Genomic DNA, 130,050 nt, shown 5'->3' on the forward strand with positions numbered 1-130,050 from the left:
CATGAGATGTAAATAGGGCTAGCGCTAATCCCAACCCTAAGTCTAACCCTGGACCTAGCCCCAATGCTTACCCTAACCCCAACCCTAACCTACAAGCTCGCCAACAATCATGTACCCTAACCTTTTTTACATCTCAGGGACCATGACAAACATTTAGCAGGCCTTAACAAATAGATTTAGCCGTAGTAACCGTCACAGGGTAAAAATGTATTTTACTCTGTGGTAACCGTTGTACTAAAAAGGAAACTATCTTGGCGTTATTTTCGTACGTGATTTTCCAAATTTAATTATGTTGGTTTGTTTTCTGGCCCTTCTTTCTCAAAATCACAAATACTCACCAAAACCTGCACAAAATACAAATTCAATTAGATAAAATTGTATTTCAAGAATAAAGAGCACGTAAAGCAAACATACAGAACGTGTAATAACGTAATTTGATCAATTTTTACGACAAATCTGATTAAAATTATTCGGCAAACATGGGTAACACTCCTTAAAACACTAAATCCCATAATAAACTATAATGAATAAAAGACAGATGTCCAAAATGGGTAGCACGATATAGAAATGAATATAATTGGGTTTAACCCTCTAACTTTTCTGTGGCCGACTGGGCTAATGAGAATGGGGCACGGTATAGACTATTTTTCCTATATCATTTCACAGGAAACCATATGTAGTATTTGTTAAATGGGTTTAAATGAGCATCTAAACCCTAGGCTACAGAAAACTACTATAGGATTAGGCCTATAGGACTAAGGAATTGGTGTTGTGTGTTGTTTTGTTTTGGGTTTTGTTCGTTTGTTTTGGAGTTTTTTTTAGGGGGGGGGGGGGCATATTCTAGTATGTAATTATATTATACAGAATTGGGGGTCCGGTATGAGTCCTGTGACTTCGATTAGGCTTAGCACACACCATCTCGAGATAGAGCGTCGTTATAAAAATATTCCGCCACATGCACGTTTATGTAAACAATAATGTAATAATAATCAAATAGAGGACGAATACCATTTCATATTTAACTGTAATAAATATAACAATCTTAGAAATTCAAATTTTACGCCAATTTTCAAAAGAAATCCGCACATTGTTTTAAATCCCCCAAACGAAATTGCTAGTCAGGTTGTTTCATATGTATATTAATTATAATATATGTGTCTCAAGAAAGAGCATCAGAGTTACCTGTTAACCGGCCTACTCACTCTTGACCCTCCTGTTGTGCGCCCTGACTGCTTATTTCCTGCTTCAGGATATTGGGTGACATCATACTGACAAGATAAAAATTCTACCCATTGAACATTGCTAATTCTAGGGTGGGATAACCCTTTGATCTATAGGCTACTATGAGACATTATTATGAATTAGCCTTTATATTTTGTGTGATAAATTTTGACAATAAAAGATGGTTGATTATTTCCTGCATCAAGATATATGCGGTGACAAGATAAACATTCTACCCATGCTAAATTCTATTTGATTTTCTGGGCGTATCATAACGCTTGACAGTTTTATTCAGACAGGAAAAATCATTTTCACGCATGCCCAATCGAAGCTGTCTCACGTGTAATCTCGAGAAATGACTCCCAAAGTAGAAACATGAAAGGAGACAATGTCAGATAAGAAGGATATGCTGGAAAATGACAAGTGCATTTAATACTTCCGACAGAAGTGGGGAGGAAAATACACTACCCATCTTACCGTTAAGTCAAAACACCATGACAGATAGAAAACAGAGAATGGGGCCCGAAAGCAGCAGCTTGCTGTCTGGAAAAACGGTTGTGTTTAGTAACAAAGATGGCGGGAACAATAACGATAAACAAACTTGTCAAAGTGACAGCACATCTTCTTTTACTATTCCTAAAATACAGAGACGGAAATTGGGTAAGTTTATTCATTCACAGGAAAATAAACGAAATCAATGTAATTGTTATATATCACGGTGAATATAGGATTTGATTAGAAAGACGGCTTAGCCATGTCTATCTATGTATGTGAATGTCAAGTTATGAACAGCATAATTGTTTATTATATTATTATCAGTTGTGTCACATCATCCTAACACATGTGTATAATTACTATTATATCTAGGTCACTTAAAAAAAAAAATAGTTGGTGATAGTTTCTTTTTTTTCCCAAAAAAATGTGGGTGGAGTTTGGTTTGTTTTGTTTTTTTATTTATTTTTTAAATAAATGGATGCAGAACAAGCAATACACATATACATCAGGAATATTACCGATACTATTATTAGACCTAAAAGCTTTTATTTCCTGTCAAAACTCAAGTCATCTGCTTAATTATATAATAAAGCCACTGATTGCCATTTGCATTGTCCAGATTTTCGAGCGTGGTTCTCCTTTGTCAGTGATGCAGGACAGAGGACCTGACCAGGGCAGCTGTTTAGTCGTTCAAATGGGAAAGAAAACCGAAGTCCCGTGTACACATTGGCGTGCACTAAAAGATCCCTTGACAGTTGGAATTCGATATAAGAGTAGGCTGTAGTGCTGCTGTCTAGGCAAAATCTCCCTCATTGCACACCGTAGGCCTATGGCGTATGCCCGTCTTCATTAGCCCATTTCTGAGCAGAACAGTAGGACGTTAAACCCCACTTCATTTCTTATTTTCCATGTCATTTCGGTCCCGCGTCATTGCGGGTTTACGACATTTCAGACTAAAAAAAAATAGGCCTCAACGTTTCGGACTCAGACAGGTGACATTTCAGACTTGGGTACCGGTAGGTGATGCTTCGAACTCGGGAATAAGTTGAAAGGAAAGGTTAAACACAACTGTCAGATCAATTTATAATAAGCCAAAAGTGATGAATTTATTATAAATAACTTAAGCAAATTGAAAACACGAAAGAAAATATTAACACGAAACAGGTGGTTATTAAAAAGGCTCCACCAAACGATATTTGTTGAACTTATGGTTCTTTATCATTGTTTCATGTAAAAGTAATATATCTTTTAAAAAAGAATTTATTTCAAAACGAAAGACACAAAATCAAAAGTAAATATTTACACGACATGCGCTGTTTTTACAAGTCCCTAGAAATTTTTAACAATAATCTGTATGCTGCACGTTGACACACATTTTTCGACAAACTTGACATAGATAGCAGTACCAATCGATAAATTAGTGCGAACAAAGAAAACTCTTTTTGGAAAATATTAGAAATTGCAACGATCAAAGTGGCATAATTAAAGCTGAATAACCGATAATTCCGATGTTATTGTAGGTGGATCATCGATAATGGGGGCCATGTCACGTGTGTTGGCGGCCGTGTGTTGATTCGATTATTCTGACTCTGTAGTAAACTCATGTAAAAGACATTTAAGCTTTCACAATTATGAAAACGTTAGCAGTTGATGGTCAATCAAGCTCGTTTACTGTTTTTAGAAGAAAAATAATGAATTATTACTAAATATGTACACAAATTTTCAACAATATCTTATTGTCAAGTTCAATACTCGCTCATGAAACAAAACAAAATAGAACAAGCAGTGTTAATTTTTTATTAGCGGTCTCAACAATCGCTGATCAATTAAATAAAACAAAAGAAAACTAACGGCCTCACATAAAACAAAAAAAAACTGCTGTTACAAATATGTATCACACAAAAAGTCATCAAGTAAGTCCGAAACGTCGTCAAACTGAGTTCGAAATGACACCGGACCGAAATGTCGTGCTACTCTTATAAGGTGGTGCCGGCTGGTTAACTGTTGGAGGATATCAAGTGTTGCAAAAATTTCTATTCATGTCATCTCTCTGGGCTAATATTCTCTTTAGACATTCGACTTTCATAATAATGTAGTCGCAAATAGTAAGACCGCCAGAAGAAACCATAGATATAGTTTTGCACAATGAATAACGAACACTAATATCGGATGGCATCGATCGATTTAGTCATTCATGGCCATGGCGATTAATATCCTCTCACAATGTACGGTATTTTTTTCTTCAACATACTGAAAATCTTTTGTTACATTTATTCGAGAAAGCGTTCCATGTAATTCAGAATCGCGTCATCGACAAGACATGTTCCCATCTTAAAATATAGTTCCAAGTTGTATTGTATTCAAAATAGTGTATTTGATGCTGTATGCGCGCAAACGAAAATGTTGGTCATCTGTTGTTAACAGGTCGCTATTTGTTTATATTATTCAGTCCTACGAATTTTAAGAGTATTGCATCACGTGTCAATAATTATATCTGCTTCATTAACTCTTGCGCCACGGACTACAGTGCGTTAAATTTTGGTAATGTTGGGAACGGGTAGATTTGGTTAGTTTGCAGTAGAAGAGGTTGTTCTCTTCGGACGTTCGTACTCGACCAATTTAAGGGTGGCTGTATTAAACAGACCCTGTGTTGCCCGATGTTGTATAGGTTTTGAGTAAACAAGTCTGGCAAAAATGAATTGCCGAATCATTTCATGAACTGGCGACTTGTAAGAGGACTGACTTTATGAAGATTTGGAACTCGTCTTGTACTATTGAAGATTTGGAACTCGTCTTGTACTATAAAGATCCTGGGCCCTTATTCACGAAAACTTAACTAAGATACAATCGAAATTTTAAGAAATACTGCAATTCGATTGGCTGACCAGTAAAATCAATTTGCATATATCCAATGAAGTTGCAGTATTTCTTAAAATTTCGGTTGTAACTTAGTTTAAGTTTTCGTGAATAAGGGCCCAGAACCTTGTTCCCCTATCAGTTGATTATCTAGATGTTACATGTAGTACTAGTAGTTATATAAACACAAACACACAATATTGTTCTACATTTTGTTTGTTATTTATCATTGAATAATAAAATCGATATTATCAAGATCGCTTTACATGTATTTGTTTAACTACATGTACATGATGTAGTAACAGCTTTTCAACAGCTAATAAATATATCAACTGATTTTTATCCTGTTCCGAACGAAGTTATGGTAGGGATATTGAAACAAGTTCTTTCTGTTAAGATCAGGGGCAGAGCATTTTCCGTCTTTGCACACTGCATTATGTATAAAATTATACATTAATCCCTATTTCATTTTCAAAATAAATTTTAAAACTCCAAAAATATATATTACTCCATTGTCTGAATATTGTCATCATTTCATAGATAAATGATATTGTTACCATTCTAAATGACCTTGCCTAACCTTGGAATGGACACAGCTTTGTGTCTGACATGTAGATAAACACTTATTTTACCTTTTGTTTTGTTGAAGCTTTGTCTAAGATACTCATCGTTAATCTAGTCGTTCGGATGGGACGAAAAAGCGAGGTCCTGTGTACACATTAGAGTGCACGTAAAAGATCCCTTGGCAGTTGGAATTCGATATAAGAGTAGGCCGTAGCACCTCTGCCCGTGCAAAATTTCCCTCATAGCACACTGTATGGCGTATGCCCGTCTTCATTAGCCCAGTTTAGGAGTAGAACAGTAGGACGTTAAACCCCATTTCATTTATTGTTCATCTTTGTCTTGCCGTCACATAAAACTGGGCATGCTTGTTCCTTGGACAATATTGCATCGCATGTCGGGCTACAATTTTTGATACATATATGTCTTAATTAAAAATGGCTGTAAGACACCATACTCGGCTCCTGGTTCATAGCACCCTTGTATTTGTTCGGCAGAGAAAGTTCATCAGGATTTTCTGGCGTGGTGGTGCGGGACCAAGGGCCTGGCAAGGGACAACACATAGTTGTTAGGAAGCTACAAAAAAACCTAGGTCCGTTGTACACATTGCTGTGCACGTACATGTAAAAGATCCCTTAGCAGTTAAAATTCGATATAGGCCTACATATCTGGATTCTGGGCCAAATTTCCCTTATAGTTATAACACACTGTATGACGTATTCCCAACTTAATCAGCCTGGTCGGCGTAGAACAGTAGGACGTTAAACTCCCTTTCATTTGTATTTGTTAAATACCCTTTCCTCATTCCAGATCTTTTGAGTGAAATTTCTAGCAGTGATTATGAATATCAGCAGGAAATTTTACCTTCACTCCAAAAGAGCTTTTATTATAAATCTTCAACCAACAGTTTTACGTTTAAAAGGATATTTACAGTACATAACAATGATTTGATGAAAAAGGTATCAGTATTATTTTCTGCCATATTTTAACTTGCTGAAAAACTAGTCTTAAAGATGGGTTCCCGCGTACAAACTAGGTGATTTAATGGTATATATGGACCAAAAACATAGTCAAACTAATTAATTTGTCATAATTATGCTTCAAATCCTTCTCAAACATTGTAATTGCGAAGGAATGCCCTTCTATTAAAATTCGATCAAACCAGGTCATGTTGGGAGTCAGATGAGAATTCATTGCATACATAAGACGATGTTGTCTTTAATCGCTTACATGTACTATTTATTACAAATATCGAATCCTAATTAAATTCTCAGATTATCCACTACCCGAGTCTTTTTCCGTCATTTTTATCTCAGAAAGTATTGTACGTCTAACTCTTCAAAAAGTTTATCAACTTGTACATCAAGCGCTCAATGTTCGCTTGTGACCTTTGACATCACGCGTTCAGAAGTTCCTAATCGTCGGGCTGTTGATTAGAGGAACCCTTACATTTTTGTCCTGTATACGCTCCATGAGTGTTTTTCGGGGAATCCAGTATTTTTCTAGTAAGATTGGATATCTCTACTTTCCATATATACCAAAATTGCCATACTTTTATTGGAAATAACCACTCAATAAATACTTTTCTGGGAACCCATCTTTAAGTTTCCTGTCTGTAATGGACACAGTCTTCATTAGCCCAGCATGTGCAGAAAAGTTATACATCAATCAAATCCCATTTCATTCATTCTGTAATGGACACCCAAATTGCTTAGAAATGTTTCATTTCCTGGCAATATATCATTGTCATTTTATTTGATATTTTAGTTTATTACGAGACGGAAATCTATGAAGTCGGAAGGTTATACGGATAAAGAATTAACAGAGATGTATGGTTTTTTGGCTGTTGATACTTCACAAGTAAGATTATTTCTTTATATTCTGAGAGTTACGGTTGTTCAGTGGACTTCGGCTTGCCAGCCTGGAGGTCCCATGTTTGATCCCTGTGATAACCGAAAAATTTTATTGCCATTTTCCAGCATGGTTTCCCTTTGTATACATGCCAAGGTTCGGTTATGAACTTTAAATTCCATACCGCGATTCGGTAATTACAGTATAGATATTTGTAACCACCCGTTTTCTTCCCCAACTCAAATTCTTATGTCCCCCTGTTGTTTATGTGACAATGAGGAAAAATGGCAGCAGTGTTCCGCCAAAGTTACATACACCTCCACTTAACTATAAATCTCGCATAACATTTTGGATTTAAAGATGGATAAGCTGTGACTAACGATATAACAAAGTGTTGCCATTGTTATGCCGATGTTTCATATAAAGCTGGAAACATGTCAAACATAGTGACACATGTAAAACGCCACCACCCACAAATAAACGTCGATTTTAGTTGTAAGAAAATAAATACCCATACATCCTCCCCCCCCCCCCCCAAAAAAAAATTGTATCGTTGCAGCCCTAGTGTACACATTGGTAAAAGAACCTGTGACAGTTTGAATTTGATGTAAAGGTGGTAGTGCTACTGTCCAGGAGAAATTTCCCTTACTCATTGTAGATATATATTGAAAGTTTGATTATCAAGGAGCTATTTACTGTTCCAATAGAGTGGGAATATCTCGGAAGATACCCAACTGTTTGGAGTGGAAATTTCACTTACGTATACATGTATGCTTCTAACCTATATATGATGTAAGCTTATTGTTATTAAAATACTAATGAACTGATTATCCACAGGTTCAAGAAATATGTAAAAATGGATTGAAAGTTGGAAATCAAAAATTGTCAGTTCTTGGGCACCCGGAAATGGGTAAGTCTTGTGTATTGTAAGATTACTGTTTGGTTTTACGGCTATAGTCGTTTGGATGGAATGAAAAACCGAGGTTCCGTGTACACACTGAAGTGCATGTAAAAGATCCCTTGACAGTTGGAATTCAAAATAAAGATAGGCCGTAGTGCCACTGTCTGGGCATTACCGTATTAGTTAGCCCAGTTCGAGCAGAGCAATCGGTGTTAAACCCCATTTCATTTGTTATGACAGTCATTTTGTACCTGAAACCTGTAACATTTATAGATTAATTCATAATAAGAGATGAGTGTCAAGCAGAGGTGGGAACTCAGATTCTGTGTCTCTGGACTCAGCTGTAGTGATGACTCGCGACTTGAAAGAGCTTAGGACTCCAGTCATGGCAAGGGGACATAACACTAACTTACATGTACCTCATTCACCATGAATTGCTGACCCAATTTGATAATCTGGTGACTTGAATGGGACTCGGGCTTTGTGAAGACTTGGGACTCAACTTCGTCAAGTATCATGATTATGAATCAATTTACATCAATTAAACAATATCGCTATATATGTATCACTACAACTTTGATACCCAACACTCATTATCTAATCCGGACAGAGTATTTTAAGGTACAGTAAGAAACACGATTGTTTTCTATGGTTCTCAACGAATATGAAGTTTTCCAACAACAGTTTGAAATCAAACATTAAATACAGAAACTACAGTACAACTACATGGTACCTGATTTGTAGTGTATTATGCTATAATTCTGATCTATACCTTTAAAGTGTCGACTTTTAATATGTGAATATTCATAAAGCCAAATAATCTGTGGTATTTTAGGTGTGCATTTATGTAAATATGCAGATGTAATTCCACCTAAACCTGTACCATTTTGGAAAGGAAGTTTGATAATGTTCAGAATTATAAAGGTATGTAATAGACCCTTGAGTTCAATCAAATAATGGGGGTTTGGTGGCCATGTGGTCTTAATGTGTGAAGAGGGATTTGGTGGTCGGATGGTTAATGCGTGCGTATTGTATCAGAAGGCTTGTCCATGTGGCATGGTTTCGATTCTCTGCTTGTACGTGGCAAGGTGTATTGTTGTCTGCGTAACCTCATGGGGTTACTCTGGGTTCTCCTGTTTCCTCCCATTGCTAAAGACCCCTTTGCGCAAGCGAATTATTCAAATAAAATTGAACCATATGTTAGTCCTGAAATGACCTAGTTTGTGTTGAGTGGATGTTAAATGCCATTTCTCCATTTATTATTTGAGTCTTGTATCATATCGTGGGTTAGGTGGCCAAGTGGTCATATCTTTTGTTATTGAGTCTCACATGGTTTGATTTAAGATCCCTGAGCAGTGGTTTATCTCCAGATAGCTACCACAGCTAAAGATACTACGAACAAGTATATTCTTAAACATACATTATGCAAGAGATAAATTTGCCTATTGCATATCTTTCTTTAGGCCTGAAAAGTTATATAAACTATTAATTAGACATTTATTAACAAAACAAGACCATAATCAACTCTTGATGGCATCGGATACTCAAGATTTTAACTAGATTATAAGCGCTCGCCATTTAAAACTTTAATTTATAAATAGGAAAGCGAGGCTAAGTCTCGAATATACCAGTGCCCTGGTTACCACAATGCACACATCTTGTAAAAACTACAAACAGTGATAACTTAGCTCAGAATGAAGTAATTTGAATGAAATTTTCATTTTACATTATCTATTTTTTAGCTATTATAGCAGAGAGAGAGAAATGGGGTTTAACGTCCACTCGACACAAACTAGGTCATTTTGGGACTAACATATGGTTTAATTTTATTTCAATTATTCGCTTGCACTTAGGGGTCTTTAGCAGTGCCAGGAAACTGGAGGACCCGGAGAAAACCCACGAGGCTGGACAGGCAACCATACTCCTTGTCACAGGGGATTCAAAACCACGCCAGTTGACTCAATGACAGGCTTTAGCACGTGCTAACCATTCGGCCATCCAACCCCCCGCTATTATAGCAAGAATGATCAACTCTTTATCTAAATGTTACATAATGTATCTTTAAAATAAAGATATACTGTATGTTATTTTGAAATACCTTTGATTCCCAAACCACTGATCTTTTGGAATTTTTAGTTTTTGGCCTGTCGAACAACAGGTTTATATTGATTTTTGACTTGTCCTCGGTAATACTGTCAATCATTAATAACCGAAACATGTGCTGCACAAATAATCTGTTCTGGGCAATTTCATTATGTTTATGGTTTACATTATTTTGTGTCAGTTTATCTAATTACTTTCAGAATTCCCCAAAATAATGTCAAGGAAATGTTTGATCACTGTTATAGGGGGGATATTTGTGAATAGATAAGGTTTACTTGTCAGATATTCACAATGTATTACAAACGACAATACTATATACCTGAAAACACCATGTTATACTGAATACTGGAAAACACCGGAAAAACACTCAATACCGGAAAACACACTAAATACTGGAAAATACCCTAAATAGGTAACCCAGAGCCTGGTCCTCTGTGTGCCTGGGTTAGGGTTAGGGCTAGTTTCCGGTTTATAGTATAGTCCTTCTCCGGTTGTTTTCCGGTATTTAGTGTTTTTCTGGTATTCAGTATAACAGTGTGTTTTCCGGTATATAGTATAGCCCTATTACAAAGTATAAGCTGTATTCACTGTAATTGGCCATTCACTGTAATTTGTTGCATTTTTTGGAGCCAAGTTCATTGAACTGGTCACTTTGGGTGGACTGTGTCACATTTCAATAAAGCTGCTCATATTCTGAGCTGTTTAACATTCACTTTGAAGACCATGTTATGTTAAGAATGGATTTGACCCACAAGTATAGATACAATGATCAAGTTTGTTTTCTGTTACAGGGTAAAGTGAAAACAGTAACTGAGAATCTAACAGGTATACATGTGGATCCCACTCCTAATTATGACTGTCATGTTATTAAAACAGTTCTATCTGAAACTAGAAACTTTAGTCCTCAACAAATCTTTGATTTTAGTCAAGTAAGTACTTTTGTCCAGGGGTTTCAGCCTCAGGGTAACTTTTTGGAGCACAATAAGTCTGCTTCTATTTGCGGTACAATGTTAAACGTTCACACTTGCTTTTAATTGGGTTACAATGTTCACACATGCGTAGAAGTTTATTCTGTGTGGTAATGAACATTTCTGCTTAGAGTAAGCCGAGATGAACAATTTGATTGGTCAAGATTTTGGCACACAATAAATTTGATTCTTATTGTACGAAAGTGATGGAACTTTTGCGTGAAATTCCATTACATGAATTACAATGGTGAGCTTGAGCAATTTCATATTTTGATGCTTTCTAAGACACAAACACTGATTCTAATTGAATGAGAGTGATGGAACTTGGTGTATATTTCTATTACATTGATACCTTGACTACGTTAAAAAATAAGAATTTTGTGCTCAGGTTAAGCAGTTTGATACCTCAGTGCATTGTAGAAAGATAAATGTGAAAGTAATTGATAAATGTTATCTATTTGTGGGGGGTCATCAACCTCACTGTTGGTTTGCTTACCCAACTAGTCAATAGGTAATAGAAGTGTTACATATTCACTCTAAAATTGGTATTTATTTTAGATCTATCTTTATGAGTATGAAGATTGCAATCTTGAAGATTATCCAAGTCAGATATTATGTCATGCAGTCATAGAATTTGAATATCGAGATCCAAAACCATCTCAAACCCCAATTAGGTAAATATAATTAAGAGTAAAATGGTAATATAGATAGAACAATTAATGTGACATATATATTGTTCGTTCGATATAATAATTTAAATAAGTCTAAAATAATGTGTCATATAGGAAGGGCTTTCCTTTTGTCATTTTTTTCTTGCCGAATTAGAATGCAGTTTTCCTCTTTGTAATTAATATCTCAAAATAGATGATATATCTTATTCTGATAAATAAAAAGTACAAAAAAGAAAATTGTTTGCTGTGTCAGTGTCTTAAGAGCGTGTCCGTGAGAAAACCATGCAGAAGGTGCTAAGACTTCAATTACAGATTTTGACCAAATTTGGTTTATAAGTTGGGATAGTCCCAAAACACATAAATGTGCAATATTACTAGATAAATCTTTCAATTCCTGTACGAGAAAATTGAAAAAACATTTTTCATATGGTGAAATTGCCAAAATCTGTCCTTTCACAAATACCAACTTTGGCAAGTCCTTACACCTTTACTATACGTAGCTGAAAGACCAAACTCACACAGTTTGTCGATGACTCAGTGCTGTTACCACAATATTAACTTCAGACGATTCTGGCGAACGAGATCTGTATACGGACTGGATATCAAAGCCTGTCTAAATTCCCCATTTTTCGTCACCCAAAGTTTGACGCCCTATATCTACTTCTTTCATTGGGTGGGTTTAAAAAATTTACGCTCACGTGAACAAGCAACCTCCCAACATTTGATACAAAAAATAAAAATGACCGGAATCGACTTGACAAAAACTAGGTAAAGGAAACAATAACCCATGAAATTAATCTGTAATTTCCCTATTTTGGAGATAATTAACCGTAGTAGATGAAAAAAACCTAACAATTTATCTTCCTTTTCATTCATATGGTGTTTACTACCAGCCCTAAAATACATTAGTATCTGTTTTATAAAAATATCTTGAAAAAAATACTTTCAAAGGCCTGTAATCGTTAATGGCTCATCTGGCGTCGACGGGAATTGACTTCCGCAGTTGTCCACGACCTTCCATTGGAGTTTCGACTTGCTCAATCTTAACAAACATATCCATTACTCTCAAATAGACATTATTTTAAATAAAATAATCCAACGAAAATGAAAAATTCACCTAAAAGTGAGATTCGAACCACCAACCCCATGACTTCCCCCGACCCACCCTCTCACCGAGTTGCTTGTCCCAGGGCCCCAAGGTCCATGTTGTGGGCCCTGTTCAGGGGGTTTGCCTAGGGCCTCTCTTATTCTAAATCCGGCCCTGAAGGTGCAGCTGACGGTGCCCGAGAGCTGTAGCTACCATAGTACACTGTTCAATGTCACCCACTTCGACGCAATTAGGCTTCGTTGCCGTTAATATTTAAGCTTCCACATTTCTGTATTGTAGAAATCAGTGGATGTGTCCCAAAATGAATAGTGGAAACATTCTCTGAAATTAAACATTTTGTAGCCATTTTCGGTAACTTGTTTGAAAATGAAATCTTAAAGAGACAATACAACAAATATGTTAAAGGGACAATACGACAATACCAAATATACAATAAATACAAATGCACACTTATATAGAGTACAACATGGTACAAATAATGGCTATGGATATGATGAAAACATATAAAAGTCAAAAATTTTATTTCTCTAATTAAATTTGCAAAAAAATGTATCACAAAAGCTTATTTTTAGCACTTTTCAATAAGCTGTATATTTTAAGTATGTTGCATTTCGGTCATTTTTTTTTACACTTATGGATACTATGTGCTTAGCACTTCAAAACCATCCAAAGAAATTCTACTTGCGACCATGAAAGAAAAAGTTACAGTGTATCTTTTTCTGCACTGTAAGGACAATGTGAATATGGTACCCTAAAACAAGTCCACACAAAATTAGTATGTACTGATTTTTTTTTTTCAAATTAGTGCTGGGGTAGAAGTTGACCACCCGCTTTATCAGACAGGGTCAAAATTAGAAGGTTGCTATTCCACCATAGAATGCAGTCTGTGCTTAAAAAAGGGTGATAAATACACGTGAAAACCGCAATTTTACCCATAAAATGAATAATTCCTGTACAGTCCTTTAGAGCGACATCAGACTGTAACCACTTCAGCATGTTACCTCTTGCCCCTAGGGGGTGTCATACCATAAGTTTGATCAAAAACTTCCGACCCCCTATCTTAGCACTTTTTGCGATTTTTGCATGGTCTTCTCGCGGATACACTCTTAAATAAGATGATAATGGGGGTTTAAATTCCTACTGTTTTGCACTGACTGGGCTAATGAAAGACTGCAAGTTGTGAGGGTTGTTATAAAACATAATCAAACCCCACATCATGTATAGCACCTGAGTGCTGGTTTGAATTTCAGATGTTATTGGGTTGAAGCTATCAAGGTCGCTACCAGAATTGTCAGCCCAGTTGTTATATTAAAACTCTTGATGAAGAACGTTGACATGTGTACTTGAAAGAGTACACATGTACTGCCTTGTGCACAAGATCCAATACATGTCAGCATTCATCAAGGATTTCCCTATCATTGGTGCAGCATGGAGGGTCTGGCAAGGAAAAGTGACTTATTTATATGTATCATAAAAAAACAACGAAGGTCGATGTATATTTGGCATACACCTAAACGAACCCCTGACAATTGTAATTTGATGAAGTGTAGGTCAGAATGTAGGACTTCCTCTTCTTTTCAGTAAATATATACCATATAACCTACAGCCTCCATCATGTAATATAACGCCTGTATCTAGTCAACTACCACAATCAGAGGTACCTGATGAGGAATATATAACATGGAATGGTAAACTGGCTGTTAAAGGAACATTTTATAAGTGTAATGCATCGTTAGTATCAACAGCAGGATATTATAAACCTGTTAGATTGTAAGTACATTATTATTAAATTACATTTTATGGATGGACAGACCTGAGCCGATCTAGGCTAAAATTCTCATGTTATGTTGAGACCAAGCAAAACAAATTTTTAATTACACGTCCAGGCCATTTGCAATGTATGTGTTTTTCTTGAGGTAAAACATTGGCTTAAACATCCTCAATCTGCCTGTTGCAGGTCTTTCTTTAGGCCTTAAATGTTATCTAAATTATTAATTAAGTTATCACAAGACCATAATCAACTCTAGATGCCATCGTTAGACTGCGATATTTGAATACGTTTTGTGATGGATGATTTAAAGTATAAATGGATAATCGAGACTTGGCTTTTTATCATACCAATGAAAGTAATGACAAGTGAGACTAGCCTAAAATTGAATCGCTAATATCTTGGTTCAGAGTGAAGAAATTTGACTGAAATTTTCAGCATATTCTGTTATCATTATCTATTTTTAACTATTATAGCGAGAACTCTAAGCTCTTCATCTAATCTTACCTAATGCCCCTTTAAAATAATTTTATAAATTCCTTATTTATAAAAAATAGAAAGTATTTCAAGAGGGAAAGAAAACAACCATAAAAATTTGTCAATTTTCATTGCAAAATCAGGAAACTTTTCTGTTTATCCAGGATTTACATTATAAATATTAAAGAAAACGTTTGTTTGTTGATAAAGATATAGTGACAAAACATTACTTTTACTATCCTACCTCCCCTCTGTCAAAAAGTGGAAGTTATGAATATTTACCGTTGCTTGTATTCTTTGTAGAGGGAGTACTATCAATATTTCTAAAAGATCGGATTTAAAGAGTGCAGAAGTTAAATATTTTGGTCAGCTAAAATCCATTCGTAAGAATGAAGAAATGTACTGGAGAGGTCGTTATATTAATGTTGGTGAACTACGGCCTAAAGATGATGGCAGCAAGTCGCAGTTTAACAAGATAGTTTCATACTTAACTAAAAAGAACAGTGTAAGTTGTTCACTGCTTACAAGTAGAAGTCTTTCTTAATACAAGTGAGGTGAATTTTCTCTGTCAAATTTAAAATACAAAAAGGAGATTTAATGGAGGTATAGGTATGCAAACATTAACCTTTCCGATATTGATCACTTACTGTGGCAATGTCTACTATAAAGAAACTGGACCAGGTATCCGGTTCCTGTGGAAAGTTTAAATCATGTCAGATGACTTGGTGACAAATCCTCACTTCTGATTGTAGTTGTTTATTGTGGTTGTTGCAATTTGTGTAGTATTTGATGATGGCCATTGACACATGAAAGTCATTAATTGATATTTATTTCGAAATTAGAATGTAAATTTGTCTGTCTGTTTGATTTTCTTTGTAGATGGCGATAGTGAAACCCGATCCTAATACAGTCATGGTATTATTACCTGAATGTTCTCTTACTAACCAGATAGGTTTGTACAGTATTTAATCTTAGTCGTCTCCTTTTGATATAAAAAAAGAATTAAAAAATCAAACGTTCTTTAAGTGACAACTTTTGAAAGACATGGCATTTTGACCAGATAGAATTGAAATGAAATGGAGTTTAACCTCCCACTTTTCTGCACCAACTTGACCATGTGGTGTGCTACAATGGAGAGTTTGTCCGGACAGTGGCGTTCGCGTTGACTCTTCGTTGAAACCCAATTGCCAAGAGTTCTTTTCCAGGCAAGCCAAACTGTACAAGGGACCTAGGTTCCAAAAATGTCAAGTCCTCCCCCTTACATCACTCACAAAGTGAAACTAGGCTTTAAAATCCTGGGGAACTATCTTGACCAACACCAGGATCGAACCAGTCGACCCACTTGACCTGCACAAATAGATGTACATATTATTATATTGAATTCGTTAGTGCCTTAAATCAATATTGAAATATCTCAAGGTCAACCAATTGAGCCACGCTCCTTTAAATTTGAAGACATCTTCAAAATCAAATGAAATCTGGAAATAAAGTTAACGTTGCATTTTGTTTTGTTTGTTTTCTTAATTTTCAGGTTTGACTTGTCCTAATCAGCACTCTAGTTTCCTCCATTGTTTATTTTTATCTCGACAGTCAGCAAAATATAAAACTGCAAGTAAGTTCATAAGGTGTTGTTTAAGGCAGGACACTACCTAAAAATTTCACAGATTTGATCATTTATGTTAAAATATTTTAGCCCACAATTGCCCTATATATCTTAACATTAACCCTTTCAATGCTAGACGTAAATCCACTGCCTGTGCTAGACCCTTTTTTGAGGAAAAAAGGGAGGTTGGAACTGAATGCCAAGCAGTACTTATGGAAGCTTTTATGAAAAATCTTTTTGTCTGTTGGGATGGGCATGAGGTTGGGCTAAGAGGAAAAAATAGAATTTTGGAAATTTGCATAATAATGTAGTCACGTGACGTCATGGCGGCCATTTTGGATTTCTCATTTCACACTAAAGCTAACACGAAAACGAATTTTTCTCCATGAAATACTTAAAAGATATTGTTTTTTTTACTGGATTTTGATAAAGATATATAAAATGAACAAAAATATCAATAGCAGCCATGAGCAATGCCGCCGCGAACACGCGCATCACGTCTCCCGCTGCCATGACCACGTGCGGATTGCAATACCTTGTTTTTACTTTCACTTTCACTTTCATCCCCAAGTCCCATATCATTATCAATATAGTCAGTCAATAGATCTACACGTTCGGGAATCAGGAATTACCTACGTATTTTACGATCCAGCAGGCCAGCATTATTATCAACATCAGAATTAATGTCAGAATCTACTGCAGACACAGGGCTATCGTGTTTACATTGGGCTTGTTCATCATGCACGGGAGACATAGCTAGCCATGGGCGGAACGTCGCGCAACAAATCACACACTTCATAATACCAATCACTGTCCTGACTACTATCTTTATCAAGTAACTGGAAACGAATTATGTGTATCACCCGCCTCGAAATTGTCCACATGTTGGTCAGCAAGACGTCATTCACGACTTCGTCGAGAGTGCATCGTCTACGTTGTCACAATGCACTCCGCCATTTTACGGTTTGCTGCTTTGAAACACGTGGAAATATGTTCTAGTGTATAGAAAATACAATAGATGGCACTTGCAGTTACGGTACTAATTTTAGCGAGGGCTTTACTTAGTACACGGTAATACCGGGTACGGGCATTTTACCGACATTTTATAATACCCGGTACTACCGGGTATACGCAGTGAAAGGGTTAAACCCCCATTTCGCCTTCCTTTTCAGATAGGGGATCACATGGCTAAGTGGATAAGGTGCTGGCTCACTATCCTGGAGGTCGGGTGTTCGATCCCTGCATTGGTCGAGAAACTTCATCCAGATTTTCTGGCGTGGTTTCCCCCTGTCAGTGATGCAGGACGGAGGGCCTGACAAGGAGAGCTGTCTAGTCGTTCGGCTGGAACGAAAAACCGAGGTCCCATGTACATATTGGCGTGCACATAAAAGATCCCTTGGCAGTTGGAATTCGATATAAGAGTAGGCTGTAGCGCCGCTGCCCAGTCAAAATTTCCCTCATAGCACACTGTATGCTTGTCTTCATTAGCCCAGTTTAGGAGCAAAACAGTAGGATGTTAAACCCCATTTCATTTCATTTCCTTTTCAGAATATACAGCTAACATGTACAAGACACAAGGTGTTGTATTAGGTATACAAGATTACAAGCAAAAACCAGAAGAATCTACTGTTAATACGACTGATAAACCACCTTTCATTAATCTTAACCAGTCTCTTCAAGCTAATGCTGTGACTGTTGGCGTTAGTAATCATACTGGTATCCCAGAAACACTAAATATTATTCCTGTTCCATCGCTGTCATTCCAACCAGCTGTACCTCATATTTATCAAAACCAATTCAGTCAAAATCCCATTACTCTGCCTCCTCCGCCTCCTCCTCCCCCTCCTCCTCCTCCAAATGTAACGTCCTCACCTATTCGAAAAGAAGTTGGAAGTTATCCCCTCTTGTGGTGTTCACCAGGACATACTCTGTCAGCTAAAAATCCAGTTGACTATGATGAAGGATTCAATATAACCAATAATACCCAAATGTTGCAGACGTTTAGTGTCAAACAAACATTTGATCAACAGCATACAGCCGAAAGAAACAGGGCTCGTGGTTTAGATTCTAATGGAAAAAGATTAGACCCTAGACTTAAAAAATCTGATCAAAATAAAGCTTTAGTGGAAGGAGCCTTTTTAAATAATAATATTCCTTTAAAGATGGTAATGCAATCGGAAAATATTTCTTATGGGAACAAAGATAGTGATAAAAATGGATCTTCAAATCCAATGATCAGTTATGATCTGAGAGAAATGCCAATGGACATTGAAGAAACTACTAACCATGATGACTGTGATAATCTAATGACCGGTGATGTGTTACCACTTGCATTACAAAATAACACAAATGACGGCAGTGTTTTAAAAGGAATCAAGTCTGCTGATGACATGAAAGATTTTTTGAATGCTAGTATCACCCGAGAAGAAAAGAAATATTACAATGTGTAAGTTTTTATAAGTAATTCACTCTTGTAGTATGTATTTCATTCGTAGTATAAGTCATCAGTAATAATTGAATGCTTCCATTTGAATTGGATTGATATAGATTTCAATAACTTGATTATGTGTGCTATATTTTTGAATGACTTTTTAAATATTCCATAATTTTTTTTTAGACTTCTCCTAAAAATAAGACAAGCAAATAAGCTTATTGGAAAGAAATGCATTTATTCTGTGTTTGTGTGTCTTTATTGCATCTGTGTGTGCTCCCAACTTTTAAGTTCGATTCTTGACTGCAATATAAAACCCATTTCACCCTTCTGTCGTAAGTCTAAAATTATGACATCACTTGTGCTTGAAAATTGTTTATGATCTGCTATTCTAGAATTTGACCAAAAACTAAGTTGTAATCCTTTTATGTGCTATAAATTAAAATTTGTGCATAAGAAATGGGCATCCTTGATTTGGATTAAAATAAGGTGCTGAATTAGGTTGATGGAAATTGCCTTTTGATTGGTAATGGACAAGTAAAGACCTGTGCCGTTATATTACCATTTCAATTATCATTGCCATTATATTATTTTTTTCAAATTTACCAACTTAACAATGTAAAAAAAATTAATATAGAAAGATATCTATTTCACAAAACAAATCATATTGTCAAAGTTAAGGCTCCTATTTCACCCAAATCAAAGAGGTTGTGTGATTTTAATGTACATGTACAGTCCAGATACTGTGTATGTGTGTGTTTATTGTGTGTGATCATAGCTTTGTTTTTTTGTATACATATAGAATAATAATTACCTTGTATTTAGAAAAACCCAGTCCCCTAGAAGATGTGAACAAAATAAAGCAAAAGTACATTCTCCCGCAAAAACCAACATTTTATCTCCAGGTTTCTTATATATATATTACAAATTAGCATGTTGGGATATTGATGATAGTTAATATTAGATTTTTCTTGGACTTTTCATGATTTAAATATAGGGCTGCAATGATACCTGAACCAGAGATACAATATGCATCACAATTCATAGTCTATGATAAAAATTAATATGATTTAAAATCACAAATTGTGGTTTACAAACTGGACGACTACAACCATCAAACAACATCTTAGGTTTTTATAGCCTATTGTTTTAGAATTGTAACTTGTTTTAAAAGTTGAATTTTATTTTAGTTGGCCTACATGTACCATTTAATACTTTCATGAACTACAGTATTTAAAGTAAAAATAATATTAATTTAAAATTTAAAAAAAAATAAAAAAATATAATCTTATTGATTTCTACAGACCTCTACATTTCATAAATACAAGGATTAAAAACTCTTAATTCTTAAATTGGTTAGCTATCAAAATAATGTTTGTTTACTGTACACGTAAGTGGCTTTATAGAAAGATGGACTGTGGATGTTATTCAAGAATATTCCAAATACCGAAGTTCAAGTGGTTTCTAAATTAATACGCAAATTAGGATGATTAAAAGCAGACAAATTATTATAACTTGTAATGGACTCATTGCATCTCTAATAGAAGAATAATAATGATTATTTTATGAGTTATTATTCAGTTTTCCTTATTAGGATACATGCATATTAATAGTGTAAAGTTACTTTGGTTTTCAAAATATCATTATTCCCCAGTGAATCGTTGCAGCCCTAATAAAAAGGCAGTGGTTTCTAGTCTGCTGGAATCCTCTGAAAGTTTACATGACTTTGTATTTAATTTGTTTATTTTGTTAACTGTTTCAGTTTGCATCATTTTATTGATTTTTGCATGGTTGATTTTTGTTTTGTTATACATTTACTCACATTGTTTTGTTATGATTGAAAAATTGCTCTAATTGGTTTAAGAAAAAAGACACTCTAATAGTTTTAGTATTTGGATTTTGTTTTATTAATTAAATATTAAATAATCAATCTGGGTACATATTAGCGTGGATTAAAACCATATAAATGTGATATTTTAGCAAAAAATCTGAATGGCGCATTGTTACTTTAATAAATGATAAGTAATATCAGAGAGTGGAATTTTTGTTACACCATTTACTAATTAAAATGTTACACTAATTAAAAGTATCTTCATTAACAGGACAAATATTCCAATAAATAAAATTCACAGGTGCCTTTTTGAACATGGGTGGATTATTCGATGAAATTTTACAATGATTATCCACGGGCAGTTAAAATGAAAAATAATTTGTCAATCCAATTATCAGATATTTTATGTAATGTTCACCTTTTCTATCATACTTTCTACTCAAGGTATAAAATAAGTGGTGTTTAATTGTTAATCATACCTTTCAACTTGAACACAGAATTGTCTTCAATTAGCAGTTCACTATAACTAGATTTTTTATTTACTTTCAGTGAAAATAAATGATGAAAATGCTTGTGAAAGCAATCATTCGCCAAGAAAACCTGCAACATTCAGCCGTCCATCTAACTGTAATACTTGCTCACCAGATGATAATGCTTTGCCATCACCAGTAAAGCTGTATGCACTTAACTGTTCATCTAATTGCAGTGCTTGCTTACCAAATAAAAGTGCTTTGTCATCGCCAAGAAAACATCCTGCATTGAACAGTTCACATAAAAGCAGCACTTGCTCACATAGTCCAGTTCATCAAGCCAAAAGTAGTGATGATAGGCAAAATGATGCTGTTAAATTAAAGTCTATTTTATCATCACCACAAAAGCATCTTGCATTCAGAAGTCGTCCTAAATGTTTTCTCGGTAAAAAATTTCTAACGAAGAGTTCTTTTGAAATTTGTGCTGATTGGCTAAAGGATGTCACACCAATTCAAAGTGCTTTGCCATCCCCATCCCTCATTAGTGCATCATCATCATCACCAAATAAACTGCATCAAGCCAAGAGTCCTCCTAAAATTAGTGATGATGCTTTAGGATCACCTAGAAAACATTTTACATTCAGCAGTTCTCCTAAATGTGGTGATTGTTTGTCTTGTCAAAGTCCTTCTCTGATTTGTTCTGATAGGTTAAATGATGATGCTGCAGTTGAAAGTACTCTACTGTCCCCAAGGAAATATCTTACCTCGATCGACCCCTCTAAATGCAATTCATGTTCACCAAGTAAAGATCAACAAGACAAGTCTCCCACTGGATTTACTGGTTATGGGCTAATTAATACTACTACATCCATGAGTACGTTGGTATCACCCCACAAAATTCCTGATGTAAAATTTTCAAGTGTGAAAAGAAATCTCACAGCAACATTCACCATTGATTCATCATTCACACATCATTTGAACAATTGTCCTGAAGTTGTGGATGATCCACAAAGAAATGTCTCAAAAACCAAAGTCAGTGTCATTTCATCACCTCCAAAAAATTGTAGAAGCAGCTGTCCTAAATTTTGTGCAGATTTTCCCAAAAAAGCTTTAATCACTCTTGACAATAATAGTTCATCAAAAACAGACCAGTTGTATAACCCATCTGAAAAGATTGCTGTTTCTTCTGAAAAAGCTTCATGTGCTAATATCAGGACTTCCTGTTCTCCTGCTGAAAATTCTTGTTCCCCAGAAACTGCTGCCATGATCAATACCACTACTTATACAGTAGCCGAGAAGAAGCCTTCTGAAGATACTGTCAGTTCACCAAGAGCAATGGCATCAATGAGAAACTATCCTGAAAAACCAAGTGACTTAACTTTTAAAACAAACATTAACAACCATCAAGTTCCAACAAACACTACTTATTCCACAACTGCGTTTGTTTCTGGACAAGGTAAATATTGTACAAAAAACACTCCCATTGAATGTAATAGCAAAAAGCAGATTCTTTCTGTTTCATATGGAAGTTCCACGGAATCATTAAACAGTGGTCCTTTTCAAGAAGACACACAATGTCTACCAGCAGTCTCAACAATAAATATCACATCTGAATCTCATGTTGGTGCATCAAACATTTATGTGGAAACTGATACTATGAACAGCATTAATCTTGAATCGGTTACTTGTAAATTGCAGAAACCAGACAGATGTTCTGATGATGAGAAAGATTACTCCGTCTTTCAGTTATCTTACCCGAGAAATTCTAAAACATTTTCTTCTGAAGACAAATGTGGACGTAAGAACTTTTCAGAAGCTTGTGGTAATAAAAATACAGCATCAAATAATTACTCTTCATATGCTTTTCCTCATCAACATAGTGATGTTCTAGAATCAAAAACAGAAGTGACCCCTGGAACAAATAAAAGACTTCAGCAATCTGGTACCACATTTCCAATTTCTTCTTTGTTACCATCTCTCTATTGTTCTCATGTGGACAAAGGAAACAAATTTCCTCTAGCCGAATATAAATCTTGTGAATGTGCCCCAGATGCTTTCCCATGTGCTTGTCCATTTACATGTAACTTAGATTTGACGGGAATTGAATTATGTTCTTCTGTTCCTTTAACAGAAGGTCTTCACGAAGATGGTGGAATTTTCTCAGATAGTTTGTCTTCCTCTGATGCAGTTGGAACAGCTCTGAATGACGCAGTTGAACTTCTTTCAAAATGGGAAGGAGAAAGTAGATTGACTGATCAGCACTTGCAGTGTGAACCAAATAGAATAATAAAGACAAGCATGTTACCTGATAAATACTCAGTTGAAAACAAGAGTAACAATACAGGACATCAGGTGCAAAACATAAGGCAGCTAAAAGTTGATGACTATAGCAGTTACAACCATATCTCAAATGAGCAGATACAGATGGGGCAGACTACAGAAAACGAGGACTCGGAACTGACAAAGCAAGAATTGCATCTGTCTTGTAAACTTGCCAAAGATTGTGACAATCAGTATGTTAACACTGCAAAGGAAAAGTATGTTGACACAATGAAAGATGACACTGACATTGACAAAACCAAACCAGATACTGGCACTACCAAAACTAGCACTGCCGGTGGCATTGCCAAAACTGACACTGATAACTTTTCTACCAATAACAAGGACATTACAAATTATACTGATATTGGTACCTACAGGAACAAAGAAATCAATGTTGGCACATTAAGGAACATTATTACTTCTTTCGACACTACCAAGAACATTTGCACTTATGTTGCCTCTGCCAAGGACACTGTTACTACCAAAGCTGATACTGATATTGCTGCAGACGAATTAACTGTAATCAATGATAGTTTAGCCGTTAACACTATTGCGATTAAAAAGACAACTAGGTCAACATGTGGAGTAGCAAAGGATAACAATGTAAATGGAGAAGCAAATAAGAACTGTTCTAGTGATAAAACCAACCCTATGACTGTTGACAATACTGAGTCTCAGTCAAACATCAATGACTCGAAATTCAATAAAATTATTTTGGTCAGTACATGCTACAATGCTTCAGCTGATTCTGATGACACATCTTCTGTATCAAACATAACTATTGACAGTACAGTTAATTCTGGAGGTGATACTAGTTTCCATACCAATGGAAGCAACATGACGTCACTAGAAATTACTGACCAACATTCTAAACTTGCAGAAAAGGATCTATCAAACTGTACAAATGATTCTTCTAGAGATGATGATTTCAACCACCGTACAAGAAACCATTCTTCATCAACTGATGAACTTAAAAGAACTCTGTATAATTACCCTTTACATCCAGATGATGATGATGTTCGAAATCTATTTTCCAACTGCACATCAACTATGCATGTCCGTATGGATGATAGCCTTGATGATTTGGAGATTAGAACTGGTTTTAGTCCTTCAGACAGCAGCCCTGTTAACTCGATAAAAAATAATATCTTTGAAACCACACAAGAACGTAACAAAACTGTCTTAAATTTGGACCTTGAATTTAATGTGAATAAAATACAGGCCAGCACACCAGATATTCTTAAAAATAAAGTTTTACATTCACCAAAGAAAGCCGGCTTAAAAACACCCCCAGCAAATCTAAATTCAGTGTCTCACTTTCTGAATCTAGTTAAAGCAAATTCTGAAAAAGAATTAGAAAAGAAAATGTTGAGTAGTCCAGTTAAGATCCGCCCTGAAATTGTCCCAGAATTAGATAAGTGTAGAAGTCCAGGAAAGGTAGAGTCCAGTGCATCTGAATCTAAAGCAGGGTTGAATGCAATGCAGCAAATATGTAAATCGTACACTGATGACTCTGATCAAAGCAAAGAAGAATTTCATGAATTTCCAGAGCAATTTGAAGTCCTTGATGAAGTTTACAGTGATAGTACTCCTGAGAACAGTGGTCATCAGTCTGATGATTTGTGCATCCCAAAAGACATCATTCTCCCATTAACTAACAGTACAGCGGATGGAGACTCTTGTCTAGATATTGGAAATGTTCAATCAACTATTAAAACTAATGACAGTTCATCAATGTTGGAAGACAAAAATTGTGAATGGAACAAAATAGACCATGTAGTTCAGAAACCCGAACCAGCTGTAGGAAGCAAATCATCAAACACATTTAATCTTTCTCTAGGAGAAAAATCATCTCATGATATCCAAATGAAGTCTGTAAGCTTTTCAAATTTGTCTACACTCAATGATATTAACCCATTTCCAGATATAGTTGTTAACCTAACGAGATGTGACAGTCCACATTCACCTGACAATCCCTTTGGATTGTCCAATTTAATAAATAAACAGTTATCAGAGAAGGAAATACAAACTCAGAAAAAGTGGAGTAAATTTTGCTTTGATAAAATGTTACCAAGGTCAGAATCAGACAACCTTAAGGAGCAGAATAAGCACAAAGGTAAAGAAGAAAAGCATCATTCTTCAAAACATCATTGTTCCAAGCACACGGACAAATGCAAAGATGACAGCAGTTTGAGCTCAGAAATCGAAAAAGCCGCTGACACTAAATCAGTTTCCACATCCAAGTCTTCAGATTTACATAAACGAACCCAGTCAATTGACAAAACCTCAAAAGATTCCTCATCAAAGTTTTCAGATTTTCATAAACGAACAACATCAGAGGACAGAACCTCTAAACATTCTGTATCCAAGTCAGAAGATCTACATAAACAAACCAAGTCAGAGGATAAAACCTCTAAAGAATCGGTTTCCAGGGCATCAGATGCATCTCTCAGTTTGAAAAAGAAATCATCAAACGTATTAACCCCAGAAAACTGCTCAGTAGAACATGGTCATAAACGGACAGCAGCTGGAAATATATCAAGTTCTATGTGCAAGCCTTCAGAATTGCATAAACGAACCAAGTCAGATGACAAAACCTCAAAGGTTTCCACATCCATGTCTTCAGATTTACATAATCGAACCAAGTCAGATGACAAAACCTCTAAAAATTCGACTTCCAAGTCTACAGATCTACATAAACGAACCAAGTCGGAGGACAAAATCTCTAAAAATTCCACATCAAAATCTTCAGACTTACACAAGACCTCAACAAATTCCTCATCCAAGCCTGCAGATCTACATAAACGAACCAAGTCAGAGGACAAAACCTCTAAAGGTTCGGCATCCAAATCTTCAGATTTACATCAACGAACCCAGTCAGATGACAAAACCTCTGGAGATTCCACATCCAAATCTGCAGATCTACATAAACGAACCAAGTCACAGACCACGAAATGTTCCGCATCCAAATCTTCAAATTTACATAATCGAACCAAGTCAGATGACAAAACCTCTGAAGATTCCACAAACAAGTCTGCAGATCTACATAAACGAACCAAATCAGAGGACAAAAACTCTCAAAATTCTGTATCCAAATCTTCAGATTTGCATGAACGAACAAAGTCAGATGACAAACCTGATGCCAAAAGTTCAAAATCTCACAAGAAGAGAAATTCTGAACATAGTGCAGAAACAGAATGTCAAACCAAAAAATCAAAGCTGCCGAAGAACTCACAGTCATCTACTTATGACCCTATTATCAAAACCAGTAAACATTTATCTACAGAAAAAACAAAAGATAAGACTAACAAACGATCAAAATCTGATGCTCTATTGCATTTAGAAAAGAGTAAAGTTGAACCTAAGACTGCTGTTGAAAAAACTAAAAGTAGACATCAGAGTGAGAATATGCAGGATTTGCCGAATAGTGACAGTAAGTTCACAAATTATACGCTCCCATTTTCATTTGCTCTCCAATAACTAAAGTAAGACTGTCCACAATAAAACCATGAAGTCATCAATGGCAATCAAAAGGGGCATACATTGTACCTGGAAAATTAAATATGGCCACTACACTGTGCAAAAGAATCTTAACACAAAAAATTACCCTAATATCATCTACTGATGATTAATGATTATATCCAATTGTTGATTTTTCAGAAAGTTCTATTCAGGCATGGAAAAATACTTTCAAAAGTATAACAGACTTCACAGATTCAGCTACCTTCACGATACCCAAGAATTCAGCCTCAACAGAAAAAGAACCCCCATGTCAAAAGCTGACTATATCAAACCAAAAGAGTGACAACAACAATCCAGACCTTTCAAGTAGGAAACAAATAAATGAGAAAACAACATTGGCACCAAGTTCAAAGCCTGCTGTTACCAGTAAAACCATTGGTGATAATCTTTCAGAACAATTCAAATCAACAGACAATATTGCTGAAAGATTGATGAAACTTTCATCAACTGAATTTCCCCAAACTGATGATAATAAGGTAACATTAATTAATTTGTTTCCCTTCATGGATAGGGCTGTGGAAGGCATATTATTATTATTATTGTGCTTGTTATCAGCTAGGTTTTTCAAATTTATTTCGGTTACTTCTTTCAGTTAGCTAATCTGTAGCCCTCATATTTCGATGCCTTATCTTATAATCTTTTCTTTCTTTCTTCAGTCAACAGACGGTCTTGGTAAATCACTTAGTCAAAGCACAGAGAACAGAAAAGCTCGGCAATTTCACCCCTATACCTCACCTAAGAAGAAAAAGAAAAAACAGTGGGCTTCCTTCAATTTAGCTGTCAGGTATTTGTTGGGCTTATTTCATTTATGTATGCTTTTGTGTAACTTCCATCAAACATGTATTGTGATCCTATTCTGAAACCATGTATATTTTCGTAATTCCTGCATCATTAATTCATTGGCAGTACAAATATCTCCACATAAACATTTTAATGGATTACTTGCTTTAAAACTTTATTACTTGTTTAATTTATTATCAATTCAGTGATCTGAAGGAACTAATGATGGATTTAACCACAACTTCTTACCAAAGAAACAGCAACCAACATACCCCTCAGGTTCCAAAGCGATTCTTGAACTATTACTTCCAGAGAGCAGAGGTCCCTTCAATGGATGACCACGAAGACCTGTAAGTTTCCTGTCATAATTATGTGTTTGATGTTTTTTGTTTTGTGTAATGCTTCTTTATAGTTAAACAAATGACGGAAAGTAAAACAAATTGCTGAAACTGTAATATTTTAAATAAATTTAAACTTCAGAAATTAAAGGAGCTAAATCGCTAATATTTGGGACTTAGAAATTGACACAAATGGGTCTCCCAAACCCAAACGATCGTAACAGCTGCTTTGGTTTCGCCCAACACGTGATGAAAGCATTGTTGTCTTCCACTCAGTCGAAATTACAAGTAAATAGTCAAATTTCTCAAGAGAGAACTTTTTTATTCGTTGGGATATTAAGTTGTGCAATGAATTTTATTTAACTGGAGTTGATTTCAAACACACAGGTAAGTTTATAATAACCAAAGTTAAGTAGTTTGTTCATAATCGAAGAAATCTGTTTAAAATTTACGATGGTTCAGACAGTAGCTACTTTGATTTCTATTTTAACATTCTGAACAAGCAATTATTTTATTCTGTGATATATGATACCAGAAAATTGATTTTATTCTTCTAAAAGCCAAGATGGTCTAGTGGATTAAAGTAAAAGTTTTAGATCATCAGGTCTGCCATTGTTTCAATTGACATGGTTTATATACCAGTACTATCTGCAAAAATCACTACACTGTATTAGATTAAATCAATGGACACTTTTTGACATAGTACTTAAGTTTTATAGTTTAATTTAGTATTCTTGTATTGTAAAATGCATTTTCAAAAAAGCATACCCTTGAATGAGAAAACACAAGTTTGAAGGGTAATGAATAGCGTCCAATCGTACCAAAAAATGGCCGAAAGCACATAAACCTTTTTTTTATACGCCCACATTGAAATGTGGTCGTATATTGTTGTCACCCCCATCCGTCCGTCGGTCTGGCGTCCACAATTGTTTGTGGACGCTGTATAGGCTAAATTTAATATCTGATTGACTTTAAATTTATACACAGTGTTTAAGGTCTTGAGACGAACAAGTATGTTGATTTTCAATGAATCTTTATGACTTGAACAGCTAAATCCATGATGTTAAAAGTTTTGTATACTAAACGTTAGCATGGGGCAGAACTTTATAAAAAACAAACAAATACTAATGGTTTTCTGATAATTACTTAATGAGTTGTTACTCTTAATCAGATTTTAATGTATTATAAATGTTTCATTACCTGGCAACCTATCTTTATGCATTTTTGTGCCTTCTTCATGTGTAAATATTCTTAATTTAAAGTAGCTAAGTCTAACTCAATATCATACAAATCTTCGACATTGAGAACACGATTTATTTGTCGGTTTAAATCAACATTGATGTTGTGATCTTACCGGGAAAAGATGGCCTTCTGATATCCAATATTTAAGACAAAATAAACATTTAACAATTGCTACACGAATCGTGTACCATAATGCGTTTCAGCACTATTTGTAATAAGGGAATCTAAAAACGGGGCTAGGCGTATTCCACAAGTCATGTCAAACAGTGACGCTATATTCTTATCTGGACAGTATTCGATTGAGAATACTGGCGTATGTCGCCGACCCTAAGTGATTAGAAATTACAGTAAAAACAGAAACGATTGAATGTAAATCAATTTATATACATTCATATTACATTATTGTATGTGTTGTGACCCATTTGTGTCAATTTCTAGGTCCCAAATATTAGCAACTTAGCTCCTTTAAATAAAATATCATAATTAATATATTGGAAATTAAAATTGTAATAAACAGCATAGACCAATATTTTTAGCCATAGATAGATCTGTGTTTGAACCAGCTCATTAAATTTTGTTTGTAAATATGGTACTGTATTTCTGTTAAAATTTTAAACAATATTGACTAGAATGTGTCAAATGATTACTCAGAGAATATTTCCAACTTTTTATGCATGTCTATTTACATTTAACCCTTAACCGGTCGACGTCATTTTGACGTTATGACGTCAAGTGGTCAGGCTAAATAAAGGGTGACGTGAAATATTTTGTATGCCTATTTCAATCGACTACTGCAGATTAATTATAAGTGATAGACTCTCGACACCAATAAAAAAGTTGCTGGGGATAAGTTGATCTATAATTGACAAATCATTCCAAATCCTTCTCATCCGAAATATCGTCTTCAGAATAGGTGTCATTGATATAATCCGATTCGGAATAATTCATAAGTATTTCAACCACTTCGAGCGTCTTTAACATTCCCGATACCGTTAAATTACGTTTTTCGTCAAAAAAATGTTGAACAAAGACATGTTTTTCTCGATGCCCTTGACAAGACAAGTTCCTTTCTGACACGCATGCGTGGCCATATCAATTAAATCTGAAACTAAATACTCAAATGCGGCTTATAAAAAAGGTTCTTGCTGTGGTCGACTTTAGTCGACCGTGACCACTTAGCTGTATAATGTTGTGATGACTATAGTCGACAATGACCGGTTAAGGGTTAAAAGGTGATAACTGAAATTATTGATGTTATTAAATACTGCTATATAGTGATTATATCGCAATATTTTCTGAAAATTACGCGATATCTGTTTCCAGAGATATCACCCAACTCTAGTTTTAATAATTATTTTAGGACTGACATGGTAACAGCAGAAGATATATTGGACTATGAAGAGAGGATCAGAATGGCAGATGAGATGGAAGCACATTTTGCAGATGATGATAATCATATTCTGAATGATGATTTAATTTTTGAACAAGAGAATGAAATATATTCAGTGAGTTATTATTTAAGATTATCATTAGGACTTCATTATAATGCAGCTGTTCTTTGACTATTACTTTCTTGATATTAAGATCTTTAAATGTTCAATCTGATTAAAATACAGATCTATATTTCGTTCCGTGTTTTTTTTTAATACTTGTAATGGCCTACACTTACATGAAGATCTGACAAGTTATAGTGGGAGTTCACCTCAGGGGTCAAACAAGCGGCTTTTTACCCTATGACATCAGACATTGATTAATCAATCAGCATTGGCGTTTATAGTGGTTTACACACAGTTCCCTGCATTAAAAGGTCAAGAACTCGCCGTAACAGACCGATTCATTTGCTAATGCCTCACATCATTCAGAACACATCAGTGATAACAAATCTTCCAGATCCTAGTGTAGAAAAGACAAGTCAAACGAAATTTTGAACTATACAAACGAAACGAAATAGGATCTGTGTTTTAATCAGATTGATGTTGGGTGAACCGTGCTTCAATATTTTGAGGTGTTAGCATGTGCTTTATATCATAAGGTCATCTGTTTCTGATTCAAGTGTTGTGGTTTTGAGTAGAACAATGGGTAGGATCGCCTGACTAACCCCCAGATTTTGTCAAGGTTCTCCAGTTTCATCCTACTGGTAAAAATCTGAATTACTGAAATAATGGTATATCATGTTAATCCTTAAATAACCTGAAGTGGATGATAAACTCATCTCCATTTTGCTGTTGTCAATATAAACAGTTTGTTTTTGGAAAAAGAAAAAAATTATAAAAGATTGGGATTTTTCTTTGAAATTTGTTTGTTCATATATCAAGAAATCAAATTGTATTATGTATGAAAATGATTAGCTAAATACCATAAAAGTAAGAATTAAACATTTTTCTGTACTAGTTTATTTGTTCTTTACAAAGGTTGTTGATCAAGAAATGCCTCAAATGGTCGAAGATGACATAGAGGACTTTTATAGTTTGCGGAATCCAGAATTTCCAGTAGAATATGCTGCGAATGCGAGCAACCTTGTACATGTACCAATAACTAAGTTTGTAGCACATCCAGATAAAGGCATTGTTGATGATATACAAAAGGACATTCCCACTACAGCTACTCCGCCTTGTAGTGAAGCAAAGTTACCAATCGATGATAGTAACTTCCAAACACCTATTCTGAATAGTTCAACTCCATTGACAAACAAAACTGGGGTAAAGAAAGATAATAAGGCAGTTCCTAAGAAAACTAAAATCAGCCCCATTGTGTTTGATAGTTCTGAGGCCGACTCCAAGACATCTAAAATTTCAACTGATGCGTTTAAAGAAAAATTAAAAAAAGATGGGACTTCAAAGAAATTGCAATTTGAACAAAAATCAGAAACTGTAAAGAAAGATATTACAAATTCAGATACTTCAGCAAAAGGAAAGAAAGATGAAATTACTAAGACACCCAAAATAAGCCCAATTCTTTTTCATGCTAACAATAATAAATCGATAGAATCTAAAGAAAGTCAAGACGAACAGAGCAAAGCTGGTAAGAACTTTATCCAGCCAACTCCACAGTCCAAAGATTATTTAGAGAATATTCAAGCCAAAGATGGAGAGAAGACAAATACAGCTCAAGAGGCTCCCAAGAAGCCTAAATTCAGTCCAATCATCTTTAAATTAAAGACAAACAAGACACAAGCAATTGAAAAACTGCCTCCATGTTTTAAGCTTACAGATGCATTTAATTCAAGAGAGACTTTGATATGCGAGAGCAATAGTGAAGCAGTATCTGATGGCCAAAACTCTGTGAAACGTGATGCTGACAATACCTCAACCAATTTTAATAACCCCACACCAATAGCAGATCCACTCGTACATTCCACACTTGCAACGCTTTGTTCTTCTACAAGCCTTCAAGCAAAGATATCTGGAACTGAAAGTAATTTGATTAAAGAAGGAAAGGAATCTAAAGAAACAAATATGCATGATTTCAACACTCATGTACCTACTGTTTCACCATTATTTGATAGAAATTCCAAGAGGTTCAAAACAGATGCATCAGATGATTCTCAAGGTCCAATTGAAGGAATCTCAAAAACCAAAACTTTTTCTAAACAAGATTCAACACCAATAACTGTCCAGAAATCGAGTCTGTCTTTCTTATCAAATTCATTATTACGAGATGATGTTCATTCTTCTAAAATACTGGAAAATTGTGACCAGAATAAGGATATGGTAAAGTATGCTGACAAGCCAGAAAGCCTCCCCAGTTTAAGTTTTACCAACTTCTTAGAAGCCCGAAAGTGTAATTCAAGTATGAACATACCTACGGGAAGATCCATTCATTCAGGAGACAAAGTAATAATAAAGAATTTTCTTGGGCCACAGACTCTTACATCAAGCGAAATTTCTAAACCAAAAAGTGATGTTGTTGAAGATGTTGATACCATGAGACATTTACTGAATCAAGATTTAAAACCAGCTAAAACAGAAACAATATTCCCAAAGTTAATACCTATTCAGATTCCTAAAGCATGCAGAATTCCTAAACTTAAACATATTTCAGAAGATAATCCAATGGTATCTCATCCAAGCCCCATAAATCCAGTTACCAGTAATTCAGGTGTTGCTTCAATTTCATCTTCTACTGATGCAGAAAACCATTCAACTGATATCTCTAATATAAATGAATTGAGTTCAACTACAAGTTCTAGCATCAGCAATGAAAGCACTCCAGTCAAGGATGAAAATACCAATTTAGACCATAGTCCTAAACATTGTGATCAGAGTACATCTAGTACACCTGTGAAGGATGAAAAAAATAATTTACAAACAAATAGTACGAGTGGAAAAATAATGTCAAAGAGCCCAGAAACACCTTTGAAAGATGAACACACCAGTTCAGATCTTGAAGCTGGAGGAAAAGATAGTTCTAAAGATGCAGAACATAAACAGAAGACGCCAAATGATAACATACTAGAAGAACAGAAACCTGGGGATGATGTCCATGAGGTAATGAGACAAATGTGGAAATCAGTAACTACAGTATTGAAAGAAGTGAAGCCTATTGATCCAAGGAAACCTCGGCCAGCTTCAAAATTGACTTTACCTCTAATCAAAGATAATATGAAAGATTCTCCCAATCCTGATGTAAATGTAACTCCACAAAAGTCCAGTAAAGCAATGTTACCTAAAAATTTAAAAGGTAAAGTTTGATTTATTATAGAATTGCTAATACTTTTACATCAACTAAGAACAAATTTACTTTATGCTTACAGGTTTGAAGTCATTGCTATTACATAAACATTTGATAGTGTAATTTGATTTTTATAGAATATTTATCTTGGTTGTCAGGTTCTGGTAAAAAGAAACCTTGTCACACATCTGCTGGGCTACATCCAAAACGGAACGAATTTTGGCACCACAAAGTTTCGAAAATAATATTTGTTGTGAGAAGTGTTGGTAAGTACTTGTAAAAATGAATTTGTTCTCCAAGAATATTAAGTTGCTTTACAATTCAATATGCCATGTACCTTGGCAACTCTTTTTAAATGTAATTTATTTGTTTTATGTTTAAAAATTGTTTTTAAACAAGTCCAATGTTATAATAGATGAAAATCTTTTGTTTTCAGAATACATAACTAATCCAGATTTAAACAACTACAAATTACTGCATGCTGAACATTTGTCAAATGATCCAAGAAAAGAAATAAAGGATCCCAATAAAAGAGTTTGTCCTCATACTGGTCTTGTGTTGCGAACCAAGAATGTGAAGCAGCATCAAAGCAAGTCTCCTAAACATTTGCCTGGTGGTAAAGCTATTAACGAGACGTCAAAAGTATCAGACAGGTCTATGGACTTTCAAAAGGAAAAGGGCAATTCAAGTCGAGAACCACATAAAGAAACCCCAAAGTTTTCTCCGAGTTTAAAAACGATGTCTGAAGTTAATGTTTCTGATAAGGAAACAGCTGAGAAAAGAAACAAGGAGGCTGTCAATCAGAAAAAAGGAGAAGGAAAGGTAATTGTATCTGGAATCAAGCGGAAAGCAGAAGATAGACCGATACACTTTTCAAAAGTGGAAAAAATAAGTAAAACTGACATTACTGATCAAGGTGTTGATGAACTAAGAAATGAATTATTAGATTATGCGCTCTCTTCAGACAAAAGTACTGTTGCATCCCAGGCAAAAGAAAAAGTTAATAAAACACTCACACCCTTTCACCATGTGAAAAAAGATATACTGGTATTGCCGCCAGAAAATAGCATGTATAAAGATGAGAGAAACTCCAAAATGAGCCACCAAGAATCCTTCAGTGCGGAGATAAAAACCAATACTGCAGAGAACTTAATATTATCAGAGGTTAAATCCCCAATTAATGAGGAGACCAAGACAATAGAATCCAAGCCTTCTGAGTCAAAATTATCAGATAAAGAACAGGTATTACAAGCTAAACCTGCAGATATGGAGAGGCGCCCAAACAATGATATAATTAACAATAATTCAATTAAAAACAGTTGTGGCATGGGTACATCCACTTTCAAAATTCTTGAATTAAAAACCTTACAAATTAATGAGAAAAATGTTCGATTATCAGTTGACCAAGTAGGGGCAGTCAGTAATAAAAAAGATCTACCTAAGCCATCAATGAAAGACCATGCCCCAAGAGAAGATAATATTAAAGACAAAAATACTGCTAATGTGAGACTATCCTCTAACGAGCATAAAAATTCAACTTACCGGAAAGATGAAAAAAACACTCTATTACCAAAACCAGAAAATGTAAGACCATCCTCTAAAGATGATCATAAAAATTCATCTTCCCCAAAAGATGAAAAAACTGTTGAATTACCAAAACATTCCAATACTTGTAAATCAGTAAGTACTGTTGTTACCAAGGATAAACTACCAGAGAATTCCAAATCAAATGCATCCAATCCAAAACAACAAAAAATCAAAGAGCCCTCTCAAAGTAAGCATTCAAGGAAAGATTCAAAAGAAGAAAGAAAAATCAAAGAGCCTTCAAAAAAGAAACAGTTCGGAAATGATTCAACAATGAATACTGGACGAGAACATAGTGCTAGCATGTCAACCCAGGTTGTAGGAAACAAGTCCTTGAATAGTCCAATAAACGAAGCGGTTAAATCAAAGAGAAACGAAACACGAACAGAGTCAAAATCAAAAATCAACAAACCTGGTCAAACAGATAAATCAAAAGTCGAAGTTTCAAAACCAAACTCATCTTCACACAAATCTACACATCACCTACAGCAATCTTCAACAGATATTAATAAAACAAAGTGTTCAGATGGTAAAATAATCAAGTCTGTGAAAAAAGAAAAAAGTGTCAAATCAGTTAATAATGGTTCTAGCAGAACTTCTGTTTATATACCAGGGAAGGGGATTACAAAATCAAAACCATTTAATAAGTCAGAGGACAACAAATCTAGAAAATTAAACCATAATGACGGTCCAAACATTGAGGATTCCGCCAAAGATTCAGTGAAGATGAGCAACAGAAGTAAACCTAAAAAATCAAAGGATCAGGTTGAGAGTTGTTCTAGAACTTCAGGAAGGATTAAATACAAGTCAAAGGAAAACAGCAAGAAACATTCCCCGGTAGATTCTATAATAAATAAATCTGAAAAATTGTCAAAGAGCCCTAAAGACAAATCAACAAAATTGCCACTGGTATCTCAAAAAAATAATGAACTTACTAGAGATTTTGCTAAAGAAAAAAATCTGAATGAACAAACCATTAAAAAACCAACAGCAATTGTTACACCAAGTATTAAAGACGTAGTCCATCTCTCTAAAACAAAAGAAAAAAATGAAAGTATGGATACATCGACCTCAAGTTTAGAAGATGGAGAAATAAAGGAAAGTGAGGACAATAGTGATGTTATTTTCGTTGGTCAGTGGAATTTATATGAATCTGTATCAAAGGTGAGGAAAGCTAAAAGACTGCTTAAGAAGAAGAGGAAGAGAAAAAAAGAACATGTAAAGACCACCAAATGTCACAAACCAGATGGTAAAGTGGATACGGCTTGTATTAACCAAGAACAAACCATGAAAAAGAAGGAGCGGGCAGTCACACCTATTAAAGATGCTCACCAAACCAGCACTCCAAATGAAAAATCACAGAAAAAGTCACCATTGGGGAAGAGTTTTGAAAAGGTCGTAAAAGATATAAGGGAAGCGGATAGTACATCTTCTTGGACTGAATCCAAATCAGACCAGCAGGATAATCATGATGTGGAAAGAAAACTACATTTGGCAAGAAAAATTGAACATCAAGACAACTCTGAGATTGATCACAAGAGACGAAAGGTGGACAATGTATGGGATCAGTTAAGGCTAATGGAGGACGTGCAAATACCAAGCCATACTACAGATACACCATCAGGAAAAATCCCTAAATTTGACGCCATCTTTGATTTACTTGACAGTGAAGATCAGGGGAACGAAAATGAATCTCTCTTACCGCTCCCTTCTTGTGATCTGCCTCCCCTTCCAGTTTCACGGTCGGAAGATGTTTTACATCAAGAGGGTCCAAAAGACAGCCATTTAAGTCTAAATGAAAATGAAACGTTCTTGAACAATGCAGCACACATTAACAATTTGATTATAAACGAGCAAAGCAATTTTGTTACAGCATGCCCCAGACCACAGCTAGTACCTCTAATACCACCACAAAGCATGCATCACACACATCAACCAGAGTACTTCCTACATGGTCACCCAATACGACCTCAGAGATATCAAGTATATCAACCTCTCCCATTGCCATTGATTACCCAACATTATCCTCTACATCATTTGAATAGTGGAATACCAATAAGTAGTTTACCAAATATGGACCCGACTACCCAATGTTTTACAGATTCTATGACGCCACTGTTCAAAAGCTATCACAGTGTAATGACCAACCTGCCACCATTAAATCTGAGCCCACCCATACCAACATTTCCATTTCAACTCAATCATATAAGGATACCAAATCAAAGAGAAACAATGTTTGATCACCAGCAATTTCCATTGCCACCTTTGCCTCCACTGCCAAGTGGATTTAACAGTTGCGAAAATTCTAGCTCTTCTTCTCTATCTTCAGTACATAAAGTCATGTCTCAACCAGTTAGCCAAGGTTCAAGTCCAATACCATCATTAATACATATAAACCCATTTGAATCACAACAAGCACAGTCTCCTATGAACAAAAGTACTTTCAGAGAGGACCACGTAACATCCATTATGGATATTGATACGAGTAAAACTGATTTGGAACCGAAATTTATAGGACCTGTCTTACCAGAAGGTCATAGGTTGCTAGATCGGGAGCAGGGTAACAATACTGTTTCTAATTGTAGTCCTTGTCCACCAGATTTAGTTTATAATTCTCCTGAAGATATGAGATTTTCTACTGACGAAAATCAATCACCAGATACCGGAACTCCATCACTAATACCCTCAAGCAGGTTAAAGCCAGCTTTGCTTGAATTGGAGTTATCTTTAGATTGCCCCACTAGTCAGGATTTAATGGACCATCAGACAAGGGCAAAAGAGTCTCTAATTGCCATGGATGATAACTTTTTCCTATATAGAAGTATTAGTAAGTTGTATTTATTATTTTATTCATTTAAGACCTCTTTTTTTCCACTGATATCCCACAGTGATGTATATACTGTCATGGTGGCTTTGGAGTTGGGACTTCTTGTAGATGGTCATCTGCGTGGGTAGTACTATTTTTGAGTACCAGCTTTAGTCCACTGCTACATATTTTGAGTTGTCCTCATAGATTGATCTTTGAGACTGTTGTAAATGGAAATTAGCATCGTCTTTAACCCTTTCACTGCGTATACCCGGTAGTACCGGGTATTATTAAATGTCGGTAAAATGCCCGTACCCGGTATTACCATGTACTCAGTAAAGCCCTCGCTAAAATTAGTACCGTAACTGCAAGTGCCATCTATTGTATTTTCTATACACTAGAACATATTTCCACGTGTTTCAAAGCAGCAAACCGTAAAATGGCGGAGTGCATTGTGACAACGTAGACGATGCACTCTCGACGAAGTCGTGAATGACGTCTTGCTGACCAACATGTGGACAATTTCGAGGCGGGTGATACACATAATTCGGTTCCAGTTACTTGATAATGATAGTAGTCAGGACAGTGATTGGTATTATGAAGTGTGTGATTTGTTGCGCGACGTTCCGCCCATGGCTAGCTATGTCTCCCGTGCATGATGAACAAGCCCAATGTGAACACGATAGCCCTGTGTCTGCAGTAGATTCTGACAATAATTCTGATGTTGATAATAATGCTGGCCTGCTGGATCGTAAAATACGTAGGTAATTCCTGATTCCCGAACGTGTAGATCTATTGACTGACTATATTGATAATGATATGGGACTTGGGGATGAGAGTGAAAGTGAAAGTAAAAACAAGGTATTGCAATCCGCACGTGGTCATGGCAGCGGGAGACGTGATGCGCGTGTTCGCGGCGGCATTGCTCATGGCTGCTATTGATATTTTTGTTCATTTTATATATCTTTATCAAAATCCAGTAAAAAAAACAATATCTTTTAAGTATTTCATGGAGAAAAATTCGTTTTCGTGTTAGCTTTAGTGTGAAATGAGAAATCCAAAATGGCCGCCATGACGTCACGTGACTACATTATTATGCAAATTTCCAAAATTCTATTTTTTCCTCTTAGCCCAACCTCATGCCCATCCCAACAGACAAAAAGATTTTTCATAAAAGCTTCCATAAGTACTGCTTGGCATTCAGTTCCAACCTCCCTTTTTTCCTCAAAAAAGGGTCTAGCACAGGCAGTGGATTTACGTCTAGCATTGAAAGGGTTAAGACTGCTCTAAAAGATACTCTCGTGTTTCTAGTAATTCAATTCAATAGAGTATTTCATCAAAGATTCTTCCAAGAAAATACTGGTAGATATACTAATATGTTGGTCATCCAATTTCGTAATATTGCACCTTGTGTCAAGTACCCAGTTCCAGTCTTCTTCTATTTTGTTAGTAAATAATTGGCTAGACCTTGCCTTTATATTATCTTATGCCCATACATGTTTAATTGGAACCAGGCCGGAAAGGCTAAGATATATGTCTTCGAAAAGTTCTGCTGAAATGAACTCCTGCAATAAGTAGAAATTTCATCCACAAAATTGGTATGAGTACGATTCATCAGACAATTATCGCATTGGTTGTATTTGATAGGTGCAACTAAAGATAAGTGGCCATTTTTAGAGAGGATAATGTTATGCTGGTATGCACCTCAGGATTTGTGTTTCTGGTGGATCAGCAGGCCAAGAAATAATGGTTTTAGTTGTGCCCGACAAAATATCAAGCATTAGTGATCTAGTATCTGACATATCAATAAAGAAATCAGTACCAGAGGTTTGTGCCTGACATTGTCAGTGACAGGTGCCTTATTTCCAAGCTTGTTGATATGACTAAGAAGTTATGTTTTTACCGGTAGTCATGAACTGCTACAATCATTTATAACTATGTCACGTTTTGTCTTTTACAGTACTAATTGGTAAAGTTTTGGCACACCTTTCTTCAGCACGAAAATGGAAATTGATGATTCATCAAAGGGTGTTCTCCCAGATATCACAAAAGTAAGTCTGGTATTTATTACAATATTAAAGTAATAACACTCTAATTCAGGTTATTGCTAAATATAAGAGAGATTGAATGAAACAATATAAGAGAGATTGGGTGAAACAATATAAGAGAAATTGGATGAAACAATATAAGAGAGATTGGGTGAAACAATATAAGAGAAATTGGATGAAACAATATAAGAGAGATTGGGTGAAACAATATAAGAGAAATTGGCTGAAACAATATAAGAGAAATTGGCTGAAACAATATAAGAGAGATTGGGTGAAACAATATAAGAGAGATTGGGTGAAACAATATAAGAGAGATTGGGTGAAACAATATAAGAGAGATTGGGTGAAACAATATAAGAGAGATTGGGTGAAACAATATAAGTTTTAAGAGAGATTAGGTGAAACAATATAAGAGAAATTGTGTGAAACAATGTCTAAGTGAGATTGGGTGAAACAATATAAGTTATAAGAGAGATTAGGTGAAACAATATATCAGAAATTGGGTGAAACAATATATGAGAGAGATTGGGTGAAACAATATAAGATAGATTAGGTGAAACACCGCTATGGACCCGAAGTCCGCCAATTGTAAGTGAGGAAAAGTAGGTTTAACTGCCTTATACCTGTAACCTTGTCTGCACCTTCTTTTAAATGTGACCCAATGGTTATCATTTCAAATTATTTCTTGTTAACATTTGCTTGAAATTTAACACTAATCTATTTCCCAGAACAACTGGAGGCCTTCATCATCCAGAAACTCTTGAAGCTATCAAGAGATTGGATCTGATTACTAATTATAAAGATGTTGGCTTGATAGAGTTTATCACTAATTGTACGTGTGATAAAAACACCTCGTATCTGGGAGAAAATGTTAGTTGTATTCAACAACTGATGAAAGATGTTTATCCCAACATCTCATCAGCTGTTATACTCACAGGTAAGTCAAGTTTTCATATTCTAATAAATCATATATTAGATGTTCTCGGTGCTGTCATTAGACCAACTGGCCTTGAGTTCACAAAACATTCTCAGACTTAAGTTAAGAATTTACTCAACTTTCAATCACTATTTATGAGAAATATCTTTGGTCCAGAAACACAAAACTTTAAACATAGTTTGTTATTGATGTATTTGATACATTAAAACAACAACATTTTATAAAGGGTAATATCTTAATCCTTGTAAGACATATAGAGGTAAATTTCACAAATTAAAAACACTTATATAGATATACTACTTCTGAATTTATTAACATGCTACATTTCGATACACATACAGATATCGTTATCAAGCAAATAATGATATATAACAAAAATGTGGTGCAATATATAGTTAACAAATTGGAAACCATGTAACAGATTAATCATTAATTAAGAATAAATAAGATGAGAGAAGTAATAATATGGATAAACAATTACAAAGGGATTAACAAGATGAAAGACTTTAATGTATTGATAACAATTAGAAATATTAGCAGATCGAACTAATAATTATAAGAGATTAACTATATGAGAGATAGGAATATATAGATAACAATTAATACACTAAATAGCAGGTGAAACCATAACTACAAGATGAGGGGGTTAACCACACAGGCAAGAAATCGAAAACTAGGGGAAGGAAACCATAATGTATTGATAACATTTAGAAATTAGCAGATAAAACTAATAATTATACGAGATTATTGGGATAACAGAGCGCAATATATAGATACATGCAACAAATAAACACTAATATAGCAGGTGAAACCATAATTACGAGATGAAAATGGTTAACCGTACAGGCAAGAAATTGAAAACTTCACATTAATAGGAATTAAATAAATCGACCCAAAGATTTGGGAGAAAATGTCCTGAGTCCCTATTTAATTTAGGCTTATGTTTTTGAATTTCTAGCGCTTCTCGTAGAATTCTATTTTTCCAAGTTGGTAAATTTTTAGCTTATTTATTCTTAATTAATGATTAATCTGTTACATGGTTTCCAATTTGTTAACTATATATTGCACCACATTTTTGTTATATATCATTATTTGCTTGATAACGATATCTGTATGTGTATCGAAACGTAGCATGTTAATAAATTCAGAAGTAGTATATCCATATAAGTGTTTTTAATAGGTTATATCTTAGTTAAAATAAGATGAACAATTTTGAGTAAATTCTCAACCTAAGTCTGAGAATACTTTGTGAACTTGGGACCTGACCTTTACAAGGAAATGGGGAATTAAGAATATCTTAAGTGTCTTCAATACTCCTACTGCACAAATTGTTTCTTTTGATTTAACGTTCCATAGAAAAGGGAATTTTCATATTCTAATGAATCAGATATTAGATGTGGTCGGTGCTGTTGTTTGACCAATTGATGTTTATAGGAAATTAAGAATTTCTTAATGTGTTCAACTCATACTTCACAAATTGTTTCATTTGGTTTCATAGAAAATGGAATCGCAAAAGAAAACCCAAGAGTCTGGGTGGTGGGGTTTAAACAAATGGCCTCGAAAGGAAATTAAGAATATCTTAGTATTTTCAATACCCATACTGCACACTCTGTTTCTTTTGATCCATAGACAAGGGAATTGAAAAAGAAAAACCCACCTTCTTGGAGACACTATACCAGGGTAGAGTTGATTGAAGCACATATCTTGGGGCTTTACTAAGATTAAAGAACTTCAGATCTCTTCGATTTCATTATAGTCTGTGTACTTTTAAAAAATGTACCTAATGAATGCCAACTTTTTTTTTGTAAGCCAGAATTTGAATATAACCATATCCTGAGTGGATTGAATTAGTCCTTTGCTTCATAACTTTTCTTCTAAATATTGGTACATAGTGCCATCTATTTTGTTTTGTGTCTTTGTGGCATTTTGCCATAACTTTTACATTTTGTTGTGTTTTATATTTTTGTTGGGTAGAAAGTCCAACATTGTCTATTGAAAAGGGTGTTGGGATAACTAGAACCCCATGACTGACGATTCAGTATTCTTCCTTTACCGAATAATGATTGATATTTATTTTTGTTTTCAGCCTATACAGATGAACCACAACATGTATCTGATGGGGTTATTATATCTAATATTGATAGATTTCTGGGGAAAATGTTATAGAAGCTCAGTTTAAACACACATTTAAAGAAATAGAGTTAACTAGATTAAATAGATCTTCCGTTTTTATTTTCAATTTATGTTGTTTATGCCAAAATTCGTCAATGTAAAGGAAATAAAGTTATGAGATTAATTCGATTGAATTAGAATATAGAGATTGTGGGTTTGGTAACTTTGGTTATCGTTGACTGTCTGTATAATACATATTAGATTTAGTAAGATGTTTTGTAGAATGTTTTAATTTATCCAAATGTTTTATAAAACAAGATTAATACCACATTTTTCAGTCACATTTAGTATATATCAAAATTACTTACAGAGATAGTATCAATTTTTTCATAAAGTATGGATTTACTAAAGCCTAAACTAATGAGACTAAAGATAAGTTGGGTTCAAACTAGACTAGTCAAAGACTTCCCATTTTCTCTGAACAAATGTTACAAAACAAGATAGGATAACATCTTCTTATAGTAGAAGTATGTTGTATCACATATTATGTCCTTGGACCTCGATTGTGTTCAAAAGTTTTAAGAAACTTACAAGAATGTTTATTGATTGCTCTGACAGCAGAAACGGTCAATAGTGACAGTACCTTATTCGACGTAATAACCGGCCAGATGTTTTTACACAATGAAATCGAATCAAAACATTCAGAAGTGTTTTGCTTGTGTGGCAGACGTATGGCTTATATTGGGTTAGTTTCCTGGGGAGATTAGGTACCGAAATATTGTTTACTTGTTATGAGAGGGTGTGTGCTTATTACGCTTATATTACGCTTATTACCGCGAGTCGGTTATTACGTCAAATACGGTATTGTAATAATTGTGTGATTTAACATCCTTATGAAAAAAGCAGCATAATTCAACTGATATTGTGATATCTTGTAAACCTTAAACTACCCATTCCTACCATCAGTATATCAATATCCAATCTCTTATCAACGACAAAAGTAGAGGTTTGTCCTCATTGTAAATAAGAAAGCCATTCTGTATGTTATAAAAAAGTCAAATGTGTGATTACCGGTTATATGTCTAACTATTGTGCAATTTACTATGCATTATTATGTATTGTTTATCCATTTAATCTTATTACTTGTCCATCTCTGATCTGAAAGTCACTTATTTTTAGTTTTTGTTTTAATTTTTTGTTCTATTACATGTTAATTTTTGGAATTATTGTTCATCAGTGTTACCTTGCCCTTGTGTTATCGATAGCCTCCCTTAGTAAATCGCTATAGCGTCTTGGCCAAAAATACATGACATTTGATTGACTTAGAACTGACTGTTACAATGGATTAGCTGTGCTAGCAGACCAAGCAGACATCAAAGATGATTTTTCATCAGATGAAAGGATACTATTATGCCATAAAAGAAAAACAATTCTTTAATTCATTAATGATCAACTTGCTCCAACTAAAATTTGACATATACTTATAGTCATGATATTATTCTCAGTTGTTCTTGTCAGCTATATTAATTATTAATAATTGTCCTATTAAAATGGGTTCGTCAGTTGTCTGTCCGTCACTTATGGGCACAATAACCCTCCTTCTAATTGAGCTAGTTTTAATTAAGTGAGGGTAATGAAATTTGGTGTATAGTTTCAGCACATCACTACCTTGACTAAGTTCGATAATGAACAATTTCTGCCCAGTGTAAGCAGATCAATAAGTAATTTGATTGGCCGAGACTTTGAAACACAATAGCTCTCCTTCTAATTAAGGTAGAATGTTCAAACTTGGTGTAGGCGTTAATTAGGCAAATGTCTTGATGGAGTTCGATGATGAACATTGTCTGCTTACGGTAAGCAGAGATAAGCAATTTGATTGGTTGATGCTTTTGGACACGATAACTTTGGTTATAACTAAGTGAGAGCTATGAAACTCCGAGCATAGATTCATTATATTATTACCTTGACTAGGTTTGATGAGAATTTTCTGCTTAGGCTAAGGAGCGATTTGATTGGTCAAGACTTTGGAACATAACAACTCTGCTTTTGATTGAGGTAGAATGTTTAAACTTGATGCTGATGTTCATTAGGTGAATGTCTTGACTGAGTTCACTGATTAACATTTACCGCTAAAGCTAAGCAGAGCTAAGCTATTTCTTTGACTTTGATGATAATCAGTTTGATTGCTCGATACTTTTGAAAATGATAAACGTGCAATTAATTAATATGTGTCATCTATTTATTTAGGGATTTCGGCGGGGGACGTCATGTATTTCCGTCGAATATATCATTTACATGTGCAGTTTTCAATATTTTGTGTTTGTTGAAATTACCAACAGTAGTTGAAACGTGACCTGCAAGTGTTACGAAACGTCGTCGTTATTGAATAACAGAGAAATAGTTATATCCATATATACCTTGTGTTGTGTTTTGTTTTAGATATTTCTTGCCATTTCTGAACAATTTTTGTGTATTTGTACGTGTTGTTTTTTTTTTTTAATATTCTAGTCAATAATGTTATTATATACCATATTTGTTATTTTGTTTCCCAAACATTCTCATTCCAACAAATTGGATATAGCCTAGCTAGTAATAATTGGGACACAAGTTAAAATATGTTGTCACGTTTTCTTTTTTATCTTTTGTATATAATTCATATATAGTGCTGATAGTGACTACCAATTTTTTGGCTTATGTTTTATTTTTTTTATGGTTTTGATGCAAGATTATGTTGACGCCTAATTAAGCACTTTGTATCAAACTTATAATGAGAGAAATGAAAATTATTCTTTGATGTTATTGTGTTAATTTATTAGAAGTATTAATATTTTTGTGCAAGGGTGTTTGAATAATATGGCTTATTATTATCCCTTTATGCACGTTATGCTTGTCAAAACCCAAGTGCTCCTTGGATCACAATCCATGACTTTTAAGATCCAGAAGGGCATGTTTTAGTATAGTATATCGTGGAATGCCCCGCTGCTTTGTACAAAAATGAAGAAGCAGTGGGGCAATGTCGATGATGTCAACTGAAAATTAGGAGCTTTTGGTACTTCAAAAATTATGGCCCCCGTGGTGCAGTTAATCTCCCCGTACACGCTAGTGCCCATAAAATTGATCAAAAAACGCCCGGAGATTCAGCACATGTTTGCGTTTATTTTGGCCATTGAACGCAACGCCCATTTTTTGATCCTGATCTACTAAACATTGATGCTGGGGGGGGGGGGGGGGTATAATCTCAAATGTGCCCCAGCTTTAGCCAGTTGGCCAGGCGCTCTCTATATATTGGCCTGGCTTTAACTAGTCGACAAAATGGTTGGAGTATTAATCCGTTCCATTCTACCACGCTTTTCAAAATCATCGGAAATTGCTAATGCTTCCAAATTTAAATATTGGTCAATACCTAATTTAATTTGTCAATGCCCTCACCATATCATAGTCGACCCTCACCATATTATCAGAGTGGCTACATCTAATTTGTCATCGGATTATTACAATATGTCTACTCTATGAAAAAATCACGCAATAGTCAAACATGTTTTGTTTTGTTGGGGTTTTTTTTTGGGGGGGGGGGCATTTTTCATTTCTCTTTAGATTTTTATTCGAGAAAAACTGACACGATTGGTACATCAGTACATCAGAAAGAAAACCACGTAAATAGACAGGAGAGAAAGTTTTATATAAATAATAATATGCATTTGATGATATATGTACACATATTAAACATTTTACTACAATTTACATTGTGGCTTGTTTATTAAAAATGTGAGAACGCAAGCGTAATAGAAGTATTGGGGAAAGATCGTCAACTCCACAAACCCCTGGGGTAGAGACATTTTCATATTATCCGCTCTTGATGATTGTGCTATTTTTATCGACCAATCAAAAAATGTTAAATACATCAAAACGGACATAAAAACATCTTTTAGGACATCTTTTTGTGTGCATGTCACATCTTTTGTATCGAGTTTCTTGCAAACTTTCTCCTCGAGCGAACAAGGCGCCATATTATTGTGAACGTAAACAATGAGGTTTGTAAACTGTTTTTTTGATTGGATGGTACAATTAAGCTCCACCAAGAGCAGATAATTTGAATACATAAATACCCAGGGTAAAGTGGAGTAGAACGCAATGAGACCACTGGGGATACCGAGGATGAGGGACTACCGGAACGCTAACCCAAATTACTACCACTCAAACAAATGGAGACTAGAAGGTCCTGGGTGTCCGAGACTACCAGTTCCAGGTCTGTGGGTTACTTCATTTGAAAGGATTCTGGGGGCGTTCTCAAACGATACTAACGATAGGGACAACCTGAGCGCCGACCCAAATTACTGCATGAACAATGTTAATGGTACGGTTCTATATACGTAAGCCTTGTAATAGTCAAATAGGTGTGAAGCATATAGTAACTCGCGGGACCTGTTTATATAAGCATTGCAATTGGTACATCACGACATTAAACGGGGGTTCTAATATTTTGTGGAAAAGGTTACAAGATACTTGGAATGGAACAATGCAACATTTATAACTTGTGGCACTTTATACGGAATCGAATCACATTTATCTTCAACGACATTTAAACTTCTACATGAATGTAAAAAAAAAAGCAACAGTCGAGATCAAGCCTGAGGTCTGTTGGTAGTGAACACATCCAACGGTCGGGATCAAACCCGAGGTTTGTTGGTAGTGAACACACGCAACAGGCGGGATCAAGCCCGAGGTCTGTTGGTAGTAAACACACCCAAACGTCGGCAAAATTACCATAACTCGGTATCTGAACCATACTCACATGCATGTCTCGCCAGTTGGTGTGAACTGGGAAATTGTTTCTGAAAAATACATTGACGTTTTGGGTGCACTGCTTTGTCTATTGACTTACAAACCTTGCGACCATGAAAACATGTTTTCAATAATTTTAATTGCCGCCAAAGTTATAATTTTTATAAAACAGTCATCATTGTATCTCGAAATAGAGGGTAAGATATTTTTAAATATCACATCCCAGCTTGGTTTATCAAAATATGGAAAGCACACGTTTGTAAAACACTGATAGGACTTCTACATCTAGAAATACTTGGTGACGTAAATATTATATACAAGTGATGTAAAACATGAACGGTGCTGATAGTGACGACAACACAGGGAATGGTGACGTTTCACGGCGAATTTGTTCTTGTAAGAGTTGTCGCCTCATCAATCTGAAACAAATAATTTAGGTTTATATGGCATTGAAAATAGGCTGAAAGAAAATAGACAAGATGGGCAATTCAATTGATGGCTTTAAAAACTGGTTGATTGCCTTTAACTGAATGTGGTAACCAATTGCCAAGTTTATTCAAGTCCGGATTTCATTAATCAGATTCGGAGTTAAAAACTGCAGGAAAACAAAACAGACTAGACCCCGGATCTGGAAATAATTACTATTCGGTTTGGCGGAAATCAAACAGATTCGTTGATAGTTTTAACCATAGTATTAAACTCGTCCTAAACACAAGTTTCTGCCCTGGACCTAAGCTGCTTTTCACATGACCAAGGGTTTGCCAGTATCCGTAAACACCCGACCCGACTCCACCCACCGACTACGTAAAGAGATAGGAAGTACTGATAATTAAAATAAGCCACTGGCACAATCTTACCTCTTCTGATTCTTCGCATTCTGAATCACCAAAACCCGAGATTCCTTCTCCATCATCACCTTCCAGCCTCTCGCTACAAGGTTTACTAGCCTGTAGCTGTATAACAGCTGTCAGAACTACAAGAATACAATGAACGTCTCTTAAACATTACTTATTCGTAGATGAATAGAGAAGGACAAATTACAAAATTAATTCGCTAAATTTTGTATCTCGAAAAACCCAATAAGTGACTTAACCCCCTAATTAATGCTTTTTGGTGGCATTTAACTCCAAAACTCGGCGCTCCCACAATCCCCATTAATAGTGATTTAATTTATTTCCAAATTTTGCGCCCCTCCCGGTCCTCTTTAGAAATCCAGTATAGGCCACGGGTTATATTCCCATAAACACAGTGGTCATTGATGGAGTGAATTTAATCCTTCTGAAGCAATTGACCCAAGCTGAATCCCAACATTTCATATTACTGACCCCACCCCCTGTTCTTTTACAGATTCTTATGCAAATTGCTCGATTTATCAGCTTTGAATGTAATGGATGTAATATTTACCAGGGCTTTCTGTTTTTGTTTCGCATTCTAGACATTTTCTCACTTCTAAATGTTTTCCTATTAAAAGTAAAAAAAACAAAAAACAGTTGTTACTTGTGGTCGAACTATAGTTCATGCTAAAGCGTCACAGGTACCGTATTTCAGAAGCAGGTATGGCGAGCATTATAAAGTGGCAGAATAAATACAAAAAGCCTGCATGGTTCTGTCCCATATACACCGTATTACTAATGCGATTATTAGACATAGGATTTTCAAAGGATATCTCATATCTTATGTGAGATGAAAGTTAAAATATTTGAAAAGAAAAATCCGAAAGCCAGACCGGCGTCCATGAGTTACCGCAATGCATGTTTTCATTTTGGGTTTCCACGGTGAATAGATCTATCATTTCTGGATACATTAACGGGTGTTTGTCAGGTCTGGTGAGTAATGATGGTCAAAGCTTACCTTCGCAGTCCAATCCACCGTGCTGTGGTTTTGGACATTCACATTCTCTCTCTCTAGCCTGGAGGGCATCGTCAGAATCACATGGTCCTGAACAAACGGACCAATCATTCCATTTACACCAACTTCCATTCACTGTAATATTATAAAATAAGGAATCAAGGTTTATTGCAACATAGGTATTCCACTTCGCATTCGAATATTCAAAATCAACGACTCTAAACAACACACTATAGATGAAGGTTCGTTTTAGCTCAATGTTCCCCAACCCGGGACCCATCCGTGCGGCCCGTTACCGTGTCATTAAAAGGTTCTGGCACCAGGACTGAAAAGTTTAGAGACGCCTAAATTGTCAGGCCATACCACGGACCGTTCAAGCCTTTCTTTTGTTTTTTACTATTCAAAGTGTATAAAGTAATGTAAACAGAGATGTTGGTTTCGGAGATGAAGGCCCCCATTCCCGGTGTTGACCGAGAATGTTCCTCGGATTTTTGCACTTTGTAAGTGGGGCATAAAAATCCATGAGCGATTAAAGCCACTTCTCATTTTAGAGGGTTACATAGTTGATAGTTCTTACCTGGATTTTTGCACTTTGTAAGTGGGGCATAAAAATCCATGAGCGATTAAAGCCACTTCTCATTTTAGAGGGTTACATAGTTGATAGTTCTTACCTGGATTTTTGCACTTTGTAAGTGGGGCATAAAAATCCATGAGCGATTAAAGCCACTTCTCATTTTAGAGGGTTACATAGTTGATAGTTCTTACCTGGATTTTTGCACTTTGTAAGTGGGGCATAAAAATCCTTGAGCGATTAAAGCCACTTCTCATTTTAGAGGGTTACATAGTTGATAGTTCTTACCTGGACAGTGTTGCCCATTAAAGCATTCGATTCTGTCGAAGGCGGTTCCATCACACGGTATTCCACCGTGTTGTGGTCTGGGGTTATCACAGCTTCTAGAACGTAGTTGGTAACCCTTCTCACATTTTGCTGCTCGACAATATCCATAGTTTGTCCACGGTGACCATTCGCCATCAACTGTATCAGATTAAAAAAAAACATATTGATAATCTGGTTTCAAGGCGTAGCACCATCTTACAGCGGGTTCTAGCACGGATCCAAAGATAGGTCTTAAATGTGAGAATTTGTTTAGTTATATCTTTGACTGTGTAGCTTAGTGTTCCTCGGGCATCTTTCGTGTAACTTCGCATATGAAAAGTACAACGGGGCTAACGGGTTTACTACCGGGCTACCCCAATTTGGCGTTGGTATTTAAACCTTTTTGGCATTCTTTGCCAGTAATGTGAGGAATTAATATGTGTGTTCCCCATGAAAACCATTACAATGGTGTAACAGATGTTGGGTGTCTATATTTATTTGGTGAGAGAGAGAAATGGGGTTTAACGTCCACTCGACACAAACTAGGTCATTTCAGGACTAACATATGATTCAGTTTTATTTCAATAATTCGCTTGCGCGTATAGGGTTCTTTAGCAGTGGGAAGAAACCGGAGGACCCGGAGAAAACCCACGAGGTTGGACAGGCGACCCTACTCCTTGTCACGTACAACCGGGGATTCGAAACCACGCCAGTTGACTCAATGACAGGTCGTATGATACAGCACGCACGTGCTAACCATTCGGCCATCCAACCCCCCTATTTATTTGGTATTTGACTAATTACAAAACCCTTAGCTTTGAAAAGAGATAAATCTGGAGTGCTGGTTTTTAACTTTACCGTGAAGCATCGTTTCGTTTACTGATTACTAAACGTCTCAAAACTGAGATAATTTTATACTAATATGACTAATTAACATACCCAGTCCAGTTTAACGACGAAACCTTTGCATAACTACAAACATTGCGTCAGACACTAATTTTCATAACATTTGTTAGCGCTGTCTGAATAGAGTGCTATATTGGCTGTTGTCACAACAGTTGATTTAGCTCGCGTTGGCGTCGCATCTGCGACCTTCGAAAGATAACGACCACCGATTCCGCGTCAGAAAGCATCTGCATCGGATTGATTCACATTAGCTATTGCCAAACAAAACTGTGTAAACCTTTTCGTCCTGTGTTATATTAAACATTCTACAAAACCCTGATTCTGTATCTACAAGAACAGTTTGTGATTCACTAACCTGGACAAGCCCGCTCAACTCTGCACTCTTTAAGTTCTTCAGATTCGCCTTCGCATTCAGCACCACCATATAAGGCTGGAGGACTGTCACATGTTCTTGTCCTCGACCGATATCCACTGCCACATGTAACTTTACACGGTCCCCAGGTTGACCACAACGACCAACCTCCATTCTCTACAAATGCAAAATTCTTGTTACTATACTAAGGTATTTTTGAGATAAGAGATCAAAATGGTACAATATTTAAAACCTACACATCTTAACGGTTGATATTATCAATAGCGTCATTGTTTATAAATTCTACTACCTGTATACCCATACAGAGAGTAGTTCTATACTGACTAAAATGCTCATTTGGCTTATGTAAATTTGCTCAGTCTATAAATTGTTGCAAACTACACCAGTCTGATTAAAACACAGATCCTATTTCGTTTCGTTTTTATAGTTCAAAATTTCGTTTTACTTGTCTTTACTGCATGTAATGTAGGCCATCTAAAGTATAAAAATCGAAGCGAAATATAAATCTGTATTTTAATTAGATTGCAAACTACACTTACGTGGACATTTAGCTATTTCACATTTTTTATTGACTACACTCTGACCAGAGCATTGTCGACCACCTCCAGCAGGTGCTGGGTTATCACATCTTCTCGTCTTTCTCATCATACCCTGACCACATGTCTCACTACACGGTGAGAATTCAGACCAGTCACCCCATTTACCATTAACTGTAAAATGAAAAGGCAGATATATATTAAAAGTGGTATTAGTTCAGCGAATATAGTAAGGCGGAATGAACACTGGGCACTGTTATAAATAGATGATTGCAAATCTCTTGCAATTGATAATGTAACATCAATACGTGTGGATGATGTTTTCACATCGCCTAAACGCACCACAGATCAATCGAATTCGACAGAAAGGGGATGTTGAATTTCCCGATTTTATTATGCAAACGTTGGGTATAAAATCTTGCTTTTACGAACTCTTTTCACGGTTGACACATGTGGATCTAAATTCAAGGGATGTTTTGGATATCATCACAATGTCCTCCCGGAGCATGTCGATCGTTTTCAGACGACAGGGCCCAATAGAGACCAGCGAAGGCCTGGATGGAAACGCGCGACAACTACTTGACAAGACTGGCACATTATCCGGCAATATCTGCAGGATAGCACGCTGTCAGCTTTCCGTACTGCTGCAAGTGAGAGTCGCTCACATAGGTTCATCAATGTTCGTGTCGGCATTGGGTTGGACCAATTCTGACTCAACGCCGTTACTGACTTTTGATTATTACCCTTGGTGCCTACGTTTCTTCACTATAAATGAAATAAAATGGGGTTTAACGTCCTACTGGTTCCACTATAAAGTTGTTATGGCCTCCATGACCTGTTGCTGATTTTCTGTCAAATTTCCCATTTCAGCTGCATCGTGTCTCGCCAGTACTTCCAGAGAAACGGTTTTCATTGCGTATCAGTATACTAACATATTAAATAAAGTATGTTATAGTTTCTTTTGTCTCAATCAAACATGTATTAAGTCATTACTTCTAGTTGAATGCTTCAACCGTGATTCTACAGTGCTTTGAAACTTCTACAAACCCCCGTTTTTTTGCTGCCTGTGTAAGGAGCACAGCCCTGTTGATTACGGTTAAAATACAAAGTTGGGGTGTGAGTGTGAGTTAGTTGTATGTTACGTCCGCTTCCATAGAGGTGATATCGCAGACAAGAAGTTGTTGGGGTGGATTGGTCAACGGTCAAATATCCGAGATCTAGTATATATTCAAAATAATATAGTTAGGAAAGCAACTTTACCTGGACAGACTTTTCTGTTACATTCATTATTTTCTTCTGCCAGTCCTTCACAGTTTTTACCATTATATGCGGGTGGTGGGTAGTTACATTTCCGCTGACGTAATCTTGTTCCGCCACCACATGATGCTGAACATGGATGCCATGGAAACCAAGGACCCCAGTTACCATCAACTATTGTAAAATAAAAATGAATATTATTATCTGTTCTTTTATTTCAACTAAGTTTTATCTATAGATTCACACTTCTCTTTGAATTATTGTTTATCTATAACTCAGGTTAATTGGTTTCCCATTAATAGTTTTAATACATTGATCTTTATAAATAATAGGAAATCCCCCCCCCCTCTTTTAATCCCTGTAATAGTAACCTTCTGATATTTATTATTTTAGATGTCCACTAAGTCGTGTTGTTTTAGTTGTTAACAAGATCCTGGTATTTATGAAAGATTTTTTCACATGGACCCTGTATGCTGTTACTAAATTTTATGCTTGTGTCATAAAGAAATTATTTATTACGTTGATGCCAAATGATCAGGCACGATCTGAACTTGATTGAACATTTGACAGTCTACATCGTTTACCGGATATTTAACCACAATACGGCAATATTACCCACTGTGTGGTTCGAATACATATGAATAATTAGCTGAGAAGATCAATCGGAAAGATCTTAGCGTTATCCAGTTTATCCAAACACATCAATCTGATTAAAATACAGATCTATATTTCGTTTCGTTTTTATATTTTCGATGGCCTACAATACATGAAGATCTGACAAGTTGTACTCGAAGGTCGTGTCAGGGGTCGTACGGGCGGCTTTTGACCCTATGACGCCAGACATTGATTAACCAATCAGCGTGGTTGACGTTTCTAGTGGTCTACCCACAGTTCCGTGCATGTCACGCCAAGAAGTCGGCGTAACAAACGGTTTCATTGGCTTATCCCTCACTTCAACCAAAACGCCGGTACAACTCTTCTAGATTCTAGTGTAGTAAAGACAAGTAAAACGAAATTTTGAACTATAATAGGATCTGTGTTTTAATCCCATTGCAAACACATAAGACTGACAGAACACTTGAATCTGGTTAATCACAAACTAGAATAAAGTAGCTATGTTGAAAGGGTGGTCCTACATTATCCAGTATTGTGAATGGTGTTTCATGAAACTAAATATTCCAATCATCGGTTATCCAGCCACTAATACTTATACTCATCGACTTACCTGGACAATAGAAGTTAACCATACATGGCCGAGACTGAACATTCTCATAATCATTTCTATCACAATTATCACACACTTTATATCTAGATCTCCAACCAGCACCACATGACGCGCTACAAGGACTCCATGTTCCCCATTGTACTTTTGGTCTATCTGTTGTTGTAGGTAATTGAGATAGTATATCTATGAAGATAAAAGAAGGAATGGAATGTGGTTTACTTTGCGATATACATATGGCGAGGAAGTTTGCGTAGGCCAATGTGTACACATGTGGATCGGAGGTTTAACGTTTCATCCAAACGACTAGACACAAGTCACTTGTAAACCTACAGATTGCAAAAAAACAACATTTTTGAATACAGAATTTTAAAACCCCAATTTGTTAAAATAGATGGCGGTTTTATACAAGGAGGTGGGGCAGTCAGTAGCCACCATTCTCCTAAGATAAAGAAGGGTTAGTATCCGAAAGGGCAGCTTGTAACCGGGTTTAAATCCTTAAACTTCTAAATAAAGTGGGGGGGGGGGGAGGAGTAGATGGTCTTTGCGATCATATTGTTTCTTTAACTAATTATTGGGTTCACATACACACATGTATAGATGTCCTGTCTCATATGCACTAAAACAATGAGTGACAGGTTGACACACAAAAAGAGTTATAAAACCAAAACATAGCTGGTTCTATGTGTCAACAAAATATCACCAGATTACACGTGATCGGAAAATTACGATTGCATCATTTGGCTTAAGTAACCAATCAAATCAGTAATTGCACAGATGATTCAGGGTCATGAATAGCCTGATCTGTGCGTGATGTCCATATGAGTCCTATAAAAGTGACCCTGCAAGCCCTTAAAGATCAGATATCATTAGGTTCCGGAGATCAGATATCATTGGGTTCCGTAGAGATTACCACCTGAGTTCCTAGACAGCTGCTGGATTTCAGAGGGAGAAGATGTAGCAATTTCTATCAGCTGGGGCGAGTCTGGGTGGAATGGGATTTGGAGAATGACTTTATTGTAAACCAGTGCTTGATATATAAAATTTAAAAACGAACTGGTGCACGGTTATTCCTGGTAAGACAAGCGTATTAATTACTGAGAAGATAACCGTCCTAGCGGCGGAGATAGTAAGAGGAAAATACACAACGCGAAAAGGAAGCCAAAGACGACAATTGAAAATACTAGACGACAACAAGGCTATTAAGATATGTATAAGAAAAGAGTGGCTTTTGTCATACGTAGAATGAAGCGACCGGATTTGTTCGGTCCGCTTTCCACGTCTGACAAACGATCCATGGTGCTACAACATTCGTGAGTTAATTACCCCCTTACCTTTCTTTCGCGCCATTTTAGGTGGTTTGTTACCAAATGGATTCTTATTTAAATCTGAACAAGGTGTACATCTAAAACGATTTTTACCAATTTTATGCTGAAACACAAAGGTTAATAGAAAAAGATAAGATATTTTATGGTATTAAAATGCCTACACGAAACAGCAAACAGCACATGAAAGCAGTAAACAATACAAAAAACAAATACATAAATGTGATATATTATTTTGTTCTCTCCATTTAAGCTGTACGCATTATTTCTTGTGTAGAGACGTTTTCGATTAGCTTGATAATACGTAACCTTATAGATAAATGGAAATCGACAGATCCGGTTAATATTGATAAATGTATGTGTGCACCCATCTGAACTATAGTTAAACGTTAATTCTTAGAGATGTTTCTATTCCATTTAACACTTTAAAGGAGCTAAGTCTCTAACCCAATATCATCCACAGTCGTCGACATTGCAAACACGGCTTATTTGTCAATTTAAATCAACAGTGAAAATTTTAAAATTGGCACACGAATCGCGTGTCAGAATGCTTTCGGGCGCCATTTGTAATGAAGCCACTCAGTGAACGAGGCTAAAGATATTCCATAGGAGAATACTGCCGGTGTAGACTGGAATAAACATACGCCGAAGACTGACATTCAGTTCGGACTCTTCGCATATTTCGCCGAACATAACTGATTAGAAATTACTGTAAAAGCCATTGAATATAAATCAGTACATTCATATTACATTATTATATGCGTTACGAACCATTTGTGTCCATTTCTAGGTATCAAAGAATAGCGATTTAGCTCCTTTAAGCAACAAGAATTGATGATAAATAAGACTAGTTTTGAAATCTTGCTAATTCTAATGGACCAAATATCACTTGAAGTTGGCCTATCGATCTCATGCCAACCACCGTCTTTATCTTTTAAAACAGATCCCGGAGATTTAACATTTCAAACGTATATTGATTTTTATAAATGTTTTTCTTAGAATGACATTTTCCTAAACTTCCGCCTGGCAGGCTATAGTGTAAGGGGTATTTATACACTCTCTGTGGGATATAGCTTCTTACATGCAGTCGCTTAGGGTAGTCGCTTAGGGTATATTTTCAAACGTATCGGTTTAATGTCGTGAGCTTGAATTGGTAGTCATCTATCTTACATGAGATGCAAATCTCTAAAGACAATAGATTGATGATACAATAGAATTTCGAACTAAAACTGAAAACAATAATACCCCTATGGATATTTTATGAATATTTATTTGATGAACACACAGTTAACAAAGGGAACCATAGAAACAAAGAACTTCTACCAGAGAGAAGGAAATGGGGTAGTAGTAGTCGCGATAAAGTGTTATTATGAAAATATGTAAAAGTCAACGATACAGAGACAGTGTATAATGTGGTTGTTTGGCCGAAAGACAAATTATGTAGCACAAACAACTGCGTAGCAAAAACACACATCTTATTCAAATCCGATCTTTATTTCGTTTCGGTTTTAAATTTGATTTGTCCACACTAATTCTGGATCTAACCACTTCTTTATTGTTTCTTAGTTCTGTTTGAAGCCCCCTGTGATTGGTTAGAATCATACTTGCCCAAGCCAACGCGTTTGTTTATTGTTCAAGATGTTGTTAGACCATATTGCAGTGCCAATGTAAACGGAGGTAACTGGACTGTAAAAATTTAATTATTCCAGATTCCCCAAGCCAGGGAAAATGTCTCGACTACCGGGGCATTAATATTGTTTATTTAAGTATTTTCACTTTACCTTTTGAATAGCGAATCCTAAACCTCGTTTTGAGCAGCAATCTTCACCATCTTCAAATGATACCTTTCTGATTATCCCAGCACATTTGTGGTTCTTCTTTAATTTACGAAAGCAAAGAACTTTACCTGTAATGAAATAGCCAAAATATTTATTTAAAAAGTACCAGGGTTTGCCGTGGTTCCACAATTGTTTGTCCCGTAAAACATGACCATCGGGAGATGAATTTATATCAGCTCCTGTTTGTTTTCAGATCCCACTATTATATGTTGTATCCTTATATGGTTGTTGTTGTTTATTACAAATGAAATGAAATGAAATGGCCTCCTAAACTGAGCTAATGAAGACGGGCATACGCCATACAGTGTGCTATGAGGGAAATTTTGCCCGGGCAGTGGCGCTACGGCCTACTCTTATATCGAATTCCAACTGCCAAGGGATCTTTTACGTTCACGCCAATATGTACACGGGACCTCGGTTTTTCGTCCCATCCGAACGACTAGACAGCTGTCCTTGCCAGGCCCTCCGTCCTCCGTCCTGCATCACTGACAAGGGGAAACCACGCCGGAAAATCTGGATGAACTTTCTCGGCCAATGCAGGGATCGAACACCCGACCTCCAGGCTAGCGAGTCAGCGTCTTACCCACTTAGCCACGTGATCCCCTGTTTATTACAAATTTAACGCCCAACACATAAGGCATGATATTATGGACAGGTTGATTTAATTAAGTTATTTACATATGGAGGAGTAATATATAGAAAATGGGTAAAAACACTAAAAATAAAAGGTTATTGTATTTCAAAAAGTCACTTTAAAACACAGTTTTAAATTCGCTGGCATGAGAAGAGAGGACGGGTCATCTTCTCACTTTTTCATAATGAAAACAAGTTAATACACAAGGTCCAGCTGTTTGATGCCATCGCTGCGGATTGAAAAAAAAACCGTGGGGAAAAATAATCCGCTTATGATAACAGTTATTAAATAAATAGTGTTAGACTAAAAAGTGACTTAAAGTAAAACAAAATTAACACAAAAATATTCAAAGCCATTTCAATCAAAAAAGGGACAACAAAAGACGTCAGTGATAGAAAATGTATCTTGATAAATACTTCAATAAGTTCCATAATTTATAGACATGGAATATTAATATTAAAGTCACAATGAGTCTATAGAATGCACAATAATGTTTCCCCATACTCAACCTTTAGTTATACTAATTGTTACCATATTAATTTAGTTTATGTATCGGTACCAGCAATATTTTCTAAGTGTGGACATTGCTGTAAACAAACATTATTTAATAATCTGAGTTTTCAACCTTTTTATTTGCGAAATTTTGAAGATTGCATGGTTCAATATGCTTGTAAACAGTCGTAATATAGTATGTTGTAAAGATATGGATATGGTTGATTTTAATAATTATACTGTACTACTACTTTATATTATAGGTAAAATATAAATAACGCCATCTTCGTTAGGGCTATGTCAAACCTCATGGGTTTTCTCCGGGTCCTCCGGTTTCCTCCCACTGCTAATAAAAATAAAATTGAACCATGTGTTGGTCCCGAAGTGACCTAGTTTGTGTCGAGTGGACGTTAAACCCATCTCTCTCTCTCTCTCTCTCTCTCTCTCTCTCTCTCGTTAGGGCTAATTAAGAAATGTATTTTGTAACCATAGATACACGTTCCTTTAATATGTAAATTCCAATTAATTCTTGGTAGACTAATTATGCAATAATCGATGTTCGATCAATTCATCAGTCCCCTGATTACTTGACTAGTAGACCCACGGGAATCGAAACATATATAATACATGGTATATGCAGAAAGTTCATGGATATTATGACATGAAATGGGGTTTAACTTACTATTCTATACTCCGACTGTGCTAATGAAGAGGGTCATGCGCCATACAGTGTGCTATAAGGGAAATTTTGCCTGGACAGCGGCGCTGCAGCCTACTCTTATATTGAATTCCAAACTGCCAAGTTTTCTTTTATGTGCACGCCAATTTGTACAGGGACCTCGGATTTTCGTTCCAACCGAACGACTATACGCTGTCCCTTGCCAGGCCCCCTCCATCCTGCACCACTGACAAGTTGGGGAACCACGCCGGAAAATCTCGATGAGTTTCTCGGTCAACACAGGGATAGATCACGGTAACCCCAGTTAGCGAGACAATGCCTTACTCACTGAGCCACCGTGGCTCCCATGGATATTATGCAATATTGAATTCTATTGAACAGAGAATCGGATATCAGCTGAATATAGACTACAGTATTATCTAACAGAAATGTAGAATAATAACAATGGAGCTAACGACTTCATTTGTCAATAACGGACGTGATATTATCTATGACCCCAATCGATACAGGGTTAATAATACATACCCTACAATCATACCCATTATTGTTTTATACATGTATATATGAAATTATATAACATTCTGTATATAATATGGATTTATTCAGATGGTGTTTCGGTCAGGGATGGACTGAGAAGGGACTTGTCGGTGTGGTAGGCTCGGGGGAAATGAAATGAAATGGGGTTTAACGTCCTACTGTTCTGCTCCTAAACGGCGGTCTGTCGTTTTCGATGAATTAGTAAGATTGCAACACGTTTAATTTGTGCATAAGAAACATCAGAATATACTCCAGAAACCACCATTTACATGTCGTTTTCAAAAAAGTTCTCGCCTCTGGGTTGTAATCTGCGTGGGGGAGTGGCCCAGTCCGTCCCTTGTTCCGGTAGCATGCCTAACTACCTAAAAATGTACTGAACTGTTGGCATTTTGGTATTTTCATCTAGTACTTCCCGTCAAACAGTTACGGAAATGTATAGTCCATATCGAAAGCCACGATGGCGTCATGGGTATGGCGTTGGCTGAACCCAACGATGGTATAGAAAGTTCATCGTGAGTTCACCAGACTAGCAGTCTAGTTCGTAGGACCGAGGCCCAGGCACGGAAAGGCGTTTAGCCTTTCGGGTGGGACGAAATACCGAGGTCCCGTGTGCAACATTTCCCTCATAGCACACTGCATCTTCGGTTAAAGATGCTTTTCATACACACAGTATCTTCGGTTAAAGATTCCTCTCATAGCGCACTGTATTTTCGGCTATAGATTCCCCTCATAGCACACTGTATTTTGGGTTAAAGATTCCCCTCATAGCACACTGTATTTTGGGTTAAAGATTCCCCTCATAGCACACTGTATTTTCGGCTATAGATTCCCCTCATAGCACACTGTATTTTCGGCTATAGATTCCACTCATAGCGCACTGTATTTTCGGCTATAGATTCCCCTCATAGCACACTGTATTTTCGGCTATAGATTCCCCTCATAGCACACTGTATTTTCGGCTATAGATTCCCCTCATAGCACACTGTATTTTCGGCTATAGATTCCCCTCATAGCGCACTGTATTTTCGGCTATAGATTCCCCTCATAGCACACTGTATTTTCGGTTAAAGATTCCCTTCATAGCACACTGTATCTTTGATAAAAGATTTCCCTCATAGCACACTGTATCTTCAGTAAAAGAATTCCCTAGAACACTGTATCTTCTGTAAAAGATTCCCCTCACAGCACACTGTATCTTAGGTTGAAGATGCCCCTCAAAGTACACTGTATCTTTGGTTAAAGATTTCCCTCGCAGTACACTCTATCTTCGGTTTCGTTTCTCCGATTAAAGTATAAAAGTAAGACGCTGTGACGGTTACAACGGCCGTCTAGAATGTCATGGTAACCTGCTGGTGGCCATCTCCAAAATTATAATTTTCATACTGTATGGGCAAAATTCGCAAGAAGCCCATTAAAAATAGATATGAGGTTTAGACTGATTAAAACGGCAAAGTCATGTCCATAAATGCCTTCTTGAGCAGTATAAGTAATGTCGCATGATTATAAAATTTTCTTAATCCGTCATGTCAATTTGGTTCTTATGGGGTTTCCTGATATGTACGTTACGTGTGTGTGTCGGTCTGTGGAGATTAGAAATGTCTAGAGTTCTGGTAATTATCCCGTCTCACTTCGGTACGAAATACTCCCTGAAGCACGTTGTTATTCATTGTTTCCCTGTATTCATGGACAGAAACATCGCTACAAGCACATATTCTATCAAACCATGTGTTTGAATTTAATGTTAAACTTTATTGGTCTATTACAAATTGCGTGTTCATCGTAAATCTATTTACTGCAACAATTACAAAAGGAGGCAGTGTTGGACTGCAGGGGATTTTTATAGAATCCTAATAATGTCTCCAATATTGCATGTACAGATTGTGTTAAAAGCCAAATAAACGGCTGAAAAACAAACGGGCTCATAATCCTTCTAGTAGTTTGGCTTTTGGATGATGCAACGATGGGGTTTAAATAAGAAATTGGGATGGCAGATTTCTAACGGTTCAGACAGAATTATATTGACCAAGGAGTTTTATAGCACTACACTATATCTCAATGTTCTCAGTGTGTCAATACAAGATGGCGTAGCTCAGAACATGAGATGTTTCAAGGGATCCTTCATTTAATTACCATGATCCTTCAATTGGTTTTCTATGATTTAAGTGGTCATTATCTTCATGTAGTCGATAGCCCTCTTTCCCGTGGATCCGTTCTTGCTATTTTTTCTACTTTTTTTGTGTGTATACACAAGTACAACAAAACTTATAACCGATATAATAACATACTCTGCCTCATTCACGATATCCACCGCTAAGTAGAACGATAGTTCGGACATGGCCGGTTACAGAAGCCGAACTGCACTGCAAAGATATCATAAGAAAGTCGGCTTATCAAAGAGAAGGAAGGCCAATCCTTCCTTTTGATTTCAATAACAATGGTCGTTATTGCCTGTGTATATTAACGCAGCACAATACGACCTGGTTTTTTCTTTATTTCAAGGCTGGCATAAACACACCTACTAGTCTCGAACATATCGATTCTATTGTTGATTTTACCAATGCCTATAGACGTTTTGACGTGGTATAACAATCATTTGAGAGATGAGTCTGTTGGATTGTGAGAGAATAAAATAAGATTGTTTACCCTCAATCAACGTGTTTTAATGACTTGTCGATATCATTTGATTAATAATTTATAAAACTAAGATTAATCTTTCGCCACAAATATCAAAGAAAAGGAATTATGAAGTATGCAAACATCCGAAATCATACATTTACTCGTTTATTTCCACTAAATCCTCTTTGAGAATATGCAACCCTCCCTGAGACCTTATGTACGCTGGTGAAATATCCCCTCCCACAATTAGACTATTTCCTATAATCCGTCCGGGTGGGTTGGGGGTTGGTTGGCCGAATGGTTAGCACGTGCGTGCTGTATTATAAGGTCTGTCATTGAGTCAATCGGCGTGGTTTCAATTTCCCGGTTGTACGTGGCAAGGAGTAGGGTATCTTGTCCAACCTCGTGGGTTTTCTCCGGGTCCTCCGGTTTCCCTCCACTGCTAAAGACCCCTACGCGCAAGGAATTGTTGAAATGAAACTGAAACATGTGTTAGTCCCGAAAGGACATAGTTTGTGTCGAGTGGACGTTAAATGAAATGAAATGAAATGGGGTTTAACGTCCTACTGTTCTGCTCCTAAACTGGGCTAATGAAGACTGGCATACGCCATACAGTGTGCTATGAGGGAAATATTTTGCCCGGGCAGCGGCGCTATACGGCCTACTCTTATATCGAATTCCAACTGCCAAGGGATCTTTTACGTGCACGCCAATGTTTACATGGGACCTCGGTATTTCGTCCCATTCGAACAACTAGACAGCTGTCCTTGTCAGGCCCTCCATCCTGCATCACTGACAAGGGGAAACCACGCCGGAGTGGAGGTCAAACCGCATTTCTAACTGCCCTTCTTTCACGGACTACTGTTTGCTAGTGTGCGTGGCAACAATATTTTTCCGGAACCTATGCACCCCCCCCCCCCCTACACACACCCTCAATCAACCGACACCTCTACTGAAATTAGTTGGGTATCTCTCAATCAGTCTAACTACACCTTTAAATTAATATAGCCCCCCCCCCCCCCAAAACAAAATCTAATAATCAGTCAAAATAACGGCCAATTCTCAACATATTGATTTAAATACAATCTATTTTATGACGTAGAAACAAGATGGCTGATTTATCTGATTGATGATGTCAGTCTTAATAAAATCTTATCTTCTACACTTCTCTATATATCGTTGATGATTTAACACAAGTCAATAACAAGTCTGGCCATTTTTCTCCTTTCTTTCTTTTATCTCTGTTCGTCTGTGTATTGATATTTCACGCCAGTTACAACCAACTTCCCGCCATTTTAACACTTTGATTGACAGTTCAGCTTGTTAAGCCGTTTTAACGAGATGTACATTTATATCTCACTGGCAATAAATACTAGAATTGTTGACGTGAAAATAATATTGTCTCCACGTTATCACCAGTAACAAGTTTCTTGACTGACACTCATTCTATGATAGGTTAGACTTTTGACATGACAGTGGCCTCGATTTTTTGATTCACTGGGAATGACATTTGCATTTTTTTGGACAATAATTAATTTTCCACGGCTTAATCCATGCTAAAATGAATACAAACTGAATACTTAAAGCTTAACTCCGATTATAAAACTACAGAAATAATGAAATAAAAAAAAGGTTACGCCCAAAACAACCGCCATACTTGTTTTCAATTTCTTGAACTAACATGGCGATCGTTTTGGGTGGACAAACACATAGGCGGTTGTTTTGGGCGTAACCTTTTTTTTAATTTAATTATTTCTGTAGTTTTATAATCGGAGTTCAGCTTTAACATTTAATTAATGGGGGAATAAAATGTCAACGTTACATCAGCTCTCGGGTTGGATTTTTATCGGATTAAAAAGAGGCCCAACGACCAGACACTGCTGCTTGCCAGCAATTCCTTCTTGCACCACTGACAAGGAGAAACCACGCACTAAAATTTCGAAGAATATTCTCGGCCAACACCGGATTCAAACCCGACTCCCCTCAAAAACAGATGAATATATACATTGAAAATTGAATTGAGGTCGGTAAGGTCATTCTGCACAAAGAGATCTATCTACTTTGAGAACTGATCTCTGCCTTGAATTGCCACCATGTTGACAAGTTATTGTGCTATTTTATTATGAGATTCTAATCCGTATTACACATACGAACAACATAAACTGTTCCAATTTCATTAAATGGAAGCTGAATAAATACATATCAATATACTTAGTGTTTTCGACCAAAGTCGTCGATGTAAGGATTAAAATTTCGGCCTACTAACTTCGTGTCTGTTCCCAAGCGATATTATTGTAGACAGACAGATTAAGTTTCGTATTAAACTATAGGTTGATAATATGATATTGTAGTACTAAACAGCTTGTTGTTTGGTACAGTAATTGCAAGCATGGGTATGTTATAACAGTTTGTTGTTGCGTGCAGATGTTACACTGGGGTATATTATAAAACCGGAAGTCACCAATTGACAATTATACAGTAGTTTCCTTTATAAAGAAATACGTAAGAGACCAACCATTAGTTCAATTAGCACTCAATATTATAATATAAATATATTTATTTCAACTGTTAATGATCCACAGGGGCCATTTATCATTCACAGAACTCAACGACCTTACCTCAGTATCTCTAAAGCTCTTAGAAATGAAATGAAATAATATGGGGTTTAACGTCCTACCTTTTCTGCTCCGACTGGGATAATGAAGACGGGCATACGCCATACAGCTTGCTATGAGGGAATTTTTTCCCGGGCAGCGGCATTATGGCCTACTCACATAGAATTCCAACTGTCAAGGGATCTTTTACGTGCACGCCAACGAGACCTTGGTTTTTCGTCCCACCCGAACGACTAGACAGCTATCCTTGTCAGACCCTCCGTGCTGCACCAATGACAAGGGGAAACCACGTCGGAAAATCCCGATGAACTTTCTCAGCCAATGCAGGGATCGAACACGCGACATCCAGACTAGCCAGTCACCGTCTAAAGCTCTTAGTCGTCCAAGACAGCCACGGTGACTCAGTGAGTAAGACATTGGCTAGCTAACCTGGTGGTCCCGTGTTCTATCCCTGTGTTGACGGAGAGAGTGCATCGAGATTTTCTGTCGTGGTACCCCCTTGTCAGTGCGGATGACCTTGCAAGGGACAGGGTGTAGTCATTCGGATGGGACAAAAAATGAGGTGCCGTGCACACATTGGCGTGCACGTAAAAGAACCATTGGCAGTCACAAATGAAATGAAATTGGGTTTAACGCCTACTTTCTGTCCCGACTGGTCTAATAAAGACGGAATAGCAGTTGGAATTCGATAAAAGAGTAGGCTGTAGCGTCACTGTCCGGGCAAATTCCCCTCATATCACACTGTATGGCCTATGCCCGTCTCCATTAAAACAGTCAGGACAGAACAGTAGGACGTTAAACCCCATTTATTTCAATTTCTTAGCCGTCAAACCCAGCCCACTAATAGTTCACTCTGTTTTATGAGAAAAGTAGAAAATTTAAGGCTTGACTTATTTTACTAAGTTCGGTACTTGACAATTACTTGTAATTATGGAGGAACAAGACCTAAAATAAAGGTTTCCGACAGACCTCTAATTGTATATCGGTATCCTCAAATGGTCACGATACATTATATACGAGCCACGCTATCGGGTGAATCAAGAACTAAATGGTTTCACAACACGACAGCCCCACATATATTTCAATAAATGTGATATTGTATAATCTTAAAGAATGGGTGTGATAATAAAACAAGTTTCCGCCGGATTATCTTTTCTACAAATTATTTGCTTAAGAAATCCACGGTTAGATATTAGATTATATCTTATAACTGCCCTAAGCCTGCACAGCATCAACACTTCTAAACTTAGTGGGGGGGGGGGGGGTGGATGGCTGAATGGTTAGCGTGCGCGCGCTGTATCATAAAGTCTGTCATTGAGTCGACTGGCGTGGTTTCGAATTCCCGGTTGTACGTGGCAAGGAGTAGGGTCGCCTGTCCTCCGGTTTCCTCCCACTGCTAAAGAACCCTACGCGCAAGCGAATTATGTAAATAAAATTAAACCATATGTTAGTCCCGAAATGACCTAGTTTGTGTCGAGTGGACGTTAAACCCCATTTATCTCTCTCTCTCTCTCTCTCTCTCTCTTCATTCCAAATGGTACGTCTGCGATTCAAAACATTGTCCATTGGATGTTTGTGGGGAAAGAAATGAAATGAAATGGGCTTTTAACGTACTACTGTTCTGCTTGAGGGGAAAGAGCTCCGACACGCCAAAATATCATCGAGAATTGAAAATGTATTCACGAATGCGACCTTACACGTAGGTATCATTGTTGGAGTCTGTCTAATAAGTTGAATGATAAAATGTTGCTGAACATTTTGGCGAATCCATTTTTAATAACCGTGTTATTATCAGAATAGTCAATGTTAAGCGTTAAAATGAAGTTTAACACAATTTCAAAAATAAAATGAAACAATCAATCAATAGGTTAGTTTCCACCAAGTAACTTCGGCTTCTGAAATTCGTGCCCAAAGTATCTTACTGAGGATTTCGCCTGTGTCCGCCTAGGGTGATATCGTGCCAATAAGCTATACGTATAGTGACATAATAGAGACTTTTGGCAAGCGTAATTTCCTGGTCCGTATCGCGTATCCGTATGGATTTTGCGTGTGACGTCATCAATGTCTGTGTATTTCTCATACGTGATACGGCACACGGATACGGCAGCACGTATGGAACGGCTTTCATACGGAAATGGTCCGTATAACACTGTCGTCTTTTTCCCGTATTTTTTGCTACTTTTAGACGCTGAAATGTTGCATCATAGCGTTTTTATGAATCTGTGAGTATCCTAGAACACGAAGGTGTATATTTGATGTGATTTTAACAGTGATAACGACTGGAATTTAATCATCATTTTTGATGGGTTTTTCTCGAAATTTTCATATTTTTCCCGCCTGTCTGCATACTGGTTGATCTATGGGCTAAACTTTCTGAAATAATACACTAGTGAAACCAAAAATTGCTAAAATCTGCCAAAACTCTAAAACTACATTGACGCAACGTATCACGTATACGATACGGTTACGGGATACGGATGGGAAACATCGGCTTGCCAAAAGTCTCTAATGTCATGCAAGAGGAAGAGCGTACTTGACATTGCGCACAAATCTATTTATAATCTCGGCGAAATCGCGTGCATAACACAGCCGAAATCTGATCTGCAGGCGTTGTGACTATATGTTCTGCATATTTTAAAAAAAGAAAAACATTACGCGAACGTCTTCAATTTTCTATATTCAATAGACACAATACATGCTCTATTCAGTATACCGTATTGAATACAATTTACTAAAATAAATCTTTGATAAAAAAAATTCAGTCTATTATAAAACCACTTCATAGATATCTTACATAAAATACTCCAGATTTAATTTTGAGATAGATTTCCGTTGCACATGGCGAAACCTGAAACCTAATAATAAATATGTTCACTTCGATGTATTGTCCTCGAAAGTATTTTCTACTCTCTTTTCCACCCTTTAAAGAACATTCGAATTAACAATAGACTCCCTTTTATTGTACAAATTATTAAGATGCTAAGATTTCAAATAGTTAACCTAGTCTGTTATTTATTTAAATTAATAGTGATGATGACATTCGAATTGATTCCATAAAATAGGCGCTTGATAACTAAAAGAACGTGCCACGTAACTAGAAAGGTTTACAACTTTTTGCTTTAAATTTAAATTTATCAGATGAACGTAGGGCTCTGTCTGGAGTATATAATTCTAAAAGTTCAGAAAAATACTTTGGTGGCACATTATGAAGGTAGTTGAAAGTTAAAAAAAAGTAAAATCTTAAAATGGGCAACCAGTGCAGCTGAAAGAGAACAGGGGCTAAACGTGTATATTTATTCGTCAAGGTTATTAATCTAGCAGCAGTATTTTGTATTCGTGAAATTTAAGGTTATATTTATCAACAATATTGCAAATAGGCGATGAGTATAATATAGTATTGGGCCCAAAACTGATTCTTGTGGAACACCGACGCTTTCTAACAGATTCAATCAATGCATCACTCTGTACACCAATCTAAAACGTAGTCTATGAAGAAGAATAGAATGGCCAACAGTGTCAAATGCTGCAGATAGACCCAATAAAAGCAAAACCATACACTTCTTATCATCTTATTCAAGAAGTATATCATTGGATACCTTTGTTAGGGCAGTTTCAGTACTGTGGAATTGCTTATATGCACTTTGGAATGGCTCATCTAAGCAGTTGTCTTCTATATGGCTCTTTAGTTTGATTGCAATAAATTTTTCAAGTAATTTTGAAATGAAACTAAGGTTCGAAACTGGTCTATATTTTTTTAAAAGACACTGGGGTCCAGATTTGGCTTTTGAATCAGGGGTATGACGTATGCTAACTTAAAAACATCAAGAATTGATAATAACAACAATAACATGAATAATGCGATAGTTGCATTTTTTAAGTCATATGTTTAAAATATGTCAAACTAATGCCTGAAAACACATCTATACACAGTCCTACCTTGTTAAAGGTATTAATGCTATAATTCACTATTGTCAGTTGCGAAATTGGAAAATATATCATTTTCAAATTGAAACATCAGTGTTGACCTTTGCCAATTCCATGAAGCGATGCGTATATGTTATCTCGGTCAACCAGTATCTTTATATGTTTCACTACGGCTAAATCTATTTGTTAAGGCCAGCTCAGATGTAAATAAGGTTAGGGCACGTGATTGTTGGCCAGATTGTAGGTTAGGTTTAAGGTAAGCATTAGGGCTAGGGTTAGGTTTAAGAATTTGGGGGAGAGGTTAAGTCTCCACATAAGCACTGACCTAGGATTAGCGCTAGCCCTGTTTACATCTCGTGACCTTTGACCAACATTGAAGTTGGCCTTAACAAATAGACCTGCCAATATGTGGACTTAGTTTTCCAGTGCGAATGATGATAAAATTCTCACGTACCGTGGGCGAATAGATTAACATTTCAAAGTTTTATCTGAATGTGTTTTAAGTGCTAGAATGATTCCCATTCTATAAAAGTGATTTGACAGGCAATAGATACAGCAATAATTATGTTTTCACTTTCTTACGCGGAAAATTTCAGTCACAATACTTCACTGTGAGCCGAGAAAAACGAATTTCAAAAACATTGTAGCCTCGATTGTCATTGTTACCGTTGTTACGATAATAAACATTGTCGCGATTATCCAGTTTTACAGTTATCATGAACAGCCGTTGAATCCCAGGCCGAATTCAAATCTGTTTAACATCGTACCCATCCGATGACATCGAGAGTTGATTAAGGTCTTGTCATGTTAATAAATGTATAATTAATAGTTTATATAACATTTCAGGCCTAAAAAAAGACATACAATAGGCAGATTTAGCTCTTGCATAACGTATGTTTAAAGAGCTTTAAAGTATCTGTAACTTACATGATAAGCATCAGATGGGGTTTAACGTTCACTCAACACAAACTAGATCATTTCGGGACTAACACATGCTTCAATTTTATTTCAATAATTCGCTTGCGCGTAGGTGTCTTTAGCAGTGGGGGGAAACCGGTGGACCCGGAGAAAACCAACGAGAATGACAGGCCACCCTACTCCTTGTCACCTACAACCGGGGAATCGAAACCACGCCAGTTGACTCAATGACAGACCTTATGATACAGCGTGCACGTACTAACCATTCGGTCATCCAAACCCCTTGCATAAGCCTTTGTATAATTCAATTAATGACAAAACCAAATTATGATACATGAGTGTATCTATAAAAGCGTTTTGCTTTGTTTTTTGACGTGATTAGCATTATTCTCAGACGACCATTTAAATATCGCCATTTATAATCAATCTAGATTCTACGTGGTAAACCTTTTTATATCTCTGACATTCACTTTCAAGACTTGGTGGGCGTAAAATAATTTCCATCTCGTATGTCAGATGAAAAAAAAGCTATTTTTTTAGGCTGGATGTAGCGATGTTACATGACATATTCGGGGTCTTTAAAACACAATGCTACTTTGAATTGCTACAAATATCGGCGGGATGATGGAATCAATAATTATCCACGAGGTTTGGTTTTCTGGAACAAACCAGTTGTTAGTGTTTTGTAGCCAATAATACGACTGTCTTGTTAATTCACCTGATATTTCAAAAACATATTAGCACACTTAGTCTAGTCACAAGTGTTCCTGTGTTCATATTTTACTAACGGTGTTCCTGGGAACTGCCATGTTTCGTTTATCAGACGTTTGTCAAGGCAGCACCACTGTAAACAGCGGTCACTGTCTCAAACGTTTGCCGCAGCCATGTCCTGGTGCAAACCTTGTCGTCTAATCTAGTTCTAGAACCTGTAGGAATCTTTGGAAATACGAGTCTGCGATATGACCATAGATGGAAGCAAAAGTTAACCCCGTAATCAGTCAGCCAGGCACATGTTTCTATTGATATACCGAAGATAATCAAAACGGGGGCCCCCCTTAATTTGTTAAATCTACTCGTGTATTGCTATTTGTATATAGGATCTAAATAAAATACATACTCATAAAAGCTGCAATTTGTATACATATCAAAGAAATATAGCTACATAAAATGTCCAATTAGTAGTATAAGTATATGTATATTTGAAGGTTCGCGTAAAGTATAATGTAGTATATGAACTGTTCTAAATACCCTATCTCAATAAGCACACAAAGAGAAAAACCCTTCTTTTTCCCAAACAAAACACCATATAATCGAATTGAAAGAAATCAACCCAGTATGTATTGAACGCCAGTCTAATTTCAAGTATCGGGGTTGAATAAATTCATGGTGTGACAGAGTGCACAGTTGAAATATCTTGACTGGGGTTTTTCTATTATAAACTGGTAATCATATTTGTATAAAAAGTCAGGCGACAAAGCAAAAATTCTCATTACTTCAATTGGCTATATAAAACCAAAGGGTGCTGTGTACGCGGTAAGGTATGCTTATTTTTTTTTGCTAGAACACCTGGTTACTAGTATTTTCTTAAATTATAAAAAAAAATTCAGATAGTTTCCTAAACTTATTGTATAATACACTCAGATTGATTCGGTAATGAAATGATATAACGTTAAATTTATCTACACAATCCGGGTTCATGAAGTCGGAAATTGTATCCGGACAACAGCGTTTTGGCTAACTGTGTCGAATTCCAAATGTTAAGGATTCTTTTACATGCCAACCTGTATGGGTTTTCGTCCCATCCGAACGACCAGACGTCCAGACGGTATCTCCTGGTTAGCGAGCCAGTGCCTCACTGACTAGGAAAACGTAGAGACACAAATAATTAAAAGTATTATTGAAATGAATATATCTTAATAAATTCAAATAGAGTTTTAATTTACTTTTTTTTTTATTTTTTCAAATTCTATGGATAAAACATTCCAAAACATTTCTCTTTCAAAAACGTTTTGTATGACTGCAGACTATTCACTTTTGTGAAGTATGTGCACGTTTAAATATCTATTCAAACTTAAAATATCTTTATAAGATTTAGAGAGTGTCGGTTTCAAAGAGTTCACTTAATTCTTGAATGCCACTTTAATTTTTTCACTGGATTATTTTATCTAAAAAAAAGTTCATTTATACATTTCTCCATTTTCACTATACAGTTGGTTCCCGAAAGTTAGACGCTAACACCCCTTTATCTATTTATTCATTTATATTTACTAAGATTTGAAAGATTCACTTTAGCAAACATTTGTATTATTTTTTATTTTATTTGTAAATGTTAAAGTTACAGTGTGTAATATATGATGTAAATATCTATCAATCGTAGTAACCTGTCAGCCAGGTGACAAAGAATTGTTTTGTAGAGAGTAAATCCATTCACTGCTTAGTAATAGCTTATTCAGGAAATGAAATGAAATGGGGTTTAACGTCCTACTGTTCTGCACCGACTGGGCTAATGCTGATGGACATACGCCATACAGTATGCTAGGGAAATATTTCCCAGACAGTTGCGCTATGGTCTACCTTATTTCGAATTCCAACTGTCAAGGCTTCTTTTACGTGTACACGGGACCCGGGTATTTTGTTCCATGCGAACGACTAGACACTGTCCCTGACATGCACTTCGTAAACAAGGCTTATACAGGAATGCTATCAAAGCTGTTTTGGGAGAAGCCGTCCGAAAACATCATTATTTTGATTGATTAAGACAATTAGTTATTGCCCTTTCTGATTAATAATTAAAATATATTGGGTCTAGCCATACAACCACAAACTAAATATGCAAACTCTGCCTAGTGCACGACGTCTATAGCTCTGACTGTTTTATTATCGCAACAAAAGATTTACAACATGGCAGAGATATCCCATGCGTATTTCTGTTCAAATATCATAATATTGCCATTATTGGAATAACGAGTTGATCTTTAAAGACACGGTTGGGTTAAGAAATTACATCTTTCTACATGCATAATTAAATAGGTGGAATAATAATATATGACATGTTGTCGAGTAGTATGATATGTTTATAGCCGATATATATGACAGAAGGTATTCTCTAGCATTAATAAATAATGCACGAAATTATAAATAAACAATGGAAAACATACTGGGTCGATCGTGTATAGCGGAATTAACCGATAGATCTGGTATCCGAATGAATCTGACATCAGCGTCAGATCTCCGTAGGGATTACAAATATATTCTGAATGTTCAACATATAGTATAACTACGATCCGGAAACTAAAACTAATCAACTAAAATCCATAGTTATACCACCATTATTTTTATAACTTAGTATATATTTTAAAGATCGATTTCGCGTATATGATTTCGAACCCATAAAAAAGGGCCCATTCTGTCATTCTGTCCTGTCAATTTCTCGAATTTAAAGATTCAGTTTTAGAGAATTGTAAAATCTATGAGATTTATTTCTATGCCGCATCCAATTCCAGAACCCCTGTTTATTCACATATATGATTAGTTGGCATACACATACAGAAATATTTGAAAGTGAAACAGCTATTTTATTCATTGATGTCATTCAAATTGGTCTTTTAAAATTCATAATAACACAACGTTATGAACTTAATACATGTACTTTTTGGTTTATTACATGCAGCGTTTCAATACTCTTACATTTATTTATCTTTATCAAGCAATGTCATTTAAGGATACGGTCATTTTAAAAAAAAACAGGTATTGTTATAATTTGTGAACGGTATAGAGCCTAATATTTCTATTCAAATTATTTCATTTAGAGCTAACTATTCACAGTATTCAACTGGCGTGGTTTCGATTCCCCGGTTGTACGTGTCCAACCTCGTGGGTTTTCTCCGGGTCCTCCGGTTTCCTCCCATTGCTAAAGACCCTTACGCGCAAGCGAATTATTGAAATAAAATTAAACCACATGTTAGTCCCGAAATGACCTAGTTTGTGTCGAGTGAATGTTAAACCCCATTTCTCTCTCTCTCCCCTCTGAAAACTGGCAATGGAGGTGTCTTTCCGTTTGGATGGGGCAATAAACCGAGGTCAAGTGTACAGAAGAACCCCTGAGAGTAGGTCGTAGCGCCGCTGCCGGGGCAAAATTTCCCTCCTAGCACACTGAATGCGTATGCCCGCCTTCATTAACCCATTTCTCCTGTTAAACCTTTAGTGCAATGTTTGAACTAATTTCTAAACCGTTGAGTGTTTAATTAGATCTAGATAAGTAAATACTATATTTATCAACGTAAAATGTCTTACCTTCAGTAAACTGATAGATTTGTAAAATAAAAAGTAAAGCTAATATGATGTAATTGTTAATATCCTTCATCTTGTTAATTAATTCGTTTTTCCTTCCCTCCTTCCTTCCTTCCGTCCGTCATAAAACGTATCCAGTTAATTCAATCTAACCATGCTGTCAAGTTGAATGTATACAATCACTACTGGATATACTAAAATGCTCGAGGCTCATATATACGACTCAAAGAAAATATCGAATATGGAAGACCGCTTGGGAAACGATTGTTTTCGTGTACACTGGTTATTATACTAAAATGCCCGAGGCTTATGTCTACATGACACAAAAAAATATCGAATATGGAAGGATGCTTGGGACACAATTGATTTCTTCTTTGATATGCGCACAGTAGTATACTAAGGAGGATTGATTGGGAAATGATTTATTTCGATTGGATTAAACGATAGTCGTGCTAATTGGTATTACTTTACTTGAAACTAATTACGCCCATATAGAACTTTCATTTATAGTTCATCAATATTAAAGCCAGTGCTTTTCTACAATACCCCTTGTCTACGATATCAACCTCCAGGAACGAACGAACGTACACAACCTGAAAGCTACAGATAGTTTTATAAGGACTTACCCGTTATTTTGAAAACTTCGACTAAAATATTTTTAAGAAGACTGGTTTTCATGTGCTTAAAGTCCGTGCAATAACTATGGGATTTTTCTCCCAGGCGGTATCCATAATATGTAATTCAGTACACTAGCAAAGCTGAACAAAGGATATACAATGTACAGCTGAATGCATAATTAGATAGCTTTTCTTAGAAAAGATAGGTCACACGTTTCCCTGTGTTCCCGAAGGAACGACCGCGAATTTTACAATATCTATACTGCCGTGCAAAGGAAGAAGGCAGTATCTACACTATGATTATGTTGCAGATACTGCCTTTCTCCTTTGTAGGGCAGTATAGCTAAAATGTATGAAGTTAAGGCGAGATCAAGCCTTATATACGGCGTTAAAGTGGGATCAAGCCTTCTACTGAAGATGCCTTTGTCGTTCCCTTTTTTTTCTCGTTTCATACTGATTCATATTCAGAAATTACGTAGATATAAGGGATGAAAATATCTCAGAACATATTCATTACCTCGGTAACAAAATCTTCGCAATTAACGGTTATCTTTCACGTGATGTCCCTATGTTTCCATACTTAGATATTCATCGAACATACGAACCTAATTATAATTTAGGTTCTGTGGTAGATGTTTTGTGTATCAACAAGTACAACGAAGAAAACAAGATTGCGGGGCTGGTCTGCCATATAATACTATATTGAGCGTAAATCGATATCTTATCGTTTCTAGCAGTGATGGATGATTGGTTGAACTTCAGGAATGTTTAACCCACGGAGAATTCTACCAAAAACATACGGCGAGATTTTTGGTGGGTTATTTTCATGTTTGGGTCTGATCACAATCGGTTAATCAATATGGCGGCATTGAAGCAGAAGATCTAAAGGAACCAAACGAATTTGTTCAGCCTCATTTACGTTTTTCGGGAGAATTCCTTTTATTGACTTATTCCGGCGACGTGACTCAAGAAATTTGTTTGGCATTAAGAGTATAACTGCTTTCCTCTTACTCCATCGGGTTCCCGCGGTTTCCTAATGCCAACGTAATGTTGTTATAATTGCCAGATAAAGATCTTATTTTCTAACCCTCGACCAGTATATAAGGAAAAAATAAAGATACAGATTCTACCATAGGACGTTATTCACAAGCACGGTCCACGATAGCGTTCTCGTGCAAAAAAAAAAGATATGTTGAAGAGATTCGTAAAATCAGGAAACGAAATTAAACTTATCAAAAAGATTACTGAAGATAGTCATTAAGGTCTTTAAGATATTCAAACCTCGAGGTTCGACACGACTATTTGATTAAAGATTTTCTTGTCAGGAATCGCACTTGTATAAATTGGAAGAATAAAACAACAGCCATATAATGATATAAGAGGTGAAATATTCTATCAGATATGACCGAGAACAAAAGAGCTGTTTAACCTGTATGCACCAACTAGCAATATTTATTTATACAATAGCCAACGACGTCCAGTCTTTGCAGAGAATTAAAAATATGCTATTATGACCATCTACAAACCTCAGAATCGTCACATTTCCCAAATACAGATATACTGTCTCAGGTACCTGGCAAACCCCTTACTGCAAAAATTCCTGGATCCGCCCGTGCGGAACTTAAAATCCAAATGCGCCATTTTTAAGCAAAACGAATCATTTGCAAACTAGATTAGTGTGAAAGACGAATCTTTAATGGGCAAATCACTCCAAAAATGGTTCAATTCCATTCCGTTTTTGCAAATATATGTGGAATTGAAGTGTCATGGATCTATCCAGCCCGCCACAATTTTGTTGTCCGCGAATTTTATTGTTTGGTCTGTTTTAAACCAGATTGATTCAAGCCGGGGCATTATCCAGCGTTTTAGACTCTGTTTTCTTAATTTAATGTCTAATAATCAATCTTAGCAAATATTAGCGTGGATTAAGGCATGAGAAATTTGATATTTTAGCGAAACATGCAAATGACGCGTCGTTACTTTAAAAACCATTTGAATTTCTAAATTAGTTGTAAATCAAATAACATATTCAAAATAATCTTAGAAATACCTCATTATCGAACTTACTGACTTTCTTTGAATAAGGCATTTTTCAAGGGCGTTTAATTTCTCGTTTTTTGGTGTTAACTTTGTTTATTGTGTACAGACCGACTAAACAAGAATTGGTTTTATAGCTAAGTGTCCGGGTTTGTATTAAATGTTATGCTTCAAATGTGTCGTTAAAGATGCATTATGTAAGATTTAGATAAAGATCTGGCCATTCTTGCTATAATAGTTATAAAATAGATAATGAAAAAGGGATATATTGAAAATTTCAGTCCAATTACTTCATCTGAGCGTATTCTCGACCTCCATTGTTACCGTTGTTACCATAATAAATAAAGTCAATATTATCCATTATTAAATTAAATTAATAAATTAGCGACCGTGTTTCAATGAGTTCAAAATCACAACCATCCGATTGTCTATAGAAAGTTGAGTATGGGCTTGTCATGTTAATATATGTCTAATTAATAGTTTATATAGCATTTGAAGCCAGTATAAAGATATAGGCAGATTTAGCTCTTACATAATATATAAGTGCAGGGGGAGTACACCACACATGATTTACACAAAACACACTTCGAAAATTGTGATTTTTTACACCACATTTTATACGCCATTAGCGTGATTCAATCCAAAATGATGGTTTAGAATTCTGAAAGAAAACACTTCAAACTATTGTTTGGTGATGAAAACTGAAAATCAATAATTTCACCACCGACTGCCATATTTTGCCTATAGCGCAAAATGAATGAATGCGACTTCCGACTGATTTTGATGGCACCGGTCACAAATGGGGTTTGACGTCCTACTGTTCTGCTCCGATTAGGTTAATGGAACCGGGTATACGCCATATAGAGTGCTATGCGGGAAATTTTGCCCGGACAGCGGCCCTATGGACTACTCGTGTATCGAATTCCAACGGGCAAGGGATGTTTTACGTGCACGCCAATGTGTACACGGGGCCTCGGTTTTTCGTCCCATGGATGCGAACGACTAGACAACTGTCCCTGTCAGGCCCTACGTTTTGCACCGCATCGTGAATAACGTGGGGCCTGACAAGGACGATGTGGTGGGACAATGTGGTGCAGGACAAGGGGAAAACCACGCCGGAAAAATTCAATCCAAATAAAATGTGCAGCGTGCGCTTTGTAGAACGCCTGATATCATTTCTTACTTTCGTTGCATGTTGTTGTATGTAGTCCAACGCCGGTGTATCATCGGATTATTATCACGAAAGTCAACGAAGACTTGAATAAAAACAAGGTTGTCATGCAATGATGATTTCTTATGAATTGAATTAATCTTTCTTCGTACATTTATAATAATTATTTGAATAGCGTCTTACTATCCTGTAATTATATATTTGTATAAGTTTATTCTCTATCTATAAAAATAAGTAAAAACACAATAAATATTAAAATTCCCACGCTCGTCATACTCAACAAAAAAAAAATATTTAAATTAAAGGTAAAATTATTATTATTATTTTTTTTTTGTTAAACAGATCTAACCTGAGTACAAATTCCGAACTGCATTTTCTCTACTAAGTATAGTCTTACGCGTAAAGCTTAGCCCACAACCCGCTGTACTTGATACTACGGCCAGTCTACGGGGAAATTATTCTAAACCCGTGCGTGAGATGAAAATGAAATGAAATGGGGTTTAACGTCCTACTGTTCTGCTCCTATACTGGGCTAATGAAGACGGGCATACGCCATACAGTGTGCTATGAGGGAAATTTTGTTCGGGCAGCGGCACTATCGCCTACTCTTTTATCGAATTCCAACTGCCAGAGGATCTTTTACGTATATTCCAATATATACACGGGACCTCGTCTCATCCGAAGGACTAGACAGCTGTCCTTGTCAGGGGGAACCACGCCGGAAAATCTGGATGAACTTTCTCGACCAATGCAGGGATCGAACACCCGACCGCCAGGCTTGCGAGCCAGCGTCTTACCCACTTAGCCACGTGATCCCTGCGCGTCACTTGCGTGTAGTCGACACCGTAGAAGATCGCAGATTGGTCGTATAGAGACTTGTGATAAGTATTGTGTCCGTACTATTTAAAAAACTTTCACCCGGTTTCTTGCGGCCGGTCTGCAAGCTACCAAACCCCATTTACGACCCCTTGCGTGTCCACAACACTTACGGTGGGTTGTAGGCTTAAATCTTACGCTAACATAATGGGAGGGCAATGTAGCCAGAGCAGCGCCACGTCGCGCTGTTCGACAAATGAGGAATGTCAATGTTAAAATCTACGGATGAATGATCATCATCCTGAATTGATTTTGAATTATAAAATGAAAGAGGAAGTAATCACACGTGCCATGCCACTGGAGAAGAAAACTTTACAATAAGAACGCTGGTTTACATAAAAGTGTGTGTGTGTGTGGGGGGGGGGGGTTCTTTAATTGATATCAAAGGGGGAGGCAGAGTCCTTCGGTAATTTTGTTGATTAAAATATCCAATAACAGCTATATTTAAACTGTAGTCCGTAAAGGGGAGGCGGGATTCCTCTAAATACGTTAGTTAATAAGGGAATAAATGATCGGACAACTACCACTAGAGACTGAAGTCCCTTGTTTAACCAAGAAGGAACAGGAACATCATCCGTTCAGAGACAGCCCTAAAAAGAGCAAGATTGTTGTAGACACAATGTTGCTAGGTAACGAATATACGCTTTAAAGTTTACGGGACCAGAAACAATAACTGGAAAATCAATTGATCGGAGACTTGCAGGGTTTTAGTGATTGGGTTACTCGTTAGCAACTTGGAAACCAACAGTAGCCTGTAGAACATTTACCAGAAATACCAGCGGCTGCCAGGCAGGATACGCCCACATTTTCGAGAGATGGATAGAGAACAAGCTAAAAAGAAAGTGATTTTTCCTACAATCAGGGGCCATAATTCAGGAAGTTACGGTCCGATAGGCGCGAATATCGATAGGAACCGAGATCTTTGGGTTATAAACTTATGAAAATTGTGACCTCTATAGGGTCCACAACCTTGATATACCATATTTTTACGCTATTTGAGAACGAACGGCGGCCATTTTGTCTGTCAGTTTTAGACCGATTTTCACGAAATTAGAACTCAGCCGTCCTTAGGGTTTATCAGTGATATAATAATACGTTTTTTTTTAAATCGGATAAAAAATATGACCTCTATAGGGTCCACAAGCTAAACACGCGATTTTTCGTACTATTAGGGGCCATAATTCAGGAAGTTACGTTCCGATATGCGCGAATATCGAAAGGAGCCGAGATCTTGTGTTATAAGCATACATTTCAAGTTTAAACCAAATCGGATAAAAATTGTGACCTCTACAGTGTTCACGAGCTAAAAACGTGATTTTTCGTACAATCAGGGGCCATAATCCACGAAGTTACAGTCTGATACATACCAATATCGAAAGGAACCGAGATCTTAGCGTGATAAACCTATATATTTAAAGTTTCATTGAAATCGGATAAAAATTGTGACCTGTAGAATGTTCACAAACAATTGTGGACGGACCGACGGGTGGACGGACAGGGGCGACGACAATATACGTCCACATGAAAATGTGGGCGTATAAAAACGGGCTGACGGACAGACAAAATGGGATGACGACAATATATCACCGCATAAAATATTTACTACAAAAACCTGATATGAAGTTATATGTAAATCAGATTTGATCTGTATTAAATTGATCCTATAATGGAGTCATTATGAAATTGGTTGTCTAGAAGAATGTTATTATCAAAGTTTATGTCTATAATTCCAGTTTCTAAATAAAACAATATCACGTCTTTTATAAATATTTTACCAGATCAGCGAGAACAATATGTAATGTGTGAATACGAAAATAAAAGATTACCACAAAATGAAATAAAAAGAAAAGGATCGTACGTGTTTCGTCGACCAACATCGTGATCTTCAACTTATAACTAGAAAATGATTAAGGTTTATTAAAGATTAATTAGTTCAGATGGGTTCAGACAAATGACAGAATAATGTTTGACTTTGAAAAATAAAGCATAACAAAACAAATGTATTGTGGAATTATATTTTTGATGGACTATTATCGTGATGTTCAACTTATTATTTGAGCTTCTTTAAAATAGACTTATTATTGGTTATACAAATTAAATAAATCAAGACCAGAAAGGGTTCATATTTGACAATGTCATTGACCTTATAGTGTTATCGTTCCAGTATATATCTACATCTATATATTTCTTTCGAAAATTTTTTTTATGCCGATTGATCAATATAATTTATAGCATATGACAATCATTAGGTCTATCTAAAATGAATCATTTCTAATGATATGAATGAATGAAGTCTGCGTCACTACACACTCGGCAAACCTCAGCAGATTCCAGTGAGTAACGGAATCCGCCGAGGTTTGCCGACTGCGTCACCACAGGCCCGGGACTGTACAGCGCAATGGGCGCTGACGTCTGGCCCCCGGATCCATTCACTTGATTTGGTATTTGTTTATTTGGTGCCATGTCTATTTTCTGTCTTGTCCGCAGGTTTATCTTGTAGATTTTTGTTTTACGTGTTGTGCGATCTTCCTGCACTTACTAATAGGATTTAGCATCTTACTTTTCTGCTCCAACAGTCTAATGAAGACGGACATAGGCCGTGCAGTATTCAATCAGGGAAATTTTTCCCGGTCAGCAAATGGGTTATTTTACATGGTGGCACTGGATCAATAACTGGGATGTCCAATATGTGCTGATAAAATTCCCCAGAGTTTTCCCTTGTCAGTGGGGCAGGACAGATGACCTGTCATGGAAAAAGAAAGAGAGAAGTGGAGTTTAATGTGCATTCGCACAAACTAGGTCATTTTGGGACTAACATATGGTTACATTTTATTTTATTAATTCACATGCACATAAGGCTCTTTAGCAGGGGGAGGAACCGGAAGACCCGGAGTAAAATCACGAGGTTGAACTGGCACCTGACAAGGAAAACCATCTTGTCGTTCAAATGGGACAAAAAAAAAACCCAACAACCGAATCTGGCATTTGCCTGTCTTCATTTGACAAGTTGGGAGCAGAAAATAAAGACGTTATACCATATTTCAAGGGAGGTGTTAATGTGTTCCAGAAAGAGTAAGAATACCCTTACGATCTACACAATAGTTCTAGACATAGTACAACTAATGGGAAGTGTTATGATCTGTTCCAGAAACTGCTACAATTCAATCTATATTTTAATGTAAATAAAACTACTCTTCATTTTAATTTATAAGTTTATTTTATATTAATAGATATAACAGAAATAGATCATAAAATAAATTTACTTTGGATAGATTAATAAGACTCTATTTCTCTGAGACAACAGCCCTTAAATTTACCATATATAGAGTTAATAAGGTAAAAATATCAGTTTGGCATCAGTTAAAATTCTAAAAGCAAATTACTTGATAATATTTTTGCCTTTCATGTGTGGATACTTGAATGTGTAAAAGATGTTCCTGCACAGAATGAGGCATGACCACCTTCTCCAAATACAGATTATACTACAGATGCCTTTGCACCATGCTCTTTTAGAAAGTAAAATATTTATAGCAAACTTTAAAAAACCCACCATATTTTCTATAAGTGAACTACCAGCCCCCTTTCTCCTTTTATTCCAGTATCAACCCCTCCCCTGTATATAAAATTATACTTCTACCCACAGCTTTCATTGGATGTATTTTTATCACATAAAATTTCTAAATATTTAACCTTAAAATGCAAAGCAGTTTATTTTATTTTCAAAAAAGTGAGATAATGCTCCAATTTGTCATTCTTTGGAAAAAAAAAGTGCTGCCAATTGCAAAGAAAACAAAATAAGTGAAAACTTGATCAACTAGCAAGAGTGAGTGACTTGCTTGCACTGTAACGGCAGCCATCATTTCTACATAAATACAAATAATATAGACTAAATAATTATTGTGATAAATACATGTAGGTGTGGCTGTGTAATTGAAGAACTCCTTTCCAAAATACTATCATCATCATCATGTTTGAAAAACCCCACAAAAAACATCCTGGCATTTTACTTAACAGTAAAACTATATAACAACGATACTTTGTTTCTGATTGCATAAATAATAGCTATTACAAAAAAAAATACACTTTAACTAAGCAGAGTTTGATGTTTGGAGTTAAATGTTCGAGAAATTTTAAAAGATTTTAAAAGGTTTGAATGGTGTCAATAACTTCCAGAACAAAGCTCATTTGTCACGTGATTAACATTGAAATATAATACTCAATTCTTTATTTCTTTATATCTACTGTCTCATACAAACACTACTATAATATTTATTATATGTTATTTAAATATAATATCTGTTATAAAATAAGTAATATTTAATAATCACAGATTATATTTACTAACAAGACACATATACTCTCCTATTTAAATATAATATCTGTTGTTAAATAAGTAATATTTAACAATCACAGATTATATTTACCAACAATACACTTAAATATAATATCTGTTGTTAAATAAGTAATATTTAACAAGACACATATACTCTCCTATTATGTTCTTTCAAACTAAGTTAATGCTTCCCTTTAACATCACAGAATACAAGGACACAACATCTTTGATTTGGATCAAAATTAAAGCATTGATTAAATTAAATTTCATGTCAGGATGATCTATAGTCAAGATTTTAGCTTAGGTCAACATATTATAGAACAGGCTGAGCAATTCAAATTTAAGCCAAAAACAAAACTAAAATCGGTAAACGAACTGACTTCCGCTTGATATTTTGAAATTGAAATTAGTAAACTGACATATAGAACCTATTTAAGCTTGTGTTTAATCAAAGTAAATCCTGATTCGTTGTTAATTTAGGTTGCACTAATTTAACTTACTACTTGTACTTACTAGTCAAATATGAAATCCAGCTTCAAGATGAAATGTACGAACATTATAAACAGCAAATATCATGAATATAAATAAGATCAAAGTTAGCTCTTCATTATCATGAATATAAGATTTAGCCCTTCAGTATCAAGAATACAAGATTTAGCCCTTCAGTATCAACAATATAAGATTTAGCCCTTCAATATATATAACAATATCAAAGGTGATTTTCTCTGGTTATGTTTCACACTTACGCAATGATATCACAATTCTCCATGTAAAAACTAGTATTTTATACATCTTTATATGTTGTATTAGTAATTAAAGCACTTTAGTTATAAAACTGGACTATATATTATATTTACAATTAAATATACAACATTTAAATAAATTAAAATATTTATATGATAAATTTTATACAATAAAAGTGAGTGACATTTGCTTTATTTTGATGATTATAAAAAGTTTCAGTTCACCAAGTCGCTATGTGTGATATATATATAAAACCAAGCCTGCATTGTTTCAGAAACATTTGTCTAATTTTCTTATTCAAGTTTTATTGATTAATATCCAGTGTAACATGGTGAAAATAAAAGTGCTATATTTTGATTGATATAAAAGTGATATTAAGAAGAATTCCATGATTTGTATTATTACTGCTGTTCAAAATCACTAGGTGACATACATGTCTCTAACTCTCTTTGTCTCTGTTTTAAACTCTACAATGAGAAGATAAAATCAATATAATATGCATAATAAAAATTCATTATTCTCAAGGTAAAAGAAGCCAGATATATCTCAAAAACAAACAAATTTCAGGGAGGTGTTCAGGAATTTGAGAAGCAGGGGTTTGAGGCAGGATCGAGTTTGAAGAGACGTCCTTGAGGATTACCTGAGAATTATATAAAATCAGAAAGCTCTGAGACAATATTTCTGCTCATTTAGGTGTATAAATACACAGGATTAGAGTGTATTAAGGCCAAAACGACAGCAATGTTTCGCACATACTTTGTCCGGCACTATTGCAATGAATGTTAAAGAAAAAAAAAATATGCTCTGCACGAGGATGGGAGGGTCAGGGTCCGGACCCCGCCCCCCTCCCTGGACACATACCTGTATTTTAAAATATTATATTATGTAATTAAACAACTGGGTATAAAAACCCTTAATGACAAATGGGAATTAATTAAATCATTAGTGGATTATAGAATTATATATATATTACTAGTACCTGTTTTAATGTAGACAGTTGTTGTAATATTTGATCTTGTCGACCTGTAGGATGATCTTTTACTAAACCCGGGTTAAATATAGGATTCTATAAAAAAAAATATATAACATAATTAAATATAGGATTCTATCAAAATATAAATATGTTAACACAATCCAATACCTGGTAGATTTCTATCAAACATAAATATGTATCACATATAAATAATATGTAACACAATCAAAAATAGGATTCTATCAAAATATAAATAAGTAAAACAATTAAATATGGGATTCTATCAAAATATAATAACTAATACAATTAAATATGGGATTCTATCAAAATATAATAACCAACAGAATTTCTATCAAAATATAATAACTAACACGATTAAATATGGGATTCTATCAAAATATAATAACTAACATGGTTAAATATGGGATTCTATCAAAATAAAATAACTAACACGGTTAAATATGGGATTCTATCAAAATATAATAACTAACACAGTTAAATATAGGATTCTATCAAAATATAATAACTAACACGATTAAATATGGGATTCTATCAAAATATAATAACTAACACGGTTAAATATGAGATTCTATCAAAGTATAATAACTAACACGATTAAATATGGGATTCTATCAAAATATAATAACTAACACAGTTAAATATAGGATTCTATCAAAATATAATAACTAACACGATTAAATATGAGATTCTATCAAAGTATAATAACTAACACGGTTAAATATGAGATTCTATTACAGATTAAATATGAGATTCTATAATTAAAAGATATAAATCAGGATTTAAAGGTAAAATTTTTCATAACTCTGTCTAATTTGAAGCTTCCCTAAAAGTTGCTGTAAACTATTAAGTAGCTTGATTCTGGATCTGAAGACATCATTCACCTTAATGTTAATCTAGAAAAAAGTTTCAACATTTTCTTCGTTTATAATAAATAAATATTTTTACCTTTTGATTAGGATCTCTTCGTTTATCTTCATAAATATCTATTCTATTACCATAATCAGCTGGTTGTTGATTTTCATTATACGCCTTCCTTCCCTTTCTTACTCGTGTGTTCTCTCGTGACACGCGTAGAGGATCATCGGCATGGGACGGATCTAAAATCTCTGACGTTCTTGTGAACGGAATGAAATCAGTATCATAGACAGGAGGACGTACAGGATCTAAGTCTGTATAATGTGATCTACCATTACAATTATCATAGTCATCATTATCCAGTTCATTTTGATGAGGTCTTCTGTGTTTAACTGCTGGCACAGGAGGTGATTCATATCTGGCATGATGATCAGGTCTATGTTTGTAATTATCCAAACGAGATCTGCGTTCATGATCATCTACAAAAGGTTTGAGTTCCTCAGAATGACGGGATCTGTTTGATGGAAGAGGAGATGTTGATTTTCCTCTACGAGGTGTTACATCAGACGGTTTTATGAGTCTGGTTTCTGAGCGGAAATTTGGAGACAAGCTTCTGTCATGTCGGGAATTAACAGAGGCTCTGTATGGCGACAAAGATTTATTTCTATGAGGGGATGGACTGCGCGACCCTGTAGGTATAATTTGTTTATTAGCTTCCACCATTTTGTAAAGTTGTGCTGCTCGTTTTGCATGTCTTGCTTGACTTTCCCATTTTTTCTCTTTGTAAAATGGATCCTTCTCCGAATTTTTCACATTCTTTTTCACTCTTTGATTGTTATAATTCCAGCCGAATTTTTCTTTAGGTTTCGGTTTCTCTGTCTTAAATTTCCTGACCTGTGCAGCACTCTTAAGTCTGACTTTCTTTAATTTTGTTGTGCCCACCATTTTCTTCTCATTTGCGTCTGCCTCAGTTGGGACATTTCCTCGACGTCTATGAGATCTATCTGCCTTATATTCTATTCTGACATCACTTACTTCCCTCTTAACACCATTCTCATCTGTAACTAGAAATATCAACAGAAAAAACATGTTATAATAATAAACTAAAACAGACAAAGCAATGCAATTCCCTGTGAAATGGGTTTCAAAAGAAAAATATATGAAACACAGAGTCTTTAAATATTTAATGAAAGAGAATAGAGAAAGATTCACAATGGAGTTCAACTTGACTTTACATTAAATTCCAAACGAAATGGTGTTTAAAAGAAAAACATATGAAACAGACAGGTCTTTAAATATTTAATGAAAGAGAATAGACAGAGATTAACAATGGACTTCAACTTGTCTTCCAAGTGAAATGACATTTCAAGAGACAGAGAGAGAAATGGGGTTCAACATCCACTCGACACAAACTAGGTCATTTTGGGACTAACATGTGGTTTAATTTTATTTCAATAATTTGCTTGCATGTAGGGGTCTTTAGCAGTGGGAGGAAACCGGAGGACCCGGAGAAAACCCACGAGGTTGGACAGGCGCCCCTACTCCTTGTCACGTACAACCGGGGATTCGAAACCACGCCAGTTGACTCAATGACAGGCTTTATGATACAGCACGCACGTGCTAACCATTCGGCCATCCAACCCCCATGACATTTAAAGGAAAATATATGAAATACAGTCTTTACGATTAAAGTAGCTAATATCATCCACAGTCTTTGACATTGCAAACACGACTTATTGGTCAATTTAAATCAACATTGACGTTGCTGTCTTACCATGAAAAGATACGCTTCTGATATCCAATATTTAAGTCACAGTGAACATTTTAAAATTGGCACAGGAATCGTGTGCCAGAATGCTTTTGAGTGCCATTTGTAATGATGCAACTCAGTGAACAAGGATAAACATATCCCAGGGGAGAATACTACAGGTGTAGACAAGAATAACCAGACACCAAAGAATGCTACTCAATTGGGACTCTTCACGCTTCACTGAACATAAGTGATTAAAAATTACAGTAAAACAGCATTGATTGAATGTAAAATTGTGTCCATTTTCTAGGTGCCCAAGATTACAGAATAAGCTCTTTTAAGGACAGTTAAAAAAGAGATTCACTGTGGACTTTAACTTGACTTTTACAATCAATTGATACAAATTCTTGGTTACTGAAACAAAGGTCATAACAAATGTATAATATTTCAACTTTTTCATTACTGGAACACGGTTACCTATTGCATTTAAGAAGCATTTAACAATTGAGAAACACATTAACAGAAAACAATTTTATGGAATAAGGAAACGTCATTACAGGACCCTGTCAACAGGTCATCACAGATTACTTAAACTTTCTGTGTAACTGGGTCCAATTTTAATAATCTTAGACATCTCTAATAATAGAAATCGTTACAGGAAGCTGTTCACCACCGGAACCAGTAATAAAAAGAGTTAAATTTAAATACAAGATACCTTTGAACAATTATGACACATTGTATATTACCGGTACATAACCAAAAAACATAAACTTGGACAAACAACATAGAAAGTGGCGGTAGTGACATGAAGTGTGATATATTAATATAAATACTCATATTCATCATTAACAACATTTAGTAACCGACTATGAATGTGTGTGTACTACCATATATTTTGCTGCAAGCACACAAAGGTAACTAATGTGCACACAATAGATTCTCAGACACTGTCACTTAAAAAAGGATGTATGTTTGTTTATTTGACAATGCAGTTTTATTAGGCATGATAGATAGCCTGCACAAATATATCTTGTGCACATAATATTGTCACATACTAAAAATTAGCGGGAACACTGTCCATAGCTAGACAGCATCTTTGAATAAAAAATTTGTCTCTGGCGGCCACCAAATTTAAGTACCGTGTGGCGTGTGGACAGGTCTGATCTGATGTATGATGATTATAACAAATATTAGTATAGGGTTATATGCAATTACAAACAACATTCAATTAATATAAATAATACTTATCAGATATTACCCAACTATAAAATATATTATTACCAACAAAACAATACCAACAGGAATTTTCAATAACAGAAAGATATATATATATATTAGTAACTAAAAAATCAAAATCCATTTGGGGACTCCATTTTCAAATGGTTCACTCAATTGTAAAATTCAAATCAATGAAATTTTTTTTTTTAAATTGGGCACTTTTACTATATATCTCTCTGTCATTATATAATATATTCAGTGAAATCAACTGATCTCTGTTATTGGTTATTATGAACCGATTAACTTTCCAGGAAAATGATGTTACATTGATACATTCATTTTATTGTCTTAATTAAATGTTATATAATTAATTTGAGTAGAATTTAGCAAGGATTATGCTATAAAAGGTTACATATTATCTGAATTATGCCAATGAAAATCTGCAGCTTTATAATTATGACGTTGAAGGATACCAACTTTTATTTGACTACTGTTTGATGGATTATGAGAAGAGATTTTCTCCTACCCATTGTTTAAAATTCCAACTCTCAAGCAATATTTTATTTTTCTAACAAGAAAACAATTTACGAACGAAACTCGTTTTTTCTAACAACTAACGATTTTTCCATGGAACTCGGTTTCTACCGACCAGAAAATTTACGTAACATGGAACTCAGGTTTTTCTAACAACTAGACATTTTACGCATGGAACTAAACAATTTCCTTGTTAGCCTTGTCTTCTGAATACAATGATTAAAACCCAGAAAAAGAGAGAGAGAGAAATGGGGTTTAACGTCCACTTGACACAAACTAGGTTATTTCGGGACTAACAACATGGTTTAATTTTTTTATTTCAAAAATTTGCTTGCGCGTAGGGGTCTTTAGCAGTGGGAGGAAACCGGAGGACCCGGAGAAACCCTTGAGGATGGACAGTCCACCCTACTCTGTGTCACGTACAACCTGGGATTCGAAACCACGGCAGTTGACTCAATGACAGGTCTTACGATACAGCGCGCACATGCTAACCATTCGGCCATCCAACCTCCCTAAAACCCAGAAAGTTCTGTTCCAGTGCCCAAGCATCCATAGTTCCCATTGAAATAAGAATATCATGGTTTGATTTCACTGAATATAAAATATTGTAATGGTGAAAAGAGATAGTGGTGCAATATTTACATGTATACGTTTGTGTACCAAAATGTCTTCGTGTTGAGTAAGGATCAGTATGCGGGTCACTTAAGTTACGATACGAAACAATCTTATCTTCGACGTAATCATCATGATGAACCAGTTCTTTACTTTGATTGACGTCTGCCATTTGTTCTGCATCACTGTTATGTGAGCGTATTGAAGTGTCAACCGCTATATCTCTTTCCGTGAGGTTTAACTGTGGAACGTATGCCGATTGCTGTTGGGTTGTCATTGGTTGCACTCGTGGGGTCATGGCTGCAAAGGTAAAATAGGATAAATGTCAAATGCATAAAAAATAAAAGAAGACTGGATCATAAAAGATACATTAGTTTTTATAATTCTATAAAATTTGATCTCTTGAGCTATAGTTTGACTACATATATGATATACATGCTCATCCAACAATATATAAAAATATGACAAAAGTAATATGGACATTCACGTTCAATAAAAATAATAAATACTGCAATTAAAACAATACAGGATCCAACAAAGTTATCATATTTTGGAAAGAAAATGGCAGCCACTGGAAGGCCTTTAAAATTAATGATGTCACATCTAAGTGCTGTAGTTTAATGTTAGAATTTTTTGCTAGCAACTCAGTACAGGACAGAAAACTACCTGACAAAAAATTTTTTTTATAATAAGTGCTGTGAAATTATTTGTAAATATCAAAGTCTTTCTTTATCAAAAGCATAGTACTCTTAAATAACAAAGTATTTCTTTACGAAAAGTATGGTATTTTTTAACAGGTATTATGCAAGCGCTAAATCTGCCTATTGCATGTCTTTCTTTAGGCCTGAAATGTTATATAAATTATTAATTAGATATTAATTAACATGACAAGACCATAATCAACTCTCAATGCCATTAGATGGCTCCAAATTTAAGTACATTAGAACAGATCGGCCATTTAATGATTTAATCTAAATATGGATAATCGAGACTTTGTTTATTATCTGAACATTGTTAGCAATAACAATCGAGGCTACACTGTTCTTCTAATGGCGATAATTCGGTTCTGAGTGAAGTAATTTGACTGAAATTTTCAACATATTCTCTTTTCATTATCTATTTTTTAAATTATTATAGCGGGAACTGCTTATCAGGCCCTCCGTCCTGCACCATGATAAGGTGAAACCACATCAGAAAATCCTGATAAACTTTCTCGGCCAATGCAGGGATCGAACACGCGACATCCAGGCTAGCAAGCGAGCGTCTTTCCCACTTGGCCCCCTGTTATTCGTACAATCGTATTGAATAAGCACACAGTTGAGAGGCCAGCATCCTACCTATGGAGGGAGATAGAGAAATGTGGTTTAACGTTCACTTGACACAAACTAGGTCATTTTGGGAGTAACATATGGTTCAATTTTATTTCAATAATTCAAAAAAAGAAAAGCATAGCCAATTTTCATCATTTTTCTTATCTGAACGAGATCATTGTTTCCATAAATCTTATTTGTTTTTAATGTCACTATGTAAGGATAAAAGAAATTCATTATTGGTTTTAAATGTAGGGTCACTAATTGTGACTGGTCATTCTTTTTATCGAAATTAGTTTTCGCTTGATTAAACCAAGACACACGAGTTTAACAACTTTGCAAGCTTTTCCCATTAAACCCAAATCTAAGGCCTTTAAAATCCTGGGGGTCTTGGTTTAAAAATCAGTTGCACATGTAAATACTCTACAAGCCAAGTGATGCCACATCTGAACGAAGACCAACGCAACACCACTATCGGTCGGTTACAAGCAGGCGAAACCTAGACAGATGTAGCCAGACTGCTGAATGTTTCCCAGAGTACCACATTTGGAATAGCTACCGACAGCAAAGTTTAACACATGACTGCATAAGCTCAAGGCAAAACACGATTGACCGGCCATGGATCGTCACATCCGGTTACGTCATTACCGGAAACATTTCACACCAGCGACCTCTACTGCAGCAGCAATTCCTGTCAGACGTAGGATCTCAGACCAGACGGTCCATAAATGCCTATATGAAACCGGATTACGAGCCTGGGCTCTATTTCTTGAAATTTTAACTAAAGATAAAATCCAAATTTTAGTGGATACTTCAATTTTGATTGGCTAAGTACTAAAATCAATCTAATATTATCCAATCAAATGAATAAAATTTGGATTCTATCTTAGTTAAAATTTCGTGAAACAACCCCCAGACGTTCCATTATAGCTTCTGTTTTGAAATACGCTGACACTGTCAAATCCGGCTTCAATAGGTTCAGACACACAGGGTATGGCCACAGCAACGCTGGAGAACAGTTTAGGTTCCTGTTGCAACGAGGTGATGGTAGAGGTTGGGTATACGGACGACGAAATGTCACTATGCGTTTCATTTTTTGAAGATTATATATAATCATAAATATTATTTATATAAGTAAATGTAATTAGTAAATGACATGAGTTATATATTAAATGACTATTAACAATAATATTAAAACAAGATGATTATATTACAAGCTGATTTCAGTTTATTTAGCAAGCATGAGGATGGGATAACAATATACATTATCATGGGATCAAATTTTAATGCAGATCTTTTAATAGCATAGGAGATATGTTAGTTGCTATTTACCAGAATATAGCTAGAGCCACTGATTACTAAGACTATATCCAAACTAAAAATATATCTTCAACCTTCATAAATAATAAATATCACACTAGTAATTGTGTTTATAATGGTGCCATGATAACCTTACATGTAACAATAAAAGATTTAATGAAATGGGGTTTAACATGACCTACTCTTATATGGAATTCTAACTGCCAAGAGATCTTTTATGTGCACGCCAATGTATACACGGGTCCTCATTTTTTTGTCCCATCCAAACTATTAGACAGCTGTCACTGTCTGGCCCTTCGTCCTGCAGCACTGACAAGAGGAAACCACGTTGGAAAATCACTTGCAATGAACTTTCTCAATCTATGCAGGGATCGAACACGCGATCTCAGGGCTATCGAGCCAGCATCTTACCCACTTAACCACCGTGGCTCCCTTTTGGAAATGCTGCAAGCATTTGTTTATAAGCGCTGGTTAAATATGATTACCAATCAAAGGCTTTGTTTGTTATGTGCTCCAGTTCAATCATTATGCTTGCGCTTACTTTTATGGAAAAAGCACTTTAGGATAAGTTGCAAGCATTTGTTTTTTAAGCGCTGGTTAAATATGACGATTACAAATTAAGTGCTTCATTTCTGATGTTCTTCATGCTTATACTTGGAGTAAACAATACTTGAAGATCAACCAAGTGCTTTATTTGCAATGTGCTTAAATCCAAGCATAATGTTTATCATGCTTGAATAAACAATACTAAAGGTGTATGAATATATGCTTGGGTGCTTTAATAAACATTTTAGTAATTAACAATAGTGCTATCTGCAGTGATTAAAAATCTCAAGCAACTTCATAACTCTACCATTCTGATTGTCTGTATGTTGCCTAGCAACTGGTGTAGCTGTGGATCGTCCAATGGGAATAGATGGTGATGGTGACAGGACTAGAAGCAAAGACATTGTGTGGGGAAAATACAAGTATTTAAATATATAATATATTAATATTAGGCTTCTGCTATATGAAATAAAAATGAAGGTGTGGATTTATGAATATTATACTAGCAATTTATCTACAAACTAACAATATTCAGTCTAATCAAATACAGATATTTATTTTCCTTTGAATTATTTTAATTCTGGATTTTGCCTTCCCACAATATCAAAGATGCATTATGTAAGTGCTAAAGAGAGAGAGAGAGAGAGAGAGAGAGAGAGAGAGAGAGGTTTAATGTCCACTCGACACAAACTAGGTCATTTCGGGACTAACATATGGTTTTAATTTTATTTCAATAATTAGCTTGCGCGTAGGGGTCTTTAGCAGTGGCAGGAAACCGGAGGACCCGGAGATAACCCACGAGGTTGGACAGGCGACCCTACTCCTTGTCACGTACAACCGGGGATTCGAATGTAAGTGCTAAACCTGCCAATTGTGGGTCTTTTTTCTGGCTTCAAAATTCATATAAATTATTATCTAGACATGACAAATGCATCAAGCCCATAATCAACTCTTGGATGGCCAAGAAATTAAATGGATTAGGACATCTGAATCATTCCATAATTCAACTTTAAATTGGATAATTGAGGCTTTATTTATTTAGGCTAAATCTTGTCAAAAACTTTATAAACATTCATAACTTTACTCAGAATTAATTAATTCGACTGGAATTTTCAATATATTCATTTTTTATTGTCTCTTATAGTGAAAAACAAGCAGGTCTCTTTTTTTTTTTTATCTAAATCTTACATAATGCATCTTTATATAATGGTTATATAAAAAACATAGAACTGAAAAAAGAAAAGAAATAACATCTGATTTGAATTAGATTGAAGAAAACTATAAACATATTTCTGTATAAAACAAATATATTAGGATGAAGTAATGTTTTAATATAGCATCTATGATTAGACTATTATTAGTTTACTAATCTCTACGGAGTCTACGCATAATGAAAGATCTACAGGTCTGAAAATAATGGTTTTAATTGTATCTTATAAAATGTCAGGCACTACTGAAACAATACCTGACATTTTTTTAACTTTGTATCAGACATGTATGAATAATACTGGTACAAAATAAACACACACAGAGAAATGACAAATATTTGCTGAAATGACATAACCCAGAGGGATAGAGCCATATTTTATTAATGAAGAGGTAGGAAGAATCAATATTACGAGTTGTTTTATTGGGTATCATATGACAAAGTATTCAGTATAATTAATCTATGAAGCCATTCTCATTGCATTTTGTTCAAAGAAATAATTTTAATCTAAGAATACCATTCAACAAAATTTTGTACAGCGAAATAATTTTAATTGAAGAATACTGGGGCCTTATCAAGGTAACTTAAAATAAATATTTTAAGAATGCAGCCTTTTCATTGGTCAAGAGCTGATATTTGTACTTAAATTTTAGAGCTCAGCCAATGAACAATCAGTTTTCTTAAAATATTTTAAGTTTTCATGAATAAAACCCTTGTTCAATAAAATTTTTGAATTTAGACACAATGTACCCAATTTGTTGTCAATGGTCCTACATTTGAAGTTATAATTTCAATAAATGAATACAAACCATCGTAATTCGCCTTAAGATTAGTGATATCATGGCCACCTTGCTGTAATCTCTGCATACGTTTTAAATGTTTCTCATGTAGGGCACGACCTTGAGCTTCATCCATGGCATACTTCAACTTTTGTAATTGTTGATCTCTAGCTTGCTGTAATAAATGAAATTCTATGACAGTATTGTAGCAAAATATAGTCTTACTAATTAGTTGTCTGATTCCATATATAGGCCTATTTTGTACTAGAGTTACTTCCCATGATTGGAGTAAACATGGCTTCTAATACAACCTTAGCTTACATTGCTCACACTAAATCCTGAACCGTTTAGCCTACAGGATGAAACAAGTATGACAGGGTATGATTACTCTTTCTGTAACATCAGATATTTATTTAAAGGAAGGAGGCCTATAGCCTACTGAAAGATCTTTTAGTTTGTGGGCCACATTGTTATGGAATAAACTGCCTGACAATTTGAATTTACTTTCTTGTAATTCATTAATGTTTCAAGAAGCATCCAAACATTTATATTTTTACCCTCACTTAGCAAAATTTATTTAAACTACTTGATGTATATTCATGTGACAAGCTAATCTTATTGTATTTTCGTGTGTATTTGTGTTATATTCATTAATTTGGTTAGTTAATATAATTTTCTACGTGGATCATCTATGTTATTTTTAGACATCATTTATTCCTTTCATGTTTTTTAATCTCTTTATCTGTGTAGGTCACCTAAGTGCATTGTGGTAGGTGCGCTTTTCAAATCTTGTTATAATAACATGATTTGCTTGTTCACAGGGGTTTGGAGGGGGATTAAAAAGTTTGCAATAAAGCACCAACCTCTTTCTCTCGTATTTTTTGTTGTTCTAGTTCAAACTGTTTTTGTATAACTTCTCGTTCTCTCTGTAGACGTTGCTCCTCTTCCTGTTCCTCCGCCCATTTTTTCTCACGTTCTAAACGGACCAGATTCTTCTTCTCATCTATCTGATTCTTAATAGCATCCTGTAACTCTAGATGACGCTGTCTCTTTATTTCTAGATCTTTCATCGTAACTGGATCTATTATCACATTCTGTCCTCTAATTAAAGTCCTAAATTAAAGAATGTATTAAAGTGAAAAGGTTTAGTTTAAACAATATTTTATTCAATAAACTGAACTGGATTGAACAACAGGCAAAGGCCTATATAAGTTCTCTCCAAACATATAAAACAGTTATATCTTATGTTTACAATAGACAATGGTGGACATATGTATAGACAGTGAGTTACAAACATATATACATTTCTTGGAGACTAATCGTAGGGTATTACATTTTCATTTTAGATTATGAAATTTATATAAGATAAAAAGTATGGCATATTGTAAATAAAATATTAAATGTTAAAGTATTAAAATATCTTGCTATCTTTAATGTATTTTTGCACTATGTTAAATATATTAAAATTGGTATCATCTGAAAGGTGGGGTTGCCATATAAGATTAGGTTAATTGTAACATTTTGTTTGAGGTGGTGTAAATTATTTTGGAGAATTGTTCAATATGTAGTCTGGACATATGAAAAAATAATGGTAATTATCTTCATCTGTAGAATTACATCTAAATCACACCTTTGTTTCACTAATAAAATGGTAGAATAAATGGTTATTTAAATTACTAGCTTTATTTGTTAATTGGCAATGGATAATATTTTCTTTTCTATTTCCAGTATTATAATATAATAGTGGTCTAAGTAATGGGTATACACGTGGAAGTGAAAAGAATATTTGCCTCTCTTAGTAATGCATGTGCGTACACTCTAACATGTGATCCGTTTTTAAAAATTCTTTAAATTGTGGGCATAAAATAAATGCAAATATTATTAATTTCATGTTTCGTATAATATTCATGCAACAATAATTTCATGTTTACCATAATATTCATGCCACAATAAATTCATGTTCATGACAATGTAAATGCAACAATAATTTCATGCTTATAAAAGTATTCATGCCACAATAATTTCATATTTACCATATTGGTCATGGCACAATAAGTTCTTATTTACCATAATGTTCATCCAACAGCAATCTCTTGTATACCATAGTGTTTATGCCACAATAATCTCATTATAACAATAGTGTTCATGCCACATGTAGCAATAATCTCATTTAAACAATAGTATTTATGCCACAATGATTTTATGCTTATCATTGTGTTCATGCCAGAGTAATTTGATGGTTGTAAAGTTAACCATTGTGTTCATGCCACAGTAATTTTATGGTTCAAAGGTTTACCATAGTGTTCATGCACAGTAATTCCATACCGGAGATTTACCATAGTGCCAATGTCACAATAATTTCATGTTTACTCTAGTGTTAATGGTTATAAAGTTTACCATTGTGTTCATGCCAGAGTAATTTCATGTCTGTAAAGTTTACCAGTGTGTTAGAGAGAGAGAGAAATGGGGTTTAACATCCACTCGACACAAACCAGGTCATTTCAGGACTAACATATGGTTTAATTTTATTTCAATAATTTGCTTGCGCATAGGGGTCTTTAGCAGTGGTAGGAAACCGGAGGACCCGGAGAAAACCCACGAGGTTAGACAGGTGACCCTACTCCTTGTCACGTCCAAATGGGGATTCAAAACCACGCCAGTTGACTCAATGACAGGCCTTATGATACAGCGCGCACGTGCTAACCATTTGGCCATCCAACCCCCCTTTACCATTGTGTACATCCCACAATAATTTCCTGTTTACCATAGTGTACATGCCACAATCATTTCATGTTTAGTATAGTGTACTTGCCACAATAATTTCATGTTTGCCATAGTGTACATGCCACAATAATTTCATGTTTACCATAGTGTACATGCCACAATAATTTCATGTTTACCATAATGCACACGCCACAGTAATTTCATGTTGTACATGCCACAATAATTGCATGTTTACCATAGTGTACATGCCACAGTAATTTTATGTTTAACATAGTGTACATGCCACAATCATTTCATGTTTACCATAGATGCACATGCCACAATAATTGCATATTTAACGTAACATTTTATAAATCATTAACATGACTTACGGTGAGGACAGTGTATCTGTAGGAGCACTATTAACTCTAGCACTATCTTTAACTTCCATATCTTGACTAGATGAATTCTGCTTTAATCCTGATTCATAACGTGGAGATGTAGCAGCAATATTATGTTGCTGTATGGCCGTAGCTTTGGATGAATATCGTGGTGATAACTGTGAAGCGACAGCATTGTGTCTGTGAGATGTTTTCTCAACTCGTGACGAAACTTTTTCAGCCCAGACAGCCGCATCTGCAGCATCTCGCTGTCTCTGTTTTTCTTGTTTTGTCATGGATAATAATCTCTTCTCTTCCTTTTGTTTTTCTAAAATAGAAGAAACCACAAATAATGTTACATATGGCATCTCAGTTGGATATGACTTTTTATAGTGCTCCCATAACCACATAAATATCTTGAAATTCTTAAGATCTACTCTTATTCATAATTCCAACGATCCTGTACACAGGACATGTTTTTGTCCCATCCAAATAACTAGATGTTGTTTCGTGATAGGCCCTCTGCACAACTGACAAGGGAATTGAAACGCTTAACAAATTGGATAGTCAAATTTAAAACTCAGCAATTAAAACAGTGACATTGCCTCAAACATTAAACCCACTTTTTTGAGATTGTGGCCAAAACAATTTCTGGGACCGTATTCAAGAAAACTTACAACTAAACCATTTTAAGAATGAAAAGGCTGCATTCTTCAAATATTTTAATTGATGTTTCAAGAACAAGGTTTCTGGTGTTACAGTCTGTTATAGTAAGCTTATATACTCAATGAAGTAGTAGGCTATTAAATGTCTAATAATATTAATATAAAGATTTATACTGACCTAAATCTTCCAACCATTTTCTTCTTTCTTCTTCTTTTGTTTGTTTGTATTTTGTATCATCTAAAGCCAAACCCTACAAAATCAAAAATGGAGAAATTTTCATAAAATACATGTAACACACTATGTTGAGTTTGTAAATATTAATATTTTAGAACTTGATACTAATATTTCATTCTTTTAATTTCAACATTTTAATACACTATGACTCTAGCGAAAAAGGGGGGTTGGGTGGCCGATAGGTTAGCACATGCGCATTGTATCATAAGGTATGTCATTGAGTCAACTGGCGTGGTTTTGATTCCCCGGTTGTATGTAACAAGGAGTAGGGTCGCCTTTTCAACCTCATGGGTTTTCTTCATGTCCTCAGGATTCGTCCCACTTTTAAAAACCCTTACGTGCAAGCGAATTATTAAAATAAAATTGAACCATGTGTTAGTCCCGAAATGATCTAATTTGTGTCGAGTGGACGTTAACCCCTCTAGCGAAATAGAAATACAAGTAGGCCTATACTCATAAATATATCAATCATTTTATTAACTTACTCCAAAAGCGAAAGAACTTCTCATGGCTGCTGGTGGAACTTTCTGATCTTTGACCCAACGAGGACTAACTTTGGGTACCTGAGGTTCATATTCTTCTCGTGGAGTATTGCTAATAAACACATACAAAAACAAATAAATGAAAGATGTCTGGGTTGAGCACAATGCATGGTATAATAAATTTTACTTAAACATCTAATATCACATGACTGATCTACTGAAAAGAGAAATTTTTAACTAAATCATGACTAAAAATCAACTTCCATTTACGATTAAGCTGGGATTTTTTTTGATTTTTTTTTTTACAAATATCTTAATCCGCTAAACCATGAAATAGCTGGAATCAACATCTTGAAATACGGCTCCAGGACCGATATTTTCAATATTTTTTTTACAATAGTATTAAAATTATAAAAAACGATTGCCGTCCCAGGATTTTATTTTTGATTAAGCTGAAAAAACTCCTTTACAAAATCCTACATCCTGTAAAATTGATAGTTAGCTAAAATTATGATTTTAAGAATAACTAATTGTACTTTAATATTAATTCATAAATTACCATCAATTTCAAAACATTTAAGTTTTCAGAACAAGATATTTATCTGACCCTATTCAGTGCATGGTTGGTATAAATAAATATCAACAATTGTTGTAGATAAATAAATATATTAATATCTTACTGTTTACTAGAAGTAGAAGAAATAAACTTAGCCGGTTGTGGAGGTAAAGGAGCAGGTTTATGTTCCTTTGATAGTTGATTAGCAAACGTATCATCTAGATTCTCTTGTTCTCTTTCTCGACGTTTCTGTAAACGCTTCTCTTCCAGTTGTTTAGCTTAAAAAAAATACACATACACATTTATATCCATCAAAATAGAAAAAAGAAAAAAAATGTTTTCAGGTTAAATTATGCTTCATATGTGTTATAGCCAAACCCTTATAGACAAATGTCAAAGGCGCTGGTGGTCATTTCTTCATGTTTCTTGTGAACCGACAAATCTGATATATTTGAATATTGAGAATTTGCTCTCTGTGGCCATTAAATAATAACATTTATGCAAATAGCGATCCGTGTCCTGATGTATATGTATGAAATATTAAATCACAAAAAAATGTTATCAATTGATGGCCATAGAGATATTAACTGAATGCAAATTTCAAACACGTTTTTCTCAATACTTTATTATATCAGATTCGTCAGTTTGCAAGAAATGTGACGATTTGAGAAATTTTGAATCCTTTGCAAACTACAATATTGTGCTCGTTGAATCTCTAAAAGGAACATCAGTTCAAAAAGAGGTCAATTCCATTTAGTATTCCTAAAGATATGCCGAATTGAAGATTTTGCAACATACAGCATCCTCTGCAGAAGATTTAAACAAGCCAGAGCCATCTATAAGTATTAGGTAAAATGTATTGATGGACCTGTTTTTAATCTGATTGAATCCAACCTGGGAGATTATCTAGCATTGATATTTTGGTCTTGTTTTATTAAATAATTATTCAATAACTAATTTGAGTACATTATAGCATGGATTAAACTAAATATTGTCCGAAAAATGCATGATCAATCAGAAGCTAAGATATTTATTTTTAAATCAATGTAAATTGTTTTAAAAGAAATATATTCTATCACTTACCAAGTTCTTCTCGTAAAATTCTCTGATTTTCTTCTTTTTTAGATTGTTGTTCATTTTGATCTAATAAATGCTGGAAAAAGAAAACAATACATGAAAACAAAAACCAAAAAAGTTTAAGATCAACGTGTAGCAGAAATAATAAGTGCAGGAGAACCACACTACATGCAAAACAAAACTAATAAGACAAACCTGCAGATGAGACAACCTACACAGACATTGCAAGAAAAAAAAAACAAATACCAATTCAACTGAATGGATCTGGGGGCCAGCTGTAAGCATTACCTGGGCCTGTAATAATACATGTGAAAATCCAACCCTCACATTACGTGTATTGTAGAAAGGAAAGTTAAGAATTAGGTTTAGAACAAATTTGAGGACTGTTATTATATCTTTATTCTATCTTTGATTCAAGTTCATTTAGTAAAATCAGTTTTCTTCAACAATTAGGTTCTATTTTGGACTCAGAAAACACTGAACGATTTGCAGGAACATTCAATTTTTAATGGAGATGTCACATCATTCTTAACACATTAAAATACCAGTTATTAATACACTACAAACCTGTGACCCTACGTACGAAAACTTAAACTATAATATTTCATGGATGTAACCATTTCATTGGATGAGGATAATAATCCTTGTACACATGTTAGTTATTTGCCAATGAAAAGGCTGCATTCTAAAAGTATTTTAGTATAAGTTGTCCTGAATAAGTCCCCAAGGTTAATCTATTATTCTCACCCCTATATTTAGAGTACCATAATGATGTTGTTTATCTTGTTGAGGACTAGCAGAATATTTTGTTATATGTTTAGGACTAGTATTATTGGCTTCAGGAACTCGTGGTAAATTATTCTGTCTCTTTTCTTCCTCCTGAAAAAAAATAATAAATAAATTCATCGCTAAAGAGATATGTTTTATTCATAATGAAGTATGGATAGTACCACAAGTAAATCAGCTTATCGTCAAATATAACACCTCTGAAAACAACACAGTAATCAACAATTATTATTTAGTTGATAAGCTCTTAATTGTTGTGGATAATATAACAATTATGTAGTGTATAAATTATCTCACCATCTATTTGTTAATTTGTATAAAGTTCATGACTATTTAATTTCATTAAATTACAATATATCAATATTTATAAAAAAAAAATACCATCTATTGATGAATTAAAATAGATCTTGAAATTAATGTAAATTATAGACAAACATTTGATTCTGGCAAGAAAATAATAAAAACTCTAATCTTTGGGTTAAATTTTATCCACCCGATTACAGTAAATGTTACTACGATTGTATAAAGATATCTGTCTGTAACAGAATATAACAAGATATGCAATGTCTGCTTCCACCAAAGTGATCTCGCAGACAGTATAACAGGATATTACCTCAGGAGGTTTTATAGGTGGAGCACCAGCACCGGGTCGACCCCATGGATCATAATTTTCTGTTTCACCTGTGAATTAAAAAAAAAATGAACTTAAAACTGACCTTATATGGATTCCTTATGGCATATGATTCACTCTATTGTTTTTTAAGACTCATAAATTTTTAATTCTCTAGAAAAAATATTTGATCTGAACCTGATCATAAAACACTACTACAGCTCTTTACATTAGCTACAATCACACTTCAGCACTGACAGCAGTTTTGAATATCTATATTTTAATGTTTAAAACTGTTTTTAAATAAGAAATAAATATTTTAGATTTAAAACTTAAGATCTTTAAGATATTTTGTTACAGTCTATTTCTAAGCTGGATAGTAAAATATTACTATTGATATAGACTACTGATAAAGTACAACTTCAGTGCCAGGGAAAGCGATCAAAACAGCTATGAATCTTTGTTTTAATTGACAACTTGATTTGAATCTCAGCATAGACAAAGAAGAATTTTCAGGACTTTTAAACTCCATCCATTGCCATAAAGTACTAACCTTTTTCGAGAGCCCATTGTAATCTTTTTTTCTCAGCTACTGTGAGATGTGAAAGAGGAACAGGGGGAATATTTAAAGGTGAATCTTTTGACTTAGACAACTCTTCGGATTTCTTTTTTCTTTCAGGAGAACTTTTAACATCTTTACTGGTTTCAGATTTTTCTGTCTTTTTATTTTGATTGTCCTCCAGGGACGCCTTCTCTTTTTCTTTTCTTGCTGTAATATCTTTCTGAAAGTTTTCAACATCTGTGTTGTCACTTTTTCTATCATCTTCAATCTTACTAAAAAATAAAATTAAGTAAAGCCCATTTCATTACAGGCACAGGACTGTACATTACCATGTTCTTAGATGGTTATTGTTATCTGTGGTGCAGTCCTCTTCCATTAACTATTATAAACAGAGGGGATTAACTGAACATTAATGTGGTAGACAAAGTTGATTGTATTAAGTATTTGTAAACTAAGGTTTATAGTCAGCTGAAGCTAAAGCAGCATTAGGTCTATCTAGACACGTCACTAGTATAGGGTCATAACATGTACAGAATATAATTATAGTTAATATGAGTTATGACAGAAATGAAATAGGGTTTAACGTCCTACTGTTCTGCTCCTAAACTGGGCTAATGAAGACGGGCATATGCCACACAGTGTGCTATGAGGGAAATTTTTCTCATGCAGCGGCACTATGACCTACTCTTATATCGAATTCCAACTGCCAAGGGATCTTTAACGTGCATTCCAATGTATACACAGGATCTCAGTTTTTCGTCCCATCCGAACGACTAGACAGCTGTGCTTGTCAGGCCCTTCGTCCTGCCCCACTAACATGGGGAAACCAAGCTGTCAATTCCTGATAAACTTTTTGGCTAACACCGGGAGTGAAATCTAGACATGTCACTAGTATAGGCTCATAATAGAATATAATTACAGTTATATATTCTCATATGAGTAATATAATTAGTTATATATAATATGAGTAATATAATACGAGTTCTATATAAAATGAGTTATATAATATGAGTTACTTACTCTTTCTCTTGATTTAAAAGTAAACTAAGAATATTTCCTTCGTCTTCCTTTTTATCCCTTCTACTGGAAACTTTAACCGATTTTTCTGATCTAGATGACTTGGGATCTTCATCTTTTCTTGGAGAGTCTATTTTTATAGCATTACTTTTAGTATCTAAAGTTCAAGAAATATTAGTTAGAGTTTAATAAAGAGTCGGTCATTCTTGCTATAATAATTCAAAAATAGATAAGAAAAGAAAATATTGAAAATTTCATTCAAATTACTTCATTCTCAGCCAAGTTTGTAGTTTTGACAAGATGTGTGCACAGTGGTAACCAAGGCACTGGTATAATCAGGACTTAATCTCGCTTTCCCAATTTTTAAATTAAATTTTTTAATGGCGAACCTTTTTAATCTAGTTAAAATCTCGAGTATTCGATGCCATCGAGAGTCGATTATGGTCTTGTTTTGTTAATAAATGTCTAATTAATAGTTTATATAACATTTCAGGCCTAAAGAAAGACCTGCAATAGACAGATTTAGCTCTTGCATAATGTATGTTTAAAATTTGTGAAGACAATGGTTGAGGTTACATGAGATTACTTATAACCTGATCCAGTATATTGTTCTTAAATAGTTTGACTGTGTCAAATGTCAGAATGACTCCGGCTAAATGGGTCAAATGATTGAATGGCAGAACATGTCAAATATCAGAATGGCTGAATGCCAAAATCTACCATAAAATGCATTCAATTAGAGTTGGGAATTATGATTTATAGACACATTACCATTTGGATTAAGCAATGTAATAATGCAGCCCACAATAGAAATTTCTTGGATTCTGACTTATTGCATCAATGCATAGTGGTGTCAAATGAGTATAATAGTCCTCTTAAATTTAAGTGGTATCAAATGAACAATAATTGTCCTCTTATTAATTCTAAATACTTATCTTCTAAATTAAAGTATGACACTTACCAATACTTATCCGTAATGCATTTTCCTTTCCTTCTCTTAAATTACCCACAGATTCTAAAATAGCATTTAATTGTTCTTGTGTTAAAGTCACAGTACCACCATTTAAAGGTTTATTTTTTTCATTGTGAACTGATTTCCCTGCGAGTTTATCACGATTCTTTTTAATAAAGTTTTTATCAGGTTTTAAGGGTTTCTTGTTGTTGATTATTTGTGTTTCTTCAAATTGATGATTTTCTGCTTTACTTGCTGTATTTCTTATTGGATGTCTCAATGCTCTCTCTTTATAACCATACTGTAACATTAATACACAAATTAATTATACAATTTAATTTCAAGGTTAAAAGTGGAAGGGGGCTTGGGGGTGGGGGGTAAAGAGTAGTCAAACATGTATTTTTTAAATCATACGGCCTTTCATTATTTCAATCCTAAGCTTTTACGTGACAAGGTGGAGGGTTGACTCAAGCTAACCTTAAGGTTCTTTACGGATCCCTTGGTTCTCTCCCACTTATGAAGATACCTATGTGCTATGTGAAAGCAAATTTTGGATATAAAGATGTACCACATATTAGTCCCAAAATATACTAATTTGTGTCAAATGGACATTACACCCAATGTCTAAAAGGGTATTAATGGGATAAATGAAAAAGAAATGGAATATGAATATTTCCTTCACATTTAATGACAATATATACTATATGTTTGCAACTTCTAAATACATCTTAAACAAATAAATACTACATTGTACTGCTATGAACCTCTGACAAGATTCCCCTATTGTATTTTATAAATTCACAACATGCAAGATTGAAAAGAAAAACAATAATTGTCCGGACACAAAGAAAAGAGGCATAATGGAGCATTACATATAAATTACATTACCAAAAAACTATGAAAACATTAAACATACATTATGCAAGAGCTAAATCGACCTATAGCAGGTCTTTCTTTAGACCTGAAATGTTTTTTTAAATTATTAATTAGACATTAATTAACTTATCCAGGCTATAATCAACTCTCAATGGCATCAGATTTCTCTGATATTAAATAGATTAGAACAGTTCAGCCACATTTTGATTTAAGCGAAAAATGGAGGAGCGAGACTTAGCTTCGAACAACCAGTACGGTGGTTGAAATTATTGCACACATCTTGTCAAACCTTCAAAGGCTAATATCTTCACTCGCAATAGAGTAATTTGAATAAAATTTTCAAATTATTCATTTTACATTATCTATTTTCGAACTATTATGGCAAGAATGGCTAGCTCTTTATCTAAATCTTACATAATGTATCTGTAATTGTCTCAGATAAAAATTGTAATGCAAAAACTATGACCTACCTTTCTTGTTGGTTTTGGTTTAATATCTTAAAAATAACAAAAACAAAAATCATGTAGATTTAATAAGGTTATGAAGAAACTTTAAGTTCAATATCATTGGAATTAAAACAGAAAATATATCAACCAAATGAATATTAATGTTAAATTACTTATTTACAGAACATTTTAAAATAATTGCTGTTTTTTGTAATAGAACCAGTCAATTGCAGACTTTACTGATATGAATTTATATACAAACCTTTCCCTAAAAAGAATATTCCTGCTTTCCCTTTATTTGTTGTTTCAAGTTCAAAGCGAGACTTGGTACTTGAACTGCAATATAAGAAATGTTTTTAAATACTGTAGGCTATTATGGAATGTGTTATATTATAGATTTTAGTAATACTGTACATCTTCCCAAGCCAATTATTAAAATATTCATAAAAGCACTTGCTTAAAGCCTCTTGTTTAGTTGTTCTGTTGTGAAGTCAGGATACTTCTCACACTTGTTTTAAAAACATATCACATATCATATCATAAAGGTTATGAAGTACACTAGCTACTGACATTGACTTGTAGGGTTTAACACCAACTAATGATGAGATGGGTATTTCCATGGCAAAGGGAAATAAAAAAATAACCTAAGCTTGTCTATCAATAATAATATCACTTGAAAAGTTTAAATAAACCATTTTACAGTTTTAAAGTTGTTTTTTTTTATAGTATTTGCAATTTCCCAAAAAAAAATAAGACAGTACAAATCAAAATTTACATATTAACATGATCTATTGGATATGGGCCAGTAAACATTAATAACAGTAAATCATAAACTAATTCATTTTCATTTTATTGTTCCATTCATGGGATATTTTGTTAGTCTTGTTCTGTTGAATTGGCTACCAGTACCTCAATAGTTGTGCTATTTATAGTAACGTTACGCCATGAGAGTGATGCTAGAGTAACAAAGCAAATCTCTTTCGTAAGAACAGTCGCTGCTCACTTGTTACAGTGATATTTCAACAATAGTTTGGAAAAAAAAGATCTTAAATGGAATATTATTATTCTCTCGAGTACTGTGTCAACAGAGAGGGGATTTTAGTTTGTAAAATTAAATTCATATTGACCACTGCATCATGTCAGTGTCTTGTGCAGTGCTGCATCAATAACCTAATTATTTGAACTGGCAGATGCTTATCTTACTTTACTTGAAATGTGTCAAAGCAAATACCGTAATAAAAGACATTTGTTCTGTTATATAAGACCAGTTTGTTACAATCAATTTATGGACGTAGAATTTGTTGAAATTGATAAAATTAAGATTGGACCAATATTTATTTTAACTGCCATTATGGTACAGTTATAAGTGGTAGTGGTACCATGAATTTTAAAACTATGGTATTTTTTACAAGGGCTATATGGTATGGCACCGGTAGACTTTACGTCAATGTATTACTTAAGTACCGGTAGTTAAAATTATAAAATAAATATTTTCGATTTCGAACACTTCTTCATCTTGCTTGAGTTCAGTCGAGTTCAGTTCCAAAACATTTGATTAAATTATGCATGAAAAACTGATAAATATGAAGAAATTCATGAATTATGTAGAATGCTACCCTTTTTCTTGTTCTATCTTACAAAAATTTAGAAATAATATTTAAAATCTACCGAACATGACCAAACCCGATCTGAACCAATCGAAGCAAATGTCAATATTTTAATTTTTCAAAACGGTTGTCAGGATACAGCGCAATTCACAGTTTTTTGTTATTTGAGGTGTGATCAAGGCAATTATACTTACCCAAAACTCATTTTTTCTGATCAATAGAGGAATCAATTCATACTTTCATCGATTTCACATATTTTTCACAGTTTTTCATTGATTATTTACACATATTGTTTGTTTCTAACAACTCTTTAGTTTGACATGCGTAGGACATTCTTCCGACAAGGAAAAGTTAACTCTCTTTACAATTTTGTTGTTTTGATTATTCCAGACTGTAGAATTAATGTCCAGTGACGAAGAAATATGGCGACATCCATGAACATGTTGAAGTCTCTTCTTTTGCTTCATGGGCAAACTGTCAGGTTTATCAGTAAAGCACAATGTAGAGGTATACAATTAAAGAAACCCTTTATTCATTATCTAATATAAATTTTGGTTTGTGAAACTGTTGGGATCGCTAATATTGCCAAATTATTGCAGGACATCTGACGTGAAGGGGATTGAATTCAGTTGAACATTGTCATTGATGTGGCTCCCATATGATTCAAGGTCCTATATCCCCGACCCTAACCCTCAGTATAAACTTTATAAAGTGAATCAGGTCAACCATGATCGCCGAAATAGAGAGCAGTGGGGAGGGGGTCATAGATTTGTAACGGAATATTACCCAGGAAGATGTAAATTGTAAATCGTGAGACTGTTTGCTTATTTGTGCACTCTCTTCTTGAGTTTAGGGGCCAAATGCATTTATTTTTAGGACAGTTTTAATACTAGAGAAGCTGAAATTGATGAGCATGATCCCACTCCATCCCTTGCAACCTGTCTGGACTTAAACCTAATTAATGTAAAAGTATACATGACAATTTTGACTATTATTTGAAGTACGTACGATATTATCATTATTCCAGATGTAGTGAGAAGACAGTGTGGTAGAAGATGCAGTAGTACAAATGTTATGCAGGCTACGGGTGATAGGTACGATCTATTAGGAGCTGTTTGTCTGGAGAGAAAACCAATTATTGTACAGAAAAAAACTCAAATAGAAGAAAAATACAACACAATGATCCGTCGAATAGAAAACGAACACAGCTTATTGTCAGACCACGAATTAAGGCACAAGGAAGATTTGTAAGTCATGGATATAATTATCCCAATATCAGTCTCCATTAGGGGGAGCCACAGTGGCTAAGTGGGTAAGACGCTGGCTCGCTAACCTGGAGGTCGCATGTTCAATCACTGCATTGACGGAGAAAGTTCATCAGGATTTACCCTTGTCATTGGTGCAGAATGGAGGGCCTAACAAGGACAGCAGTCTATTCATTCGGACGGTACGAAAAACCGAGGACCCGTGTACACATTGGCGTGCGCGTAAAAGATCCCTTGGCAGTTGGAATTCGATATAATAGTAGGCCATAGTGCCAATGCACGGGCAAAATTTCCCTTATAGCACACTGTATGGGGTATGCCCGTCTTTATAAGCCCAACAGGAGCAGAAGAGTAGGACATTAAACCCCATTTCTTTTCATTTCTAGTCTTCATTAGATATTTTGAAGAAAATGAAATGTAGAATTTATTGCTTAAAATCTCAGTGGATAAACCTTTAAGGAACAAGCTTGCATAGACTAATTAAATTCTGTATAAGCAATGTTATCAAATACTACTGATTATGTTAGTCTAGATTATCATGTCATTTGTGACATAGAACTGCAAAGTTAGATAAATTTACACCTTTTCAGTCGACCTTTAGAGATTGTGCAATAAAAGAATATTGTATTTTTACAGGTTATACGCTGAAAAATCAAAAGAAGATGATTTTGAAGAAACAGAAATTGATGGAACTCGACAAACAGCTCTAGATAGAGAAGATATCTGGGAATCTGAAGCTAAAGCATTTATTACTGCCGACACTATTACTGGTAAGGCCATATAAAATAAATGTTCCTACGTCACTTAAAATGGGCTGCACAACACATTTATTTCAGAAGATGAAAAAAGACTAAAAGTCTCTTAATAACCACGCGTAAATGCTTTACCGTGGTTACAGGAAGCATCTCTATATAAAAAAAATTTGGAAATGAGATGCTCAATTATGAAACATGAAACCCTGATAATTGTTATTGACAATCATAAATGTGCTGGATATGAATAATCATACATTCCTATAAATTACCAATCTGATTAAAATATAGATCTATATTTCGTTCCGTTTTTTATATTTCCGATGGCCTACACTACATGTAGTCATGTAGATCTAACAAGTTATAGTGGGAGTTCACGTCAGATGTCAAATAAGCGACATATGACCCTATAACGTCAGTCATTCGATTAACCAATCAGAATCGATGTTGCAAGTGGCTATGCTTTGCTTTGTTTTGATTTCTATCGCTGCTAATGTCTACCCACAGTTCCGCGCAAAAAAGGTCAAGCACTCGATTCAACAGACCATTTGATTGGCTGACCCCTCATTTCAAGCAGAACACGAGTTAAATAACAAGTTAAACGAAATTTTGAACTATAAAAACGAAACGAAATAGGATCCGTGTTTTAATCAGATTGATAAACAACATGATGAGATAAATGATACTGGATAATCATACATTCCTATAAACAACATGATGAGATAAATGATACTGGATAATCATACATTCCTATAAACATCATGATGAGAAAAATGTAGTGCCTTGAAGTAAACTTACCTCCCTTATCAGATTTTTGGTAAGGATTGTCTGAGAGCCTGTGTGCCTGGACAGCTCTTATATCGAATTATTCCAACTGCCAGGGATCTTTTATGTACACAGGACCTTGGTTTTTCATCCCATCCAAACAACTATAAATTGTCCCTTATGGCGGGCCCCCTGTCCTGCCCCACTGACAAGGGGTAACCACACCAGAAAATCATGATGAACTTTTGCGGCCAACTCTGGGATCGAACACGGGACCTCTCAGTTTGCGAGCCAACATCTTACTCGATGAATTGGTGTACTACTTAGGTATAAAAGTTAGCTATGGCCTTAATTTTATCTTTATTTTATATTTGAATAGAAGCAGATAAGACAGATGATAGAAGATCTTTAGAAAGAAAATTAGATGAAAAACTCATATTAATCGTCAAGCAAAAGTTAGGAAATACAGAAAAATGGATATTACCTCAATCTTCGTGGGTGTCAGGGGAATCTATGAGGGAGGTATGAAATGATCACAGTATTGAGACTCTTTTTCACCCACCCTCCATTTAAAACAGTAATAGCTTAAAATGTTTTGGTGGATATCTGATTTGAAGCCCTTGATCATCATTTTGAATCCCTTGCTAACCACAATATTGTGAATATTGGATCTCAAAAATGGTTCACCAATGCCATTCAATATTGTTTAATGGTCGAGAGCGAGACATTAAGTAATATATTGTAACTACAAGAGGGACGTGAGGCCTGAGTGTTTTTACAATATATTACGCAATGTCTTAAGCTCGAGACCATTAAGCAACTTAAATACAGACACTTGCACATGCTTTGCAATGAAATATGTTACTCGGGTTCAATAATTGAACTAGTTACACTTGGCACATTGTCCATACGATTATTTGAAATAATGGTAGCCAACATCAAAGGATGACTTCACATCTGTATTTTAAGTATTCAAAAAGATTTGCAATGTTGACATTCTCTTTAGCTGATATTAACATGTTGCGTATAATCTTTTGATTTGCCTCTTTTGAATTTAGGGGGGTTGGATAGCGGAATGTTTAGCATGTGCGCGTTGCATCATAAGGTCTGTCATTGAGACAGCTGCCGTGGTTTCGATTCCTCGGTTGTACGTGACAAGGAGTAGGGTCATCTGTCCAACCTTGTGGGTTTTCTCCGGTTCCTCCCTCTGCTAAAGACCCTAACCCTTACGAAATGACCTAGTGTGTGTCGAGTGGACGTTAAACCCCATTTCTCTCCATCTCTTTTGAATTTGATTGCATCCCCACAGAGATTATCTTCCACCAATGTTTTGGTTTCTGAATCAAATATTAAATTACCAATTGAATTATGGAAAGGTTAATGCCATGAAGAAAAAAAGAAAGATAATTTTGGGGGGTTTCATGTGGGGTCTTTTGGTTCTGTCACTTATTTTGGTTGTTAATTGGTCGCTATGCCGACAGTAAGACCTTTTTTTTAAACTGAACTTTGTCTACTGAGGAGTAAATGGATTAAGAGGTATGTTCCCACGGTAATTTAATGTATATACATTTGTTTTACAGACAGCTACTAGAGCGTTAAAATCAAGTTGTGGAGAAGTAATAGAATCTGTATTTTATGGAAATGCACCATGTGGCTTCTATAAATATAATTACCCTAAAACAGTAAATAAAGAAACCAGAGGATCCAAGGTGAGACCCGTTCCCTTCTTAACCCGTTAAGCGTGACGTTTTTAAAACGTTAACTACCCCCTATTGTGTAATTAATTTGAAGAAGTGACGAAGAACTATGTACTATGTTCTAAGAATAGGTTGGGGAAAATACCTCCAAGGCGTTATATTACGCCTTACACACAGTGAGTGGCAGTTGTCCAGGACGTAATATAAAGTCTTACACATGCTGCGATAGTGGGGGAATTCCCAAGGGAATAGGTTGGGAAAAATACCTCCAAGGCGTTATATTACGCCCTACACACAGTGAGTGGCAGTTGTCCAGGATATTATATAATGACTTACGCACTTAACGGGTTAATATCTCTGTATATTAAAGCCACTGATGATTATTTAAGGGATCTTGTTAGGGTGACCCACCATAAATAAATATCTCCAAATATCTCAACAATTACACCACAATATTTATATATACACCAAGCCTTAAATCATTTCGCACATTTATAGTCACTAAATAAAGGGTCATGTTGTATTTAATAAGCTATGACCATTTAACCATCCATAAATAATACACTGAAAGATGGTTACGAGTGTCTGCCATAACATCCGGGCACTTGTGAGTACAAAATAGGTTAAGAGATATTATTTGTACTAAACCAAAAGATGACGCTCCTAAAGGTACAGTTAATGATAAAGCAATTTAAAAAATAAAACAAAGATAATTTCTAAAGCTGCGGTAATAACTAAAAAGCTAAATATTACTGCTATTCAGAATCATCAACAGTAGATTTTTTTACGGCTGTTGTAGTTGATAGATGTGTAGAAAATTGCACTTGCGATGGCTATTTATAGTCTCATAGACTCTAGCGCTGAGTATTATCATACTGCGTAGTAAGTGAGAAATCACTTCGAGACAACCCACCGAAGCGTGCACATTCGCATTGTCGAGTCCAACTTTCTGTCGGGAAAACTTTCACTGCACGGGTCACCCTAATCTTGTATAACTTGTAAACTACAATATAGCGAAACTTGAATCTCTAAAAAGGTATATTAGTCAAAAAATGGTGTAATTCAAATTTGTGTTTACAAAGATAGATATTTAAAATTCCCTGCAAATCCCCAGGGATTTTCAAATATCTATTTATGGGCTCTTGCTCCGCTGGTATCATCGGTTGATCCAGCAGCTACTGGCCTGTCCAGCTTAAGCAACTGTTTTAAGGGTGTGTTGCCATTCCTCCTCTCGTAGCCTATTTACAAAGATCTGATGAATTGATAATTTTCAAAATTCTACTGACAATATAATTCAGCCAGTGCTTAAATTTTTTAATAGGCCTCATTTTTATCTGATTTAAAGTACAGATGTGACATCACTCTTTGATGTTGGCGTACCATTATTTCAAATAATGGTTCGGGCAACTTGCCAATCGTACATTATTTATACTTATGAAATATTGGACACGTGTGACGTGTTTTACTGTAAAAGCATGTGCGGAGTGTCTGTATTTTAAGTTGTTTAATGGTCTCGAGCTTAAGACATTGAGTAATATATTAAAACAACACTCAGGCCTCACAGCCTTCGTGCTGTTTCAATATATTACTTAATGTCTCGCTCTCGACCATTAAACAATACTTAATCACTAATTGTGTAGAGTTTGATAGTAACCTTTTGTTTAATTAATCCTATATTTCAGATATTTTTCTTCAAGGCCAAGTATAAGGAAGGAGAAGTTACAATAAATAAAGATAATGTTATAGATTATTTATGGGTGACAAAAACAGAACTTATAGACTATTTAAATCGTGATTATTATCGTAGTGTTGATCAGTTTATCCTAGATTTATAGTAATAGGTATATAGTAATAAAGTGTTATTGTGTGTTTATCTTCTGTTTATTCACTTTGTTAGAATTAGACATTTTTTGACGTCCTAATATGACAAAGAGAAACACCTTTAATGGTTTTGTCGGATGTTTTAAATATGGCCAGAGAAACATATTTACTGGTTTTGTTGGATGTTTAAATATGGCAAGAGTAACATCTTTACTAATTGTTTTGTTACGATTGGGAATTGTTGGAAATCCAAATATGGCAAGAGTAACATCTTTACTGGTTTCGTTTGATATTTTAAACATGGCAAGAGTAACATCTTTACTGGTTTTGTTTGATGTTTTAAACATGGCAAGAGTAACATCTTGACTGGTTTTGTTAGGATTGGGAATTGATGGAAATCTAAATATGTATGACAAGAATAACCTTATTTACTGTCTAATTTTCATGGTTGTGCAATGGGTGAATTCTTACCAGTACTGCACACAGGAAATAAAAATGGTATGGGGTGGAATAGATTTAACGCCTTGTCAAAAGATTACTTCAGTAATTTTGAGACTAACAAAATGTGAGATGGACAATGTTGCCTGTTTACTCTTCATCACATTTCAACTGCCAAATGGATCCCTTATATACCTACCAATATCTACAAGGGATCTAGGATTTTTGACCATTCAAATGACAAATCAAAATGGCAAGTGGACTAGGCTCAAAATCATCTGTGAAACCAGCTTGTGGATTCAATGTTCTAACCACACAACTACCACACCCCCTCTAACCAACACATCCCCCATGGTTTTAACACAACTACCACATCCAACCAACACGTCCCTGATGCCCAACAGTTTTAACACAACCACAACAACTCCTCCAGTTAACACATCCCCCACACCCTATGGTTTTAACACAACCACCACAACTCCTCCCTCCATCCCCCACACCCCACGATTTTAACATAACCACAACAACCCCTCCCTCCAACCAACACATCCCCCACACCCCACTATTTTAACACAACCACCATAACCCCTCCCTTCAACCAACACATCCCCCACACCCCACGATTTTAACACAACCACCATAACCCCTCCCTCCAACCAACACATCCCCCACACCCCACGGTTTTAACACAACCACCATAACCCCTCCCTCCAACCAACACATCCCACGATTTTAACATAACCACAACAACCCCTGCCTCCAACCAACACATCCCCGACACTCCACGATTTTAACATAACCACAACAACCCCTGCCTCCCAACCAACACATCCCCGACACCCCACAGTTTTAACACAACCACAACACATCCCTCACTTTTTCCACACAACCGCCACAGCCAACACAAACCACGCCCCCTCTAACCAACAAACACCACATGGCTTTCACAATATTTAATAGATAACAATTTCTTATTCTCTACATCTCATAGCTTATCAGCTGTTTTTTTTTTTTTTTCATTCCTGGTGTGTTTAAACCCAGGTCCGTGACTTGGGGGGGGGGGGGGTGGACCATAGAAATACATTGTCAATTTTACAGCACTCCTGAGAACACTTCCCACCCCCCTCGTTGCTCTGAGCTAGTTATGACCCGGTTTAAATCTACATTTGTATATCACATGGGTTTGGAAGGGATTAAACCAGAGAATTGGATTAAGATTTAGGATTATTATCACCAGTTTAATATCACCAAACTTGATTTATTTCTGATATATTTAATAACAAAACAAAGAACAAATTAAAGGTGTTTTCAATGATAGTACTGGGAGATATGAACAAATTGATAGCCCTGTTATAATCAATAAGGTGTTGTTGCTATTATAAATATTTCACATTTAACAAGCTTATATCTGGTATATTTTCTTTAATTTGTTTATTTCAGCCTCGGACGCCATCTTGTTTTCTTGCATACCAGTAAATAATTCTTTCACAACTAAAAATAAACAAACAAATTTATTATTACCTACAGCATTTAAATCTTACATTGTGTCCAATAACTTAATTCACATGGTAAAATTCTATATTTTTTACATAATCCAATGCTACTATTCGAAGAGATGTGGTATTCTTTTTCAGAGAAACACAACCCAACAATTTTCATGTGTATTGGGAAAAGCGAACAGCTATAGTGTCTGGATAAGCATTTCTATGCCCGTCTTCATTAGCCCAGTATAGGAGCAGAACAGTAGGACGTTAAACCCCATTTCATTTCATTTCATTTCTATGAATTGTTATAGTGCAATAGTCACATTTAACAAGTCACTCATTACAGGTGAATGAATGAATGAATGAAATGGGGCTTAAGGTCCTACAGACATAACCATGTAGTGTGCTATGAGTGAAATTTTGCCTGGACAGCAATTAAACTCCTAATTATTAAGGGTTCTTTTATGTGCACGCCAAGATGTACACAAGGGCCTCAGTTTTACATGTCATCCGAACGACTAGACCCTGTTATTAAGTCCCTACGTCCTGCACCACTGACAAGAGGAACCCATGAAGGAAAATCCCAACAATGGGATCGAACACTGGACTTCCTAGCTAGTGAGCCAGTGCTGTACTCACCGAGTCACCGTGGCCCGCCTCATTACACGTAAACAATACATATGTAAATCCTATAAAACAATTTTGATAAACATTTCCAAAAGACTCAATATATGGAGCTGTAATTTTAGATTTGATAAAAAAGATTGTATTGTTACAAACTCTTATATAAATACCTTGTTTATCTTTACTAGACATAAACATGACAATCATAGAAAATCTCTTTACTTCTGATAAATATTTTAAATGTTGATAAACATTTTTCTTTGATCTGAAAGAAAATAAATCTATATATAGCTTCACAAACATAGTTAGTCTTAATGGGCCATTAAACAAATTACAGAACTTACATGTAAATTGGAGCCACGGTGGCTAAGTGAGTAAGACGCTGGCTCACTAGTCTGGAGGTCGTGGGATCGCTCCTGGTGTTGGCTTAGAAAATTTATCAGGATTTTCCAGCGTGGTTTCCTCTTGTCAGTGGTGCAGGATGGAGGGCCTGACAAGGACAGCTGTCTAGTCGTTTGGACGAGACGAAAAACAGAGGTCCTGTGTACACATTGACGTGCACGTAAAAGATCCCTTGACAGTTGGAAATCGATATTCCATTTACAATATTGTGAGAGTTGAATCTCTAAAAGGTATATCAGTCGCAAAATGGATCAATTCTGTTTAGTATTAACAAAGATGTGATGTACTGAACATTTTGCAACAATCAGAAAACATCTTCTGTCAATGACATAAAAAAGCCAGCACCACCTGTTGGGTAAAATCTTTTGATGGACCTCCTTTTAATCCGATTAAATACAAACATGGAGCCTGGAGATTATCTACCTACCGTTAAAATCTGCTTTGCAAATTTACATAACACAAAATGGTGGCATACTGCTGTTACTAAATGTATACTATTCAAAAAAAGTAGGGGATATTTGATTTTGGGGGCATAATACTAAAATATGCAAATGACATATTTCCAGTTACATGTGACGCCCAAACGCACCAATAGCTACCGCATGGAATGCAGGTGATGCTTGGGATCATCATGGGGGTCCAACCCAAGATTTGCACGACTCTGACTTTGAATGTTACAGTCATTGTGGCATTGAATTCCAGGGTGGAAACATCAGTTTAATTGTTTTAGTGACCAGAAAACAAATTTTGATATGCGTCGGCTTACCCAAAATGAAAGGTTACGTGCCCTTGGCATGCTACAGATCGGCACAACACAGGCGGTTGTGGCGCGGACGATGAATGTTTCTCAGTCTGTCATAAGCAGGCTATGGTCCAGATACCGTGATACACAATCTGTACAGGACAGACCATGCTCAGGTCGACCAAGGGCGACAACTCAAGCCCAGGATCGATTTATCCGTACCTTGGCCTTGAGAAATCGTGTCATGACAGCAAATCAGATCAGCGCTCGTCTTCAAACAGACACTGGTGTGAGAGTGAGTGGCCAGACGATTCGGAATCGACTGCATAGGGGTCACCTTCGCGCCCGACGTCCTCGCGTGATCCCTTGTTTGAGAGATCATCACATTCAGGCAAGACGTCGTTGGTGTAGGGATCGTCAACACTGGGATAATCGACGCTGGAGCAATGTGATGTTTTCAGATGAGTCAGGGTTCACTGTTGATTTTTTGGACAGACGTAGGAGGGTGTGGCGTCGTCGAAACGAGCGCTTCCAAGACGTTAACGTCATCAGACATGATCGATTTGGGGGTGGTTCTGTTATGGTGTGGGGAGGCATCACTGTTGCTAGAAGAACGGCTTTACATGTTGTTGCAGGGCGTGTTACAGGCCAGTACTACCGGGACAATATCTTGGCAGTCCATGTTGTGCCGTTCGCACGACGTCATGGCCGCCGTTTCATCTTCCAGGATGACAACGCAAGATGTCACAGGGCCAGGATCGTTACAGGTTACCTCCGACAACAGAACATCACCACATTACCTTGGCCAGCACTGAGTCCCGACCTCTCCCCCATCGAGCATGTCTGGGACATGCTTGGACAGAGGTTACGTCAACGTCAACAACGTCCTGCCAATGTCCAAGAACTTGCTGCTGCGTTGCAACAGGAATGGGACAATCTGGACCAAAATGACCTTAGACGTCTCATTAGGAGTATGCCACGTCGGATCAATGCTTGTTTGGCAAACAGAGGAGGATTTACCCGTTACTGACTTGGTTGTGATGCTGTGGTAACTTTGCTGTTTGACCCCGGGTATCATTTTACCCTTATAATGGTCAGTCTGTGCCTTACTTAGTCTAACGATCATTTGGAATAAATCGATGAATGTGAACTTCATTTCATTTTGTCATTTGTTTCTTCGTCAGTTTCATTAGGTGACTTTAATAACACTTAAAAATCAAATATCCCCTACTTTTTTTGAATAGTATATATACTTACGGAAGAAAGTGCTTCTGTAAAACAGCAAATATATTTAAAAGGACATCTGAATCTAGTGATTCACCAAACAGTTTTGGAAAGGTTGTAGGATTAATTCTCTAAAATAAAAAACAAAAACTTTAATATAAACAATCTGTAAATTCAATAAATGTTCCTGAAAAGAGATAACATGAATTTGTTGCTGCATACATAATCAACAAGAAAAACCTATAACAAAGACTAGAATGTTACTCAAAATATCAACCAAAATATATAAACACAGGTATCTTTAGAATAAATGAAATGCACCAATCGGATCAACAAAGACGGGCATACACCATGCAGCGTACTCTAATTCCAACTTCCAAGGGTTTTTTTTTTACATGCATGTCTACATGTATATGCAGGACCTTGATTTTCCGTTCCATCCGAATGATTAGACACTGTCCTTTGCTAACCCACTGTTCTGCACCACTGACAAGGGGAATCCCCTCTGAATATTTTTTTTGAATAAGGATTAAACTCCACTTACCTGAAAATATTCACAAAAGGCCTCCAGATTGTTTTTCAGTTCTTTGTAATCGGCTATGAACTGAAATGATGTTGTGGCAATAGTTTTCTGTTTAGCCATTTCCATAACATCAATGGTTCGAGGTGAACTTGATTGCGAAGATGGCTGAGCTTTTGCTTTTTCCGATCTTGGGGAGATTTGGGTTTTTTTATTACACTTAACCAATTCAGACGCTGTAACCGTTTCATCCGTAGATGATGACACTTCTTGTATTTTAATTCGGCCTGGTTTCTCTGAGATTGTTTTTTCCACTTCTTCTGTTTTAATTCTGCTTGATGTTTCTGATATTGTGTCTTCCTGATCTTCTATTTTAATTCTGCTTGATTTTTCTGATATCGCTTCTTCCACTGGATTTGTGTTTTCACTTTTTGTTGCTATCAATTGTTCAAACCGACGACTTTCTTTCTCAATTATTTCTTTAGATTTAACACTTTGTGTAGCTTTTGTTTTGGCAATTGCGGCTTCACGACTTGCGTCTTTTTCAATACCTATTTCTTGTATTTCAATCCTCTTTAATGGCTTCTGTAAGAAAAGAAAGATTAGATGCAATGAATAAATGACAGCAACTAGAAAGACGGCATATACTGCTTAGTTTTTCGGCACTTAAAATGACCGTTACGTGTTTGGTCCAGTTCCTGGAATTAATAATCTATTCTAAATTCCAAAGGCAGGGTCCCCTTCCTACAACTCTTCTAGAGGTCCTACAACATTCTGTAATTCACTTTAAATTATTTATAATTTACTTAATGAAAACATCACTAATTATATGCTATAAAAAAATCATCATATTCTTAACTTTGGAAGAATACATTATGAATTTATCCACTGATTATGCAACAAGAATTTGTTGTGAGGACCTGACATTTATTGCCATGTATGTCATCACTTCAAGGACTGTTACCTTAGATCTTTGTTCTGGAAGTTTATAAATAGGTTTTACAATTCCTTCTTCTACAATATCTATACTAGATACAGGTGCTCTATCTTGGGTACTTCTACTTAACTCCTATAATATATAAAATATATAGTTTTACATAAAATTTGTTTACTAATGTGTGTAATAAAGTTGTTTTCAATAATGGTGTAAAAAAGGATTTATTAAAGGAGCTAAGTCTCTAACTCAATATTTTCCATAATATTTGAAATTAAAAACACAGATTAGAATTCAATATTGGTCCATTTCAATCAATATTGATATTGTTATGTTACTATGAAAATGTGGGATCCTAATATCCAATATTTAAGACACAATGAATGTTTTAAAATATGGTACACGAGTCGTGTACCAATTTTTTTTTCGGGCACAAAACCAATGAACAAAAAAAAAACATATCGTAATTTACAATGAGGTAGTAAATTGTAATGTCTGATTTACAAATGACAAAATAATAATAAAAAAACGTGAAGAATGGGCTAATTAGGCATAAACGATTGTCGTTCAGTTTGGACTGTTTGCGTATTTCACAAAACATAATTGATTAGAAATTACAATTTTTAAAAATAAAAAAAATTGAATATAAATCACTTTACATACACTCATATTACATTTATGCTTCCAAAAAATAGCGTCATAGGCCCTTAAATGGAAACTTAAGAGGGAGTTTGGTGGGGGTAATAATGTTTTAAAAAGAGATATATATTAATACAAAATTTACAAGCATGTTATTTCAACTCTGCAATAAGGATCTTCTTTAATCAAGAGATATTGTAAGGGAAATAATAATATGCATCTGGAATTTCACTACAATGTGGAGTTCAATTTATTTTTGTTTAGTTACATAAGCAACACTATTCTTTGTCATGTATACGTGGCATTATCTTGCAACTGACTTTTTTACATTATTGAACTTAATGATCAGAAAGTTCGTGAAACATGATGGTGATTAATTCTATGTCAGGAATCAACAAATGGTCAATTACAACGATGACATAACTAAGATCAATAGATCAATTATTGAGACCAATTGCCCACATCATTCAGATGATAAAAATGTATTACCTTTTCTAATTTAGCCAATTCTGTCTTTGCTGCTTTGTTTTGCGGTTCAAGATTCAATATTCGTTGGTAATCATCTTTGGCTAAATCAAACTTCTGTAGTCCTACCCTAGCTGTAGCTCGCCTTAGGTAAGATTTGATATATAATGGATCTAATTGGATGGCCTGTGTAGCATCTGATTCAGCAGCAGCATACCTGAATAACAAGAATTAAAAGATAATTCTAATACTCAATTTATATATTGTAGTTTTTATTCTTTTATAGATAATATATGACATAATACTAAAACTGAGTTAAATTGGATTTTTCCTTTTTATAGAGAGAGAGAGAGAGAGAGAGCGAGAGAAAAGGGGTTTAACTCCACTCAACACAAACTAGGTCATTTCGGGAAAAGATATGGTTTAATTTTATTTCAATAATTCGCTTGCGCGTAGGGGTCTTTAGCAGTGGGAGGAAACCGGAGGACCCGGAGAAAATCCACAAGGTTGGACAGGCGATCCTACTCCTTGTCACGTACAACCAGGGATTCGAAACCATGCCAGTTGACTCAATGACAGGCCTTATGATACAGCACGCACGTGCTAACCATTCGGCCATCCAACCCTCCTCCTTTTTATAGATATACATGTACCAATATATTGGTAACAGCATACCATTACATTGACACTGACATTATAAATGTAGTTTGACATATAAATAACAACTACATGCCATGATGTTTTGTTTGAAAAAACAATTTCTGTTTATCAAATACCTTTCTAGTTTTAGTAAAGCCATAGCCCTGTTGCCTGGTAACAAGGCATTTGTAGGGTCTGACAAAATCCCTTTAGAGTACCATTCAACAGCCTGTTCATATTCCCCTTTTTTAAAATATTCATTGCCCTGAAAAAATTAAATAAACACATAATACATTTCTTAACAAAAAGGAACACGCATGTAGGAACTGTGGCGACTTTTTCATATGTCTGAATTTTAAACTTAAGAAAATCCTTGAAGAGTAAGATCTAATTCAAATGTACGTTGTTGTAGGACTGAAGAAAATACCTGTAAACAATTTAGGTCTTGCATTGGTGGAATGTAATCAACCTTGTATGAGAAGTGAATGCAAATTAAGCTTAACAATAAAATGAAATGAAATGGGGTTTACACTATACCGTTCTGCTCTGACTGGGCGAATGAAGACAGACATAAGCCATACAGTGTGCTATGAGTGAAATTTTGCTCAGACAACAGCGCTACAGCCCATTCTTATATCGAATTCCAACTGCCAGGACCTCAGTTTTTCATCCCATCGAACAACTAGACAGCTGTTAATGTCAGGCCCTCCTGCACCACGCCGGAAAATCCTGATGAACTTTGTCGGCCAACACCGGGATAGAATGCGCCACCTCCAGGCTAGTGAGCCAGCAACTTACTCACTTACCCAACGTGACTCCCAAATTAAGCTTAAAGCTGCCAATCATCATTTGTGAGATTTTTAATGCCTTGCAAACTATGATATTGTGAAAGTTGTATCTCTAAAAGGAATATCAGTCAGAAAATTGTTCCGTACAGTATTTACAAAGATAATATGAATAGAAAATTCAGACAATATAAAGAAGCCAGTGCCACCTATAAGCAATGGGTAAAATACTCTGATGGGCTCTTTTTAATCTAACTGAATCCATGCTGGAAGAATATCTACTGTTAACAATTGTGTATATTTTAGCATGGATTAAACCTTAAAAAATTAGATTTTGTCCGAAAAAATCCACGATGGATGGCCTTTAAACTGGTTATTTACTTTATTTTTTTCTTCAATAGCCTGTTGTTGTAATCTGATCGTTTCCCATTCTTCATCAGATTCAGAATCTGTTTCTAGATCTGATAGTGATACATCATCTCTATCTTCTTTTATATCTTCACACGCCTTATCCTACAATGTACAAATTAAAACAAATCTAACAAGTTGTAGGAAATATTAATAATATTAATTAAACATACATTATGCAAGAGCTAAATCTGCCAATTTCTTTAGGCCTGAAATGTTATCTAAATTATTAATTAGACATTACTTAACTTATCCAGACCATAATCAACTCTCGATGTCATCACTAGCCTGCAATATTTTCTAGATTAGAATCCTATCTGCTGCTTAATGCTCATTGATAATTAATTAAAAAAATGTATAATCGAGACTATGTTTTTATCGTACCGACTTTAGTAATGATGATCAAGGCTAAAACCCAAAATTCAATCGCTAAAATCTTGGTTCCGAGTGGATCAATTTGAAATTTTCAGCGAATTGCCTTTACATTATCTAGTTTTTAACTATTATAGCGAGAGTTTCTAGCTCTTTATCTAATCTCCCATAATGTACTGTATTGGTATGCAGATATATCCAGATTTCTGGGCTTCCATAGAGTATTCTCCCACTCTTGGAGTAGGCTTACCACCAATGGCAGAGAAAAAGGATGTTCAACACCCCAAGACAATTTTGTTTGCTCGGAACTAAAAATGGACTTAATGGTAAGTTGCACTCAAAAACATTTTTCACTTTTTCCATTTAAGGGAGCTAAATCTTTATTTTTTGGCAATAAGAAATAGACACAAATGGGTCGCAACTCATATAATGAAGTAATATGAATGTATATAGACTGATTTACTTTCAATCGAATCTGTTTTTACTGTAATCTCTAAATAGTTATGTTCGGCGAAATACACGAATACTCAAAATTGAATGGCAGTCTTTGGCGTCTGGTTATTCCAGTCTACACCTGTAGTATTCTCCTGTCGGATATGTTTAGACTTGTTCATCGAGTTGCTTCGTTACAAATGGCGCTCAAAAGCATTCTGGCGCGTGATTCATGTGCAAATTTGGTCTTAAATATTGGATATCGGAAGTCCATCTTTTCATGGTAAGACAACAACATCAATTTTGATTTAAATTGATCAATATGGCGTCGAAGACTGTGGATGATACTGAGATAGCAACTTCAGTTGACTTGCCTCCTTTAAATGGTTGAAATATTAAAATGTGTTACATATTTTATTTTAGGTACCCTGAATAGAATTATCCACAACAAGTTGGCATAGTTTTATAATTTAATAAACAATAGAAGATTGTCAGTTCATACCACATCAAATTTATCCCATGATCTATAATCATAACTACTAATACGCTTCGGCTTATCTTCCATCTTTCCTTCCACTGAATCTTCTTTTTTCTTCTTTTTTTTCTTCTTTTTACCTTGACTGTTTCTGACTGGTGGTAAATCCTAAAATTATGAAAATTAAATCAAATATATGCACATAAGAGAAAGAATATTTTATACAGTAGGCCTACAGTAACCTGCTGTAATTCATATTCTTCTTCTTCCGTTACAGGTAACGTAACAATTTTTACAATGCGAGAGAGAGAGAAATGGGGTTTAACGTCCACTCAACACAAACTAGGTCATTTCGGGACTAACATATGGTTTAATTTTATTTCAATGATTCGCTTGTGTGTAGGGGTCTTTAGCATTGGGAGGAAATGGAGGACCCAGAGAAAACCCACAAGGTTGGACAGGCATCCCTACTCCTTGTCACGTACAACCTGGGAATCAAAACCACGGCAGTTGACTCAATGACAGGCCTTATGATACAGCGTGCATGTGCTAACCATTCGGCCATCCAACCCCCCTTTTTACAAAGCAATAACCAATAACAGCTGAGTATTTGAAAAAAAACCTGACCAATATTTGAACTATCCGCAATTTTAATGTATTTCTTCCTTGCAGCACAATATGATGACACTAGACAATATATAATAAAAAAAAGAACAGGAATGCAATGCCTGTTGAGGCCTCGATTTTACCTGCTCTAGCTTCGGCTCGTTATTTTTTCAACAATTCGTAATTTCAGGCAATCAAACCTCTGTCGATTCACTCAGATATGTTTTTTCTTCAATCTAGCCGTTTTGATTTGCATAAATACTCCCCACAAAACGATATCATAGTCGCTTGTTTCCAATATATACATTATTTTCGTTCATTAACGCTTGCCATTGACTCCATGCGCTGTCGTCACAGAAAAACCTAACCAACCTCTGAAGATTTGTATCCTTCCGCCTCAAAATCATGAATATTCACCTGGCAGAAAATGCATATTAAAACCTTCTTCTTTGATTCTACAACCAAAAGTCAACAAAAATCGCGATGCAAAAGGGGAAAACGGAAAGGGAGAGAAAAACTAAAAATATCTTTGGCCCTTGTTTCAATGGTCTATTCACTGCAGATCGATTTTGTGTGACGTCAGCGCATGGAGTCAATGACAAGCGTTAACGAACGAAAATAATGTAAATATTGTCTAGTTGATTATGGTGTATGCATATATATACGGATGAAAGGTCTGATTCCTGTGGTATATCATAAATAGAACCACAGTTTTACCATACCATGGCCATGGAATTGATATAATACAAGCTTTTAAAAATAATATCTCAAAACCTCAGCTTTGCTTAGAGTACAACACACAAGAAAATGTTAACAGACATGTGGATGACAAATAACAATATGGCAAATAATATAATGTAAATTTACAAACAAAACAAATTATAATTTTAATCTAGTATGTAGCCTACTCTACTCTAGACTAGCTAAAAATTAATTTTTTGTGAATTGGGTAGAATCATAAATATGTTTTTTTTTAATCCAAAATACGTAATTAAAAAGTACCTGTCCATAAGTTGGTTTTTGATTTCGCAAACTCTCATCCTTTTTCTTGATGTCGTCTGTCCATTTGTCTAATTCTCCCAGGAAACTTGTCAGATCTACCTGATTTTCTCTCAATTGAGATTGCAAGTTGAACATTTTGTCTTCGTGTTTATTAGAGACTGGCATCTTTGATACTTTTCAGAAACAAATTAATGAAATGGGTCTGAAATGGTTGAAAGGCCTGACAGTGTCCTCAGCAAAAGTAAAAGTAATACAAAATAGACGTTTCTTGGTTATCTGATGTTGACAGGTTTCTACCTGTGGGCGCAGACATCTTGGGTGTGACGTCATTAATCTACGAAAGCCCGTTCAGAACACAACATTTTGGTAAATCACTCAAGGAACTGTACATAATAATATAAGGTACATGCAGTGGCGGCGCCAGACGTCGGTGATTGGAGGGGCAAAGCTGGGGCAAAGTCCAAGGTTAAGGGAGCAAAGGCACGAGCTTCAACTAGGGGTAGGGGTCCTTCCCCAGAAAATTTTGAAAAACAGCATTGCCATGCCGGAAATGCAGCCTGGCAGTATTTCAGGCACTGATCGATGAGGTAAAGTGTCAAACGAACGGACTTGCGAATCACGACGAAGCCCACTCACGAGCGTCAAAGTAGGGAGTCCTCCCCCAGAAAAATTTGAAAAATAGACTGCCGGAAATGCTGTCTTACAGTATTCTGTCAGGCACCGATCGTCGAGATAAATAGATCTGCCCCTATACCGTTCGTCGCCTGATCACTAGTTTATCCAACTAGAGAACAAAATGTCAAACGAACGGACTTGCGAACCTCAACGAATTCCCCTTGTGAGCGCCAAAGTAGCGAGTCCATTGGGGACCTCGCCAAGAAAATTTTGAAAAATAGACTGTCGGAAATGCTCTACAACATGCAAGTTTATGACTGATTGGGGATGTGGGATTTATTCACCGTAGAAGGTATTGATTACCGAAACGTATCACAAATACTTTTTTTTATTTTCTAAAATTATTGGGGAAACGTATCACAAATACTTTTTTTTATTTTCTAAAATTATTGGGGGCGCCGCCACTGAGTACATGTACAATGAAAACTCTGCAGTTGCTATTTTAAAATATTTCAGAAATTCAGAAAGACGAAATTGAAAAGGTCTATCAAAATACTGACATTTCTAACTGATAAATAAGTTATCAAAAATATCATTCTTTCCCCGCACTGATTGGTGTCGTATTCGGTCCCAACTATTAATTTTTAACGAAATAAGGATAGACCTATGTATTCATAGGATAGCAATATGTTTAACCCAACAAGTTAGATTTTATTTTTTTATATTCTGATGCCGAAATAATATGAGCCCAAATCTCACAACAAAAGCCGATAATCAGTTCCGGTTATCATATGCACTGCTATTGCTAACACATTAAGTCATAGACTGAATTGTTAGCGCGTGCGCGTTGTATCATAAGGTTTGTTATTGAGTCAACTGGCGTGGTTTCGATTCCCTGGTTGTACGTGACAAGGAGTAGGGTCGCCTGTTCAACCTCGTAGGTTTTCTCCGGGTTCTCCCACCGATAAAGACCCCTTCGCGCAAGCGAATTATTGGTTAAGATTGAACCATGTGTTAGTCCCGAAATGACCTAGTTGTGTCGAGTGAACGTTAAACATAATTTCTCTCTCTCTCTCACCACTGGTGTCACTGGGACTGTTCACATAATTATCGAACGTCGTAATGATTATTTTGCTTTTGCATGTGCTTTAGCATGTAAACTATGTATTGTTTAATGGTCGAGAGCGAGACATTAAGTAATATATTGTAACAACATGAGGGCCGTAGGCCCGAATGTTTTTACAATATATTACGCAATGTCGTAAGCTCGAGACCATTAAACATCTTAAAATACTGACACTTCGCAAAGCTTTTACGTCACACTAGTCCAATATCTCACTGGTATGAATAAAGTACTATTGGCAAGTTGCTCGTACGATTATTTGAAATAATGTTACGCCAACATCAAAGGGTGACGTCACATCTGTATTTTAAGTATTGTTTAATGGTCGAGAGCGAGACATTAAGTAATATATTGTAAAAACATGAGGGCCGTGAGGCCCGAATGTTTTTACAATATATTACGCAATGTCTTAAGCTCGAGACCATTAAGCAACTTAAAATACAGACACTTGCACGTGCTTTGCAATGAAATACGTCACTCGAGTTCAATATTTTACCAAGTTACGCTTGGAAAATTGCCCGTACGATTATTTGAAATAATGGTACTCAAACATCAAAGGGTGACGTCACATTTGTATTTTAAATATAGTTATAGCTGTTTGTTATGGCTTAGTGCATC

The 130,050-nt window shown here is 35.5% G+C and overlaps 6 protein-coding genes across 6 annotated transcripts; 3 read left to right on the plus strand and 3 right to left on the minus strand.

Moving 5' to 3' along the window:
* The first annotated feature begins 1,583 nt into the window (after positions 1 to 1,583).
* On the plus strand, positions 1,584 to 19,033 carry LOC126828309 (uncharacterized). Its single transcript, XM_056102245.1, has 12 exons — positions 1,584 to 1,881; positions 5,944 to 6,092; positions 6,901 to 6,993; positions 7,822 to 7,894; positions 8,721 to 8,809; positions 10,780 to 10,917; positions 11,515 to 11,630; positions 14,317 to 14,505; positions 15,284 to 15,485; positions 15,860 to 15,932; positions 16,512 to 16,592; positions 18,132 to 19,033. The coding sequence occupies exons 1-12, from the start codon at positions 1,638 to 1,640 to the stop codon at positions 19,031 to 19,033; spliced, it is 2,349 nt and encodes a 782-aa protein (XP_055958220.1). The 5' UTR covers positions 1,584 to 1,637.
* An 814-nt stretch (positions 19,034 to 19,847) lies between these two features.
* On the plus strand, positions 19,848 to 40,629 carry LOC130013517 (uncharacterized). Its single transcript, XM_056102109.1, has 7 exons — positions 19,848 to 19,919; positions 21,395 to 27,070; positions 27,298 to 27,635; positions 27,816 to 27,943; positions 28,146 to 28,289; positions 30,880 to 31,024; positions 40,541 to 40,629. The coding sequence occupies exons 2-7, from the start codon at positions 22,186 to 22,188 to the stop codon at positions 40,544 to 40,546; spliced, it is 5,646 nt and encodes a 1,881-aa protein (XP_055958084.1). The 5' UTR covers positions 19,848 to 19,919; positions 21,395 to 22,185; the 3' UTR covers positions 40,547 to 40,629.
* Positions 40,630 to 47,335: 6,706 nt separating this feature from the next.
* Positions 47,336 to 75,538, minus strand: LOC126828311 (hemicentin-1). The gene is made up of 12 exons (XM_050557998.2): positions 75,350 to 75,538; positions 58,585 to 58,709; positions 56,813 to 56,909; positions 55,482 to 55,664; positions 54,260 to 54,430; positions 53,003 to 53,173; positions 52,446 to 52,619; positions 51,167 to 51,343; positions 50,311 to 50,442; positions 49,864 to 49,920; positions 49,317 to 49,432; positions 47,336 to 48,878 (listed from the first exon to the last, which is right to left on the minus strand). The coding sequence occupies exons 1-12, from the start codon at positions 75,417 to 75,419 to the stop codon at positions 48,837 to 48,839; spliced, it is 1,515 nt and encodes a 504-aa protein (XP_050413955.1). The 5' UTR covers positions 75,420 to 75,538; the 3' UTR covers positions 47,336 to 48,836.
* An 11,174-nt stretch (positions 75,539 to 86,712) lies between these two features.
* LOC126827339 (trichohyalin) lies at positions 86,713 to 109,541 on the minus strand. The gene is made up of 19 exons (XM_056102246.1): positions 109,398 to 109,541; positions 107,859 to 107,932; positions 107,621 to 107,646; positions 106,284 to 106,575; positions 105,326 to 105,479; positions 104,297 to 104,577; positions 103,747 to 103,814; positions 103,095 to 103,226; positions 102,354 to 102,423; positions 101,395 to 101,548; positions 100,718 to 100,826; positions 100,176 to 100,248; positions 99,345 to 99,660; positions 97,113 to 97,362; positions 96,280 to 96,424; positions 94,571 to 94,651; positions 91,118 to 91,387; positions 87,064 to 88,037; positions 86,713 to 86,766 (listed from the first exon to the last, which is right to left on the minus strand). The coding sequence occupies exons 1-19, from the start codon at positions 109,406 to 109,408 to the stop codon at positions 86,713 to 86,715; spliced, it is 3,534 nt and encodes a 1,177-aa protein (XP_055958221.1). The 5' UTR covers positions 109,409 to 109,541.
* Positions 96,538 to 115,555, plus strand: LOC126827340 (39S ribosomal protein L46, mitochondrial). The gene is made up of 7 exons (XM_050556616.2): positions 96,538 to 96,627; positions 109,594 to 109,710; positions 110,231 to 110,450; positions 111,105 to 111,238; positions 112,365 to 112,507; positions 113,566 to 113,694; positions 115,365 to 115,555. The coding sequence occupies exons 2-7, from the start codon at positions 109,626 to 109,628 to the stop codon at positions 115,515 to 115,517; spliced, it is 864 nt and encodes a 287-aa protein (XP_050412573.2). The 5' UTR covers positions 96,538 to 96,627; positions 109,594 to 109,625; the 3' UTR covers positions 115,518 to 115,555.
* Positions 115,556 to 116,924: 1,369 nt separating this feature from the next.
* On the minus strand, positions 116,925 to 128,034 carry LOC126827682 (RNA polymerase II-associated protein 3). Its single transcript, XM_050557134.2, has 10 exons — positions 127,695 to 128,034; positions 126,114 to 126,254; positions 124,781 to 124,912; positions 123,752 to 123,879; positions 123,000 to 123,192; positions 121,902 to 122,006; positions 120,962 to 121,522; positions 120,451 to 120,548; positions 118,220 to 118,314; positions 116,925 to 117,432 (listed from the first exon to the last, which is right to left on the minus strand). The coding sequence occupies exons 1-10, from the start codon at positions 127,857 to 127,859 to the stop codon at positions 117,344 to 117,346; spliced, it is 1,707 nt and encodes a 568-aa protein (XP_050413091.2). The 5' UTR covers positions 127,860 to 128,034; the 3' UTR covers positions 116,925 to 117,343.
* Between the last annotated feature and the right edge of the window lie 2,016 nt (positions 128,035 to 130,050).

Source organism: Patella vulgata, chromosome 7, assembly GCF_932274485.2.
Source record: "Patella vulgata chromosome 7, xgPatVulg1.2, whole genome shotgun sequence".
Lineage (NCBI taxonomy): Eukaryota > Metazoa > Mollusca > Gastropoda > Patellidae > Patella > Patella vulgata.

Coding starts and splice junctions, on each gene's coding strand:
- LOC126828309 (XM_056102245.1), top strand. CDS start 1,638: ATGACAAGTGCATTTAATACTTCCGACAGAAGTGGGGAGGAAAATACA. Junction 7,895..8,720: donor TCTTGGGCACCCGGAAATGG/GTAAGTCTTGTG, acceptor GTGGTATTTTAG/GTGTGCATTTATGTAAATAT. Junction 15,933..16,511: donor TTCTCTTACTAACCAGATAG/GTTTGTACAGTA, acceptor CTTAATTTTCAG/GTTTGACTTGTCCTAATCAG.
- LOC130013517 (XM_056102109.1), top strand. CDS start 22,186: ATGAGTACGTTGGTATCACCCCACAAAATTCCTGATGTAAAATTTTCA. Junction 27,944..28,145: donor TCCTTCAATTTAGCTGTCAG/GTATTTGTTGGG, acceptor TTATCAATTCAG/TGATCTGAAGGAACTAATGA. Junction 28,290..30,879: donor ATGGATGACCACGAAGACCT/GTAAGTTTCCTG, acceptor TAATTATTTTAG/GACTGACATGGTAACAGCAG.
- LOC126828311 (XM_050557998.2), bottom strand. CDS start 75,419: ATGAAGGATATTAACAATTACATCATATTAGCTTTACTTTTTATTTTA. Junction 58,710..75,349: donor AATCTATCAGTTTACTGAAG/GTAAGACATTTT, acceptor ATTTCATTACAG/GTAAAGTTCTTTGCTTTCGT. Junction 56,910..58,584: donor TAGGATTCGCTATTCAAAAG/GTAAAGTGAAAA, acceptor TTTGTGTTTCAG/CATAAAATTGGTAAAAATCG.
- LOC126827339 (XM_056102246.1), bottom strand. Junction 97,363..99,344: donor ACAGATACACTGTCCTCACC/GTAAGTCATGTT, acceptor TCTTTAATTTAG/GACTTTAATTAGAGGACAGA. Junction 88,038..91,117: donor TGGTACACAAACGTATACAT/GTAAATATTGCA, acceptor TGATATTTCTAG/TTACAGATGAGAATGGTGTT.
- LOC126827340 (XM_050556616.2), top strand. CDS start 109,626: ATGGCGACATCCATGAACATGTTGAAGTCTCTTCTTTTGCTTCATGGG. Junction 110,451..111,104: donor TTAAGGCACAAGGAAGATTT/GTAAGTCATGGA, acceptor GTATTTTTACAG/GTTATACGCTGAAAAATCAA. Junction 113,695..115,364: donor AAGAAACCAGAGGATCCAAG/GTGAGACCCGTT, acceptor CCTATATTTCAG/ATATTTTTCTTCAAGGCCAA.
- LOC126827682 (XM_050557134.2), bottom strand. CDS start 127,859: ATGCCAGTCTCTAATAAACACGAAGACAAAATGTTCAACTTGCAATCT. Junction 124,913..126,113: donor CATGGGATAAATTTGATGTG/GTATGAACTGAC, acceptor TGTACATTGTAG/GATAAGGCGTGTGAAGATAT. Junction 117,433..118,219: donor GTCTAGTAAAGATAAACAAG/GTATTTATATAA, acceptor GTTTATTTTTAG/TTGTGAAAGAATTATTTACT.